The 107,457-nt window shown below is 40.6% G+C and overlaps 3 protein-coding genes across 3 annotated transcripts; 2 read left to right on the top strand and 1 right to left on the bottom strand.

Annotated features, from left to right (window-relative positions):
- Window positions 1-4,189: 4,189 nt before the first annotated feature.
- On the top strand, window positions 4,190-4,795 carry LOC125371735 (protein rtoA-like). The gene has a single exon (XM_048380455.1). It carries the CDS (start codon window positions 4,190-4,192, stop codon window positions 4,793-4,795), a length of 606 nt encoding a protein of 201 aa, XP_048236412.1.
- Window positions 4,796-6,326: 1,531 nt separating this feature from the next.
- On the top strand, window positions 6,327-40,474 carry LOC124135708. The gene is made up of 17 exons (XM_048395937.1): window positions 6,327-6,446; window positions 7,551-7,757; window positions 10,185-10,351; window positions 11,558-11,661; window positions 12,299-12,357; window positions 16,638-16,813; window positions 19,179-19,321; window positions 20,686-20,756; window positions 23,710-23,882; window positions 27,787-27,867; window positions 28,851-29,245; window positions 29,891-29,958; window positions 31,253-31,655; window positions 34,963-35,081; window positions 37,699-37,856; window positions 38,156-38,235; window positions 39,897-40,474. The coding sequence occupies exons 2-17, from the start codon at window positions 7,567-7,569 to the stop codon at window positions 39,930-39,932; spliced, it is 2,424 nt and encodes an 807-aa protein (XP_048251894.1). The 5' UTR covers window positions 6,327-6,446; window positions 7,551-7,566; the 3' UTR covers window positions 39,933-40,474.
- Window positions 40,475-48,526: 8,052 nt separating this feature from the next.
- Window positions 48,527-104,802, bottom strand: LOC124135707. The gene is made up of 4 exons (XM_046501190.2): window positions 104,711-104,802; window positions 91,814-92,469; window positions 58,326-58,411; window positions 48,527-55,255 (listed from the first exon to the last, which is right to left on the bottom strand). The coding sequence occupies exons 2-4, from the start codon at window positions 92,344-92,346 to the stop codon at window positions 55,020-55,022; spliced, it is 855 nt and encodes a 284-aa protein (XP_046357146.1). The 5' UTR covers window positions 92,347-92,469; window positions 104,711-104,802; the 3' UTR covers window positions 48,527-55,019.
- Between the last annotated feature and the right edge of the window lie 2,655 nt (window positions 104,803-107,457).

The following is a 107,457-nucleotide window of genomic DNA, read 5'->3' as shown; positions in this document are numbered from 1 at the left end:
CATACACTGACAGTGATGGACATTGCTCATAATGTACTGGTTGTCCGGACAACATACACTGACAGTGTGGGATATCGCTCATAATGTACTGGTTGTCATGACAACATACACTGACAGTGATGAACATTGCTCATAATGTACTGGTTGTCATGACAACATACACTGACAGTGATGGACATTGCTCATAATGTACAGGTTGTCCCGACAACATACACTGACAGTGTGGGATATCGCTCATAATGTACTGGTTGTCATGACAACATACACTGACAGTGTGGGACATTGCTCATAATGTACTGGTTGTCATGACAACATACACTGACAGTTTGGGACATCGCTCATAATGTACTGGTTTTCCAGACAACATACACTGACAGTGTGGGATATCGCTCATAATGTACAGGTTGTCCAGACAACATACACTGACAGTGATGAACATTGCTCATAATGTACTGGTTGTCATGACAACATACACTGACAGTGATGGACATTGCTCATAATGTACTGGTTGTCATGACAACATACACTGACAGTGTGGGATATCGCTCATAATGTACAGGTTGTCCAGACAACATACACTGACAGTGATGAACATTGCTCATAATGTACTGGTTGTCATGACAACATACACTGACAGTGATGGACATTGCTCATAATGTACTGGTTGTCCGGACAACATACACTGACAGTGTGGGATATCGCTCATAATGTACTGGTTGTCCAGACAACATACACTGACAGTGATGAACATTGCTCATAATGTACTGGTTGTCCAGACAACATACACTGACAGTGTGGGACATTGCTCATAATGTACTGGTTGTCCAGACAACATACACTGACAGTGATGAACATTGCTCATAATGTACTGCGTGCCATGACAACATACACTGACAGTGTGGCACATTGCTCATAATGTACTGGTTGTCCAGACAGCATACACTGACAGTGTGGGACATTGCTCATAATGTACTGGTTGTCCAGACAGCATACACTGACAGTGTGGAACATTGCTCATAATGTACTGGTTGTCCAGACAACATACACTGACAGTGTGGGACATTGCTCATAATGTACTGATTGTCCGGACAACATACACTGACAGTGTGGGACATTGCTCATAATGTACTGGTTGTCATGACAACATACACTGACAGTGATGGACATTGCTCATAACGTACTGGTTGTCATGACAACATACACTGACAGTGATGGACATTGCTCATAATGTACTGGTTGTCCCGACAGCATACACTGACAGTGTGGGAAATTGCTCATAATGTACTGGTTGTCCCGACAGCATACACTGACAGTGTGGGACATCGCTCATAATGTACTGGTTGTCCAGACAACATACACTCACAGTGTGGGACATTGCTCATAATGTACTGATTGTCCAGACAACATACACTGACAGTGATGGACATTGCTCATAATGTACTGGTTGTCATGACAACATACACTGACAGTGTGGGGCATCGCTCATAATGTAATGGTTGTCCAGACAGCATACACTGAGTGGGTTGGACATTGCTCATAATGTACTGGTTGTCCAGACAGCATACACTGACAGTGTGGGACATTGCTCTTAATGTACTGATTGTCATGACAACATACACTGACAGTGTGGGACATTGCTCATAATGTACTGGTTGTCCAGACAACATACACTCACAGTGTGGGACATTGCTCATAATGTACTGGTTGTCCAGACAACATACACTGACAGTGTGGGACATTGCTCATAATGTACTGATTGTCCGGACAACATACACTGACAGTGTGGGACATTACTCATAATGTACTGGTTGTCATGACAACATACACTGACAGTGTGGGACATCGCTCATAATGTACTGGTTGTCCAGACAGCATACACTGAGTGGGTTGGACATTGCTCATAATGTACAGGTTGTCCAGACAACATACACTGACAGTGTGGGACATTGCTCATAATGTACTGGTTGTCCAGACAACATACACTGACAGTGTGGGACATTGCTCATAATGTACTGGTTGTCCAGACAACATACACTGACAGTGTGGGACATTGCTCATAATGTACTGGTTGTCCAGACAGCATACACTCACAGTGTGGGACATTGCTCATAATGTACTGGTTGTCCAGACAGCATACACTGACAGTGTGGGACATTGCTCATAATGTACTGATTGTCCGGACAACATACACTGACAGTGTGGGACATTGCTCATAATGTACTGGTTGACCAGACAACATAGTTACGCTGACAGTATGGGACATTGCTCATAATGTACAGGTACACATGCACCTGACATGTGTACTGGGCAGTTATGTAGATTTTACTAGCGTTTGAAACAACATTTTTGCTCAGGGGCCGACCGGTTTACTCCCATTTGTCAGAAGACCTTAGCATCAGACAAGGCCAGTCAAGTGAGAACAGTGTAACTGCCTGGTCTTACTAACTAAGTAATGAGTTTCTCCATACTTGTACTGAGGACAGAGTAAGCTACTCCAACTCGTTAAGTGATACAGATTAACCAGATTATGATTGTGTTTGTAAATTGCGTTTGATCTGTGTCTGGGTTGCGTGTGTTTTATTGGCAAAGACTTTGAGTAGGGTTTTTTCACTGATATAGAATATAGGAAACGCAGCGAAGATTAATAAAACCATTTTAACCGTTGAGTTTGTTTTGCATTATTTTCATTGAATACAATGTTAGGTAGTATAAGAACGCATTACATAGATAAAATGTCTCCATAACCTGTATATAATCTCACATGTACTAGAGGTACCGAACTATATTACATGAAGTCTAAGTCAGTAGGGACGGAGCAATATGGGTAAAACACTGAGATATTTCACAAATCCGAAAAAACTCCTGTCAGTCCTGGACGGAGTAGATCAATGGTGCAATAAATGGGAGTTCACCCTTTCAAGTGAAAAAACCGTGGGAGTTCTATTCAGACGCAGGGGGAAATATACTATGATACCCCGTCTCTCCATAAAAGGCAAACGAATCATATTCGAAAAATCCGCAAAAACCCTAGGGGTAATCCTTGATCAACAACTCACTTGGCGCAAACATATAGAATATGTGGAAAACAGATGTCACAAAGACCTGGACGTATTGCAGGCAATTTCAAGCATCGTGGGGCACATCGCGGGGCATTCAGCTGGACATCTACAAATCACTTATCAGATCAAAAATAGACTAAAGTTGTGAGGCCTTTCTATCAGCATCAGATACTGTCTTGAGCCGCCTTGACAGAATACAATACAAAGCCCTAATGCTGGCCATGGGTGCAGCAGCAGGCACTTCACTAGAAGCACTACAAGTAGAAACAGGAGAACTCTCATTCAAACTAAGAAGAGAGCAGGCAATATTATCGTTCTGTGAACGAACATCTAACGCTTTGGTGGAAAAAATAGGGCAAGACAAAAGCACCCTAGCTCGGAAAAAACCCTCGGAAAAAACCCTCACAAAGCCATCTGGGATATCAGTACGTGAACTCATCCGAAGTCACAACTGTGATGACATTCAGCCACCAGAATTCGAAAGTCTCTAGAACTTAAAATCTCTCAAAATTGACACTGCTGAACATCAGAAGTCACTAAATAAAGAAAACCCAACTCTTCTACGATCAGTAGCTATCACTAAAATTCAAACTACGTCGGGCACCGGGACCCACATATACACTGACGGATCTAAGAATCCTATCGACAACACTGCTGGTTCATGGAAATGAAAAAGCAGACACACTGACAAAGCTAGTTCTAGACAAAGCGGAGATACAACCTATTTCCTCCGTAAACTAGAGATAAAAGCAAAATCAAACCCTCCATAGACCAAAGACGGCAAACCCAGTGGGACGCAAGTAAGATCGGCAGATGGCTATACAAAAAACAACCCAAGATCCACCAAAAGCCATACTCATACTCAAATGAAGGGAAAGCTGAAGTAGCCATCTCACGCCTCACACTCGGTCACAAAAAGCACTATGACAAGGATTGTCCCTTTTGCAATCTAAAAACACCTAAAACAACAAGAACAACAACAGTACGGTACCACCACCATGGCTAGTATACGCAGAGTTCAATACATTGAGTCTCAGAGAGGAGTCCCACAAGTATTACTTGATGAGTTCACATTCTCTAAGAATCGAACCAAAGGGAAATGTTCCACAGTTGTGGGGACTTCCTTAAAGATGCCTGGTCCCACTGCCAGTACTTTGAAGAAACGGGCCAGGGAAGAAACAACACCGGACCAGGGAAGAAGCAACACCGGACCAGGGAAGAAGCAACACAGGACCAGGGAAGAAGCAGCACCGGATCAGGGAAGAAGCAGCACCGGATCAGGGAAGAAGCAACACCGGACCAGGGAAGAAGCAGCACCGGATCAGGGAAGAAGCAACACCGGACCAGGGAAGAAGCAACACCGGACCAGGGAAGAAGCAGCACCGGATCAGGGAAGAAGCAACACCGGACCAGAGAAGAAGCAACGCCGGACCAGGGAAGAAGCAACACAGGACCAGGGAAGAAGCAACACCGGATCAGGGAAGAAGCAACACCGGACCAGGGAAGAAGCAACACCGGATCAGGGAAGCAGCAACACCGGACCAGGGAAGCAGCAACACCGGATCAGGGAAGCAGCAACACCGGACCAGGGAAGAAGCAACACCGGATCAGGGAAGAAGCAACACCGGACCAGGGAAGAAGCAGCACCGGATCAGGGAAGAAGCAACACCGGATCAGGGAAGAAGCAACACCGGATCAGGGAAGAAACAGCACCGGATCAGGCTATCTACATATGATCTGTGTATATTGTGTATATAGTGTCTTTTTCAAGAATGTAATGTTCGTGGCATGCATTTTCTTCCAACAGTCTGAAGCATAACTATTTTTTTCAAGAATTTGGGGGGGGGGGGGGGGGGGGGGGGGGCAAGAATATATAATGGACTGTACCTCAACGGCAAATGGATTGTTACAGCATAACTATAGCATTCTGATTTTACAATTGCACCTGTAAATGTATTTCTTCAATGTAAACCAACAGACAAACGGAAAGGTAGAGGCTCATCTGGTGCCGTATTTGGAAATAGCCCCTCATCATATCATGGTTATAGTTTCATAAAAAGATATCCCTTCAATGAAAAACGTGTTCGGATTTCTGAGTGTGTGGATGTTGAGATGACTGATCTATCATACTCATGGACTTATGATATTAAAAATAAACATGTCGTTTGACAGCTTTGAGGCCGTAAAATGAAACCCCATTTTTCCATTGCATGGTTATTTAACAAATGTTATACTTGCGATAACACTTACTCAGTAAAGCACAGATTCTAGTACATTTTTCCCACTCAGCCACCAAGGCTTCCACAAAAAATGAAAGTCCGACAACTGGTAGTCTAGATCACGTACTTTGTGTACCATTCTGACAAACGTACACCCATGGCCGAAAGTTACGAATACACAATGCCATTAAGAAAGTGATCTAATGTAACAAAATTTATATTTGGGATAGCATTTCCTTATTAAACAAATGCTACTCTTTATGGGGTTGTGTCCCATCCCACACTTTGCATGATTATTGTAAAGCGGACGCTGTAAAAAGAACAATCAACCCAAAGGGTATGTACAATTGTCTACTCTCTAGTATACAGCAAATACGTATTATTTATGTTACGTTATTTTCTTAATTTGGTTGAATTACTTAAATAGTAAATGTAGATTACCTAAATGTACATTATACAACAATAACTGCTGCCTTGTTGTCATCCATGCTTCATGGTACGAGGGCTGTTTTAAAAAAGTTCTAAGCCTGACTAACTTTCAACTTTGGGCCATAACGAAGTGATCTGGTCTATGTAGTACATTGTTTGAGTAGTTCATCGCAAGAGTATTTGGTCTCTTGAGGCCGTTTGTATATTAGTGACAGACAGTTGAACGTTGAAGAACGATGGTTTCAAAGCTGCCGTGATGGGTTTTTCAGGGTGGCTTCAGAAAACTTCTTCCTGGCTGGAATTGAAAAGCTTCACTATCGACATGAGAAGTGTACAATAAAGGTTATTATGTGTGGAGACACGAAACAAAACCTCTGTATTGTCAGAGATCCGGATTAGTCAGAGTACTGTTTTGACAGATTTCACTGTACTAACGCAAATATCTATGCTAACGAATGTGCACATTCTAACCAGACAATGGATCTTCTCTAAATATAATGACTTCATGTGCATATGTCATTATCTGACATGGTATCTATGCTCTACAGTTTCTATTAATATAATTGTAGACTGGCACACAGTCTATGGCAGGGCAACAAGAAGGGGAAGATAACTGCCAATCCAAGGGAGACAAGTGATATTGCCCGCGAAACTCCATACACACATGTCGACGGACTGACCTAAGCACAGACGAGTGTTTATTTGGGATATTATTGCACGTCATTTCATGTTTCAAAAGGTATTTCGATCCACTAAAGGCGCTAATACGTTTCTATATTGCAGGACAATAACTGACAACCTTAATTATGTTCTACATTTGGGAAAAATAATACTTTCGGGATAAATATGTGTCACGACATCGACTTACGAAGGTTACACTTACAGTTCACGTTAGAGATGATCTCATTGGAGAGGATTACACGGACGTGATTTTGTGTAAAAAGTGAATGCACGTGTCACATTTTGTAAACAACCTTTGTGCATAAAAACCCAACAGATACACAATTCCTCCACCTAATCACAGTAAAAAGGATTTAACTGTTACAGTGTGCATTTTTTACATGCAAGTGAAGCAATTTCCATCTGGTGCAGAAGAAAATGTCCCAATGCAAAAATGGCCCCAGACAATTTGGAGAAAGTGGCCCCAAATTTGAGTGAAAGTGGCCCCAAATTTTGGAGATAATTGAGGCAGATATTGGAGAAACAAAATTAACACAAACCAGTAGATACTAGGTCATTACTGATTTGTGTTAATTTTGTTCTACCAGGAAACATGGATGACAACAAGAGATAGCAATCATATTATCCACGCAATCCGAAATCTGAAAATACTTTCACTAGAGGGATACTTTTTTTTATTATTATTAAACTATAACCATCAGCATGATCAGGGGTATTTCCAAATAACGACATCCGATGTGCATCCAACATTCTTTTTGTCTGTTTCTTTAGGCTTAAGAAATGAATTAACATGCGCCATTTGTCAAAATCTTCATAGATCACGGGTAACCAATCAGTGTTCAAAAATGCGTAAAACAGATATTGCCTCAAAGTTTATATAGCTGTCCTTACAGACGGTAGCCCAGTCTCTTGTCACGGTCAGTTGCGTTACCGAGCAAATCGACGCACGGCAGCTAGTGAGCCCTGTAGTGGGCTGTGTTAGACAGCTGAGAAGAAGCCAGAGATTAGTACCCTTTTAAAAAAAAAGGAACAGAACATGATGATAGATAAGAAAATTCAAAGAATAATTTACCGGAAAGGTTTAAAGCTTTGTGCTCCATCATCTATGCAACACTACTGATGTGACATTAAATTTGAACTCCTTCACTTTTTCAATTTTCAGAATCTTGTGCCACATCATGGCAGCCGGCAATATTCCCGAAGATGTGAAGAAGAATGTCAGAGCTGTTCTTCTGTCCAAGATAGGGGGTGTCCTTGTCAGTGACTTCAGGAAAGACTACCGTAATCTTACCAACAAGAAACTCTTTATTGAGAATTATGGATTTGACAATTACAAGGACTTTGTTGAGGCTATACCTGAATATGCGAGGTGAATAAAAGTTCTCCAACCCTGCATGCTAAGTTTCCGGTGACCAGTGTCTTATCAATGATAATTAAGCCTTGTAAATTCTAATCATAATAATGTGTTATTGGATATCGTGACATGATAATTACATTTATCATATAATGGGTAGGTTTCTCGGCAGGATAAAGCCAACGGATAAAAAGGATATCCGTTGGGGTCATATGCGGATAAAGATGCAAATATCAAAGGTCAAGTAGGGACTACTTTCACTGTTTATAAACAAACATGGCGTCGCCCACGTCATTCGGCGATAGAGTCAGAATTAACCATCGGGAATCTGGATAAACTACAGGGATAATTGCTATCATTATCAAAAGAACAGTCTAATATACTGAAAATAAGTGTCTAACTGTGACGTAGCTAAGGCATTTTATAAGTTTTGGCAACTTTGGAGATATAAATTTCGAAACAATTTTGCGAGGGCACGAGGTCTAGCCAAACGGGATCAGTAGCCATATCTGTGCTTGTAGACCTCTGCGGCTTGAAACCTTCTCCACAAATTAAAATAGTTGGATTTGGCCGAAATATGTTTGAATTGTTACCTTGTTTCGTTTTGTCGCTGTGTGTACATCTGACTACACTTCTTAACATTTTGACAGGACAGACCGACTGTCAACAACGTCTGACGTGGCCGTGACGTCTCATAGACTAGGCTTAGAGTAGCTTTCCTTTGACAATGGGCAGTTACTCTAGCGGACAGACCGATGGATTGCCGCAAGAGGCAATTAAAAAACAATTGTTGTTTTGCGTATATGTTGCCTCGCCACTGTATAAGAAACAGATTTCAGTTGGAACTATATTGGCTACTGTCACTGTCCAACTGACACATCACTTACCCTCTGACATAATAAATATTAATGCGCGCATTCCAGTAAAACTCGCAATGTTTCAGTAATGTTTGTGACAGAGGGAAAGCGATTTTGAAGCACAGAATTAAAGAATGACATTATATGATAAAGAGGTTATCACGCTTGTGTGTTTGGGGATGGTAAATATCCTGCATTAGGAATAAACACTATGTATTTAACTCACCAAGGCTCGCTTAATACAATGTTTATTCCTAATGCAGGATATTTACCATCCCCAAACACACTCTCGTGATAACCTCTATTTATTGTGTGTTCTTTGTAATTACGACAATCTGATTGGCTGAAAGGACTAGTTTCTTTTGAATTCATTTCCCAAGAATGTAAAACAATAAGTCACGCCAGCCAAGGTAGACTTCTTTGACCACCATGGAATGTCAGGGGAATCCCAATGAAAGTTGGACCGCATCTGGGGTTTACTGGATAAAGCGTCTGCCTGGAGAGTGGAAGGTTTGTTGGTATAATCCCAGATCACGTCAATACCATAAGAAGTTAAAAGATGGTACTTGTAGTTACCCTGTGTGGCTCTCAGCATTAAGTGGCTACATCAAGGACTGGTTGGGTCGGAGTCAGAATAATGTGTCAGAACGTGGTATCCGTGTAAGACTGTGGCGTGGTATCTCGGTGGGCTAGCACTGTACAACTGTCTCTTCCTAAGTGCTTTCTTCCTGGGCACACTTGCATGAAACTATCTTATAGCTACACTTATTGTAAATCCAAAAAAACATGATCTTAAGTTCATCCTACCATCGCCATCCACTTGCACAAAATGATTGTGGGCTAGGACCGATGATCGTGAGCTACAATTGAAATAATATACAACTAGTCCTGACTAGATAAAATCATTGTAGTCTCTGAACATACTGGACAAGAGAGGGCCTCTTTCAAATAAATAATCTGCTACACATTCAAACACTGACATTCATTTTGTTAAACATTGTGATTCAAATCAACTTTTCAAAAACACGAAGAATGCATCATAGATTTCTGTCAGAAATATTGTTAATAGCGATCCACATAACTATCGAGTCAATCATCTAAAAATAATCTTCATTCGAGTCTGTGAGCAAAGAAGTGTAACATATCTTGTAAATGAAATTTGAGAAGGATGAACACGAAAGATGCACGTGTCTGCAAGCTATTGTAATGACCATGACCTCGATTATGACACGGGCTGCTAATCTTAGTTCACATTCTGTAGTCGGGAGATGTTTCCCTTTGTATATATGCCTCTGACTTTGGAGGCATGCAAATTTGCGTTGATATTAGGTAATGACTTTGGAGGCATGCCTACAATAGTCCCGACCAAGTTTGCAAAATGGAATCGGGTGTGCATATTGATAAGTGTATCTGTAACATAATTTGGTCGACATTATCCTAATTATACGGGTATGAGGTTGTTTTTCAGGACATTATCATTAACAAGTGTGAAGATTTGCTATTAACTGCAAGCACATTTTGATTATTTAGTATGTAATATTTATGATCATGTTGATATATCATTAAATATTTTTTGATATTTCAGACTTGAGTACTCTGACAAGGACATGGCCTACAGATTGTTTGGTGTGGGTGACCCGAACATGTACATGTCTCTGTCCGCTAAGATGGCACAGGGAAATATACAGGGAAGTTTACAGAAGGGACATTCCTCCAACATATCAAAGGGAAACAGATTTGCAAACAGAAATGGTCAGTATAATGATGCCCTGTGGTGCCAGAATAGGTCTCCGCAGCTTGTGCTTGTCATGAGAGATGCATATGAGGATCGGTGGGTTACCATGGTTACAAGGTGTGAACTGGCTGCATGTGTGCTATCATACCATTGTTCATGCTGTCAGCACTGGTCTGCGTGGCCCTCACGTGAATATGTTATGTGTAGTAGTTGTAGTGTAAACATATTGATAGTCATTCGCCGTGGCGGTAAATGATTGAAATACTCGCTAAAAGTATCAAGTGCTGCCATGGATGGATTTGAACTTCAGTTATCAGCAGGGAGTTGAGCTTTCCAAAAGGGCTTAGTTTCTGGATGGGACAGTTTCTAGAAGGCTCACTGTACCTAGCGACAAGAGGGTGATTGGAGACGTTTTCAACCTGACTTGTTTCTTATCTACTTGCCAAGTGTGGTTGGGATACATATTTGTGTAAAAAAACAAATTCCTGCCGTCTTCCAACATTATTCTGGATTCAATAATGGAGAAAGATCTCTTGCACGACATTCAGCAGTGACAATATTCTGAACACTTATAAGTGCACTTTCATTAATTCTAGGTATCTTAACCAAACTTGGCACATAGATAGGTCTAGTGGTGAACTGGTGCCTTTTGATAGTTTGGGGTTTTTAAAAAACATTATTTTTCGAGTTTCCATAGCAACAACTTTGAGATAGACTGAAAGTGGCGGTAGTGATCGTTTGCGGAGCAGATCTTGAAAATCGTTCAATATTTCTTCACCAAACTTGTCACATAAATAGGTCTAGTGGTAAACTGGTGCCTTTTGATAGTTGAGTTTTAAAAAAATAATATTTTTCGAGTTTACGTAGCAACAACTTTGACAGGGGTGAATGCCTTGCCCACAACCGGACATGTCATATTGGCGGGGGATATGAGTATGTCATGTTTGTTCATGGTTATGTCATGTTTGATGTCTGCCTTGTCATGACGAAAGGGTTAATGTAGTTCAGATGTGAACAAATTACTCTTTTGGGGAATTTCATTTTACTGATAATTTTGAAACAGTTTTTGTCATTCAGTATAGAGAGGCTGAACTCTGATAGGAAAGAGGTTAATGTCACCTTACAACTACGTACGGTGCAGTGAAGACGTCAAGTGTTTCAGTTTTCCCGCATGCTTGTGGGATAAGGATATACCCTTATGATGCCGTGTTGTGTTTCTGCAGGTGCAACACATGACAACGAAGATGGCAGGAAACTGATCCCCAATAGCCGTGGACTCTACACTGTATGCTACAGAAGTGAAAAGGCAGTCAGCAATGATAAAGAAGTATGTACAGAGAACAGAGTTGTACAACATTCTCCTCAAAATAGCACCAGACATGCTGAGTTGCTTGAAATTGATAGTAGCAGGTAGTGAAAATGCCACCTCAAGATTATTTTTGCCTTCTGAAAACTATAGGGACTCATAATTTCTACTTCTTTTGACCGAGTTTACTTATCAGATCAACTGATCAAGAAGTTTGCCTATCAATATTTGCCATTAGTCTCTAATGTACGGTTCATTGTATTTTATGTTTTAGGAAGATTGTAAATGAGCCATATTTTTAAAAACCTCTGTTGTCCTGTCGATCCACAAGTAAATGCCACTAGCCTTTCCTGAGTTTAACTAGTATCAGACTGTCAGTAAAAATTCCCAAATTGGAATTACACAATTCCTAATTCTTGCGGTTCAGTTATCACTAATGTTATGGCTTTGCACAGTGTCTTTTATTAAATAAAGTACATGTACTTTTAACAAAAATCCAATTTTGAACAAAATATGTTTTGTTTCCAGTTTGAACGGGAAGCAATATTAGTGACTGTTCGACGTGCAATAATCATGTATCATCACATATTGTTTCCCCCTATATATGGGTAGTTAGTTGTCATTGAGAGTGTTGCCCTTCTACATGCTTGTGTTGCAGGACATCACAGAGTGGTTCAGTGAAGCCGGGGAGGTGGGCGAGGTCAACACCACACCCAAGTAGGTGGTAGGAAGTAGGAGCTGTATTGGTTGTGTACAGTACTCAAACTGAGCATTATTATAATTTCATTTCATGTTTCATTCATTGTTTTCATTGTTTGTGATATCTTGTCAAAAACATTGTCGCTAGTAATTAAAGATGACGTGATCCACTGGTCATGACATCAGTCGGTTGTATGTGATATTGAATCGGTTGTATGTGATATTGAGTCGGTTGTATGTGATATTGAGTCGATTGTATGTGATATTGAGTCAGGTGTTTGTGATATTGATTCGGTTGTATGTGATATTGAGTCGGTTGTATGTGATATTGAGTCGGTTGTATGTGATATTGAGTCGGTTGTATGTGATATTGAGTCAGTTGTATGTGATATTGAGTCAGTTGTGTGTGATAGTGAGTCTGTTGTATGTGATATTGAGTCGGTTGTATGTGATATTGAGTCAGGTGTATGTGATATTGAGTCGGGTGTATGTGATATTGAGTCGGTTGTGTGTGATATTGATTCGGTTGTATGTGATATTGAGTCGGTTGTTTGTGATATTGAGTCGGTTGTATGTGATATTGAGTCAGGTGTATGTGATATTGAGTCGGTTGTATGTGATATTGAGTCGGTTGTGTGTGATATTGATTCGGTTGTATGTGATATTGAGTCGGTTGTGTGTGATATTGAGTCGGTTGTATGTGATATTGAGTCGGTTGTATGTGATATTGAGTCGGTTGTATGTGATAGTGAGTCGGTTGTGTGTGATATTGATTCGGTTGTATGTGATATTGAGTCGGTTGTATGTGATATTGAGTCGGTTGTATGTGATATTGAGTCGGTTGTGTGTGATAGTGAGTTGGTTGTGTGTGATAGTCTGTTGTGTGTGATAGTGAGTCGGTTGTATGTGATATTGAGTCTCTTGTGTGTGATAGTGAGTTGGTTGTGTGTGATAGTCTGTTGTGTGTAATAGTGAGTCGGTTGTATGTGATATTGAGTTGGTTGTGTGTGATAGTCGGTTGTGTGTGATAGTTGGTTGTGTGTGATAGTGAGTCTGTTGTGTGTGATAGTGAGTCGGTTGTATGTGATATTGAGTTGGTTGTGTGTGATAGTCGGTTGTGTGTGATAGTCGGTTGTGTGTGATAGTGAGACGGTTGTATGTGATATTGAGTTGGTTGTATGTGATATTGATTTGGTTGTATGTGATAGTGAGTCTGTTGTATGTGATATTGAGTCAGGTGTATGTGATATTGAGTCAGGTGTTTGTGATATTGAGTTGGTTGTATGTGATATTGAGTAGGTTGTATGTGATATTGAGTTGGTTGTATGTGATATTGAGTCGGTTGTATGTGATATTGAGTCGGTTGTTTGTGATATTGAGTCGGTTGTTTGTGATATTGAGTTGGTTGTATGTGATATTGAGTCTGTTGTATGTGGTGGTGCACACAACAAATAGACTGAGTTGATGTCATCACTGGAGTCTGGGAAACCTACCTGTTCCTTGATGTTGTCAAAAACAAATGATTACGGCCAATAGATTGAATATCCTACTTGCAACACAGAATCTGTCCCTTGTGAAATATGTTGAAAGTCCCACACCAAGGCTTGTGATCTATGATGTGAAGTCAATCATAGGTTAGTATCTTAATTAACGTGGGTCCAGGGGTGCCTTTTTAAAGTAAAAAGCATCTTATAGATCCGTCATGCTTGTATGACGTCAATTCTAGCATTTGTTTGTAACAGTTTTGATGCTTTGGAATGAAAACCTGTTTGTAGCATGTAGCATGAAGCATGGCTGGAGACCTGTCAGAAGTTCACTGCATGTGGTTTTACCTTGCAGGCAGGCATGGGGTTCAGAGCACCAGTAGGTCCTATGTGCTCTATTGTTTGTGGTAACAGGGGACTTAAGTGGATCATATTGTCAGACTCCGTGACTTGGTTGATTGTGTTTCATACGTTGCTCATATCGACCACTGATTTTTCTGGTCCTGACACAATTATTTAGAGGTTGCCGTGTTATAGCTGAGATATTGCTGATGCTGCGTAACACAACAAACAAACAAGTAAACACAGCATGTAGTTTCACACTGATGACCATATTTAAGCTTCAGATGTTGTGTACCGGGTAGTTCCAGCTCTAGGATGAGCATGTCCTCATTACCCCATGTTGTGGGATGGCTGGGAATGGGTGGCCTCAGTGGCTACTGGTTGGACCAGTACTTACACAAGCCAGTGTTGGGAGTGTTGTACACTGACAACACCAACTGCTGGTCACACCCGTGAAGATCCGGGGAGGAATAGATCTTCACCAACCCATTCTTGCCGTAAACTATGCTTGTCGTAAGGGATCAGGTGGTCAGGCTCGCTAACTTGGTTGATGCATGTCATCGGATTCCAATTGTGTGGATCAAGGTTCATGATGTTGATCACTGAATTGTCTGGTCCAGACTTGATTATTTACAGACCACGGTCATATAGCTGGAATATTGTGGTGTTAAACAAAACAAAAAAACAACAACATCATGATGGAAGATATTCTGTCATCTGTGGCTGGAAGTGTTTTATATACTGATGATATCAACCACAAGTCTACCTGTTACTTGTCTAGATTCCACGTTTCCCAAATCACTGATATAACTGAGATATGAACACGGGACTGAAGCTGGAAACAACACCTACTAACACACTTTGTCTTGTTATACAGTCCTCCTGTAACATGTTGTCACATGTGCCCAACGTTTGCTTAAATCTTACGGCAAAATCCACTATGTTTATGCAAGTGAATATTTGATGAGATGGTATTCATTGTCACTAATAAACAAATTGACAGAATTGTACACATTTCAAAGCTTTTCTTAATCATGTTAATAAACCTACAATACTTTGTATCATGATATATAAGGATTGTTCAACCAGTGGGGATTGTGGAGCAGTATAGGTGCTCAGTATCCAGCCTGCATGGTCATTGCTTATGCAAGGAAGCACTAGTGTGTCCGGTTCACGTCAGAACAACCTTTGATCCGACCAATCAAAGCATCACTTACCAGATCATGAAAGTGACAGTCGATATATGTTTCCTAATCATGCAACCTCGAAAACGTTAACCCGGGATATTCCGAACGACAGTTACGGCCCGTACGACTGATTCCGTCAAAATTATCATCTGTCTCTCGCTTCCATAGGAGTATCATTTGAACGGAGGAGGCGTTGCACAGTACGTGGCAAGCACTGCCATACAATCCCAACAATATACCAGACATTCCGGAATGTTTGTTTGTTCAGTTTTCAAAATTTTAATCGAGAACTGTGTCAACATATTTTTCAAGCGTAGTCTGAAATGGTAGTCGCCAGGTTGAAACAAGTGCCGTAAAGCACAAGAAAGCTTCCTTCAGATTGGTCATTCGATTGGTCGGTCAAAGTTCGCGAAAGGTCGTTCTGACGTGACCCGTAATGGGATGTCCTCAGATCTTTGTTTAGCGGCAGCGAGAACTTAGATCTGATTTTAATGAGATTGGGTGAAGGTAAGAAATTAGTTATGACATGTATTTTGTTATGGAAACCTGCATGGCTTTATGCACTCTGACTGTGCTGGAATGTTTTCTATGTACTGTTACGTCACCACGTCAATCAGCATGTACAGTGACTAGTGGTGGCATTTATCACACACATCTGATGAAGACAGCAGCATGATCATCCACCTTTCTGAGTTCTTTGCATGTTTTGAGACTTGAAAATGTCAATAGCACTTTGTAAATATACATATCTGGCTTACATGTTAACTTTCTCGTGGCTTCTTGCAATCCCCTTTGAGCCTGATAATCGTTGCTGAAATGAATCTTTATCCTGTTTGTTAAGCAATACGATTCTTGAATTTCAGATATTTTTGTTCAAAATTTTGTTAGAAGGTGTGAACAAAATAATAATAAAAACTATTTCACCATGTTTAATTGATTTTTTGGTTCATATAGAAGTTGAATATGTTGGCATGTGTGCCACTCTTCAGTGTCCCAGGTTAATGCAATCACAACCTGATAACAATACAGACAAATAGAATTTACTGATTTGTCTTTTCCACTTTTTGTTTCTTTAGGATCAGTGGATCTATAAACCTCTTTTGCAAAAATGTATTGCCTTTCTTTCTTGCTGTTCAATCAGTCTACCATTACCCTGCAATCACTTGCTGAAACTGGCCGTCATTTCTCAAAGCTGTCAAGCACTTCTCAAAGCTGTCAAGCACTTCTGGAAGCTGTCAATCAGTTCACAGGTTTCCATGCATTAACCACGTTCTGTGTTCAACAGCTGGATATTTGTGCGCTTCAAAACGAAGCAGGGAGCCCTGTCGTCCCTCGAGAAGTTCTCTTATCTCGATGTACGCATTGCCGATGAGGGTAAGAACAAGAACAAGGAACACCGGAACTCGTTAGTGGAAGAGACAGAGGAGGAGGCGGAGAATGATAGTCTCCTGGCCAACAAACGTACCTAAACCTTCGTCATTTTGCCAGGTGTTCGTCGCCTTAGCCAGAAGTTTCACTTGTCAGTCAACTCTTCTTCCAAAGTCAGAGGTCTTTACCATGTCTACAGTATCTGTAATATTATGTAAATATACGCCTTATCTTGCAAAATATTCACAATGTATCCCAATCCATTAAACAAAGCAGTGTTTGAAATTCAGAGTTAAGATCAAGGCCTCCTTGTTATTATCCTAATGTTTAAAGGACTTGATGGGTTTATACATTACAAAGCTAATTTTGCTGTAGCCTCAGGAACCCCCAGTTCTTAACACCACGAAGCACCATGTAACTGTTGGCATGGAAGCCTGGTACACAGACTGATGGCTAAGGCTGACGGATCAGCTGGCTAATATTCCAAAGTGATATCCATCAACCTGGTGAACAATATCCAATGCCATGTCATATCATATTTTACTGATTTTGTACTGACCAAAGTGCAAGAACATCTTAAAGAGTCAAGAGATCAGTTACAGTGATTGAGAATTCAGCCTTATTTAATCAGGTCATGGATAACCAGTTTAACCACAGATCGGCATATGATATGTCAATCCAAGTGTAATACCCTAAAGGGATAGTGTTGATAACCACATTGGCGTGTACTGTTTGAAAGTTATGATATTCTTCGATGGAGCTTATTTTTCAACATGTGGAAAGTGTGTCTATGATACTCGATTGTGCATAGGCGAAATGTTTTATTTTGAGGTAAACCATTTTCTTGAAAAAATTGTTGGCTCGAAGTAAAGATTTTATTTTTGAATTTAAAGTGTAAAAGGACTCCACTTATCGCTGAGCCCCAAATGTGTTTCCGAAATGTAATTTGCAAATTAGTTTTTGCTAAGACTCATTTGGGTACTATGATTGACGTATAATAATTCAAATCTCATATTATACCCGATCTCCGACATGTAAAAATGTAAGCAACGCAAAGATCTGATGGAAGAAACAAAAGTGGGCAACTCTACCGTTGTTTGATATTTGTCATCTCTGTACTCTGCAACATTTGTAACGTATATGTAGAAGTATGTGATGTGTGTAGATCCAGCAGTGCGTTTCTTTCCTGGCTGATTACAGATGGTTAATGACAATGGCAAGATATATAACTGTTTGAACATTGCAGTATATTGTTTATCAGCTGATGGATATGTGTAGATCAATGAAATGTGGTTAATACTGAAGATATATGCTTGCACTTTGGCTGACGTCAGGGACCAGTCATTTATGACAGGGGGCAGTGGGCCAGAGGTTTTGGATGCACTAATGTACAGAAAATAATAACCCTAATGCCTGTCATATTTATGGATTGCCCTCCCCAAGTCCTTGTTTATTTCTTACTCCCTCCCCCAAAAGACAAAACGCAAAAGCACTTAATGTTTCGTTATAAAATATCCATTTTTCATGACACTCCTCTGATTCCTTCTGACCCATCCGCCCACCCTTATAATAAATGACCGGTCTTCTGACTAGATGAAGTTGCTTGAAAGTAATCAGTGACCTAAATATTAACTGTGTGAGTAACATGGATGGCAGTTAGGAAATAGTGAAGGAGGCTGTAGGAAGATTTGCTAAGCCAAATGAGACAAAGAGAAATGTATACAGAGTTGGTCATCCGGGGCCCATCAGCCGATTGTGTGAAAGGCTATCAATATGATGCACCAATTTGCAAGGAATGGATTATTATATAAACAATACTTTCACTCTTTTAAAGAGTATATTAAGTATGTTTATCAGATAAATTTCTTCAGCCCAAACAATTATTTGTGTTGTAAATAAACGACATTCAGTTACATGATAAAATATGCTTGTTTGTGAAAATATGTTTTTCTGCTGCAAGTAATGTATAATAATACACTGAGTCACTGAATCTCATGCTAACAGAAAAAAAGGTATTGACAGAGATCATAAAACATTGTGAATTGGGATATGTATCAAATTATGTTATATAAATTTTATATTGGAAGTTTTGGAGAAAAGCTTATGGCATGGTTTCTACTTTTTTCTGAATATACATAAAATAGGGGTACTTTTAAGATGGCTTTGCCCTAGTCAAAATTCTACAACTTGGAATGTCAACAAGTAAGTCAATACCCAAGATAAGCATGATAATAAAAGTGAAAAAACGATCAGGGAGTTTCATATTGCATTTATGAATGTAGGGCCCGTGTTTTGGCTAAGACAGTTGAGTACTTTGACGTGTGTGTGTGTATGTGTATATATATGTATATATATATATATATATGGGTTAAATAAATAAATATATATATATATATATTAAATATTTTTTACCCAAGGAAGTTATATGATATCTATTTTTTATTTATCTATCCATTAGCCCAAATGCGTGACGTCCCACCAAAAAGACAAGATAATCCACAGGAGAAACAAGGTGCTCACAAAAAGTTCATCAGGAAAGGGGTCCCTGGTGGGCGGCAACATGAAGTGTTTGTGGGAAACATTACGAACACTCTTAAAGAGGTAGGTAGACGGCAGGGGGCAGTCTCCACATGCAGCGAAGTCACATACTGTTTCCTGTTGATAACGGGGCACAAATGAACGGTGACTTGTGGATTTCAACTTCTTGTAGCTGCAGTATGACATTTCAGTACAGATGAGAGTACCTTTATCAAGCACGTGAACATACTGAAAGATCGCATATAAGGGTTTAAATCTGTAAATCAACCCTGTCTTTATCGATACCACATCTTCTATATGCCAGAAAAAGACACAGAATATAAATATTAATACAGTTTACATGGTCCATACAAGTTATGCTCTCACTGCCACCTGTGGGGCTTCAGGGTAAGAATATAGGGCACCTGTGGGGCTTCAGGGTAAGAATATAGGGCACCTGTGGGGCTTCAGGGTAAGAATATAGGGCACCTGTGGGGCTTCAGGGTAAGAATATAGGGCACCTGTGGGGCTTCAGGGTAAGAATATAGGGCACCTGTGGGGCTTCAGGGTAAGAATATAGGGCACCTGTGGGGATTCAGGGTAAGAATATAGGGCCCAGCAACCTATGCAGAGTGTGGCGATAATCATTAAAAAATAGAATTCTGACTGCTGGACAGATGTGTCAGACAGGCCATACTTTGTAGCGTACAGGCATTGTCCAAGACCCACTTGCACCAAACCCGTGAAAATCTGGGTAGAATAGGTCTTCAGTAACCCATGCTTGCCGTAAAAGGTGACTGCTTGTCGTAAGTGGCGACTAATGGGATCGGGTGGTCAGGATTGCTGACTTGGTTGATCCCAATTGCGTGGATCGATGCTCATGGTGTGAATCACTGGATTGTCTGGTCCAGACTCAATTATTTATAAACCGTTTTCATATACCTGGAATATTGCTGAGTGCAACCTTAAACAACAAACAAATCAAACAAACACTTGCACCAAGTGATTGCAGCGCTTGACTTTCTTGATACTTCTACTGTAACATTTATGAAGTGATTGCTGTGATTGCTTTTTTGACAAGTGGGTTCTTTGCCTGTGTAATCAATATGGCAGGTGACAAAGCTGTACCTCTGCTGGCTGGCTTGCATGTCCATGTGTGTGGACAGTTGCTGACACTGTTGGCTACATGAAGCAAGTGACTGTATGATGGCTATGTTTCATTGTGTGTTGCCATGGTCCCAGTAATGTTTGTTTTCTGAACTTGTAGCTATATAATGGGTTCTGTTGGTTATGCCACCATTGTTTTCCTATGTCTTTTACAAGTTTACAATGTTGACATCTTAAACGACAATTTTTATTCAGCATTGGCATGTTTGACCAATCAATGTGTGATCCTTTTTCCAACAACCTTAACCATGTCATGATTTCCTTTACTTTTTGTTTAATAGGAAGAGTTTGATGAAATGATTGCTGAGTTTAACCCAAGAGAATCAAGATTAGTTCGGAAAGATGTGAAGTTGTAAGTTGATTATTATCCCCCGCCGCGCGAAAGCGCGAAGCGGGGGATATAGTATTCACGACCGTCCGTACGTACGTCCGTACGTCCGTACGTCCGTCCGTACGTCCCACCTGTTTGTTGCCGCGATATCTCAAGAACTAAACACTGGATTGTCTTCATATTTGGAACTATGGTGTATATACAGACTCCGCAGACACCAGTCGGTTTTGGTGACCTTGATCCCATTTTCAAGGTCACAGCAGACAAATCTGCTTTTAGAGTTGGAAAACGGTGTTGCCGCGATATCTCAAGAACTAAACACTGGATTGTCTTCATATTTGGAACAATGGTGTATATACAGACTCCGCAGACACCAGTCGGTTTTGGTGACCTTGATCCCATTTTCAAGATCACAGCAGACAAATCTGCTTTTAGAGTTGGAAAACGGTGTTGCCGCGATATCTCAAGAACTAAACACTGGATTGTCTTCATATTTGGAACTATGGTGTATATACAGACTCCGCAGACACCAGTCGGTTTTGGTGACCTTGATCCCATTTTAAAGGTCACAGCAGGCAAATCTGCTTTTGGAGTTGGAAAACGGTGTTGCCGCGATATCTCAAGAACTAAACACTGGATTGTCTTCATATTTGGAACTATGGTGTATATACAGACACCGCAGACACCAGTCGGTTTTGGTGACCTTGACCCCATTGTCAAGGTCACAGCAGGCAAATCTGCTTTTGGAGTTAGAAAACGGTGTTGCCGCGATATCTCAAGAACTAATCGCTGGATTGTCTTCATATTTGGAACTATAGTGTATATACAGACACCGCATACACCTGTCAGATTTGGTGACCTTGACCCCATTTTCAAGGTCACAGCAGGCAAATCTGTTTTTGGAGTTGGAAAACGGTGTTGCCACAATATCTCAAGAACTAATCGCTGGATTGTCTTCATATTTGGTACTATGGTGTACAGGCGGGGGATATTTCGTCACTCTGTGACAAATACTTGTTTAAAACGTTTTCATGATCCTAAGTAAAGACAGAGTTTGGGCATGAGTCATGGAACATGCACCACCTGTTGATGCTACTGTATAATGGGGCATGCTGGCACCAGTGGTTTCAGACACTGAAGTTTGAAGCCTGAGGTCAGTAAAATGTATTCCTGTCTGGAACTTTAGTTCATAACAACCTAATTATTAACTTCAAAATCGACTGACTTTGCTGCAAAAAGACAGTTTCTGTCCAGAATAGTGGCTGGTAGATATCTGTGTACTGTCAGTATGTTGATGGCATTCTCATATGTTTCATTTGGTCGTCTGGTTAGTTAGAGCATATTATATTGCTACAATAAGGCTAAAAAAAATAATAGTTTTGGTTCTCAGGCACCGCCCACATCATCAGAAAGTCTACCGCACGTTTTGTTTTTATTTCCATTTTGAAAAAAATCCAAAAATCCTTATACTTAAACACTGCGGTCCAATACAGCATGCAGTTACTTCCCTTTATATGCGCACTGCTTTACTGTGCATCTCGTGTTATGGTAATTGCGGAAATAGTTGTAGTAAACTTTGTATGCTTCCTTATGTAGAGAGGCCCTTTCCCAGGTTGATGGTACACAACTGTTTATTTGGTTACATACTATAGTCTGGAAGGTAATTTAAGGTAACGACGTTTACTACGTCTACGTCTGAAAAACTATTGGACCTACTCCAGTCAAAGTTGGTATGAGATTATTAAACAGTCATACATAACTGGATATTACATTTAAAGACAATCGGTGCATGAATAAAAAATCTGTCTATTTAGCTATCACTATATTTCAACCACAACCAGACCTGTTCGCCACGGGTGGAACGAGCAATCATTGAAACAGCCATCTGCATAATGCTACCCCTGCGTCACAGGGCCATATGACACAGTTGAACCAATCAACTCAACTCGAAAGGGTGCACAGGAATCACGCACGTTGAAACGCCCAAAGCTAACACCGTATTCGTGCGTGCGTGATTGTTTTTAAATGTAATATCCAGTTATATCCAGGTATGTATTACTGTTTAATAATCTCATACCAACTTTGACTGGAGTAGGTCCGATAGTTTTTCAGATATTGTAGTAAACGTTGGTACCTTAAATTACCTTCCAGACTATAGTTTGAACAAGCAAAAAAAATCCAACCCAGCCCGCCCGCATGCACTATATTTTCAAAAGTCATTGCCTGAGAACCAATCCGTTTATTTTTTTTAAGCCTTACGAGGGGACATTTATTTTGTAATGTAAACATGACGTAGGGAATGCGTGAAAGTTTTCAAAACTTGGAATTTGAGATTATGTGTAGTGTATTATATCTAAGTGGAAGTTGTAATATCCTGGACCCTGCTGTCGTGCTAAGGAAATCCTGAAAGGGTTATTGGCTATATGTGGATTCTATTTGTGAAACAAATCTCTGCAGACTTTAAACAGGTCAAACATTGCCAGGAACCAGTCCATGAATTAAGGGGACTGCCTCCATGGTCTAGTGGATAGAGCATCTGCCTGGGGAGTGGAAGGCCTGGGTTCTATCCCCAGCCACGTTATCCAGACGTTTTAAAAAATGGTATTTGTTGTTCCCCTGCCTGGCGCTCGGCATAAAAGGGCTAATACAAGGACTGTTAAACTTGGAGGCCGTATTTTATGTTCACAATTTCAACACATTGGTTTGATGAGAAGCCTGTGTGAAAGCGGAGAAGTAATCTTGGAGACTGTTGTTTCTCAGCTTGCATACTTCCAGGAATTGTTGAGGCATCAGCATTTTTCCTTTCCTATCATGCTAGTTTCTCACTGATGTCCTCCCTGTTAGGAAATGAGTCTTTTGACACCTGACAAGTGGAAGTCCCACTGTATACTGATGTGTTACGAGTAATTGGTTGAACCAACTGTAGAAGCACCTTCATGACTTGTTCAACAGAATGAGTTTTACTATTTTTAAGGTATGCTTTTGTGAATTTTGACACATCTGAGGATGCACAAAAGATGATTGAAGCCATGGATGGACAAGACATTAAAGGTCGTAGAGTAGAAGTGAGGATTTCCAAGCAAGACAGTCTTCCTAGCCACAATAAACCCCAGGCCAACCCTCCATCATCTCATCCAAGTGGCGCCGGTGAGTAGTGACAGCCGGAGGGCCATGAATGTACTGATGCACTGCATCACAATACCATATACATCCTGCTGATAAAGCCTACACTTGCCATGTCAGAGACACATTTCATCATCAAAGACACCCAACCAACATATATGAAGTTTGTTGATGAATAAGTGGCTTGAGAGTATTTTCAAATGGTTGAAAAGAGTATTTTATAATTACTTTGTTTACAATTTTAAATGTTGCTCATTCAGATCTTGTGTTTACCAGCAGTTTTGGATGGCTTCATGACCAACATATACAATGCTTGTATAGTGGCACAGGGGATTGCACATAATTGTTGCACTCCTCGTCAAGACACAATATATTTTGGAAAGTGGAGGTTTACGCACCATCAAGCCATATTATACTTCTCCAATTGAGAAAACTAATGGATTTGCTGAAAAGAAATATTCCTACGTTATGAAAATAACACCAAGGATTCAATCAGTGTGATGACCATGATGACGAGGACCCTACCCAAAACAACTTTCACATCAGTAAACTGTCTGTCTCTCTTCTGCTTCATGTAGTGGGTTAGTTTACTCAAACATCTGGATCACTTTGTCATAAAATAGTAAATTTTATTATGTTTACAGTGATGAGCGTGATGAGTTGATGAGTTACTGTATTTTTCTGACAATGGTGAGCGCATGTATTGCAATCCTCAGTTTCATGATCTGGTTTGATCCAGCAACAGCAGATTGCTTTAATACCGTAATAGAGAGATTTGTGTCTATATTTATATGTGCTGTGTTTATGTGTGTATTTATATGTGTGCTGTGTTTATGTGTGTATTTATATGTGTGCTGTGTTTATGTGTGTATTTATATGTGTGCTGTGTTTATGTGTGTATACTTATGTGTGTGCTGTGTTTGTGTGTGTATACTTATGTGTGTGCTGTGTTTGTGTGTGTATATGTTTGCGTGTGCTGTGTTTCTGTGTGTATATTTATATGTGTGCTGTGTTTCTGTGTGTATTTATATATGTACTGTGTTTCTGTGTGTATTTATGTATGTGCTGTTTATGTATGTATATTTATGTGTGTGCTGTATTTGTGTGTGTATATTTGCGTGCGTGCTATGTTTATGTGTGTATAATTATGTGTGTGCTGTATTTGTGTGTGTGCTGTGTATGTGTGTGTATATTTATGTGTGTGCTGTATTTGTGTGTATATTTATGTGTGTGCTGTGTTTGTGTATGTACAATTATGTGTGCTGTGTTTGTGTGTGTATATTTATGTGTGTGCTGTGTTTGTGTATGTATAATTATGTGTGCTGTGTTAGTGTGTGTATATGTATGTGTGTGCTGTGTTTGTGTGTGTATATTTATGTGTGTGCTGTTTGTGTGTGTATATTTATGTGTGTGCTGTATTTGTGTGTGTATATTTGTGTGTGCTGTGTTTGTGTGTGTATATTTATGTGTGCTGTGTTTGTGTGTGTATATTCATGTGTGTGCTGTTGTTTGTCTGTGTATATTTATGTATGTGCTGTGTTTGTGTATGTATAATTATGTGTGTGCTGTGTTTGTGTGTGTATATTTATGTGTGCTGTGTTTGTGTGTGTATATATATGTGTGCTGTGTTTGTGTGTGTATATTCATGTGTGTGCTGTTGTTTGTGTGTGTATATTTATGTATGTGCTGTGTTTGTGTATGTATGATTATGTGTGTGCTGTATTTGTGTGTGTATATTTGTGTGTGCTGTGTTTGTGTGTGTATATTTATGTGTGCTGTGTTTGTGTGTGTATATTCATGTGTGTGCTGTTGTTTGTGTGTGTATATTTATGTATGTGCTGTGTTTGTGTATGTATGATTATGTGTGTGCTGTTTGTGTGTGTATATTCATGTGTGTGCTGTTGTTTGTGTGTGTATATTTATGTATGTGCTGTGTTTGTGTATGTATGATTATGTATGTGCTGTTGTTTGTCTGTGTATATTTATGTATGTGCTGTGTTTGTGTATGTATAATTATGTGTGTGCTGTGTTTGTGTGTGTATATTTATGTTTGTGCTGTGTTTGTGTGTGTATATATATGTATGTGCTGTGTTTATGTATGTATAATTATGTGTGTGATGTGTTTGTGTGTGTATATTTATGTATGTGCTGTTGTTTGTCTGTGTATGTTTATGTATTTGCTGTGTTTGTGTATGTATAATTATGTGTGTGATGTGTTTGTGTGTGTATATTTATGTATGTGCTGTGTTTGTGTATGTATGATTATGTGTGTGCTGTTTGTGTGTGTATATTCATGTGTGTGCTGTTGTTTGTGTGTGTATATTTATGTATGTGCTGTGTTTGTGTATGTATGATTATGTATGTGCTGTTGTTTGTCTGTGTATATTTATGTGTGTGCTGTGTTTGTGTATGTATAATTATGTGTGCTGTGTTAGTGTGTGTATATGTATGTGTGTGCTGTGTTTGTGTGTGTATATTTATGTGTGTGCTGTTTGTGTGTGTATATTTATGTGTGTGCTGTATTTGTGTGTGTATATTTGTGTGTGCTGTGTTTGTGTGTGTATATTTATGTGTGCTGTGTTTGTGTGTGTATATTCATGTGTGTGCTGTTGTTTGTCTGTGTATATTTATGTATGTGCTGTGTTTGTGTATGTATAATTATGTGTGTGCTGTGTTTGTGTGTGTATATTTATGTGTGCTGTGTTTGTGTGTGTATATATATGTGTGCTGTGTTTGTGTGTGTATATTCATGTGTGTGCTGTTGTTTGTGTGTGTATATTTATGTATGTGCTGTGTTTGTGTATGTATAATTATGTGTGTGCTGTATTTGTGTGTGTATATTTGTGTGTGCTGTGTTTGTGTGTGTATATTTATGTGTGCTGTGTTTGTGTGTGTATATTCATGTGTGTGCTGTTGTTTGTGTGTGTATATTTATGTATGTGCTGTGTTTGTGTATGTATGATTATGTGTGTGCTGTTTGTGTGTGTATATTCATGTGTGTGCTGTTGTTTGTGTGTGTATATTTATGTATGTGCTGTGTTTGTGTATGTATGATTATGTATGTGCTGTTGTTTGTCTGTGTATATTTATGTATGTGCTGTGTTTGTGTATGTATAATTATGTGTGTGCTGTGTTTGTGTGTGTATATTTATGTTTGTGCTGTGTTTGTGTGTGTATATATATGTATGTGCTGTGTTTATGTATGTATAATTATGTGTGTGATGTGTTTGTGTGTGTATATTTATGTATGTGCTGTTGTTTGTCTGTGTATGTTTATGTATTTGCTGTGTTTGTGTATGTATAATTATGTGTGTGCTGTGTTTGTGTGTGTATATTTATGTTTGTGCTAAGTTTGTGTGTGTATATTTATGTGTGTGCTGTTGTTTGTCTGTATGTTTATGTATTTGCTGTGTTTGTGTGTGTATATTTATGTGTGTGCTGTTGTTTGTCTGTATGTTTATGTATTTGCTGTGTTTGTGTGTGTATATTTATGTGTGTGCTGTTGTTTGTCTGTGTAAATTTATGTGTGTGCTGTTGTTTGTCTGTGTATGTTTATGTATTTGCTGTGTTTGTGTGTATATTTATGTGTGTGCTGTTGTTTGTCTGTGTAAATTTATGTGTGTGCTGTTGTTTGTCTGTGTATGTTTATGTATTTGCTGTGTTTGTGTGTGTATATTTATGTGTGTGCTGTTGTTTGTCTGTGTAAATTTATGTGTGTGCTGTTGTTTGTCTGTGTATGTTTATGTATTTGCTGTGTTTGTGTGTGTATATTTATGTGTGTGCTGTTGTTTGTCTGTGTAAATTTATTTCTGTGCTGTTGTTTGTCTGTTTATATTTATGTGTGTGCTGTTGTTTGTCTGTGTAAATTTATGTCTGTGCTGTTGTTTGTCTGTGTATGTTTATGTATTTGCTGTGTTTTGCTTCTCAGGCGGAGGAGCCACATCAGGGAGAAACATGAAGGGAGATATAAACCACCACAGTCAAAAAACAACCTACCAGGAAAAACCAGGTGAGACACCCATGCCATTGTTTTGTTGAAAAGTGACAATGTTCCGAGACGATGTTTTTGCTTAAGATCACAGTAAACCATGTTTACAACAAACATACTTATAACAATCTGACTGATATAACAAGTTGTTCTTTTGTCCTGGCCATTTGATGTATATTTAATCATATAAAATTGATGGATATAAAGAACACATTAATAAGGAAATAACAGATATGGCGAACTTTACTCTCAATATACACCTGCAATTAACAATAGTAAAAAAGTGCTGAGGCTTCAGCCGTTGAAGTGGATATTTCAGTCTATAAAATGTGATGACTAGAGTGAGGAAATTCAGTTTTATCAGATTTTAAACCAATGATTTGATTTTAGGAAATAGTTGATGATTTATTAGTGATTTGTTCTGATTGTTGCCATTCATGTAAATAACTATAGATAGATGGTAACAACTGATATTACACTGTATGCACCTTGTAAGCACCGCAGTGATTGAATATCTTGGCAGTATTTCATTTCCAGTAATTTGACTCTTGACAAAGTAGACACAATTTATGGATAACAACTTCTTTAATTACCGTTAAGGCGATGTTTTGGTATAGATCCTTATACCATGGTCAAGCTTGACAACGGTATAAGGATCTATACCAAAACGTTGCCTTTACAGTATTAAAGAAGTTGTTATCCATAAATTATGTCTACTTTGTCATCCGTCAACTTCTAAGTAATGCCTATCAAACAAATTTGACTCTTGTGATATATATATATTTTTATTAGCCTATTACTGGCAAATATTAAAAAATCTCCAATTAAGTGGGATGCATATATACCAACTGATCAAGCTGATGGTGGCTGAAATTGCTTCCCTGGAACACCCACCATGAATTGTGAAACATCTATGCTGCAGAGGTACACAATACAATACAGAACACGAAGTGTGTTGACCTCTTACTCATGACCAGTGATATGTTTTGTGGGGTCTTTTTTAGGTATTTTGGGACCTGTACCATCAGATGGCCTCCGACGAGGGGATGCCAGCAGCTCCGAGTTAAACCACAGTTTTGAAAGTTCCTCAAGTTTGGGCTGTGGCCGAGGTCTGAATCTGTCTGACCGGATGCAGGACATCAGTATTAGCATTGACAGTAGGGGGAAGAAGATGGTGACATCTACACCAGTGGGCAGGTCACCACAGAAACCGCAACAGCAGTTGAACTCAACCTTGCACATGGCCGAGGCAGCAGATGTAATGCCAGAACTCGAAACTACAATGCCGGAGCTAGAAGCTTCAGTGCCTGACTTGGAGAATTCTGTTGATGTGGAGGATGGGAAGGATGACGAGCCTGTCAGCATATTTGTTGCCAACTTTCACCCGTCCACAACACCAGTAAGTTGGTTTTCCATTGTGATCTGCCCTGATCTTGTCCACACCACCAGTAAGTTGAGTTACCATTGTGAACTGCCCTGATCTTGTCCACACCACCAGTAAGTTGGGTTACCATTGTGAACTGCCCTGATCTTGTCCACACCACCAGTAAGTTGGGTTACCATTGTGATCTGCCCTGATCTTGTCCACACCACCAGTAAGTTGGGTTACCATTGTGAACTGCCCTGATCTTGTCCACACCACCAGTAAGTTGGGTTACCATTGTGATCTGCCCTGATCTTGTCCACACCACCAGTAAGTTGGGTTACCATTGTGACCTGCCCTGATCTTGTCCACACCACCAGTAAGTTGGGTTACCATTGTGATCTGCCCTGATCTTGTCCACACCACCAGTAAGTTGGGTTACCATTGTGATCTGCCCTGATCTTGTCCACACCACCAGTAAGTTGGGTTACCATTGTGATCTGCCCTGATCTTGTCCACACCACCAGTAAGTTGGGTTACCATTGTGATCTGCCCTGATCTTGTCCACACCACCAGTAAGTTTGCTTAACATCTACTTGTTTGTTAAGATTCATTCAAAGTTTGAGGTCTTCAGCTCTTTGGTTAAAGGTAGAACTAATATTTTAATTTATTTGTTTTCAGCGTGAACTTTACATTTTGTTCTTGCGCTATGATGTTGTGAGTGTCAACATTGTCCCTGCCAACAAGTGGTGAGTGTTGTTCCCAAGTGCTTTGATGAAGAATCTGAGACCATGACAAGTGTTGTAGCACTTGGTCAAGAGCACTACATGTTGCGGATGTACCTGTAGATAATATGTGATAGTGGTTCTGAATAATTGTAATCATTTTGGAATTCATGAGTTATTTTCATATTTTACTTCTCAAATTAAGCATGCTAAGTATGTGACCATTTTGTTACTGATCTTTGTCTGAGAAACCTGATACCTGTACCTGTGATGATCCAGGTTAAAACCCATGCTTGTCATAAGAGGCGACTAACAGGATCAGGTGGTCATGCTTGCTTGACACCAAGGAACCTGTACCTGTGATGATCCAGGTTAAAACCCATGCTTGTCATAAGAGGCGACTAACAGGATCAGGTGGACATGCTTGCTTGACACCAAGGAACCTGTACCTGTGATGATCCAGGTTAAAACCCATGCTTGTCATAAGAGGCGACTAACAGGATCAGGTGGTCATGCTTGCTTGACACCAAGGAAGCTGTACCTGTGATGATCCAGGTTAAAACCCATGCTTGTCATAAGAGGCGACTAACAGGATCAGGTGGTCATGCTTGTTGACTTAGATTTTGCATGTACCTCGTATCCCAGTTGAGCAGACAGAGGTTCTTGATATAACTCATTGGATTTTCTGGTACAGAGTCGTTTATTTACAGACCACCGTCATATTGCTGAAATATTGAATACAACGTTAAAACAATACACAAACAAAACATTAAGGTGGACTGAGTTCTGGCATGAAGTGTTATTTGATTGACACACTCAGGCGCAGTGTTCACTTGGCATTACACCGCCGACACAAGCTAATTTGCACAGCACGTGACAGGACTTTTCTTTTGTTAGTAAAGAAACACGCTGATACGGAAGTTGGAGAAGTCAATGCTATTGAGGTCTTTTAGTTTGTTTAACAGATTGTTTTGCATATTACAATATCCTGCTGAAACTGTTACAGTGCAGAGTGTAACAATATTTCTTTAAACATCAAAGTTACGATATTGCTTGATATCCAAAGGAATTTGATGTTAGCACATGGAATCATACAACCTTTGTACAACTAAGTTTATACACTGAAAGGGAGAAAACATTCATGTTTGTGAATGGACTGAGTAAGTCCTGCTGGCTTGTGGCAGAGATTCTAGCTTGACAATAAGGAACTCAGATGCGAGAGAATATTGATGTTATGTTTTGAGACATTAGGTAGTTTGTCATAAATTACTTGATAATATGTCTCTCAACCTTACTTTTATCAGTGTTGTAATTACAGCCCAAAAGCGTACGTGTTGTTGCCAAATCTAGACAAGGCTGAGGCTGCCATCCGAGAAATGAACCAGTTCGATTACCTGGGTCGGCCATTGTTGCTGGACATTCCCCGATCCACCCCTCAGGTGAGGGAGAAACTGATGGCACGCAACTGCTTCGCAGGGGGCCGGCCAGTCTCCATGACCCGCAGCCAAGTGTTGGACGGAGTCAGTGACTCCTTGGACTATTCAAGTGAGGATGTGTCGTCTGAGTCTGAACAGAGTATATATGAAGTGTTGGAGCTGTACTCCCACATACTGTTAAAGATGAAGGTGAAGAGGAATGCGCTGAAGCAGGGCAGCCACATCAAGGTGCTGGTGACAGCCGCTGAGGAGGAAACTTTCTTCTGGGGACAGGTGGTCAGTGAGGTAAGGGATAATGGAGACCTGGGGCAGGTGGTCAGTGAGTTTAGGGAAGATGGAGACCTGGGTCAGATGGTCAGTGAGGTAAGGGAAGATGGAGACCTGGGGCAGGTGGTCAGTGAGATAGGGGAAGATGGAGACCTGGGGCAGGTGGTCAGTGAGGTATGGGAAGATGGAGACCTGGGGCAGGTGGTCAGTGAGGTTAGGGAAGATGGAGACCTGGGTCAGGTGGTCAGTGAGGTAAGGGAAGATGGAGACCTGGGGCAGGTGGTCAGTTAGGTTAGGGAAGATGGAGACCTGGTGCAGGTGGTCAGTGAGGTAAGGGAAGATGGAGACCTGGGTCAGATGGTCAGTGAGGTAAGGAAGATGGAGACCTGGGTCAGGTGGTCAGTGAGGTAAGGGAAGATGGAGACCTGGGGTAGGTGGTCAGTGAGGTAAGGGAAGATGGAGACCTGGGGCAGGTGGTCAGTGAGATATGGGAAGATGGAGACCTGGGTCAGATGGTCAGTGAGATAAGGGGAGATGGAGACCTGGGGCAGGTGGTCAGTGAGGTATGGGAAGATGGAGACCTGGGGCAGGTGGTGAGTGAGGTAAGGGAAGATGGAGACCTGGGTCAGATGGTCAGTGAGGTAAGGGAAGATGGAGACCTGGGGGCAGGTGGTCAGTGAGGTAAGGGAAGATGGAGACCTGGGTCAGATGGTCAGTGAGGTAAGGGAAGATGGAGACCTGGGGCAGGTGGTCAGTGAGGTAAGGGAAGATGGAGACCTGGGGCAGGTGGTCAGTGAGGTATGGGAAGATGGAGACCTGGGGCAGGTGGTGAGTGAGGTAAGGGAAGATGGAGACCTGGGTCAGATGGTGAGTGAGGTTCGTGAAGATGGAGACCTGGGGGCAGGTGGTCAGTGAGGTAAGGGAAGATGGAGACCTGGGGCAGATGGTCAGTGAGGTAAGGGAAGATGGAGACCTGGGTCAGGTGGTCAGTGAGGTTAGGGAAGATGGAGACCTGGGTCAGGTGGTCAGTGAGGTAAGGGAAGATGGAGACCTGGGGCAGGTGGTCAGTGAGGTATGGGAAGATGGAGACCTGGGGCAGGTGGTCAGTGAGGTAAGGGAAGATGGAGACCTGGGTCAGGTGGTCAGTGAGGTAAGGGAAGATGGAGACCTGGGGCAGGTGGTCAGTGAGGTAAGGGAAGATGGAGACCTGGGTCAGGTGGTCAGTGAGGTTAGGGAAGATGGAGACCTGGGTCAGGTGGTCAGTGAGGTAAGGGAAGATGGAGACCTGGGGCAGGTGGTCAGTGAGGTATGGGAAGATGGAGACCTGGGGCAGGTGGTGAGTGAGGTAAGGGAAGATGGAGACCTGGGTCAGATGGTCAGTGAGGTAAGGGAAGATGGAGACCTGGGGGCAGGTGGTCAGTGAGGTAAGGGAAGATGGAGACCTGGGTCAGATGGTCAGTGAGGTAAGGGAAGATGGAGACCTGGGGCAGGTGGTCAGTGAGGTAAGGGAAGATGGAGACCTGGGGCAGGTGGTCAGTGAGGTATGGGAAGATGGAGACCTGGGGCAGGTGGTGAGTGAGGTAAGGGAAGATGGAGACCTGGGTCAGATGGTGAGTGAGGTTCGTGAAGATGGAGACCTGGGGGCAGGTGGTCAGTGAGGTAAGGGAAGATGGAGACCTGGGGCAGGTGGTCAGTGAGGTAAGGGAAGATGGAGACCTGGGTCAGGTGGTCAGTGAGGTTAGGGAAGATGGAGACCTGGGGCAGGTGGTCAGTGAGATAAGGGAAGAGGGAGACCTAGGTCAGGTGGTCAGTGAGTTTAGGGAAGAGGGAGACCTGGGGGCAGGTGGTCAGTGAGTTTAGGGAAGAGGGAGACCTGGGGGCAGGTGGTCAGTGAGGTAAGGGAAGATGGAGACCTGGGGGCAGGTGGTCAGTGAGGTTAGGGAAGATGGAGACCTGGGGGCAGGTGGTCAGTGAGGTAAGGGAAGATGGAGACCTGGGGCAGGTGGTCAGTGAGGTAAGGGAAGATGGAGACCTGGGGCAGATGGTCAGTGAGATATGGGAAGAGGGAGACCTAGGTCAGGTGGTCAGTGAGTTTAGGGAAGAGGGAGACCTGGGGGCAGGTGGTCAGTGAGTTTAGGGAAGATGGAGACCTGGGGGCAGGTGGTCAGTGTGATATGGGAAGATGGAGACCTGGGTCAGGTGGTCAGTGAGATAAGGGAAGAGGGAGACCTAGGTCAGGTGGTCAGTGAGTTTAGGGAAGAGTGAGACCTGGGGGCAGGTGGTCAGTGAGTTTAGGGAAGATGGAGACCTGGGGCAGATGGTCAGTGAGATAAGGGAAGAGGGAGACCTAGGTCAGGTGGTCAGTGAGTTTAGGGAAGATGGAGACCCTGGGGCAGGTGGTCAGTGAGTTTAGGGAAGAGGGAGACCTGGGGGCAGGTGGTCAGTGAGGTAAGGGAAGATGGAGACCTGGGGGCAGGTGGTCAGTGAGGTTAGGGAAGATGGAGACCTGGGGGCAGGTGGTCAGTGAGGTAAGGGAAGATGGAGACCTGGGTCAGATGGTCAGTGAGATAAGGGAAGATGGTGACCTGGGGCAGGTGGTCAGTGAGATAGGGGAAGATGGAGACCTGGGTCAGGTGGTCAGTGAGGTAAGGGAAGATGGTGACCTGGGGCAGGTGGTCAGTGAGATAGGGGAAGATGGAGACCTGGGGCAGGTGGTCAGTGAGATAGGGGAAGAGGGAGACCTGGGTCAGATGGTCAGTGAGATAAGGGAAGATGGAGACCTGGGTCAGATGGTCAGTGAGATAAGGGAAGATGGAGACCTGGGGCAGGTGGTCAGTGAGGTAAGGGAAGATGGAGACTTGGGTCAGATGGTCAGTGAGATAAGGGAAGATGGAGACCTGGGGCAGGTGGTGAGTGAGATAAGGGAAGATGGAGACCTGGGGCAGGTGGTCAGTGAGGTTAGGGAAGATGGAGACCTGAGGCAGGTGGTCAGTGAGTTTAGGGAAGATGGAGACCTGGGTCAGGTGGTAAGTGAGGTAGGGGAAGATGGAGACCTGGGGGCAGGTGGTCAGCGAGATATGGGAAGGTGGTGACCTGGGTTTCAGAAATTGACTGCTTCCAATAAATTGCAGGATGCCTATTTTATTGAGTTAGGGTCTGCTGAGATATTTTCATGCTCTTGTTGTGTCATATTATAGAGAGAAATAGTGTTGGTTTAAAATGGTTCTGAAGATGCACCTGCAATAAGCGGATATTTGTTCAGTGTGCATCAAAGTTTATTTGAATTCAACCTGCAACTTGATATTTACGTATTTTCTTATTTGAGATGGAGAACCTGAAGGCCTTGAAGCGACTGATCCTTGACTTGCAAGATACAGATAACCATCTGGCCAGAACGAAGGGCCTTGGGCGATGTGCTGCAGTGTATGAAGGGGAGTGGCACAGGTGGGTTCTCACTGCAGTGTATGAAGGGGAGTGATACAGGTGGGTTCTCACTGCAGTGTATGAAGGGGAGTGATACAGGTGGGTTCTCACTGCAGTGTATGAAGGGGAGAGGCACAGGTGTGTTCTCACTGCAGTGTATGAAGGGTAGTGATACAGGTGGTTCTCAGTGCAGTGTAAGAAGGGGAGTGATACAGGTGGGTTCTCACTGCAGTGTATGAAGGGGATAGGCACAGGTGGGTTCTCACTGCAGTGTATGAAGGGGAGTGATACAGGTGGGTCCTCAGTGCAGTGTATGAAGGGGAGTGATACAGGTGGGTCCTCAGTGCAGTGTATGAAGGGGAGAGGCACAGGTGGTTCTCAGTGCAGTGTATGAAGGGGAGTGATACAGGTGGGTTCTCACTGCAGTGTATGAAGGGGATAGGCACAGGTGGGTTCTCACTGCAGTGTATGAAGGCGAGTGATACAGGTGGGTTCTCACTGCATTGTATGAAGGGGAGTGATACAGGTGGTTTTCACTGCAGTGTATGAAGGGGAGTGATACAGGTGGGTTCTCACTGCAGTGTATGAAGGGGAGTGATACAGGTGGGTTCTCAGTGCAGTGTATGAAGGGGAGTGATACAGGTGGTTCTCACTGCAGTGTATGAAGGGGAGTGATACAGGTGGGTTCTCACTGCAGTGTATAAAGGGGAGTGATACAGGTGGGTTCTCACTGCAGTGTATGAAGGGGAGAGGCACAGGTGGGTTCTCACTGCAGTGTATGAAGGGGAGTGATACAGGTGGTTCTCACTGCAGTGTATGAAGGGGAGTGATACAGGTGGTTCTCACTGCAGTGTATGAAGGGGAGAGGCACAGGTGGTTCTCACTGCAGTGTATGAAGGGGAGTGATACAGGTGGGTCCTCAGTGCAGTGTATGAAGGGTAGTGATACAGGTGGTTCTCAGTGCAGTGTATGAAGGGGATAGGCACAGGTGGGTTCTCACTGCAGTGTATGAAGGGGAGTGATACAGGTGGGTCCTCAGTGCAGTGTATGAAGGGGAGTGATACAGGTGGGTTCTCACTGCAGTGTATGAAGGGGATAGGCACAGGTGGGTTCTCACTGCAGTGTATGAAGGGGAGTGATACAGGTGGGTTCTCACTGCATTGTATGAAGGGGATAGGCACAGGTGGGTTCTCACTGCAGTGTATGAAGGGGAGTGATACAGGTGGGTTCTCACTGCAGTGTATGAAGGGGATAGGCACAGGTGGGTTCTCACTGCAGTGTATGAAGGGGAGTGATACAGGTGGGTTCTCACTGCAGTGTATGAAGGGGAGAGGCACAGGTGGTTCTCACTGCAGTGTATGAAGGGGAGTGATACAGGTGTGTTCTCACTGCAGTGTATGAAGGGGAGTGATACAGGTGGTTCTCACTGCAGTGTATGAAGGGGAGAGGCACAGGTGGTTCTCACTGCAGTGTATGAAGGGGAGTGATACAGGTGGGTCCTCAGTGCAGTGTATGAAGGGGAGTGATACAGGTGGTTCTCAGTGCAGTGTATGAAGGGGATAGGCACAGGTGGGTTCTCACTGCAGTGTATGAAGGGGAGTGATACAGGTGGGTTCTCACTGCAGTGTATGAAGGGGAGTGATACAGGTGGGTTCTCACTGCAGTGTATGAAGGGGAGAGGCACAGGTGGGTTCTCACTGCAGTGTATGAAGGGGAGTGATACAGGTGGGTTCTCAGTGCAGTGTATGCAGGGGAGAGGCACAGGTGGGTTCTCACTGCAGTGTATGAAGGGGAGTGATACAGGTGGGTTCTCACTGCAGTGTATGAAGGGGAGAGGCACAGGTGGTTCTCACTGCAGTGTATGAAGGGGAGTGATACAGGTGGGTCCTCAGTGCAGTGTATGCAGGGGAGAGGCACAGGTGGGTTCTCACTGCAGTGTATGAAGGGGAGTGATCCAGGTGGGTCCTCAGTGCAGTGTATGCAGGGGAGAGGCACAGGTGGGTTCTCACTGCAGTGTATGAAGGGGAGTGATACAGGTGGGTTCTCACTGCAGTGTATGAAGGGGAGTGATACAGGTGGGTTCTCACTGCAGTGTATGCAGGGGAGTGATACAGGTGGGTTCTCACTGCAGTGTATGAAGGGGAGTGATACAGGTGGGTTCTCACTGCAGTGTATGAAGGGGAGTGATACAGGTGGGTTCTCACTGCAGTGTATGAAGGGGAGTGATACAGGTGGGTTCTCACTGCAGTGTATGAAGGGGAGAGGCACAGGTGGGTTCTCACTGCATTGTATGAAGGGGAGTGATACAGGTGGGTTCTCACTGCAGTGTATGAAGGGGAGTGGCACAAGTGGATTCTGTCTGTAGGGTATGAAGGGGAGTGGCACAAGTGGATTCTGTCTGTAGGGTATGAAGGGGAGTGGCACAAGTGGATTCTGTCTGTAGGGTATGAAGGGGAGTGGCACAGGTGGCTTCTGGCTGACTGATTGTATGAAGAATTCTGACTGACCATTTTAGTTGTATGAATGGGAGGGCACAGGTATGTTCCATAGGACCATCTTAATGGTACAAAGAATTCTGACTGAAAGTCATCATCAACAGCTGTGAAATTCCTTTCACTCAGGCCTGAATTTGTTTCAGAGCCTGGGTTCTGAAAACCTCTCTCCGACAGAATGAGAAGATGAAGGTGTTTTTCGTTGACTATGGGAACATCGAGCGTGTGCAACCATATGAGACTTGCGTGGTACCCCCCAAGTTTTGGGAACTCCCTCCCATGGCCCGACCATTCACTATTACAGGTAGGACAGCTGTAGCATGCATGAAAGTGTAACCTTGGGGGAACCCAAAGGTAAGAATTGGTCATGGGTACATCATGCTTGTCCTATGAGGATTGGCTCTGTGAACTGAAAGAATATGATAGATAAGAGATGTTGAGGGGGATGTAATCAAGAGTTCATCTGATACGTTGTCCTTGGCCTCTATTATTCCAGTCATATTGTCATTTGAGGTTTTACAAATGACATTGCAGTTAACATGGGAAGTAGAAAATGCATATTTATGTGTAAATATTTTGGAATAGTGAGTTTGTGTGTTTCAGGTGCGGGGTTCCCAGACCTCGGCGCCCTGGAGTCATCTGTTGTTGACTGTCAAGTGACGAAGACAGCCCCTGTTGCTAATGTAAGTTATGTTTGAGGCAGCTGTGTCACATGATTATACCAGCAGCTGGTAGTGTCCCTTATCACACTTACCACCAGCTTCTTGTATCTCTTATCACATATACCAGCAGCTGCTAGTATCCCTTATCACATATATCACAGCTTCTAGTATCCCTTATTTATTTGATATACCACCAGCTGGTAGTATCCCTTATCACACATACCACCAATTTCTAGTATCTCTTATATCATATACATGAACCACCATCTGCTGGTATCCCTTATTTATCACATATACCACCCGCTGCTAGTATCCCTTATCACATATACCACCAGCTGCTACTATCCCTTATTACATATACCACCAGCAGCTACTATCCCTTATCACATATACCACCAGATTCTAGTATCCCTTATCACATATACCACCAGCTGCTACTATCCCTTATTACATATACCACCAGCTTCTAGTATCCCTTATCACATATACCAGCAGCTGCTAGTATCCCTTATCACATATACCACCAGCTGCTACTATCCCTTATCACATATACCACCAGCTTCTAGTGTCTCTTAGTCAAGAAATGCCATGTTATGATGTATTTGATGTATTTATATGGACAATTTACATGTGAAAGGCTTAATTTAAAAGATCTGAAAATTGAGACCTTGTTTCAACTAATCAGAATCATTCTTTAAGGTCATGGTAGAATTGAGAACAACAAACCCACTAGCAATATACAAAAAATAAAATATGTTATAATTAAGACCTGTTGGAAATTTAGCTTAAAAACTTCCATCCCCACTTATTAACTTCTTTTCTACCTACTTGACATTTTGAGGATCAAAAGTATACTTGAAATTGCAAATTTTAAGAATATATTTTGAGCCCATTGACTTGAATTTTTGGGCCAAAAATCCATAAACAAAAGAAAACACAAAACAGTCTGGTCGTAAACATGTCAACTATGGTGGGGTGAAGTGAAATGGGGTTTAACCTTGTGACCAAGATTATTGCACTTATGTAGCGATGTGCATGCATGTGTGTGTGTGTGGCTGCTCATACTAGTCCGGACTGACTCCAATTTTATAGTGCTAGCCCACTGAGATGCAGTAGTTTAACATGAAAAACCCACACAGACATAGTATACTGACTCGGAGCCAGCCAGGCCCATTTCTGGTGTCCCCCGCCGTGATATTGCTGGAATATTGCTAAAAGCGGCATAAAACCATACTCACTCACTCACTCACTCACTCACTGAGCCAGCCAGTACTTGTTTCAGACACTAATGCCGAGCGCCAGACAGGGTAACAAGTACCATATTTTAATTTCTTTTGGTATGATGCAACTGGGGATTGAACCCCAGACCTTCTGCTCTCTGGGCGGATGCTCTACCACTAGACCATGGAAACGGTCGTTAACTATGAAAGTGATGTTTGTGTGCTGCATCTTGTGTGCAACTCAGATGATACCAACTGCATGATGTGGCTGATACTGTATTTTCTTCCTCTTTCAAACATGATTAATGATGGCAACTTAACCTTACCAGTACCTGCAAGGGCCACTCATGCCTGTGTTCAGTTTGGAGTGTTTGTCACTGAATGAGAACAGAAAAGGAAGGTTCCTGGAATAAAAGAAAACTACTGAAAGTGGTAGTGAAGCTTGTGTTTCTCTTGTTTCAGGCTATGCTGACTGAAGTGGACATAGAGCAGACATGAGGTTGGACCTCCCACCAAACTTGATCATCCATACTTCAGTGATCATAACATCACCATATGTCACTGGGGTTCATAATTTGATAATAAGTTGATATCTAGATACACATATGTTAAACATTTCTAGATATTGACATACTTCATGAGTCTTTGTTTATGTGGTCAGTACCATGTTTAGTACAATATCGATTTGCTAAGATTCAAGCAGCTCAAGAAGTTAGTTTGATGATAAAGCATGTGACTGCTACAGGTAATATATTGGTCTCAAGAAGAAGACACTGCAAGTCAGTTTACTGGGAGATCCTAGCTATTGACATTGAGTTCCTATGGCAAGCAGATATATTCACCTCGGATACAACAACAGCCATCAACACAGCCATCAAGTGTTTGGCCATGCTGTGATGACCTGCTCCAGTGGAGATACTGTGTTCCTCTAAAGAGTTGCAAATTAACCTGAGTTTGTTTTTGTTGATATGATTCATAGCTTATTTTATGACAGCTTTATGATGGGATGGGTTTTTTATATCTGATTTTTAATGGGGCCTGACACTTCTTTAACTGGGGCTGAAGCAGTACAGACAGTGATGACATACCTTGATGTCGGGTCAGCCAGACAATAAGCTTCACTATATGCACAACCAGACAATATTCTAGACATTGATATGCAACAAACTCCTAATGTTTTAACGACAAATGATTGGTTGACCAGTGATGTTTACATCCAAGCATATATTTTTTAAATATTTTATTCATTTTTATACAGCAGTCCATACATTTATACTACTCAACATTTGATAAGGATATCCTGAGTGTGCAGGCTGGTAGTACACCAGTTGCCATCCTCTAGTTAATACATAACATGAAATAGCCCTGTATCCTTCTCACATGTTCAGTAGTACTGTAAATCTGGAAAGTTTTGTGCCATGAAGTTACTGCGAGTGGCTGACTGACACTAGCCTTAACTGAGTCTGGAAAGTTGTGCAATGTCCTCTTAAGATTACCAAATATCAAAGCTACTGTCGCAGGTGTTATAGTTGATAAGAAGGAAGTGGCATGAGGAAATGGTAACTCAGCACCAGTCAGTGATTTTTAAGCTATAGATGCATGTGTTGTAGTTGACAAGGGAGGTTGGAAGTTGTGAAACGGTAGATTTCCTTAATTGGAAACGTTGCAAGGTGTTAAAAGCTACTGGTCAGGAGTTTCAAACAAACAAAATTACTGCTTTATTTTCTCATTTTAATATTGATTTCTGACAACATAAAATGTGATACCATGTCAGTACCAATCTTTAAGGAGTTTTTTATTTCTAGCCTAAACCAAAGAGAATGAAGATTTTGTCATCCTGTTTCTATTTTTCTTGATTCTTTGAATCCTGGTAATTCTGAGTCAAACTTCCCATTGTACTGGGTATTATAAAAACCCAGTGATTAGGTTTATAATAAAATGTTGGTGTCAATTTCATAACAGTACCCATATTTTTTCTTAGTATTCTGATAAATATTTGTATTGAGGAGAATGACTTGATTATGTTCATAAAGAGAGAGACTTGTAACCGAGACACCTTCAAAGAATGTCGCTGACAGCAATGTCTTGGTCTGTGTTTCTTCATCCTAGTCTCTGGTTGAACAATCTCTGGGCATTATTGTATGGGTAAAACCATGAGCCGATCTTTTACACTCGGTGAACAAACTCTTGTTTCACTGATCTTGTCATAATGATTCTTGGATGGGATATAATCTGGTTTTCCCACAAGATTTCAAGGAGAAGTGACTGACAATGGTGAGAAGAAGATGGATAATTCTTTGTGATCCTGGAGTCTGTAATAGACTTACGAACTGATTGATGGTCACATTTTCTGAAACTAAAAAATAAATCCTTTATATATGAGTGAAAGTATTATTTACCATCTTAAAAAACAAAACATATCAGTACTGTATAGAGGGATTGTACTTTTCTAAAAACATTTAAACACTGTATAATTCATGTATGTAAACAAGAATTCATGAAGTAAATATGTTGGCAAGTTGCTCATTCGAGGGAGATAACTCCTTTGTACTTCTTTCTGTCATCTGACTGTGAACTGGTCAAGGCACAATGTTTTAAATCTTTCTCACAACATCATCCAAGATGTTGTTTTAAATATTGTTTGTACTAAAAGACTGTTAACTGTACATCAATCAAAATAGCACTAGTTATGAACTTTTGTTATACATAAGCTTAGAACAATATTTAGCATGATCTTACAATGCAGACCCTATAACTATCAGGTGTTGATTTGCTATATGAAAGTGCTTTTGTTATATATTTTGCAAGCAGTGATCAACTGAATTTAGTTCTTCATTCCAGTGTGCAAATATGTTTTATCTTTGTTTACTTAAAAGATCATTTAAAATTAGTGTTCTGGGCCAATTTGCACAAAGGAATGTTTGTACAGAGACTGTTGTGATCAATAGTCACAGCACTGTCCGCAAGTGGGCCCTCCTCTCAGTGAACCTAGTTTCTATTTTCTTGATGCTGTTTCAATGATTTCTTGTGTTTCCAAACTGCCTCTTGTTTCTGCAGAGGTGTAATCCCCTGAGTCCAGCATCCACAAGCTTCACACACATCTTCAGGCTTGGTGATAGATGGAATGTCATGCTGGCTCAGTGTTGTTGAAATTAATGTTGTTCATTTCTCAGTGTTTTGAATGTACATATTCCTATTGCAATTGGCAGTAAGTTCTGTCTTCTTCTTTGTGTTATTGAAAAAACATATGGTATGTTATAAAAGTTATGACACTGTTTTGCATGCAAGCCTGCTATACTGTAGACAACATTGAGCGTTTAAACTCTTGTGTATTTGTTGTGGACCAGAATGGTATGATCTGAACAATAATAAGATGAAGTTATGGCGAACAGGTCTGTATTTTGGCCAATTCTTTCTTAATGTCTTTTCTGTGTGTTCAACCATCAATATGTTCAGAGTCCGATATGATGTCTCTGTATGCCGGAATTGTCTTCTTCTTTTGGCATGTCCTCCACACTGTGGCATAGATACAATACGAACTGTCTTACATGTAGGAAACAAGTATTTCCTTGAAAACAAAAACAACGTTCCATCAGGTGAGATATCCCCTGCATGATAGTATGTCAGCTCAACAGGTCAAACACCAGTTGATATATTGCAGTCCATGGCCTCACGTTCGTCTTCCTTTACCCATTGTTCTCCTATGAAACCACTACGTCAGTGATACTTTGCTTGGATTATCCCACTAATGATGTGTTTTTGCTTCCCTCAAATTATTCTGATTAATATTTCCATACGGCTGCCACAGCAACCAAGTTGTCCTGTTGTAGACCATTACTCATCTGTTCATGCATGTATCCATGTGCAATATTATGGGTCTGGAGTCTGGACATATGTGCTTTGTCTTCCTTTGCTCGATTTCTACATCAATTTGTCGAGAAAACTTTGAATACCCCTTCGACCAACTGATATATCGTAACGGGCATCTCATTTTCAGGCCCAAGGCCTATCTAACAAAATGTTAACCTTGATAATCCTACCAAATCGTCGCACTAGAAGTTCAAAGAATCTTAATCTGATAATGTCAGTATGGCTGTTATGGCAGCCATTTGGAAAATACTACGATGGAACATGGCTATGCAATGTTTTGCATTTTTGTATTCTTTTGGTATATATGTTATATCTGGGTTTTGTAATAGGAGGTTACTATATGCTCTATTATATTTCTCCATGTATTTTTGTGTTTGATCTGTGTGCCCATTCAAAAACAAAATTGATATATTTTAGTATGATCATTTGAAGAATGGATTAAATTTGTTTAATATTAATAGTCTGAAGTCTTATGTTTATAAGGTCATTAAATACAAATGTCAACTAAATAACAACTGCATGCCTAGTATATATGCGGGATGTAGTGTAGTGAGAAGATGGAGTCAGAGCCTATAGCATGGTTTCTCATAGAGCGTGTTCAAGTATCTAGCCATGCAGTATCCAGGTGAGCATAAATCCTGTAGGATTTCTGGTTGTCAAAAAAAAGATCAATTTTGAGACCAGGCAGGGCATTTTTCTATGATATTTCAACAAAAAAGAGACTACAACACAAAACAATGTGTTTGAAATCATTGCCTGAAAACCGTCTGTTATCTTTTTTACCACCTGATGATGTTGTCCCTTGTTAGAGGTGCCTTCCTGTTCTTGTGTGCATGTATGTGCTTCAAGGGCCTGCTGGCAATGCCTGTTTCATATAAAAAAACAAAACAATATGCATCTTATTACTCATAAAGCTTGTCAGTGTGCATTTCAAAACTAATTGCACACCTAAGGCATTTAAATATAGTTGTCCCATAATTTTAGTGAAATAATACAATAGTATGAACAAAGTATCATGAAAATATTATGAAACTTTTATGAAAATAAGCAGTCCAAGTGTTACTAGTCGAGGAAAGGATATCACTTCAGGAGAAAGGTTTCAGTTTGGAAAGGAAACATTTCTTGAATCTCATTTAGTGGTTTTATCAAAATACATAAACAATTTTGAGTTTCATAAGTTTATTATACAGAATGCAAATAAAGGATAATAAACATACACATTGGTTCCAGTTGCCTGCCAGAATCCAGTGGACTGGTGTAAAATTAACTTGACTGCTGCAAGGCTGTGGAGACTGATGGCAGTGTTTGTGGAGAGTGTCCTCAGCTGTGTCAGTTGATAGTTATGTAGTGCTGCAAGGCTGTGGAGACTGATGGCAGTGTTTGTGGAGAGTGTCCTCAGCTGTGTCCGTTGATAGTTATGTAGGATTGCAAGGCTATGGAGACTGATGGCAGTGTTTGTGGAGAGTGTCCTCAGCTGTGTCAGTTGATAGTTATGTAGTGCTGCAAGGCTATGGAGACTGATGGCAGTGTTTGTGGAGAGTGTCCTCAGCTGTGTCAGTTGATAGTTATGTAGTGCTGCAAGGCCATGGAGACTGATGGCAGTGTTTGTGGAGAGTGTCCTCAGCTGTGTCAGTTGATAGTTATGTAGTTCTGCAAGGCTATGGAGACTGATGGCAGTGTTTGTGGAGAGTGTCCTTAGCTGTGTCAGTTGATAGTCATGTAGTTCTGCAAGGCTGTGGAGACTGATGGCAGTGTTTGTGGAGAGTGTCCTCAGCTGTGTCCGTTGATAGTTATGTAGTCCTGCAAGGCTATGGAGACTCATGGCAGTGTTTGTGGAGAGTGTCCTCAGCTGTGTCAGTTGATAGTTATGTAGTGCTGCAAGGCTATGGAGACTGATGGCAGTGTTTGTGGAGAGTGTCCTCAGCTGTGTCAGTTGATAGTCATGTAGTTCTGCAAGGCTGTGGAGACTGATGGCAGTGTTTGTGGAGAGTGTCCTCAGCTGTGTCCGTTGATAGTTATGTAGTGCTGCAAGGCCATGGAGACTGATGGCAGTGTTTGTGGAGAGTGTCCTCAGCTGTGTCAGTTGATAGTTATGTAGTGCTGCAAGGCCATGGAGACTGATGGCAGTGTTTGTGGAGAGTGTCCTTAGCTGTGTCAGTTGATAGTTATGTAGTTCTGCAAGGCTATGGAGACTGATGGCAGTGTTTGTGGAGAGTGTCCTTAGCTGTGTCAGTTGATAGTTATGTAGTTCTGCAAGGCTATGGAGACTGATGGCAGTGTTTGTGGAGAGTGTCCTCAGCTGTGTCAGTTGATAGTTATGTAGTTCTGCAAGGCTATGGAGACTGATGGCAGTGTTTGTGGAGAGTGTCCTCAGCTGTGTCAGTTGATAGTTATGTAGTTCTGCAAGGCTATGGAGACTGATGGCAGTGTTTGTGGAGAGTGTCCTCAGCTGTGTCAGTTGATAGTCATGTAGTTCTGCAAGGCTGTGGAGACTGATGGCAGTGTTTGTGGAGAGTGTCCTCAGCTGTGTCAGTTGATAGTTACGTAGTTCTGCAAGGCTATGGAGACTGATGGCAGTGTTTGCGGAGAGTGTCCTCAGCTGTGTCAGTTGATAGTTACGTAGTTCTGCAAGGCTATGGAGACTCATGGCAGTGTTTGCGGCAGAGTGTCCTCAGCTGTGTCAGTTGATAGTCATGTAGTTCTGCAAGGCTATGGAGACTGATGGCAGTGTTTGTGGAGAGTGTCCTCAGCTGTGTCAGTTGATAGTCATGTAGTTCTGCAAGGCCATGGAGACTGATGGCAGTGTTTGTGGAGAGTGTCCTCAGCTGTGTCAGTTGATAGTTACGTAATGCCTGCAAGGCCATGGAGACTGGTGTTAGTTATGTAGATAAGAGTCGTACTGCAGCAACCCTAACACTAGCAGCACTACTGTTTGAGACAGACAGACAGGAAACACTCTACTGCACTTGGATATTTGTGAAGACCTCAGTTGGCATCGGCAGCAGTATGTATCCCATGTGTGTGATGATGGAGACAGGTGTAATGTTTACCTTCTTTACTACATATCTTGGTCGTGATTGTTTGCAAGCTACTGTACATTCTTCCTCTGTGCTTTGGCATTGTTCAAATGAATGGACACGCCTTGACATATTTTGTATGTACTACACATAGATACATAGCTCAGTCTGTGACTTCAGCAACTGGCCAGAAGCCTAAGGCTGATACTTTGAAAAAAATGTATTGTGACTCTCTCATGATATGTGACATAATGATGACGGCATTGTGGACTAGTTGCTTTGGGTGCACATTGTTGTTAATATGAAGTTTTGCTATGTGCTCTTCTATTTGTATGGTCGTTTATGCTCTTCTTGACATGTCTTGCAAGAAACATTTTAGTTCTTATGATTAAATATTGTCTTCATACTATATGATACGTTTTTTCTTCTTTTTTTTGTCCCCGTTGGAATACTGTGGAAAGAGTATTTGCTCTTGTCAGAAGTATTTTAACAGACGTGTAATGGCTTTGTTTGGAATATGCAGTCAAGTCCTTGTTCAGGCAAACTGGGATATGAAATAAGTCACAGTGTGGAATCCTGGCTTCCAGCAAACCACGGTCTAACATGAGTTTGTCTTAATTTGTCCCTTATTTCTGTTATGAAAACAACATATTCCATTCGGGGGTCTGGCATATAAATCAACTCACTGACAGTAGGTTGCGTTGTGTAATCTGGGCTTTGATCAGGTAAACAACGGACTGACAGTAGGTTGCAGGGGGCACGGGTGGCCCAGTTGTCTAAGGCACCGCGTTTCGCTGTGCAGAGTTGCGTCCCTTGGGCACGCCAGAAACCTATGATTGTGGGTTCGAATCCCGGTTCGCCCTGATTTAAGTTTCTAGGTTTTTCAGCACCATACCCGTGCTCGTGGCTTTCATTAAAGTGGTAAACGTCTGAGACCTGCATCACCTCGGGCTTTCCTCCCACATTAAGCTGACACGCCGTGATATAACTGGAATACTGTTAAAAACGGCGTTAAACCCAACTCACTCACTCACTCGCTCACAGTAGGTTGCAGTGTGTAATCTGGGCCTTGATCAGGTGAACAACGAGATAACAAGGAGATCGCCGTGTGTATAGACATTGGTTAGCTATACCGCTGTCTGTCAAGTTGCAGCGTGTTATCTAGGCCTGGATCAGGGAAACCGAACTGGTAGGTTGTAGTGTACTGTGTAATCTGGGCCTTGTTGAGGTAAACCCAGGTCTGTAAGTAGGAGTATGTGATCTAGGCTTGATGAGATGATAGACTGACAGTAGATTGCGGTGTGTAATCAAGAAATAGACCAGGGAAACTAAGGTCCGACAGTAGGTTGTAGTGTGTGATCATGGCCTTGGTCACGCAAACAATGGACTGTCCGTAGGCTGCAGTGTGTGATCAAGGTCTCGATTATGCAATCCAAGGTCTGAAGGTGATTACAGTGTGACAGGCTACATTATGTGATATAGGCCTTGGGTAGGCAAACCGAGGTCTGACATCTTGCAGTGTGTAATCTGGGCCTTGGTCAGGCAAACCAAGGTCTGTCACTAGATTAAAATGTGTGATCTAGGCCTTGGTCAGGCAAACCGAGGTCCGTTAGTATGCGATTGATGTGTGTAATCTAGGCTTTGATCGGGATAACCTAGGTGTGACAGGTTGCAGTATGTAAGCTAGACCTTGGCCGGGTAAACAATGGACGAGCAGTAGGTTGGAGCGTGTAATCTAGGATTTGGACAGATAGTAGGTTACCGGATGAAATATTGGCCTTGATCAATCAAGCCAAGGTCTGACAGAAGGCAGCTGTGTGAAATCAATTCGGTAGCACTGAGGTGGTTAGACGTCCACATGTTAACCCAGCAGACATTTTGAAACCCACATTTTGGAACGCTGTGATAATATGCATCTCTTGATGATCCGCCGACTGGTCCAGGTCCCAGACTTTGGTACAACAAAGTGGGAAACAGCTAGATCAAATGCGTCACAGAGGATGGCACTCCCACTATTTGATGACACGGGACTGAAATAGTGTTCAAAGCGGCGTCAAACTTCACCAACTCACTCATTGTTAACAAGGCTTCGCCTTTGGTCAAATATCCCACTTGATGAATGTTCTGAAGATGGAACAGTGTAATGAACGGAAACAGTCCACTGTAGACATATTATTCCCGGATTCCTCACAACAAACCAATGGGTGCTGTTAGAATAATTTATTTATAAAGCAGCATAGAGTAATAGCTGAAGCATCAAGCTCAGCAGTGGAGCTCGATAAGGACAATATGAGGACGTATTCTAGCACATTGATGCTACTGATGGTAGTATTCCTGTACACGGGGGTTAAGTTACGTGGTACAATATCAACAGAAACCGACCATCTAAAATTGCATGGCCATTGATTCATATTCGGTGTCAGTGTGGCTTTTAATATGATTGATACTGTTCCTAACGAGCTAAGGAGATATTTGCATTTGCAAACGATTAGTGACTATTTAAGTCAGCCTGGCCACACGTCGATTAAAGTCCAACAACTGCTGCAAGTCCTGTTCACTGACATAATGCCATAGTCTGGAGATAACCACGGCAAGGCTTCCAGTTCGGTTTATGACAAATATCCTAGCTGAATGATTTCCACCTCAGTGATTTTTCACGAAACGTTTTCTTAAACAGTCTTGACATATTTCAATTGATTTTGAGAATACAAGCGGAGAAGCTATATATATGCCTTTCGGTAACAAGATTCTGTGGTATTTATATACGCTCTCAATAATCAACAATAGTGGATATTTAGATGAACATGAAACTTTTCGTGGCGCATCCTGGTGTTATCAAAATGCTGCAAACATGGAAAATCTATAAATGATCTCGTATATATCTAAATCATCTCATTTATATGAAGGTCGAGACTTTTCAAAGAATACGCAGTCTGATAAAACACCGGAAGATCAGGTTCCAAATCTAAGCTTTTTCAACGTGTGTCAGGATCGCCTATATTGCATGCAGTTGGTCTTTCAACGTGTGTCAGGATCGCCTATATTGCATGCAGTTGGTCTTTCAACGTGTGTCAGGATCGCCTATATTGCATGCAGTTGGTCTTTCAACGTGTGTCAGGATCGCCTATATTGCATGCAGTTGGTCTTTCAACGTGTGTCAGGATCGCCTATATTGCATGCAGTTGGTCTTTCAACGTGTGTCAGGATCGCCTATATTGCATGCAGTTGGTCTTTCAACGTGTGTCAGGATCGCCTATATTGCATGCAGTTGGTCTTTCATCGCGTATGACAGGAAACGTCGAAAATTTGGTCTAGGTTTGTAATTATCATTTGTAATTCCATGAACTTGTTTTCGTAGATTTATGACCTCTTCGTTTTATTTGGAAGCAAGCAACTAAATGTCTCTGCGTAAATCGGAATGATAAACGTAAAGACCAAAACTTGATGTTTCGACCTCAAAGGTTCTTTTGTCCGTCAGGTCCCATTTCATATACGATCATCAAAACGTAATACTGCTTTTCATTCAGTGGATGAATGATTTTAGATCTGCCCGTGATAATTCCCTCGTCGAATGCAGTCACTCCAGGCAGCCATGTGATTAAATCTGTTTACGAAAATGATTCCAAAATTTCAAAAGCTACTGCAATTCATTTTCAGGTGACCGCCGAACCTTGCCAATACGAACCGTCGGGTAAACTACTACACGTGTTGCAAAATAGGAACCACTTGGGAGTAGCAGAATTCATTCATCTTTTAATGTTATTATTAAGAAAAACTCCAACCTACTATAAACCACTTTGGACCTTCAAGATTCTACCATTGAAGTTCACTCAAATCAGTGAAGTAGCCGGCCTTCTTCCATTTTTCCTGGACCTTGGTTTCCAAACGCTCACTACAGTTGGGAGTATAGATGTATGAACCTTCACGTTGTTTGAAAGAACTAACCAATATAATAAAGACTAATAGTTCATCCTTATTCAGGATAATTTTGACGTAATGTTCTCAAGAATCTCAAAACCTGTCCATAGTTCAACGGTTAAAAAAGCCAGGATCGTTAGTGGTTGTCGTTTAGATGTACGCGTTTGGTTTGCGCTTATGGATCAAGAATTCAGTTGTTCAGAACCTCTGAATATGTTCACTAACGAACCTAATCAGCAGACACGCAGTCATCGAGAACTACATCCAGTGACACTGACCACAGTCCAGTTGTTACATCATGATCTCTGAGATTCGTAACGAGCTATCTCAGCTGAAATGTAGACACCAACAACGACGGTTCTGATCGCGGTCGTTACTGTTCATGACGTGAAACCACTGGAGGCAAATGCTTCTCTGGATGGGTCTTATGTTCTAACAATGTTATTTCAACAGCTTTGTGTACTTCTTCAAATTCTTGCGATTATATATGTTCTATTAAAAGACATTACAGAAGAAACCCAGATCATCCAACATCGATGGTAATATTAATCCTTAAAATGTATACACTTCACGTTCTGTTAGCCTTGAGGCCTTTAAAGTGTCTCCGACTTTTGAGAGCCCCGTGTTTCTTCAGTTCACCTGGCATTCCACGTTCTATTTTGGCAAGGGGTCAACCTCAATTAGGAATGCCAGGAAACAGAAATTACAGCTTTAAGAACACGTCCTACCTCATGTTTATTTATTGAAAATTACCGAAATTCACCATTATACTTGTCAAAGAATTCACTTGTGTGAGGTGTCAATTGAACTTGTCCATTACAGAGAGCCGCTCTATCAAAAACGGCTTCGTTCGCATAAGTCAAATATATTGCTGCCACCTTTCGCCGGATCTCATCTCCGAACCGTTGCTGTTGTTCCTGATTATTCTTGAATAGATTTGTTTGACACTTGTGTCATTAGTTATAACCTAGAGTGACTCAAAGGGGCTCCGATTGCAAAGTATCAATTCTTCTTAAAGGACCCATTAATATTACCATTTCTTTTATTTTCTTTACACTTAAATTTGATTAACATTTCATAAGGATTAATAGGAATTGGTTAAACGGAAATTATTTGTTTTCTTTAATACGTCCAACATTCTCTGAAATGCATGTCATTTACTTTTCTTTGATACTGCTATCAGTTCTCATTAAACCAAAACGACTCTTCTTTTATCATTTTATCAATCAGGGATATCAAAGACTGACGAATTATGAAAGCGCAAGATGATATATTTCATCCATGTTTCTAAACTGAAACTATAAATGAATTATAACTGATTGCAATGAAGCTAAATGCAAGTGTTAATCATGTAATATGATCATTCGCCTGCCCCAGCATTTCAGCCGTCTTCAACGTCTGACAGTCAAGTTTTTACCATTTTATCACAACTTCAGAGTATTCAGATTAATTCAGACTTCCTCTCTTCGACACACAAAACCAATTTCCCCCTGTCTGGGTTCCAGTGTCCAACTGCAACCTAATCTGAGCTTGAATTACAAAGCGAGAGGCGAACCAATTTGTCAGTGAAGGTACCATCGTTCCTGGCAGTCAAAAAAAAGTGGAATTTCCCCAGAAACAGTCCCCGAGAGTCAAATATTGATCCCTTAGACTCACGACAGGCGTGTATTGGCGGCCGCTTGTACTGTTTGAAGCGATGTTCGGGAGGCAGGTTTCTTTATTGCCAGAACTCCTGAGCCAACCTGGAAAATATTTTCCAATTATCCTAAGCCTCAGCCAAAAATCGTTAGAGAAGTTTTGGTTTCTAAGGATTCGTTCTGTTGGGGTTTCTAAGCATAAGCTCTGTTGTGCTGTTTCGTAAAGAAGGAAAAGGTCAACCATGAATATGAATTCATATGAGTGTTGAGTTCAGTAAATAAGCATGGGTCGTAATTTCCAAGCTCGCAATTTTGATATACGTCCTCCCATAATGTACGAGATAGAACAGATACTCTTCAGAACCGCCTTTCATGCTAAGTGCCAATCTCTGTGGACTCGACACGCGATAAACGTCAATTACTCATACTTCAAGGGGGCTTAAACTGGACTTAGAATAAGGGTCCATATCGATGATGAGGTATTGTGCGTTGTTACACTTGTGTACAGGATAACTTTAAATAGTGTTAGTTAAATAAGATTTTGAAACTGAAATATGTTCTCCACATAGAAAGTTTGCTTATATTTCAGATAATATTACTACCTAGGATTATCCTGCAGCTGACTTTTATTTCAATTAAACTCTTTATACTTCATAACATGGGGATCAACTCTTAAAACACTATGCATTGCTCTAAAATATGCTATTGATTTTTTACAATACTAGTTTGGTTTTGTTGGTGTACAATATACATTTGCTACTAATAAATCCCTATATCTTAGGATTGGAAGATAAGTTTTAAATTCATCTGCGTGTCATTCTCGGAAACGGTCAACGCAAATTTCTTCACTTTGGAATCTGGAAAACGCTTTCATCACGTCCTTGCATACTGATTCAACGTTTTTCGTTTGGTACGAGTAAAAATGATCCATGTGCTCTAGCAAATTATGTTCTAATAACAGCATATTTTCTTTTCTTGTATTTTCAAATGGGAAATACATCACATATTTCGACGGGTTTAGGACTATAAAGCTCATCCCTCCAACCATCACACATTAAATTCATTTCTGCTTCGGGCCATGATCAACCAGAAAAAAATATGATTCCATTTCCAAAGTCAATTAAACCTGTAGTTGTCATTAAAGCACATATCGTTTTTACACAGTGACTTTGCACAACTTTGCTCTAAGCACTGGTCGCCATGGCAACAGATCATAACGTTCGGCAAAAATGCTGCAACAGAGTCATGAACGTAGCTCGCCTGACATAATTGTCTTGCTGTTCTTTTGGCTACCATGACCGAAACTGATTGTTCGGCCGTTAAATTCAACGCTTGCTATTTAGGCATCCAGCTGGAAGACTTCCACTGTTGATGACATTAACTGATGACATTAACTGATGTCATTACATAAATAGGTGTTAAACGCCTCAAGCGAAATTTGACTCGACTCATTTGAGCTGTTTTAATATCCTGTGCCATGCCACAATATGTGAAATACAAACAGCAGTAAAGGGTAAACCAACAGCGGCTGGTTCATATATGCTACAGTGAGTGAGTGAGTGAGTATGGTTTTACGCCGCTTTTAGGAATATTCTAGCAATATCATATCGGGGAACACTAGAAATGGGCTTCACACATTGTACCCATGTCGGGAATCGAACCCGAGTCTTCGGCGTGACGAGCGAACGCTTTAACCACTAGATTACCCGATCGCCCCGATATATGTTACAGTTATGTTAATTATACTTAGCAAACTTCAACAGACATTTGAAAATGTTTCAAGTGACATCAACAAAGAATGATTAAAGTGAACTTTGCCACTGTCACATGTAACATAATGATCTTACATGTTATCTTTCTAAATTGTAGGTCTGGAACAAATGATGTAAGGATTATCCTCAAAACGGTAAAGTATCGAAATACTTCCTCAAATCCTCACATGTATCATGCGCTATTGGTAATTCTTGGAACTCTATTGCAATATTACAAAATAACAGTGGTTTAGGTACCATTCTAGTTGAAGTAATAGTAAACGGCGATTTATCTAATTATTGATGGCGCAAATACTTTCATATCATCCATTTATGTAATCTTCTCAAATTCACAGACCTTACTCGTCATAAGATTATTTTTCACAAAAAAAATCCAAATCAATTTCCCCCTTTACATCATAATGAGCTTAACACTGACACATGGCATGCATAATTTGGTTAATCCATGTCTTCAATTCTTCCGTCAGCTTACGTTGGTCTACAATTAATTTGACATTAGAATTGTACATATATACAGGTTAGATAATTATAATTAAACAACAAAACAAGACATCTGGAAAAAATACATTAAATGCAAATGGTCCTGGAGAAAAGCTCTAGATGATTCAAACAATATTCACAAAGACGATGATGAAAGGGATAAAGAATCAGAAATGGGATGGTTAAAACTACTGGAGGACCTTCAATAGGACGACCTGCTACAATGTAACCTCAATCCAATGATATCTATCCGAAACTATCGAATTGATGTAAGTAATGTATTGTGCACTACGTGTTGGTAGTCGGCCGACGGTGGCCTCCTCTAAGCCATGCCCTGACTACAAGGTCACGTCCTGATGCTTGATGTCTGTCGCTAGTGATACACATTCCCCCACAGAAGCTCCATCGTAAACGGCCCGGGTCAATGACGCTAGTGCTATCTGGCACTCCAAGACTTCCTCTCACACACAAAATAGCCAAGATGGCTCCACATTTGGCGGTGGAAAAATTCCATTCGCTGACTTTATCACCTTGAATCCTCAAACAGTCATCGAGATACTAGTACAACACAGCTCCTAGTAATATCTTGTCTATCACACCACCTTCCACTAATTCCAGGCCTTTCAACATTGATTCCCGACTCCTTCAGAAAATAGATCAAGATGACATCTCATTAATTAACAATATCTTGCTTTTCCAGTTTTAGTGGAATCCATACTTCCACAACAAACCACAAACCACTCGTAGGCTATCTTCTTTCAAGCGCCACTTTTATCGCAAATGCTTCTTTTAACTCGGATTTCCTCGGGTATTTCCGGTTGCAAAAGCTCTACGTTACCAACCGAAGTGTTCCGAATGCCGTCAGATGTATTCACTAACGTCGGCGTTGTGTCAAACAAGGGTAGACAACTCGTTCCGAGGTACGTTGACTTCCCCCGCAGTCTTATGAGAATGTGGAGGGGTTTCATAAACCGGTAGTCCCTCGTCCGCTCGGCTTTTCTCGGCTCGCCAATGGTAAGAGTTCTGCATAACGCTGAGTATGCAGAACAGAATCCCAGCTCCGAGGATAACGCTTGATGTCAGTGCCGGGGTCGTCTTCAACTTCATAATCGCAAACAACATGAGAGCTGAAACCAAGAAAAAGAAATGACGTTACCAGAGTAAATATACTGCGATGTTCTGTCATATGATTTATTGTCACTTATTACAGATATTCATTTTCTAACACTCGAAAATACATTAAACACAGAATATTAAGTGGATGAATGTTGTTTACGTCGCAGACAGCAACACCAGCCTCAACTGTTCATGTCTAGATCGGGGGCACGGGTGGCCCAGTCGTCTAAGGCGCCGCGATTCGCTGTGCAGAGCTGCGTCCCTCGGGCACGCCAGAAACCTATAATTATGGGTTCGAATCCCGGTTCGCCCCGATTATGTTTCTAGGTTTGTCAGCACCATACCGGTGCTCGTGGGTTTCACCAAAGTGGTAAACGTCTGAGACCTGCATCACTTCGGGCTTTCCTCCCACATTAAGCTGACACGCCGCGATATAACTGTAATACTGTTAAAAGCGGCGTTAAACCCAACTCACGCACCTACTCATATCTAGATCACAGTGGCTGACGAACGATCCCCGGCGTGGGATAATGATCAAAATAAAAACTACATGTTGCGCAATCCACCAGGACCCTCTATTTGAGGACCAACTGTCCTTGAAACAATGAAAAGCACAATTTAAGAATTCAAAATGTGGAAATGTTGTGTACATTATCAATCTCATTAAAATCAGATCTTCGTTCTCGCTACCGCTTTACAAAGATCTGAGGACATCCCATTGCGGGTCACGTCAGAACGACCTTTCATCTGACGAATCAGAGCATCGCTTATCAGATCATGAAAGTGACAGTTGGAATGTGATTTTTGATGGTGTAACCAAGAAAGAAACACACGGGGTATTCCAAACGACAGTTATGTCTGTATTCATACAGTCAAGACCATCCATTAGCCATTCCAGAATGTTCTATTGTTCAGTTTTTAATTTTTTAATCGAGTGTATGTCAAATATGTTTCAGAGCGTAGTCGCCAGTTTGAAACTTGTGCCGTAAAGCTCGATTAAGCTGCCTTCTGATTGGCTATTGTCGACTTCTTGTTAGGCATACCATTGGTCGGTCAAAGTTGTTGAGTGGTAGCGAGAACTAAGATCAGATTTTAATGAGATTGTGTACATTATATAACCTTTTATAAGATACAAAACAATATCGAACACAAGCACTCTATCTATCCTGTGTACCCGATGAGATACCGAAATCGTTTGATACGTGTATGATGTTTCATCGTTATTATCAATTATTTAGCAGCCAAGGAATATTTAGACCTGATGTATAATAGCAAATAAATATAGGCACCAACGTACTTCACCAACTTAACACATAATAGGCAGCACATCAAACTGTACAAAGTCGAATGTATCGTATATATTTGAACGAAGTAGTAACTCCATCGACTCCATCCATGAGAAAATAGATTTTCAGTGGTCGATTCATATGTTTTTCACCACAGTTTTGCCTTTTGAGCCCAATGGAATCTGTTTCTGCGGATGGCCGAAATTGATTGTACTCCTGCGTTGACGGTATATATTTTATTATATTGTACTTGTTTTGATTTAGATGCAAGAATAAATAAATCATAATGATGTCATTTGAGGGTAGGGACGTGGAAAGAAAGTTCTTTGAAGTCAAGCAATGGCGTTCATCTCAATCATACCCCCGCAGGAGTTGGCAATAGGAACAAGCAGTCGGTATTGGCATTGGTTGGAGATTAAGGGCACCATGTTCACTCGGGGTCAAATTTCCATCGAAATTGGAGCGTAAAAACTCTTAGTTTGATTAATTTATAGTTAGAGCAGTTAGTATTTCAGTTTGCTGCAGGGACCTGAAAGGGGAAGTTTGAGAACCACTACCACCAGACGTGGTTACATGCAGCTAGGAAATAGAGGGACACAAGTGATATAAAAAGACGGCTTTTGGTGAAAGTTAAGACGTATAATTGAATTGGTGCGGTGCATTTTTTTCACAAGATGGAAAAGGTTGATCAATTCTTTGATGCTAAAATAGCAACGGATAGATTTTCCTTCGTTTCTTTGGCGAAAATAGTAATGCTGTGCAGTTCCAGCGCCAGAGATCTATATCAAGTCGATAATGGTGTTTGCCTTCGTTTGAATTTTCGGGTAAGAGTATCTTTATTTCAATTCTAAAATAAATAACTAGACGAACATGTTAAAACTTTATAGACACTACTTATCTTAGGTTGTAAACTAGCAAAACTTAGACTATTGAAGTACATAGTTGCATGTCCCCCTATTGGGAATTAAGACGTGTCTATCGAATTCACGTGGAACAAGATTCAACATATACATAATGAGAAGTTACGTCACAAGTCAGTATAGAGTAACATCCTCCAGCGTGTATCATGTAGCGCCGCATGTTTGATGCCTGTTAGACGTCTGATTTGATGGACACCTATGTTACATACAAGCATAGATAAGTCTAACTGGATTTGAGGCTCCTGTCTTATGGAACAATGAATTAAGTTAACTTTGTAAGGAAGTTCACAAGTAAGAAATGACTGGGTTTATTTTATAACGTAACAATTGTTATATTTTGGATAACACTTTCATTGTAAAGTACAGATCCCGTACTTTTTGGGGAGTTGTGTCCCGTACGAGATTCGAATCCACACTGCCTCAATGAGGCACCTAATCGCCAGGACACACGTCAGACATCTAACCCACTCAGCCATCTTGACTTCCACAAAAATGAAAGTCCGTCAAATGGTAGTCTAGATCACGTACTTTGTGTACCCCTCAGGAAATATGGTATGGGCACAATGTTGTTGTACTTACCAAACATGATATATGGTATGGACACACTATTCTTGTACTCACCAAACAGGAAATATGGTATTGACACAGTATATTCTTGTACTCACCAAACAGGAAATATGATATAGGCACAATAATCTTGTACTCACAAAACAGGAAATACGGTACGGAGACGATATTCTTGTCCTCACCAAACAGGAAATACGGTATGGACACAATATTGTTGTACTCACCAAACAGGATATGTGGTATGGGCACACTATTCTTGTACTCACCAAACAGGAAATATGGTATGGAGACAATATTCTTGTACTCACCCAGCAAGAAAGATGGTATGGACAGGAAGAAGCCGATGACAGCGATAAACCTGCTACTGGAGCACTCCCTCAGATACTTCAGTGCTCTGGAACAACAAGACTATTCATAATAACTCAACGTACCAACAGTTCTATCACTCTTTGCCTGAAGCAGGAATCAGAAACATGCAGCAGTTTTGCTTGACAAGCGGTCGCACTCCCCGCATTCCTTACATACAACACAACGTCCTTCCAAGTCAAATACACCTAGACCTGTGATCGTACACAAAATTATACTTACGTGAAGAATACGGTTTTATTAGTATTTACACTAAAGAAAGACAACATACTTAAAAAATAGTTCCGGCTTTACCTAAACAAATCCGTTTTTAATGGCAATGAGTTGCTGGAAGAATCAAATTCTGTACGGCGTTCAGTGACATTTTAATGTGCTAGTGGTTTTAACTCGTAACCAGCCTTTGAACTCAAGTAAATTATTTCATCAATTATTGCAAAAAGGCACATAGTTTGAAAAAAATAATAATTCTGATTGATACCCTAGAACGTCCGGGAATCATATTAATATAATCGATTTTCCATGCATTGCTGGTTTCAGCGAAGGCCAGCATGCCATCTTCAATCACGTTTAATCTACATTTGGCTAAAACATCAGGCATATTTTTCATCATTTAAGTATCCCTTCTGCAACGCTTTAACGGCTAGCAAGATCAAATAGCCGGGCTAAAGGAATGTGCTGAGAGCGTCAACGAGAGCCTGCTCCATGTCAAAGCAGTACCTTCTTTCAGGCAACGACATATTATAGAAATAGATGAGAGAATTACGCCTGTCTGCCTCGGAGTCCCTCTACCTTTCTTAACTTTGGGCCCGCATTAAGGAATTTGAATTTCACCTGTGCCGGATGAACAACAGTAAACATTTTGTATTAGCTTGTATAACCTTGACTCACAGTTGCATCCAAGAACGAGGTTCATGTTAGTTATTTAGCGGGTGGGAGAAATTGCAAACTATTTATTGTGTGTTCATACAGATAAACGTTTCCCAAACTCTGTTTGTATGAATATGCTACGAAACCTCTGGTTTGATTCATGCAGGTGTATCATGATACACAGGCAGGCAATACAGGTTGGGCAAGAAGCACCTGCCAAATCCTCCTCCAACTATAAAGAGGTCATCAATGAATATGGATGAGTAGGATGGAGTGAAAGACAGCTCATTGAAGCAGAGTAATAGCCTTTCCTTGTCACGCAAAGATTACACCTAGGGCACACGCACCATCGCCTTCTACCGTCCATTGATGGAAGATAGTATTGCTTTTATAATGATGCTGGAACCCATGGGGGAACTGCTGTGGACATATAGTAAATAGGAGACAAGGGTGATGTCTTCACCACTACGTCCTTTTCTGGTACACGTGCACCCAGCCAAGCACATACAGTGCACTTACCGTCGAGGAAAGCGAAGATTTGCTGATGCGGACTTTTCGAAAATTTGAATAAAAGTAATAACATAACTTTCGAGTCAATTGTTGAACATTTAAATTCAGAATCCCAAGTTTGTTTTTTGTTGTTTAACGCCAATCAGCAATATAATGTGAATAATCGAGTCTGGACCACACTATCCAGTGATTGATATCATGACCATCGAGCCGTGCAATTTGGATACGATGACATGCATCAACCAAGTCAGCGAGCCAGACCACCCGATCCCGCTGGGTTGCTGAAGATCTACTCTAATCCGGATGTTCACGGGTCATGTTCCGGGTATTTGATTCTTATATCTTCATATACAGGACATATTAATAACACATGGTATTCATCTTCTTGGTAATATTTGCAGAAAGGACACATCGATTATAAAACATCCTTATCTTTGGAGTGTCTGTATAATTGAATATTGAGGGTATGTATACCACACTTGAACTTCGTTAAACATCTGCGTAAAGATAAAGATCGAATAGTTGTTAAATCCATTTCTGGTGTTATTTCCATCTTAAACATTGAACATGAACATCTTATATCAGCTGACCAGCCTTGACAATACATATCTTTACATCGTTGTTTAAACATTGTTAAGAACATAATTTTATTTCCAACATCCTGGGATATCCACGCGTATGCAAATCCATGCGAAAAAAGAATCTCTCTAACAGCTGAGGAACCAATTTATATCCCCAAAGTCACCGAGGCGCTTAAGCATGTAATAGCATCGTCTAGAGTATCGTGTATCTGGTTGTCTGAGCAAGCGTATCCAGTATGAGATAACTCTACATTGATAGTTTTCATGAAAAGAACCAGCTCGATTGTACCTAAAAAATGTGGAATGGAGATACCAGAGGCTTTTAACTAGTCATCCCTCTGGTCATACAGTATTGTGGGGCGTTCTTTATCACTCTGCATTTTTATGCATAGATCTAAATCTAGTTTTTCTCAATCCGAGAAGAAATTTTCACTCGTATGCATACTGAAACAGATTATGATGATGATGGCGATTGTGATGATAACCTCTAGTGTAAATGGCCAATCCCCAAATTTCAAATTGATGGTATCTATGAGGACAATGTATCGTTATCCCCTAGTGTACAACGACATTTGCATATCATTGGAGTGTCAGAAATGATTGCATCGATTTTTACCGAATATGATCTCCACAGATGTGAATTACTGCTCGAATACTTCTGATCAATTTCCTCATCTACGCTTTAGGAATTATGTGCCATTTCTGAACCAATGTCTGAGAAAGGTACAGTGCTGGAATTGGGGGCGCGACCTGTTGAATGGACCAGCTTGCACAAGGTCCTGAGCATACTCGATTGGATTAACGGCCGGATTGTTGGCTGACCAATTCATTGTGTCGGGGTCTTCCCTTTGGAGGTATTCAATGACTTCTGTCACAGTGAGGTCTAACATTGGTATCCACGGGGACTAGGAGCAATAGGTCAACCAGTAGAAGAGGCCATTTCAAATCAGTCCTTAACACATTCCTAGCCTAACTATGTCCAATCATACACCACAAGCATGGCCATCATACAATCCAAAGCGAAATTGTATTCGTCTGTGACAAAAAAGGATTGGAAAATTACATTTGAAAATGAACGTGTTTGTGTTTGTTGAGTTTATACTCGACAGGAACAAACGGAACATTACCGCCTCGTATCAATATTTTACTTCATTTGGGTTCCACCCGCATCTTCAAGTTTATACGAATATTGGTTTATCGAAAAGATGCAATATTGACTAGCAAAGTCTCCATGTTCCAAATTTAACATTTTGGGGTTCAAATGCGTACCACTTTGATGGTAGCACGTCATGAAACTGAAGTTTCACCCTTCAGAAAAGTGCATTTTCAAGAGGTAAATAGCGACGATCATATACCTTGAAATCAACTGTACTCTGTAACTTGTAGACTTTTGAAAGAAAATATCAATGCATATATATATTTAATGTGAATTCATGTGAAACAGTCCTGGTTCTAACAGAGCACCAACACTTCCATGACATTAGTCGAACTTTGATACACCAAGGACCACTACTACAACAAGTGAGAGTAGATAGATCGATGGAGACAGTAAATGGTGTATGAGTGCTGAACTCCGGGAAACAAGACTGATAGCCCTGTCTTTGAACGTGAGGGATGCAGTAATTATATTGGCTTTCATCGATGGTCTGGGAAACAATTGATCCCTCTATTCTTATTTCAGGGCCCAGAAGTTGAGAGTTTGCTAAGTGGCTGACTTTGCACCCAACTACAGGACGGAGCAGAGACAACCGACATTTGTTTGAGAAGCGAGATAAAAACGGCCATGAGGAGGTGAAGTGTGTTATTATCATAGATTTATTTGGTACAAGGTATTTGGGGTTAATATGTTTCTTAGCTGCAGGCACGGAGAACATGCTGAAGAGTTAATATATTTTGTACTCAGAAATATGAGTTTGTAACAGAGTGAATGAAAGTTGTTTTATGCAGAACTCGTCAATATACACAAGCATATTGATAGTCGAGTCTGGGCGATACAAACTAGTAGTTGATAGCATGAAAACGATATATGCCGTCGAGTAGCGATAATCAAGGTTGAACATTGCAATCACCCAATTCGATTAGTTGACGCTTACGACAGACATGCGGCACAGGGAACTTATTCTGTCCCGAAATCCCCACGTTTTCTGTTAAGTTACAGAAGCATGTGAACGCATCCGTTTCATATGTGAAGGGCAAAGCTTTGCTTTAGAGACAAGATTTCTGTAAGGTTCTTTTAGAGTTTGATCATAGATACAAACGAACTAAGTATAATCTAGTTCAAAGAAAATGATAATCGTCTGCGTCTGCAAATCAAGACAGACCTGAAACGATTTGATGTGTCTCAACATAATTGGATTGGTGGACGTGTGATTTAACGTTTGAACAATGTAAAGTTATTATCAGTATAAACATATCATGTTTCGAATGAACAATACATTTGGGACACATTTGCTAAATCTTTATGTGGCAATGTACAAAAAATGGAGACAACATGTCTCATGGGTACCGAGACTGGAATATGTGTTAAGTTTTAAGCCTGGGTGCACCGACAATATGAAAAGAGATGACACACTTCTTTTCAACGACCTCTGAGGTGAATCACTAGTGCCACACTCAAGACGCGACTATATCCTTGGTCTACAAACATCGCAGCCTTGGGTTACATACACAATTTAAAGTAGAATGTCCATATATAATTACTGGTGCGCCTACAATGGATCAAAATATGATCCTCTGGCTACTACGACCTGTTCAACGTAAGGGTTATCAATCTTAAAGTCATTGGCTCATTACTGCACAACACCCAGTGTCTCAACTTGGCATAGACATATTCGTTTCACAACAGTGCGCTACGACAGAAAATCTCTCTGGTGGGAGCGAAAACGATGTGAGATCATTACTCAATTTGAAATAATTCCCACTCGTCCCTCAAGGAGATCTTGTTACAGACAGAGGATCTCCAAGAGAAGATATGGGGTCTTGTTATTGTATACTCGATGATTCAGTCTTATCAGACACGACTTGTGAGTGAGTGAGCTGGATTTAACGCCGCTTTTAACAGTATTCCAGTTATATCACGGCGTGTCAGCTTAATGTGGGAGGAAAGCCCGAAGTGATGCAGGTCTCAGACGTTTACCACTTCGGTGAAACCCACGAGCACGTGTATGGTGCTGACAAACCTAGACACAAACAAAATTGGGGCGAACCGGGATTCGAACCCACAATCATAGGTTTCTGGTGTGTCCAAGGGTCACAACTCTGCACAGCGAATTGCGGCGCCTTAGACGACTGGGCCACCCGTGCCCCCGACACGTCCTGTAGTACACGTGCACATGTATGTATATGTTTTCGTCTCTAATCAAAACTGACAGTTGGCTTTATTATCCTGTGTATTTCAACAAGCACAGAGCCTGATATTTATGCTTTTTATATACCGTAATTTCTCTATTAGAGGCTTGGTATATGAAACTGAAGTCGGCCTCAAACGGTCTCGAATTGTTTGTTTGTTTGTTTGTTGTTTAACGCCGCGCTCAGCAATATTACAGCTATGTGACGGCGGTCTGTAAATAAACAGGTCCGTACAAGACAATCAAGTGATTGACATCATGAGCATCGATCCACGCAATTGGGATACGATGACATGCATAAATCAAGTCAGCGAGCCTGACCACTCGATCCCCTTAGTAGCCTCTTATGACAAGCATAGTCGCTTTTTACGGCAAGCAGGGGTTGCTGGAGACCTGTTCTACCCCGGATCTTCACGGGGATCTCGAATTGAAGCATGCTGCAACATATTACATTTGAGACGTGATGCAACGTATTACATTTGAGACCTGATGCATCTTATTACAATGCTGAAAGCAACTAACTTTTAATCCTTGACATATGCGGATTTCGTGTTGGGGCCTAATTTAAGTATAATTGGAATTCGATTATTTACATTATATCTAGTGTTCAACCAAGTTTAACAATTTCCTATGCATATGGCGCTGTGAATGAATGACAGATTAGTGTGAACAGCTTCACATCACAAACGCATTAATGCATTAATTGTCCAATGGGAGTGTTCTGTGAATTTAAAAGCTCGATGTAGTAGCTTAATTCCATTACGAGTGTAAATCAGGAACTAGTTTGGGTATTAAACTATTGACAGACTACTTAAGAATCAGGAGCAGTTGGCAACATAAATCACAGATGAAGAAAGATTCGGATACTGCTCTTGATCTAACTCGACCAGACTTCATCATTCTGAAATCAGCATCTGCTCTGGCTACTTAAATTGTATACTAGCAAGAGACGCCGTCTTCCGAGACGTGCTTGGATTCAATTCAAACCAATTTAATCCTCTCATGAAATTCAATGATTCTTGTGGACGGCGAGCTCTGGGCGTCCGATCTAGGATTGCAATCAAGGACGGTATGCAGCCGAGATCACAGGCGCTTCACTGGCTGCACCGTCCATTGTTTCAAGCACAGGACTTGTATCACATTTGATTGCACGTCTCTGAACGTCATTAATCTCTCATAAGCTGTAAATGGCGATTCTTATAATCGTAAACTTCCATTACTGACTCTTCCAAGAACCTGGAATTGATTTTTAGGAATGTCAGAATGGTACAAAATAAGTGGGTAAAAGATAGGTTTACTGCACTATTCATGGGACCTGCATCACAACTGGCAGGTTTGGTCGGAGCCATGGGTGCTGTAGGGAATTGACTTTTTCCGTTCAACTGTATTGGTCTTAATCGGAACGTAGACCGTCAACTTGCCTATTGGGGATTGGGTAGATTACACGGAATAAGTCTGCCTGGTAATACATTTTACATTACACTATCGTTTGATTAACTGCTTGCAATATATGTTTGATAGAATCAATTTGAAATATACGTTGAGGGTTCTCATTGATTCTGATTATGTTGAATTGGTATGCATGGAAATGATTAATTTAGAAATGAAATGAAAAGCTTTGACTTTAATCAAATTTAAGTCAGGTCGGGAGAGGACATTAACACTGACAGGGATTAAAAATAGTTCCATTTCCTAACTAAATAATGAATTTAATGAATGATCAATTAATTTCGATTACGAAAACATTTGTACAGTATAGAATTACAATGGGCAAGGTACTGTATGTTGATACATTTTGTCCATACATACATATGATAGGTCTTAACTGACCTACATACATCAGCTGCCCTTGATGGCAGGGGTTCCCGGTAGCACACGCCACATCCATGACATCTCCAGTAGATATCCAGTGGATGCGCTGTAGTACTACAGATATACGCCGCTAATGATGGCGGCCAGGCACGCCTGCAGCACTCGACGTCTGTACAACGTGCCCTGTAGAGGGGAGACGCGAAGCTACTGACGAAACACAGAGAAACGCTTGAGAAGCCAATTAACTACTATGATCACAAGATCAAGTGACCATAGTGTGTAATAGCCAGGGGTAATACTGCCTCATATATACATTACAGTCACACGAATCCACTGGTACTGAACCTTCAAGATGTGTTAGCAGCTATAGGCATGAACTTTTGAAAAAGAAGTCTTTTCTTGCATGTTATGAATAGTTGAACTTATATTTAAAGTATGTTCTTGCCACAGGGACAAACTGAAGTGTAAATATGACCTGATAAATGAAATATTATCGACAATGATGCAATATTTTCAAAATGCATTGCGCCAATATCGTCTTTTCTGTCATATGAAGACAAGACATTTCTAACGGACACGTTAATAATAAGGTTTTATTTACAGCCTAAAATTTCATGGAATGGCAAATTTTGCTTATAGCTAAGCTTTTCAATCAAGGTTTCACCATCAAAGGCCTGGTCAAGTCAGACATGTTATGGTAGACATTCAGAGGAATTAGCTAAATATGACACGTCGATTGTAACCATGACGCGCAAAGCTGTCCCGTGCTATAACCTTAACGGGGAGTCTTCACACCACTCCCTGGCACATACTTTAATATATCGGGTGATCATGCTTGGTGACTTGCTTGACATCGTGGCGTTGTACCCCGACAACGTGGAGCATTACTCATGGTACTGATCACTGGATTGTCTGGTCACGATTGTATAAAGGCGGACAGGAGTTTTGTAAAGTGCGACGTGAGGCAACCAACACTTTTCTATTGTATGAGTGGCGGATGTAAAGTGCAACGTTAGGCAACAAACACTTACTATTGTATGAGTGGCGGATGTAAAGTGCAACGTTAGGCAACAAACACTTACTATTGTACTTACTATTGTATGAGTGGCGGATGTAAAGTGCAACGTTAGGCAACCAACACTTACTATTGTACTTACTATTGTATGAGTGGCGGATGTAAAGTGCGAAATTAGGCAACCAACACTTACTATTGTATGAGTGGCGGATGTAAAGTGCGACGTTAGGCAACCAACACTTACTATTGTACTTACTATTGTATGAGTGGCGGATGTAAAGTGCAACGTTAGGCAACAAACACTTACTATTGTATGAGTGGCGGATGTAAAGTGCAACGTTAGGCAACAAACACTTACTATTGTACTTACTATTGTATGAGTGGCGGATGTAAAGTGCAACGTTAGGCAACAAACACTTACTATTGTACTTACCATTGTATGAGTGGCGGATGTAAAGTGCGACGTTAGGCAACCAACACTTACTATTGTATGAGTGGCGGATGTAAAGTGCAACGTTAGGCAACAAACACTTACTATTGTACTTACTATTGTATGAGAGGCGGATGTAAAGTGCAACGTTAGGCAACAAACACTTACTATTGTACTTACTATTGTATGAGTGGCGGATGTAAAGTGCGACGTTAGGCAACCAACACTTACTATTGTATGAGTGGCGGATGTAAAGTGCGACATTAGGCAACCAAAACTTACTATTGTACTTACTATTGTATGAGTGGCGGATGTAAAGTGCGACGTTAGGCAACCAACACTTACTATTGTACTTACTATTGTATGAGTGGCGGATGTAAAGTGCGACGTGAGGCAACCAACACTTACTATTGTACTTACTATTGTATGAGTGGCGGATGTAAAGTGCGACGTTAGGCAACAAACACTTACTATTGTACTTACTATTGTATGAGTGGCGGATGTAAAGTGCGACGTTAGGCAACCAACACTTACTATTGTATGAGTGGCGGATGTAAAGTGCGACATTAGGCAACCAAAACTTACTATTGTACTTACTATTGTATGAGTGGCGGATGTAAAGTGCAACGTTAGGCAACCAACACTTACTATTGTATGAGTGGCGGATGTAAAGTGCGACGTTAGGCAACCAACACTTACTACTGTACTTACTATTGTATGAGTGGCGGATGTAAAGTGCAACGTTAGGCAACAAACACTTACTATTGTACTTACTATTGTATGAGTGGCGGATGTAAAGTGCGACGTGAGGCAACCAACACTTACTATTGTACTTACTATTGTATGAGTGGCGGATGTAAAGTGCAACGTTAGGCAACAAACACTTACTATTGTACTTACTATTGTATGAGTGGCGGATGTAAAGTGCGACGTTAGGCAACCAACACTTACTATTGTACTTACTATTGTATGAGTGGCGGATGTAAAGTGCAACGTTAGGCAACAAACACTTACTATTGTACTTACTATTGTATGAGTGGCGGATGTAAAGTGCGACGTGAGGCAACCAACCCTTACTATTGTACTTACTATTGTATGAGTGGCGGATGTAAAGTGCAACGTTAGGCAACAAACACTTACTATTGTACTAACTATTGTATGAGTGGCGGATGTAAAGTGCAACGTTAGGCAACCAACACTTACTATTGTACTTACTATTGTATGAGTGGCGGATGTAAAGTGCGACGTTAGGCAACCAACACTTACTATTGTATGAGTGGCGGATGTAAAGTGCGACGTGAGGCAACCAACACTTACTATTGTACTTACTATTGTATGAGTGGCGGATGTAAAGTGCAACGTTAAGCAACAAACACTTACTATTGTACTTACTATTGTATGAGTGGCGGATGTAAAGTGCGACGTTAGGCAACCAACACTTACTATTGTAGGAATTTGCGGATGTAAAGTGCGACATTAGGCAACCAACACTTACTATTGTATGAGCGGCGGATGTAAAGTGCGACGTTAGGCAACAAACACTTACTATTGTATGAGTGGCGGATGTAAAGTGCGACGTTAGGCAACCAACACTTACTATTGTATGATTGGCGGATGTAAAGTGCGACGTTAGGCAACCAACACTTACTATTGTAGGAGTGGCGGATGTAAAGTGCGACATTAGGCAACCAACACTTACTATTGTATGAGTGGCGGATGTAAAGTGCGACGTTAGGCAACCAACACTTACTATTGTATGAGTGGCGGATGTAAAGTGCGACGTTAGGCAACCAACACTTACTATTGTATGATTGGCGGATGTAAAGTGCGACGTTAGGCAACCAACACTTACTATTGTATGATTGGCGGATGTAAAGTGCGACGTTAGGCAACCAACACTTACTATTGTATGAGTGGCGGATGTAAAGTGCGACGTTAGGCAACCAACACTTACTATTGTATGAGTTACGGATGTAAAGTGCGACGTTAGGCAACCAACACTTACTATTGTATGATTGGCGGATGTAAAGTGCGACGTTAGGCAACCAACACTTACTATTGTATGATTGGCGGATGTAAAGTGCGACGTTAGGCAACCAACACTTACTATTGTATGATTGGCGGATGTAAAGTGCGACGTTAGGCAACCAACACTTACTATTGTATGATTGGCGGATGTAAAGTGCGACGTTAGGCAACCAACACTTACTATTGTATGATTGGCGGATGTAAAGTGCGACGTTAGGCAACCAACACTTACTATTGTATGATTGGCGGATGTAAAGTGCGACGTTAGGCAACCAACACTTACTATTGTATGATTGGCGGATGTAAAGTGCGACATTAGGCAACCAACACTTACTATTGTATGATTGGCGGATGTAAAGTGCGACGTTAGGCAACCAACACTTACTATTGTATGATTGGCGGATGTAAAGTGCGACGTTAGGCAACCAACACTTACTATTGTATGATTGGCGGATGTAAAGTGCGACGTTAGGCAACCAACACTTACTATTGTATGATTGGCGGATGTAAAGTGCGACGTTAGGCAACCAACACTTACTATTGTATGATTGGCGGATGTAAAGTGCGACGTTAGGCAACCAACACTTACTATTGTATGATTGGCGGATGTAAAGTGCGACATTAGGCAACCAACACTTACTATTGTATGATTGGCGGATGTAAAGTGCGACGTTAGGCAACCAACACTTACTATTGTATGATTGGCGGATGTAAAGTGCGACGTTAGGCAACCAACACTTACTATTGTATGATTGGCGGATGTAAAGTGCGACATTAGGCAACCAACACTTACTATTGTATGATTGGCGGATGTAAAGTGCGACGTTAGGCAACCAACACTTACTATTGTATGATTGGCGGATGTAAAGTGCGACGTTAGGCAACCAACACTTACTATTGTATGATTGGCGGATGTAAAGTGCGACGTTAGGCAACCAACACTTACTATTGTATGATTGGCGGATGTAAAGTGCGACGTTAGGCAACCAACACTTACTATTGTATGATTGGCGGATGTAAAGTGCGACGTTAGGCAACAAACACTTACTATTGTATGAGTGGCGGATGTAAAGTGCGACGTTAGGCAACCAACACTTACTATTGTATGATTGGCGGATGTAAAGTGCGACGTTAGGCAACAAACACTTACTATTGTACTTACTATTGTACTTACTATTGTAGGAGTGGCGGATGTAAAGTGCGACGTTAGGCAACCAACACTTACTATTGTATGTGTGGCGGATGTAAAGTGCGACATTAGGCAACAAACACTTACTATTGTACTTACTATTGTACTTACTATTGAAGGAGTGGCGGATGTAAAGTGCGACGTTAGGCAACCAACACTTACTATTGTACTAACTATTGTACTTACTATTGTATGAGTGGCGGATGCTAACGATGGAGCCGGACATGTTTTCACTTTTCGGGAACACTTGGCGTCATCACTGAATTTGAGCGATCCATACATATAGTTTTTATCAATATTTTTCCTTTTACGCCCTATGGAATCTGTTTCGGAAGATAATCGAGATCGATTATTCTCTAGCGTTGAGAAAATATTCTCCTCCTTTGTAACGACAGACCATTGCAACGCCTGCTAACGGCTCAGTTAATACACACGGTGTCGTTGCATATTTCATTGTTAAAATGAAACATAATGGAAAGAGTGGCTACAGGCGAGGAGTGCAACTGTAATATTCCATTTCTTTGTAAATATGTTCAGCTGTTATTATCTCTACGAACTATAATTTCAAGGATGAAACTATTGTGTTTTATCCAAACTCAACTGTAGGAACAAAAAATGTTTCTGATATAAATTCCAGCTCAAGCGTATACTGCGGACGGCTTGGTTGGTCGCCAATTGATAAATCAATCAAGTCCTGTCTACTTAAATAGGAATAAATAGAAACTTTTTGATAGAAGGAGAAAACCTGATTCAAATGTCGACTTAAAAGAAGGAAATGTTTGATATATTTCGATGGTGCTTCGCTTGTACCGGCTGAAAGAGTTAACACAAAGGTATACACGCGCCACATGGCCACATGCCATGCTAAGGTGAATCGCATTCTCGAGTGCCACAGTACATCGCACCAATGCGCTCAGTTGGAGGAATCCGCGACTCTTCTCGTTAGGTCACTGGTGCCATTAGTATTGGTTTCTGGGAGTTTTCGGTCTTGGACTTCGATTTTATGCCCAGTAGACGGAACCAAATTAAGGACTGATGACATCAACGCGTATAAAAAATCAAACAATAAATAAAACTGCATTTTATGAATAAAAGAAGTAAAATGTTAAATGTCAGCTTGAATAACACTGTTAATAAATCAAAAATACAACGAGGAAAATACACCATAGACGATATACTGTTAACGCGGTTGTCTTTTATAGAGAAATGTCCTTAACCACAAGCAACATCAGACAATCCAATAATCATGTGTAAATGAAGATACCCATGGAGATCCGGGTTAGAATAGGTCTTTAGCAACCAATGCTTGTCGTAGAAGGCGACAATGTTTGTCGTGAGAGCCGATTAACGGGATCGAGTGTTCAGTGTCACTGACTTTGTTGATGCATGTCATTGTATCCCCCAATCGCGTAGATCGATGCTCATGATGTCACTCACTGGATTGTCTACTCCTGACTCGATTATTTACAGACCGCCGTAATATAGCTGTAATATTGCTGAGTGCGGCATTAAACAAACAAACAAACAAACAAAAGTCAAACAACCAAGAAGAAAATAGACAGATACTATAGAGCATGAACTGATGAGTTATTGAAATGATCTGGTTGGCGAGAGGCAGCATTCAACTGTCTCAGGAATGTAGGTATATTTCAATTTACACTTTTCCAAAAAACAAACGCACAGGTAGTATGTAGTTCATTAAACCTAACTACACAAAAAATCCGGATATAATATAATATAAATTGGATATATGTTATTGAAAAAGGTTGGTGGCCTGATATTTGACAAACGGTGCGTCAAAACGCAGCCATTGTCGATTTGCAATGTCTTAAACGGCATTGTTTTCATACTTGTCCAAAAATGGCATGGAGGAAAACAGTAAAGCAAAATACACGTGCAAGTTATGGCATTCGTAACTCGTGGTAGTGGCTATAAAAAAGCAAGCATAAGCCAATAATTTGTCATTCAATTGTCAACATTTTTCAAGTTCGAAATGCCGAGACTCAGCGCTGCCGATCGGAGCATCGCCATAGGACGTATCCAAAGAGGGAAAACGCAGTCTTCTGTTGCACGCCACTTCAACGTCCACCACAGCACCATTTGCCGCCTTTGGGACCCATACGCACACAGTTCAATTCCAATGCAGACCGTCCGAGAACCGACCGACCAAGAGTTACCGCCACTGCACAGGATCGCTACATTCGACGATTCCAACTACGTGAGCCTGGAATCCGACCGAGAAGACCAGTTATCGTCCCTGTTTTGCAACAGATCCATCGACAGCGACGCTTGCGTTGGTGCCATATCTTACAGCCTTGGAATTTGAGAAACTGGAGACGAGTGTGGTTTAGCGATGAATCACGATTTCTTCACCGGCGAGATGGAAGACACGGTGTTTATCGTCGTCGAAATGAGCGTTTTGCCTCACATTGTGTACGTGAATTCGACAATTTCGGTGGCGGTGGTGTCATGGTATGGAGGGACATATCCTACACCACGAGATCTGACTTGGTTGTAGTTCAGGAAAAAAATTGACAGCAAATCGCTTCATGAATAAAAATTCTTCAACCCCACCTTCTTACACACATTGACCGCCAGAGGGAGCTGTTTCAAAAGGACAACGCTCCACCGCACACAGCTCGTGTCCCGGTAGACTACCTTCATGATGCCAAAATCAACGTCTTGCCCTGATCATCGAGATATCCAGATCTCAACCCAATCGAACACCTCTGGGATCAACTCGATCGACGTGTACGTCAACGTCAGAACACACCACTCCCATGTCCAACGCGTTACAAGCAGAATGGCGCAGAATTCCGCAGGACAGAATTCGTACACTTATCCAGTCAGTGCCGAGGAGAGTTCAGCGCGACCTTGTGGCCTTATGTGACATGACAATGAACAGATTTCAATGCCTTTGTACATGTGACTATCGAGCTCCAAAATTTCATATTTGTATATATGATATTAAACTAAATATATCGACTTTATTCGGTACAATACATTTACTAAAAATCTACCTGAGCGTTTCTTTTTTTAAGGGTGTAATTGAACATAACCACCACGAGAAGTAGCAGAAGACCCGCGTAGGATGGACATGAATAATCTATTTGTCCAATAAATAAGGACAAAATCGGAATACAATAGAATCGATCTTTCATCTGAATTCTACATATATTTGGTTAAGATCCGGGGTAGAACAGGCCTTCAGCAACAATACTTGACGTAAAATGCGACTATGCTTGTCGTTAAAGGCGACTAACGGGATCGGGTTAGGCTCGCTCACTTGATTGATGCATGTCATCGTATCCCAATTGCGTGGATCGATGCTCATGATGTCAATCACTGGATTGTCTGATCCAGACTCGATTATTTACAGACCCCGTCGTATAGCTGGAATATTGTAGTACATGTACTGCGATTAACAACAAACAAACAAACCTTGTACTGAAGCATATGAAACACCCCCAAAACACAGAAGAACAAACAACCGTGCGTTATATATGCACTTCAGTATATACTTTCGGCCTTCCACTATTTCCATTTTCACAAGAGCAGGGAGCTCCTCTAAGTGTCTCTCACAGTGCCCCCGAGCCTACTCCACTATGTAGTATTCGCTCCGCTGTGTTACCTCATCGACACAGCAACCAGAAACGGATTTTGTCACAACTTCCTTACCTGTCTGGAACCCTAAAATGAGAGTATTTTTCAAAACTTTTCCTGTACGATCCGAACTATGAAAGAAGGTCTAGACACATTCGATATACGCGCAGGGACCCGCCAGGTTGAAATCGTATATACGTTAAAGGCGAGCTATGCTCGAGCAAAACTGGCTGGCCCAGTACATTTGATTCGATTGCTTTTTCTGATTGTCACTTTATATTTATAATAGGGCTGGGACGGGTAACTCGGGTCGGGTGGGTACTGAGTAGGACCCGGGTACCCACAGGACTACCCGGACCCGTGGTTAGTCACGTGATATATTGTTTAATGACAAAAAAATATCTATAACTCTATGGTTACACTACAAGTCACTAATGTTCGCATATCTTTCTGACTAAGCACCCATTCCTTCTGACTTTTCATATCTTGAATACAGATATAACTTAAGTCAACTTCAGTGTATACCTGACCAGATCGTTTAATGCATGTATCTTAATACGTTCAGCAAGTGCTGTGGAAAAAAAATCCCAATCGGACATTTTGTATCTCTTGAGACCTACAGTTGGTACCCGTGTAGGGTCGTGTAATAGGGGGGTGGGTCCTCGGGTAGTTTTGACAGATAATCGAGACAGGTTTTTTCTGTCATTGACGTTATATATTTTCACATTTCATTTCTTAATTAAAACTATACGATTCTTACGATTTATTTGCTAGTTTTGATCAACACATCGAAGTTGATTAGTTGATTCCGGGAACATGATATACTTTGTCAGTTGTTATGGTATGCATTGTGTTTTTGTCGTCATTAGTATTGTCATTTTTAAATATTTATTAAATACGTTGCAGTGAATCTCATTTAATGCTGAGTGATGTTTTCGCCACTCTGCAGAGGAAATGACGTCACTTCGGACCGTACTGACATCATCAACAATGAAAGACGCATAATGTTACCGTGAAAAAATGGAGAATTAGATGATCTCTGACATCAACATTCTTTCCCTACCAATGTTTCTTAAATTGGGTTTATCTATAATATATTTATATTGTTTTGCAAAAAGCCCAGACCATCTTAATTCGTAAACAAAAGAAAGATACTTTAATTCGTAATTGCGTCATTATATTACTAATAAATGGTGATATATACTTGATACTTGGCAAGAAAATAGCAATATCCTTTATACATCGTTTCATTAATGCTTTCTTAATTCCAACTATACGTGTGTAGGCGTGAACATTCGCATAAGGTTATGACACACAAATCGGATATAAAAGAATAACAATATATAAAAAGTATCTTTATATATCATTACGTTTTACCGTTGCCTCTGGATGATGCAATTTTGGCATGTGATTTTCTATCGCGAAAAATGTGATAGAATAGCATCAAACGACAAGCGAATCCGATATTCCCCACGTAAACTTCTACCCTGCGACATCAGCAGTGCCCGCACCAAAGACATCATGTGATTAACAGTGGACGATTTTTTCAGACACCGCCATGCGTATGAGCAATTTCCTGGACTTCGATTACAGATTTACTTTGCTGTGTTTAATTTCCAGGTACCATACTTTGGTGAACTCGTTTTTGCATTTCCCTAGAGGGGCATATGAACAAAAACTCGTATCCCCATTCAGCCACACATGCATGAAGGTAGATATAAAAAGCGTCAACGCCGTATAAGAACCAGTGTTAAACAGATTCCACTCGGTGTAAGAGGCAAAATAGAGGTGACAATTATATGAATGGATCACTGATGACACCAGGTGTTCGCGAATAGGGTACGCAGGGTATCATTAACAATCTGCAGCATGGACACCACCATCAACAAGGGCTTGGTGTATCAAAGTCCAGGTTCATTCCAAGCCAGGTCGTATGATATGAATATTATACATATACCACTTACATGTACACAGAACGTGGCCAATCTGTATGTGTAATGTGTCCGAGTGTTACTGTATACAAAGTCGTGGCTACATATGTCATATTTCTTCTACTTTAGTAATAATACGGAAAGAACAAAAAATGAAACACTAATGTCAACTTTTTTTAATTGATTATCAAAATCTACATTTAAGTTCTAAAATATAAATTTAATTTGCCTTAAGGTTTCATAGGTTAGCCGCAAGGTCAAGGTCAACGCCTGAAGTAACTTTGTCGCCGGCCACTAACATCATTTGTGGACGGACGAAACCCGGCGGTAATAGTTTGACAATACTAACCGATCTCTTTTAGACCACACACGTAGATGGATCTGACTCTGACGTAGGCTATAACCTGGTCATGCCATGTGCTGACCTGGGTGCCGAGACGACTGAGTATGTTGTGGGGCATTCAATGCTACTCTTTTTGCTGCACACACAGAGATAACGGTTTCATGGATATGCATATATCAGCATTGATACTTAGCTTCAAAAAAGATCAATGAACATTTTTGCGTAACGTCATCCCTTATTACTCCAGGCTCTGAATACATAGATATTATTGTTGTCAATAACACTCATCAGTGATATTTACTGTTTAATTCCATGGTACTTAATAGAAACGATTTCCCACAATATCAATCTTCTTTCTGGCTTATGAGTAGACCAAGCTTTTATCATTGTTAAAGAATCGGGTTAAAATATGTGAGACAAAATGGTGATAAGGTATCAAACCATTTACCAAGGACAAGGAAGCCTCCTCGGTGTGACCTCATGGCAATAAAAGACAAACTATGGCGGGTCTTGTCTGTGACTTGAGGTTACAGACACGTGAGATGGTAGGGAATCCCAATAAAACCCGCCTACTATGGCTAGACAGTAGTGGTGCTAATCTGTTAAGTAGATTAAATACTGTAATTAAAAGATTAAAGGCAAATACGCTTTGAGATATCGTTCACCAAGTGCTTATGCCTCGTAGGTTATCCAGTAGTAAAGACAATATATATTGATATATTTTTTAACAATGGCTTTATGACTCTCACCATTATTAATTAATTGTTGAATACTAGTAATTTAGTATTGAAGAAATTAGGTTTATCAACAAATCATGTGACACACTGTGAGTGGTTTTAGGTATTGGCTAGATACAAATTAATCTATTCGGTGACATAACGATGTCATTTCTTATCGACAACCTCTTCATTGAACCCTAAACATTAAAAAACAATGACGCGCAAAATAAACCGCGCTTAGACTGACCTGAAGAGTAGCCCTATGAACTTTTCGAAAGATCATTGACAGACGCTAATGCAGATTCAAATACCAGGCGCCGTAGATAGGGGAACCCATTTTACACTGACTGGAGTAAATGACAGTTTGTGTGCAGACAATCAAATGTAAAGACCGTTGTTCTTTGCATACCACTTCCGTCTCTGAGCTCCCAGACGCAGCTGAAAGGTATTTGACAAAGGTGTATCCGGATGATGGCAGTACAGCTACATACATCTTGTTTCATTATGCACTGTGTCCATTTTAACTAAATGACCCGTCAGAATAGCGGATACATCGGCTTAGTTGTGAGTTTTCATATACAGCACAGAAGTATAATCCCTACAACTGATTCATACAACAGAATGGAAATTAGAGACACATGATCTAGTTCATTAACGTCATACCTGACCTGTGCATATAGAGTCGACATAATGGGCATTTCTGAACTTCATCTGCGATAAAAGAGATGGCTTCAGTTTCCAAATCGTCAATTTCCCCTTACGTCAGATGGTATCAGTATTTCAAGACATTTGGTGCTTATTTCTAAGAATTATTTAAGTACTTCAGAAAAATGTTCTTTACATCAACAAAGGTTGACTCGTGCTTTTGTAGTTCATGAGTTCATTAATGTAATTTCATGTGAGAGTTGTTACAAAACAAATGTATTTGTGAAACGCTATAACCTACGTCGACTCCTGGAACAATTCGTTGTGGAAAAGAGAGTGCACTGTATAATGTTTTCGAAGTTTTCTTGCTCCAGTCAAAGGATGCTTCTACTCATTAAGGTATTGCTTGTAGATATTCTTAAAGTCTACAGTGCGTCTGACCCTGACCACAGGTAAAAGTGTGTATTCCTGTATCAAATAATATTGTTATTAGGGTAATGGTTCCATGCAAGATTCAAATGTCGAGTGTGTGTGTGTGTGTGTGTGTGTGTGTGTGTGTGTGCGTGTGCGTGCGTGCGCGCGTGTGTGTGTGTTTGTTGTGTGTGATGTGTGTTATGTGTTGCATGTGATGTGTGTGTGTGTGTGTGTGTGTGTGTGTGTGTGTGTGTGTGTGTGTGTGTGTGTGTGTGTGTGTGTGTGTGTGTGTGTTCTATGTGTGTGTTTCTGTGTTCCCAACATTGCGACCGACTACATGTCAACTCAAGGATAAAACATTATCTACTGTATGTCGTCTTACAGATGACTTACCATGGAACAAGTGTTTAAACATTTTACTTGCCTTTGCATGTGTTTGTAACGGGTGCAACCGTTCGAGCAGGATACGCTCGCCTTTTCACGAGCATCATCATCACTATTTGAAAGTGATTCAAACACGTGCTTGTGATACAGTCGGACTTGTACAACGTACTCGGCTTTCAGACGTATGATTATGGAAATGATTTCGTCGCTGTTATTTCCACCCATTTACACGCATTCACAAATTACGTCAGAGGGTACTGTGACGTGTCTGCAAACGTTGTGGTGCTGAGTATCTGAAGACCTTACAAGCAATAATAGAATCGAAATAAAGCCCTGTCATTATCACAATTTAGGGATAACCGTCATCTAATAGACAACAGGGAGCCGTTGTACAAAGCGATCTTAGCGCTATTGTGATTGTTTCTCCCATACCTTAACATAGAATTAAGACAGTCATAGCGCTAAGGTTGTTTTGTACAACGGCACCCTGATGCCTGGTCATATTATATTTCTTTAGTTGAATAACATTAATTCGTTACCTTAGGGGCTATAATATAGTATCATACAACGCATTACGTAGACAGGGTGAAGACCATGACTCCATTGACCTGTGTATAATGTGAGGGACCCGGGGTAGAATTGGCCTTCAGCAACCCATGCTTGTCGTAAAAGGCGACTATGCTTGTCGTAGGGGGCGAATAACGGGATCGAGTTGTCAGGCTCACTAACTTGGTTGATGCATGTCTCGTATCCCAATTGCGTAGATCGATGTTCATGGTATCAATCACTGGATTGTCTGTTCCAGACTCGATTATTTAAAGACCGCAGTTATATATCTTGAATATTGCAAGCAAAACAAACAAAATGAAAAAAACAATGTGGGGGTGTATTCAACACTCTCCACAGCCGCTGCGATACATTTTGTTTCATTAAATAATTGTCTTGAAGTAGTTACAAACATTTTTGACAAACATTACGTATATTTACAGCACCTACTTACGGTGCGAATCAAACACTAAAATGTCAGAAACATTAAGCATTGACTCCCCATACTCGCATGTTTACCTCAAGAATATGTTTGTGACGCATGTATACCATGCAGATTATGTAATCAATAGTATAAAAACTAAAAACTATGATTGCGGTTGTTAATTCCGCAGACGCCATACCCGTTTAAGCATATTGGCGTTTGTTTATTAGGAAATGCGATCCCCTACACATAAAACAAACTCTTTTAAATGGGTCCATCAGACACAATTTATGGATTCTAACTTCTTAAATATACTACTATCGCGACGTTTCGGAATTGTTTGACACATATAGGGTTTGAAAGGGTCCATTAGACGTTGAAGAGTGTAAAGACTTCTTCTTGAAATACCCGTTCCGATAAGAGACGCTGGCATTCAAAACGCCATAGCGATTTGGACAATACTTGAACAGTTACAAGAGACTGCATTGTGATATCTCAGGTCAAACAATGTTACTCCAGATCTGTTGTGAGGTAAACACTGGTGTCTGCCTCGTCCATTACGTCTTTAGTCAAATTCAATGACCTCTGTTCTTATCACTTTGAACATGAAATGGTACAACATGCCATTTCTTCAACAACCAGGACTGACAGGGATGCGTTTTGGAAACCCATTTGGACATTGTATGGATTGTATGATGTAAAAACAGGAACATAATATTTTGGAATAAAATATATTCAACAGGAGTATTTTGGCAAATTACTTGAAGTCGATCGAACATTCCTCCCGGAATCTGTAAGGTTATTTGAGAACTTTTTGTTTGTTTGTTGTTGAACGCCGAACTCCAGCAATACGCCAATATATGACGGCGGTATATAAACAACAATCCAGGGATTGACATTATGAGCATTGATCCACGCAAATGAGATAGGATAACATGCATCAACCAAGTCAGCGAGCCTGGCCACTCGATCCCGTAAGTCGGATCTTACAACAAATTAATGTTAAAAGCGGCGTTAAACCCAACTCACTCACTTACAACAAACATGGGTTGCTGATGACCAATTCTAACCTTGATCTTCACATGGTAGTCAATGACTGCCTGCCTATATTGACATGTTCACATATAATATCTATTATAATATCATACCCATTGCAGCACTGAGTGAGTAATAGAATCTGCTTGTGGAACTTAAATTGTCAACAAATATACACCATTGACAATCAATAACTGTCCGGTACTTATAGTCACTCTAAAACTTTGAAACTTTTACCCCTTAAACTTACTCGAACCGACATGGGATATTTTGTTTAAAGAACAAGGCGATATTAGTCTTCTTTTATAGAATCCCGTTACCTGACCAAGCAAAACCAAACAGAAAAGAAAATATACCATTTCATAGAACAAATGACAGAGTAAGTGTTCTCATGAGCACCTAGACCGTTTCCAGTAACCCAGTTCTGATGAAGTATTGATAAAGCCACTATCCATAGACAGAATGTAATATGTATGCAAAACACCGGGAAATTTCCTGCTTAAAATAAAGTCAAAACTAAGATGACAAAACACATGTATCAAACTCGGGATTCGAAAGGTTGATTATATATTGCGTTCTCTGACCTTCACAATGGCCGTTGACAGGCCATATTTTATAAATCTACAAAGTTGACTGATCGTCGGTCACTGATCCAAAATTAATTTAAATACATCTTTTTGTATGTCTGGATGTAATCTAATACTAGAATTTGATAATTTAAAAGTATGTTGGCGTTAATGCTTGGTTCACATACATCTTTACTGCAATGCAATTAATTTGATCATTAAAACATGGACAGTCTCCAAAACATTTCAATTATTACTACTACTCTGCCTGACTGTTTTAACGAATGGTTATCTGGATGGTAATTCAGATAGGGATACGTGTGCGATGCCATCCCTTGATTTGTTATATTGCTTTTCGTTTGCTTCAAGCATCCCTTTGGCAGTGATGATTCATTTTCCCAATGCCATGTACAGAGTAGGGACTGTTTAGAAATCCGAAAAGAAAACACATCAGATCCCAACTTTTGTTTTTTGCAGATATTCATGTTTTGAGTCTTCAAGATCAAATCACAGTTTATAATCTAGCGAATATAACCAATATCGACGATGTTTAAGATTGTTATTTCCAATCACACTGTTTAAAAGCGGAACTTCCTGAGATGATAGTGTGTTGTTCCCATGGCTCGGTGAAACTGTACTAAAATCAGTTTATCCCAATCCCGTAGGAATTATCCAAGAGCATAGCTCGCGAAGGACTACTGTTATTTCATTACTGGTGAGATCACAACACTCACATATAACCACGTACTCGCCATTACACTCGCTCCATTGAACCTCCAGATCATAATGGGCATCAATTTATCTACTTAACATTGTCCTCAAAGACATCACTAAAATGTTACCACGCAACGAAATAGAATTACTACGTGCTAAAGACGTACTCCAAGCTTCAACAAACAAGTTGGCTGTGATACAAGACAGTCGAGAAAACGGCTAGAATTGTTGTTGGATTTCAACGCGGACGGTACTGGTACAAGTGACTAGGTTACCCTCACTAAACTGAAGTGACCGCCTCAATGGTCTAGTGAATAGAGCGTTTGCCCAGAGAGTGGAAGATCGACGGTTTGATACCTTGGTCGCGTCATACTGACGTACGTTAAAAGATGGTACTTGTTGTTACCTTGCCTGGTGCTCACATAGCACAATGACCGAATTTTGAAATGTCAACCCACATGCCTACCATAAAACCTTTTGAAAGCTTACACTGAGGATTTGAATGTTGTAACCTTGATCAAACAGCTACTGAGCAAGAGTCGAATGACGCTCTTTGAAATTGTAGTAGAACGGTGAGGTGAGGTGACATTGGGTTTAACGTCGCGTCTAAGATTATTGCACTTATATAGCGACGTGCATGCACGTGTGTGTGGTGTGGCTGCTTGTACTAGTCATGACTGATGCCGATTTTTAGTGCTAGCACACCGAGATACCATGCGGCAGTTTGACATGAATACCTCACTCAGACACAGTATACTGACTCCGAGCCGACCAGTCCTTGTTTTAGCCCCTTAATGCCGAGCGCCAGACAGGGTAACAACAAGCATCATCTTTTAACATGACGCGGCCGGGGATCGAACCCCCGACCTTCCGCTCTCCGGGCGGACGCTCTGCCTCTAGACCACGGAGGCGGTTTGTAGTAGAAAGAGCATCCTCGATTGTACCTCAAAAGTTGTGAAATGTAGACACCAAGGGCTGGAGCTGCAGGAATATTGCTCGACATAAAGGGAAAAATGACTATTGGAAAGATATTGTCATTCAGTATTGCTGAGATTGATTTGTCACTCTGAATCTTTATGTATAGATGTAAATATAAAACAGATGAAGTGGTCTCATCGATATACCTGAAGCTTTAGTTAAACGTCTTGGCCACATTACCTACTTTTGACTTTGCCAATCCGAGCAGAAATTCTGATTCATGTGCATAAAGAAACAGATCAGCAAGAAGGGGAACACAGTTTGAGCCCATGAGGATGCCTACTTCTTGCCTAAATGTCTTACCCGCAAATTGTATACAGATGTTATCAATGAGGAAGTCATTTCACATATTGTTTTCTCAGTAAACATCAGATCACACACACACACACACACACACACACACACACACACACGCACGCACGCACGCACGCACGCACGCACACACACACACACAAAACACACACACACACACAAAACACACACACACACACACACACACACACACACACACACACACACACACACACACACACACACACACACACACACACACACACTATTGTATAGCTTGTACTGGTCCGTACTTATGCCAGTATTAAGACCCGTGAAGATCCGAGGTAGAATAAGTCTGCAGCAACCCAAGCTTGCCTAAGAGGCGACTTACGGGATCGGGTGATCCGGCTCGCTGACTTGGCTGATGTCATTCATCGTATCCCAATTACGTAGGTCGATGCTCATGATGTCAATCACTCGACAGCCTAGTCCAGACTCGATTATCTACAGACCGCCGCCATATAGCTTGAATATTGCTGAGTGCGCCGTTAAACAAACAGACAAACACACAGTGGTATAACGCTGGCTGACCATGCCGTTTAACATTGATATCCCACACAGGCACGTGATACCGAGTCTGCGACGGTCATACTTTGTTTAATCCTCTTAATGTCGAGCGCCATGAAAGGCAAGACGTGCTATGTTTTACCGTATTTTGGTATTTGGTGACACCATCTTGTGTACAGAATAGCATGCAAATATTTCATATAATAAAAGAGTAGGGTCATGTCCAACCTATCCACAGGCCCAACATTTGACTGAAATAGTGAGTGTATTCAACGTCCCTTTGAACAATATTTCATGTATCTCATGGCGCCTTTCATAGGCGAAAATCCCAAGGTGATGCAGGTCTTAAGATGCACAAGTTTAATGAAAGCACCGTTATGAGTAAAATAACCAGAATCAGAAGACTTACCATCAACGGAGATTTATATATATGTATATATATTGTTCGTATTGTTCGTATTAATAACCCTATATAAAACAAGAATTCAATATATATATATTGAACTCTTGTTTTATATAATAGTATAATAATTGTAATACCTAAACCTAACAAAAGACAAAATCTAGGGTGAATAATACGAACAATACTTGCTTTGGCCTTAAGATGAAATGGTATATTTTCATAATGTATCCCAAATTAACAGTGTATGTATGTTTATTTGCTGTTTAACGCCGCACTCCAGCAAAATGGTGGTATCGGTGCATGATGTGCGAAAAAGGGTCTTTCCCAGAAACGGTTGGAAACATACTTTGAACCTCATCAGTATTCCGACATTGAAAATATTTTGCTTTAAGGAACAGCGCAGATCAATGGATTTATTCCGCTTAGGAAATTATATTGCCATACGAGAAATAAATTTGTGTATTTCGAAAACACAATTCGATGGCCCTAGTCATACAACATGGAAGTCTGATCATGTTTCCACGGTTTCGTCAGCTACAATTGTCATTTTTTGGTGATAAGGAACTATTCGCATTCAATTGTGTCTTCATTGATGGCAGTGATCTCCTTTAGTTTTATACTGAGCTTCGCACAATTAGCACTTCCTTTGTGCTCACTTGTCACTTCCTCGGAGAAACGTTAAACATTAATTTCTGTGAATATCGAAACGTCGAATAACACTATACGTTTGAGACTTGATGTCTAACGACTCTGTACCTCATTCAGTTATAGTGAGAAGGGGGCAATTTAGACGCTCACATGCGGAAATATTCCTGTTAATATGAAGACGAAATTGTATTGATACGCCAAGGGATATATATTGGGAATGTTGTGGCTCCAGTCAACGTTCTTTCTGTTACCTAAATGTCTGGTGTCAAATTATGAGTTTCATGAATCTCGATGTGATGGTACATGAACACGAAACACACCAAGGGTCCTAGCTGCAACGATTTTGGAATTGTTTGTATTGATTACTAGGTGACCTTTCTTCACTGTTTTTTCTTAGAAAGACAGATTGTCAATTTCTGGTTTTAGAAACCTCATCTTTTATTCTGCTTTGGGTGTATTAGATACTTTTTTAGAAGTCTCACACTAGGTTTAATAAAATAAACAGATTAAAAGAAAGTTACCTTGATATTGTTTAAGTTGACGGAACCGATGAATTGCAGTTGCCTCAAGGAATTCCTTGTTTAGTGTGCAGGACCTGGTTACCACCCTCTGAGATAAGTACTCTTCAGGTATCGACTTTTCTAAGTTTAGACTGTTACACCGTATTCAGTGTTGAATTACCGGAGTCTCGTGAACTGATGGATTTATTCATTCGGAGTTACCTGATAACTATACCCTGTCACAGTACTCCGACAAAGCTCCAGAATACGTTTTATTTAAGCGTGTATGTATCTTGCACATGATGCTGTTGTTCCTCAGCCAGGTGGCAGCTGTGAGTCGTCCAAGGTTGTCACCAATCAATTGTTTCCAATACAAACAAACCTCTGGGACTTCCTTCAGCCAGAGGTGACATGTTAAAGCACTGCGGGTAGATCTAATCCGGATAATAGATTGTACATAGTTTGTCATGCAGGCGCAAATTGCTAAGACATAATCCTACAATAAATAATAATCATATTTTCTGATATATGTCGATAGTCTGCGTGCGTGCTTTCGTGCGTGTGTGCTTACTTTCGGGTGTGCATGCGTGCGTATATAGGGTAGGGGTAGGGGTTACACGGGTAGGTTCCTTAGGGCTTTAGGGACCAAACTGTGGTAAAGTGACAAGCATCCACTGTGTGATCCAGCCACATTAAGTTGCCACATCCCTCTCACACTGTGTTGTAAATGGGAAGCCTGACCTACAAAACCAATAAATCTGTTCTGTAATTAACTCAGCATTTGGTCGCTGATATTTACTTCAGTAAGTGCTGACTTAGGTACCACCATTGCCGGTTTGCCCACGAAGTATCAACCGAAAACAGCGTGTGTGAAGTTCTAACTCCACCTCGAACCGGGTTGTCTGCCGCCGGACAAGAGCCGTCAATCTGGCTCTGCCAATACCATATCTACTTGCAGCAACCGCGCAGACGTCCATAATAATGTGTAAAACATCTCCACTTTAGGTAGAATCTGAGCGCGGTTGAAATAATTCGTACAAATGTAAGCCTCGTATCAAAGCTTCCAGTTTGAACAGAAACGTGCTATTTTCGCAGAGCATTCATTTGAACAAAATGCATTTCAAGAATATTGGTTTCTTTCTGTCTGTTATTAAAATGTGTCCATCGGGAAATACATCATGAAAGACCGGCAGCAATACGCATGGACTGCATAGAATCAGATGATGCCCTTTATCGGAAACGCGTTGCTTTAAAAAAGGTTACTAGTAATAATGCCATCTTACAATAAAGGGATTAATATCATATGGGCATTACACAACATGTCCAAGTTGGGCCTATTGAAGATACACAGGTCATGCCCCCGGACATGTTCTGGAAACTGTGAGGTGAAACAACAGTTTCTGATAAAGGTGACTTTATATTAGATATATACATTTTTGTCTATTTCGAAAAACATATATTCTATAATATATCATCGTTTAATATCTCGACGTGTTTAGGGGATTTCATTTCACCAAATCTGCCATATTAACATAATGAATAAACCCATTTTAAGAGATCTTATAATAGGAGAGTTCATATAAACTTCTACATTTAACATGCTCTTGAGAATATTTGGATTGTCAGTTGATTAATGTTTTAAAGAAAACATTCTTCGGTCGTTAATTGCTTCTTATCATTAATTATCAGTCCCTGTTGCAAAGTCTATTTAAAATCTCTATGTTTATTCTTAATATCACTGTATGAGTTTTGTAAAAATTAATTTGTTTTGATTGCCACGAGTGGTCCTCCGACAAAAACTGCTGTAAAATAACTCATATATTTATAAGACTTCTCAAGGCACATAATTCCATTTTATTGTACACGATTGTCAACTAGTAACGTATTTATTACCATTAAGTTTTGAAAATTGTTCATAGTCGGCCCCTGTGTACAACGCAATAGATCAACTGTTGTCTAGAGTTCTCATGTTGTATATGTCAAGATACACTTCATTACCACCTTCTACAGCTGTCCAACAGACACAGCCAGTTATCTATCTCATGTTCCTGAGACCTAAGTCAACCCCGTCACAGAGCTCACATACTTCCTTAGGTCTAGCTTCTGTTATTATATGTGATACCTTTAAGACACCAATGAAGCTACCTTGATACGTGTCCCTACCACTCTAACACATCTGTAATAGCATCTCACTCATCTAGTTACCAAACTGCTGAAAGAAATAATGCAACCTTATCACAGGAGAGAATCGAATTACCATAGCCTAAAAACTCCAAGGTTCCGCGGAAAGAAGTGATCTGAACTTCTTGCGTATAAGCTTCTTTTAATGCTCGGAGGAACCTGATGGTGTGAATGTGTCCTAAGGACAAAGTGAATTGGGCGAGTGGCAGGGATAACCCCCCTTTAACAATGATGAATTAGATTTCACATTGTACATTTTCACGATTATGTGAGTAGAGTGGAGACTTGGCGCATAACGCGTGATGGAGGTTGGTAAATGTTGTTACTGGTTCGTCCACAGGGACGAATGATGTCAACGCCGTGTCGTTTTCATGGACAAGAAAATGTTAGGCCAGTTTTTATTTCAATTTTTCTCTGGATAATATGTTATTGCATCAAAAAGAAGTCCAATTTATTGCCAAGACGTAAAACTTTGTAGAACCCAAACTTGACAGTTTTTATGCCCTGCTTGATTAGGATGCATGGACGTGTCGTGACCCACCACTCGTCTTCAAAGTTTCTTCTTCTACGGGATATTTGTTGGATGGAAAATCGGGTAATTGGCAGTGTTGTGTATGATCGTAAGCCTTGTACAATTTGAACAAAGGAATATGTTTGGGTTTGATAGTGTGATTGTATGTTTGACGAATTACAGCTTCATGACGGTACATTATTAGGAGGAACTGAGAGACTAATGACACGTTTAGTCAATTTCTTCTCGTAAAATCTTTACAAAATCACATGTTATTCTCCTCAGCGTCACTATCAGGCATTGAATCACCCTCACCGTTGCATGCATGAAGAGCTTGGTTTGCATTTAAGTATTTTCTTCTGTTTTAAGGAGTGAAACCAACGTTAAGCACATAACACAAAATACCACATGCTCAATAATCAATAACTTAATACAACCAGAACTCCAACAGAAATTGTGTTCCATGATAAAAACACATTACACGTTTATAAGAATGCCACCAGGACAAATCAACATGGCGGTGTGGTTTTAGCGCAACCGAGTAATATTTCAATAACTTAAGTTTCAGAGAGACTAAATATTTGGCGAAGCATTGACCAGAAATGTCACAATGACCGACGACTTCAAAGTAGTAATCATGAAACTCGATTCCGAAGTTTTCCCCGCTCTTTAGAACCACTGACGATAAACTGGTATAAAGTTTGCAAACTCACGCGTGCATCTCCTCTGTGAGGAACACTGTTTGGTGAAACCCACGCCCAACGTGGGTAACTGCAGTGTTGTGACATTCCTTTAGGAACTCATTTGCCTAATGGGTTATTCTGTTTATTGGGTAAATCAGGTTATGAATTTAATTTGTGCGTGTTGCTGAAGCTGAAGGCAGCTCGCTGAATTGATGCCCGCATTACACGCCAAACCGTCTATGACGATCCAGGATGAGGGCCTTGGTTATAAAGATTCGATTTTTATGGAGGATATTAGCTGGGCAAATATATTGAAGTTGAAATGACTCCAAATTGCTTCCCATTTACATTATGTTCAGTTTCTGTCTACGGCTTTCACTGATGTTATTGTGTACCGTGACTTTGATCTGCAATAAACAAAGGATTTCGTATTATTCAGCGTGTGGTGTTATTGTTCCACCGTTACAAATGAATATCAGAATTTTCCTAGCTAATACAATAAGGCATGGTTCGGGATGGGATAAGCATAGAGGTGTATAAAGAAGATGGGTAAATGAAGCAATTGCTGCATGATAAAATGGCTTGAACCAAAGAATTTAACTTTGATTTGAATCAAATAACTGAATTCTGCCTCGTTCAACTTGACCAAAACATATATCACAGTCCATATTTATTAACGAATGGTTTGGCTTGATGTAACCGTGCTGTCAAACTTAAAATAGCATTAAATGAATATCGAAAGGTGCACCTTGCCTGTCTCGAGTTTTCTGTTATCTCGAAGTATTGGCCTGGTATAATACGACTCTCGGTTGACGAAGTGTCACATTCCTTTCCATGGCTGCGCATTGTAACGCGCGGTTACAAGGAGAGCATCGATCTGACACCATCGAGAGAGTTTCCGGTTCATCAGCCACGCTTGTAACCTATTGCTTCAATTGATGTTCACGGGTAATTAAGGACCTTCATTAGACATTTAAGTTCGTCATCGTCACCTCGACGACAATTCTAGGGCTGATCGATAATTTGATATTCAGAATCGATCCTCGTCATCCTGGAAACGTCTATTGGTGATCGAAGCTCCTCAGTCGGATCAATCATAAAGATGCTAGAGTCAAGGAAGAAAATGAACCTCCAGGGGTATTGAAAAATGGCCGCCCGTGAGCTCCATACAGTGTTTTGACATATGCTCATCTGCAGGGCTGATATATCTATGAGTTGAACAGGTTATACAAATATAACATGATTGATGAACCTGACTTCCCATTAAATCTACATACGTCTGAGTAAGGCGCTTGGTGGTACAAGCATAGAAAACGCGCTATTATCATGGAAGAAGTAAAAGAGAGATTGGACGCCCATAACACGAGAATCCATTCGTCAACTTGTTGTAACTGGGTGTGTCCCGTTAAGGGGCCGAACATTTAATATTCTTGGGGTGGGGATGGGGATGGGGGGGGGGGGGGGGGGGGGGGGGGGGGTTGTGAGGATTTTATCTAAAAATAGAATTGTCCCAGAAAATGATTTGAAAAAACAAACTTCGCTGTTGAGAAAAAGGAAATTGTTGCAAGAAATAAGTAGTCTCCGTACAAATCCCAGACTCCTACCCGAATATCAAATGGACGGTCCCTAAAGTCAAATCAAAGTATACCTTTTTTTCGTCGGAATTTTTTTTAAATGGCTACAGCAGATTTTAAAGGTTCGCATGGCAATGGTTGTTACGTAATACAAACTCGTATTATGTATTATATAATTATTACATATAACACCTTTTAGTTAAAAATTTTAAGAACAAACTGGGAAGAACAAATAATATATCGTGTGTGACCTTACGACATTAGACAATTTTAAACTTTATCAACAAACAATGAATGTGTTTTTAGGATCAACAACAACCAACATGACACATCCTTCTTTCATAATGACGGACGTAAAATCGTTTAATACTTCAACTTCAACCCGAACAGATAAAGCAATCACAACGCTTACACCATCGGTGATTTTATCTGGTCACATAACACCTGTCTCCAGACGGTATGTTAATTGGTTTCTTGTTAGTAAAGTCCCCTCTGGGAATCAGTTCTCCTTTATCGAGATTATAGAACGTTAAGTAATAATTTCACGTCTCACCGTCCATACACAAGTCATACATTCTTGAATATTTACCGCGAGATTAGACCAGACTGTCTACCTCTACCGTGTGTGTGCCCATGTTATTAGCTGATATTGCAGACATAAAGTTCCCACTCAGAACTTCGTGCTGCTGATTTAAATCGGAGAGAGACTAGCTTACATAGGTCAGGGACTTTATCAAAATTAATTCTCAGTTTGATGGGAATGATAATAGAGTAGTTCTCATCCAATCACCAGGCCAGAGCTGGGACAGATTATCACTTAAAGCAAGACATGTAGTGATTAGAGATTGACAGGAGACGATCACGATTATGACCAGCACTTGCAGGCTGCCTGGACTTTCTGGCCCTCGGACCAACTCCAGTATTGATGTTCCTGCAAATTACCTGACGTGTATGAAATTTCTTCAGAGCAGAGCAAATCACCGAGAAAGCTGTAGGTGTCAATGGCCATTAAGTATGAAATGTTATGAATCACTTCAAAGATAGTTTTCATGAGATCTCAAATAGTGGCTCAGAATAGCTTTTATGTCCTTTGCTGCGCGACATGGACAGCCAAAATGGCTGGCGGAAGCCATTGCATAAAGTTGGGATGACGTCTGCCGTCTCTTGTAATCCATGACAAGTGTTGATTTGCCACAGTTCAGTGGATTTAATAGGCCGGTGACGCAAGGGTGATAATTCAGACTGATAGGATTTAAATCACCTTCTCTTAAGCATTCAAGGGAATTTCATTTTCCTTGACATTGGATTGACATGGTAGTTGTCCTATCACCGCGTTTGTTCGCCTGAATTCTGTAAGATGTGGGGAATTTAAAATGCCACTTATACAACATTGGCGTAAATAATTAGGCAAATTCTGTCTATCAGTGTGGCTGACTAAAGAGTTTTATTTCTGGGCTCTGGTAAGATTGCAGTTTAAGATATAAAAAAAATGTCAAGTGAAAACGTTGCTATGCATAAGCTCGAGTGATCACGGTAACAAACCAGTACGTGATGTCTGTACTGGATACTACACGGATTGAATTTATTTCAAAAGCAAGGCATAAAATGTTGAACGTACGACGACCACACTTGTATATAATGTATACATCATCGAAGATTTGTTAAATTGTATGTCAGTATTACTCGCCCGAAAACTTGTTAAACGTTTTCGTTATCAATGAGAGAGTGAATGAGTGAGTGGGTTTTACGCGTTGCTTTTAAGAAATTGAATATTTTAACATTATGGAGACCGGGAACACCAGAAAAAGGCTTCACACAATGTACCCATGAGGAGAATCGAACCCGGGCCTTCGGTGAGACGAATGAACGCTTTAACATTAATTGCTACCTTAAGACGATTATAATCCAGTGATCTGTTACGGAAGAAGTGCAATACGGTTCCTGTGTGACACAACGAATAAGCCCATTCACATGAACATATGACGCACCCAAACGTTTTAACCTCTTACCTTTCTTCTCCCTCCGTGGTTTTGAGAATCTTGGATGCGAAGAAACATTGCATTGAACACACCATGAGACAGCAAATGTCCATCATAATGACAAACATTGACATAGCAACTGTAACCTCCAGCACACTGTCATACACAGAGGTGGAGTTGATGAGGGTGGCGCCAGTCCCGGGGGTAAAGTCCACCTCCGCACCCCCCAGGGAGAAGATAATCTGAAGGGACAGGACACACAGAATGAGGGAGGCGAGACACAGAAGGCCAAGACTGTAGAGGAACTTGATGACGCTGCTCTCCTTTTCACACAGCGTGACACGTGACGCGCTTGCGAGACTTTGGCGCGAGAGGTTCAGAGATCGTCTGGAGAAGCTCGATGGCCGACTGAGGTTCCCGTTAGTTCTTGCGAGAAGCGTGGATATGCGAGATCCGGCGTCACTGCGGTGTTCGTCTTGCTTTTGAAGGATAACATCAAGGAGTTCTCGGTCTCGGCAGTTTTCAGCTGCTCTATTATAATCCTGCATCATTTGCGGGAACATTCAAGATGGCGGACATGTTGTGCAATGGCGGACGTGGAGGGTGATAATAACCGGAAGTGTGGCATCCCTCCGCCATCTTACAATTTAGAATGCCCAGGTCTATTGACCAGGAATTTCATACACCTGCAAAAGAAATGATATCATTTGAATATATTGGTATTGGACATTCCATTGTTTGTTTTTTATGTAAAATCGTTTAATCATCAGCTGATATTCATACTTGAAAATCCGCTTTTCATTGTTTATATGACTTCGTTTGAATACTTTTGAACCTTCTTACTGCTTTGATGTAATGAGTTAGTCTAGCACTGACTATCAACAGTGCTTCGTCTCGATATTCAAGAACGTTCAATTTAGTTTGAGACATTAAATCAATTACTTTGTTCTTCAACGAAAAGGAAATGCGGCGATCGTGAAGCGTTGTTTGAATTATTAAAGACATGTGATTCTCCCAAGGGTTGCTTCAGCTTTAACAGAAACCATCAACGTTATTCGGTGTTAAACAAAGTTAACACTGGTTGAATAAACGTGAATTTGATTACTTCAACCCTCGACATTTTTTAAATCCGTCTCTCTTTTCATGAACATATATTGTTCAATTGATTTTGCTGTTCTGTATAAACAATTTCATGAATCATAGTTGGTTGTGCTTTAACATATATGCACAAGGACCACACAAACTCGGTTAGCCTGTAAACACATTCCCCAGCAGAATCGCCAAGCAATAAAAAATACATCCTTTCATACTATAGACCGTGTCGTCAACACAACTGTGCAATTCTTTGACTATTCGTTATGTAAACATAGTTTAGATATATCCGTACATGTCAGTGGGCATATATTTCAAAAATCGATATATTCCATAGTTTTCATAGTATGGAAACTAGTCGATGTGCATATATTACACGGTTTCCTAAGCAGTTTCAATGTGGACAAGGCGCTTAATCCGTTTTCAAGGTTATCTTGTATTAACGCTGATGAGGTGAACAAGCAGTACCATATAATCCTCACGTTATCGTTCAAAAAGGAGGCTGTGTATTGTCCTTCTATAGCACAGCATAACATAGTGATAGATTAGAAACCTTCAAGCTAAATGTATGACACTTGTCTTTCCAATACACAAGGGCCTTAGAGTCGTATTGTATTGTATGAGTATTATATGATATCATTCCAATGCTATTGTGGTAATGTAAACTCACAATTCGCTCATTGGATTCTTGACAGATGACCAAACGGGCCAACCTATATTCAAAATCCCATATTCATAGATTATCTATACGTTAACAAAGGTTTAGTCAAAACTAACAAAGGCATGGCCAGTTTTTTCCGAATCTGCTGTTTTGGTATACCACACGGAGAGTTGTTGCCCATCAATCTGGAATACAACATCAGTAGCAGATGCCCATCAGTTTGGCATATCACAATAATAGCATATACCATCACTTTGACATACCACGCCAGAAGCAGATGCGCATCAATTTTGCACACTACAGAGTAACAGATGACCATCAATTTGGCATACAACACCAGTAGCAGATGCCCATCAATTTGACACACCATACCAGTAGCAGATGCCCATCAATTTGACACACCAACACAGGAACAGATGCCCAACAATTTGGCGTTTCACACCAGAAGAGGATGCCCATAATTTTGCACACCACACCAGTAGCAGATGTCCATCAATTTGGCATACCACACCAGAAGCAGATGCCGATCAATTTGGCATACCTCACCAGTAGCAGATGTCCATCAATTTGGCATACCACATCAGTAGCAGAATTCCATCAGTTTGGCACACCACACCAGTAGCAGATGCCCATCAATTTGGCACACCTACACAGTATCAGATGCCCATCAATTTGGCATATCACACCAGAACAGGATGCCCATCAATTTGGCACACCACACCAGTAGTAGATGCCCTTCAATTTGGCACACCATCCCAGTAGCAGATGCCCATCAATTTGGCATACAACACCAGTAACAGATGCCCATCAATTTGGCACACCACACCAGTAACAGATGCCCATCAATTTGACACACCATACCAGTAACAGATGCCCATCAATTTGACACACCATACCGGTAGCAGATGTCCATCAATTTGGCATACCTCACCAGTAGCAGATGTCCATCAATGTGGCATACCACACAAAAAGCAGATGCCCATCAATTTGGCATACCACACCAGTAGCAGATGCCTATCAATGTGGCACACCAACACAGTAACAGATGCCCATCAATTTGGCATATCACACCAGAACAGGATGCCCATCAATTTTGCACACCAACACAGTGACAGATGCCCATCAATTTGACACACAACACCAGTAGCAGATGTCCATCAATTTGACACACCATACCAGTAGCAGATGTCCATCAATTTAGCACACCACACAGTAACAAATGCCCATCAATTTGACACACCATACCAGTAGCAGATGTCCATCAATTTGGCACACCGCATATGAACCATTGACAGATTTTGTCCCATCTTGTGAGTTGGATCCCAATGAAACAAGGTCAAAGCACTCATTATGGTTCCTTGTTTGTTACATGAAGACAGTGTGCAAACTGTATACCAGAGGTACAGTCATGTGATGCTAATCTCAGAGAACATCTCATGTAAGGCCAAATGGGTGGTTCATTAAGGATGCTCTTTCTCAAATTATACTTTACGTAAATATTATTAGGATGACCGACTGCGTGAGAAAACACGCCACGCGCTTGTAACATAATTCAGTCCAGTTGATCTTCACGAAAACAGTGATTGAGGTATTGTACCGAGTGGGTGAGTGAGTGAGTGAGTGGGTGTTTGGGTGAGTGGATGTTTGAGTGAGTGAGCTTCAGGAAAACTAAGTCCTTTCTTTTCAGATTTTAGCAGGGCCCGCCTTCACTCTTAGAAAAGATATACCCTGCCAAATCTCTGTGATCGACATTGAATTATTTCCCTCTGATAGACGTTTTTCATTTCTTTTCCAAATAGAAAAATGTCAACAACTGTTGCAAAGTGTTTGACATATAAACGTGTAATCAAAAAGTCCAAACATGTCCAATAAGGAGACAGATTTAAATACTTGTCAAAGGAACAAAACACAACGACTATTAATAAGCACACATTGTGTCTGAAACAAACACACAACACGACAAATGACGTCAGTCAGCGTCTCCGCATTTACAAAACCTGGCCTGGATATATTCCTGTGCAACATGAAGACTATACGGTACAAAAACCAAACCCGAGAAAGGATGTCTCTGTTCACAGTCAATATCAAATTTTCAACTCACTTCCTGTCTTTGGTCTGGCTGCGTGCCAAAACGTAAACTTGTTAACACAACTCTCCGTTATACATTTGACAAGGGATCCGCTATGAATTTAAAAATTCACGTAATCTGTGTTTGTCCCACCGATGTCTTCTATACCGTGTAAAGAGTCCATTAGACAACCCAACTGCGAACGAACCTAAAAACAATCCATTCATTTTCATGTTGACAAAATGACAGCCACTTCGTTTACTGTTGCCGAAAAAAACATGGCGGGTCAAAAAGGACGCTAGCTACTCGACGTTATCACATTGTGTTTAGTACAAATAATGCTTGCTAAAAATCAGTTTCTTAAACCTTAGAGACACAAAGAGCACATGTATGGTCTACTTTGACAAGTAAAAAGCATAGTGGGCAGATAAAAAAGAACAAGGCTACTAAGTCGTCAAATGGGAACTGAAATTGTGTTTGAGAATCGTTAAATATTCAACGTCTGTTGACGTTACATTTGGTGGAAACATTGTTTTTTGCATTTGGTGAAATCAGTTGGATAAAAGACGTAGTGTTAAGTGTTACTATATAAATATCGGCATCCGTTAAATATCGATTAACGATATCCGTTACCACAATATAGTAAACATTAATTATTATTGTTCCATCAATGTAGGATTATGTTAAATGTAGCTTGGATAGCACTTAACTTTATTTGAAACTGAAAGTATTTGATGTGGGTGAACCTCCTACTATGATTAATGTTTGATGGTACTCTTTCCTTGCGTGAAATTGTGGCCAGACATCTTATGACCATGTTTAGGTGGCAGATATTACACAGTTGCCAAACAAGCGAGCAAACAAACAAACGGTGCCCAAAACTTAACTTATCATACAGACTAATCAATTCATGTTTTTTAAAGTTTATTTTTGGTGTATATATTATGGTGATGAACGTGGTAGTAACTAATACCTATCTACAAATGTTGTTTTGTTCTGATATGATTGCCTGTTGCCTATGACGTGAAGCGATCACCATTACTTTACCCAGTAATAGAGACAAACAATATTCAGATGTATTAGAATGAAGTGACAGTCTCTGATAGACGATTCAGAATATATTTTTTACAAAGGTCATGCTATTTTAATAATATGAGTGCACAAAAACTGTAGAAAATGCGCCACGGACAAATCCAAGACTCCAATTTCCTACTCAGATTGCCTTGTATATTTATCAACATGGGAAAATATGAGAACAAACGATAGTTTTCACGCGACATATTGTATACCCTGCGTTTTGGGTTTCCCCGAAGTTGTGGGTGAGTCTGCAACATAACAGCGTGCCTAGGAACAATCCAATCAACTGGTTGACACAATTAGCAACGACCCAATTCGTCGGGGAAGGGTACACAGGAGGTGTAAAACCCCGTTTGTTCGGACGACTAAAGTCATGTACAAAATGTGAGAGACAAGTTTACGTACACATGGGAGTTTGCTCAACAGGCAGATAAATGTTGGGAAAGTCATGAATCTAATGTAAGAGACAATTCTAAGCCCCGATGGAGGTTCATTCATCCCGACGATGTCATATATGTGTATAGGAGTGGTACTGTCTGGAATAACGGAACTCCACTGTTTACCTGAATATCACCGGTGGCTGGGAGTCATGTCAGAAACTACTTTTTCACTCAGTGTCCATTTCCCGTGAAGCAGTTATATAGTGAACGCAACAGTAAACTAGGATAGTTTCACAAACAATGTTGTCCGTGAATTGAATTTTCATCTGTACATATGCATTGTATATGGACCGTTGGCCTTTGAACAATAAACACTTTTGACTTTTTTTTAATAAAGTAGACCTATCTACTAACTGTACAAACATAAATAGATTTCACGCTAGCCCAATGTCAGGGAAGACATGTTCTATTGTGGGAGAGACAACCCCAAAGCTAGGGGATACAAATACATAGATTCCACAACAGTACAATGTGAGTGAAGACATGCTCTATGGCGAGATTAACTTCAATTTCTTTAGAAAGATTGGATCTGGGCCTAAAGTTTCACGTGAACGTCCTTTATGCAAGAGATTTCCCTGTATTTGTTTGTTGTTTAACACCGCACTCGGCAATATTCCAGTTATATGACGGAGGTTTGTAAATAATCGAGTCTGGACCGGAGAATTCAGTGATTGTCACATGAGCTTTGATCCACGCAATTGGGATACGATAACATGCATCAACCAAGTCAGCGAGCCTAACCATCCGATCCAGTTAGACGCCTCTTACACCAAGCATAGTCGCCCCTTATGATAAGCACGGGTTGCCGAAGACCTGTTCTAACCCGGATCTTTACAGGTCAGTTTTGCCTGTGACTATGACTATCATGTGATATTGACTTGTGAATGCGTACTTAAAGTTTATGTGTCACTTGAAATGATGGGTGACGAAAACATGCTTGTATCGTTACTTGGTGGTTTTGTCGAATAAACATGCCATTTTATTTTGATGGAATTCTCATACTATTGGTATAGATTGAAAAATGTCTTGGACATTAGGTTTGCCTAATACAGTAAATATGAAATATCGGTGGTTGATATTAGTTCAAGGATCACGCGTTCACACATTTATTTTAAATAATTATAATATAATTATGCAATTTCATTGTAACTCTTCTGTTCTCGGGAGGAAACAATTAATTCATTCGTTCGTTAGTTCGATCGTTCTTCCATTCATTCATTCAACACAGAACAATTACAATGAATGAATGCTCTTTTGCGAGATATATAGCATATAGCTAGAGGATACAAATACATTAACCAACATTACAGTTTAGCTCATTCAAAACATGTTTCATTGTATTAATTCTGTATGAGTATTTTTTTTCTTGTAACGTCTCCCCAGATCCACAACTGTTGAATGTGTGGAGATTAGATACGGCGCCGATACATACATGTCGGCTGGAGCCTCATGGCCAACTATAAACAAGGGTATTATCTCACGGATATTGTAGCCCCGCGTTAATCTGCTAACGATGAAAGTCTTCCAAACATTGGAGAAGATAATCACAACAAGTCCAGTGTTTCAATGGATTTCCTCAACGTAAATCTTCCTGGTCCAGTTCCAGGCCTAGACGTATTTCCTCATAGCTATAAGGGCTCACACACACATTCGGGATTTTTACTGCCGTCCTTGATAGGACCATTCCCGATTAAAATTTGTCAAAAGTCTGATGAAGATCCTGTGATTCGTGGCGGGAAATTCACAAACTATCAGATATTGTTCAGGAAGCCTCCCGAAACAGCCGTTTCCAGCCGAATTCTTCCCGATTCTCCCGTTCTCAATCCAAATTTGTATCTTCCGCATGGTAAAAAACAACCGAATCTGTCCCAACAGCGTCCCGATTCTCCCAAATGCGATCCGACAGCGATTAGACAGTGACCGCACAGTAAACCGACAAAGACGGTTCGCATTCGGCAAGATCTGGACGCAATGTGGACTCGATCGACAAGAAACGACAATGAACACGACATAGTCACGATTGTAATCCGACTGGACAAAATCGGCTGAGTTTCCCGAATGTTATGGGACGCACCATACTGTCGGGAGCGCTTGGCCGACTTCACTCGACCTTTCCCGATCCGTAGGACTCTGTTACGAACGTATACGACTGCGTTCAGACAATGATAGGACATTCCAGATAATTGAGGATAGCAATCCAACTTTTTCACTTTCGTGTCGTAGCACTGTCTGATCTCAAACGGGAGCCACAATCGGCACTGTGTGAACCTGGCCTAAAGTGGAATAAAATATAATATAGTTAAGAGAATTCTCATTAAAACATGTATTTGTTCGTTTGGTGAAACTGGAAACATATCACTCTCAATAGCTTAGTCTGTTTGTGTTGGTCCAGATGAATGTCTTTTTAAAGTGGAGATTTTGTGTTTGTTTCGCGGTCTTGTATTATAACCCTTGTGTATAACCCGGGTCAGAATGTGTCGTCAGTACATCGTGCTTGTCGTCTGAGCCGCTTAAAACGGTTATCCGTGGTCAGACTCTCATAATGCGTTATCGTAGTCAATGAAATGGTTCAGATTCGGCTATTTTTATACCAATTTGAAATAGATTGTATATTGCTAACTGTGGTGTTAAGCACCATTCACTCACTCGAACTAACGAGGTCATAACGGAGTCTGTATACTGTCCAGTGGTTTAGCATTGAACGTAGGTCATCATTATTTGCCACTTTCCTGTATACGAGTTAGATTTCCTCCGCTTTGAACAGTATTCCAGCTGTGAATATGACGGGATTTAACAATGATTTCAAACCTTGTTCGAGTCATCGGCGTGACAAGCGAACGCCTTAACCTTGTGGCTACACTCCCTATACCCGCATCTTGAAATCTTGGTTTGAATACAGACATCATCTCAAACCCCAAGTTATATTGCGTGATACTGTTGTGTGGCAGTAGTATTGTTATCTTCAGGCAGTAGTGTTGAATGTAAATGGCAGCAAATTGATCGAGGCGCTCGTACAATGTCGGTTTTGGTAGTGACCTTGACATCTAGTAATTTAGAGTTACATCCCTTAGATATGTACACGTTTGTAGTAGAAGCTATTTTTGGACAATCGTGTGCAGTGACTTGTGTAGTTTGGATTGTTTTTTTCATTGCTGCTGTCACATATTTTGACCCATTGTATTGCTTTTAATACTTTTAAACATAACCCTGTGTGTTTCAATGTGATTGTTAATTATTGATTGATCTTGTGTGGTTGTTTATTGATTTCCCAATTTAGGTCTTTACTTACCGAATTCTGTGTCAACCTTCGCGTTTCGATTTGGTAACATGCGTCTACTGATGAGAAGAAGTTAGCAACAGTAAGTATATGTTTAGTAAGGGCGGTACTAACTCCTGCATGTGCCCGAACAATTGGTCGGCAACGTTTTGAACACACTAGATGCTATATATCATTTCCATCAGTGATCAGCCGATTATTCAATACAACGGTAAATAGACATCATATTATATCTTCACTTTTTCACTTGCATCAGTAAATATCAACTACAATGTTATAAACACAACGGTAAATAGGCAACATTAATATATCTTTACTTTTTAACCTGCATCAGTAAATATCAACTACAATGTTATAAAACATAACGGTAAATAGGCAACATTAATGTATCTTCACTTTTTCACTTGCATCAGTAAATATCAACTACAATGTTATGAAACATAACGGTAAATAGGCAACATTAATATATGTTCACTTTTTTCACTTCCAACAGCAGATATCAACGACAACCTATATAAGACATAACGGTAAATGACAACAGTACTATGTCTTTCCTTTCCCCTTTCAAACAATATATATCAACTTTTCAAAACAAAACTTCCCGTTTTTCTTTCCAATTGTATATGTCTACTACTAACCAATGTGATGTACAAGTGAAGAAGAACGGATCCGTTTATTTGAGTGTATTTATCAGGTAAAAAATATATTCCATTCCTTCTTAACACATACCAACTCGCTCCACTATTGCATCAAAAGCTGGGTTGCCCTAGTTTCTTACGCCTGTAAAGCAACCAGAATGGCTTAATTTATTATTTTTTACAACATCTTGTATGCTGTATGATCAGAGACCTGTCGAAATTTCTTATTTCGATTTCTTAAAACTTACGAAATACACGAAAAGGGAAATGCATCCACCCTGTCTGTCCTCGCGAGGCATTCATTTAAAAAACTGGCCTTTAATTAAACAGCTCCAAGCACGACGAAACCGCATGTGGGAGGCAACGTCGGGAGGAAGATGTTTTTATGTAGACGTTGATGTCAATGGCTTCATTACCCCCGGGTTTGTTTGATAACGGGTGCAGCTGTGACAGCCGCAGAGTTTCATAACCAGCGAACAACACGAACCCTCCAGAGGGGATTGCCACGGCACGCGGCAGCACTGCACAAATCCAACTGTACTATGCCACATGTAATCCTGGGAAAGTATTAAAATCGATATGAAAGCCTTGTAGGAGGAACAGCCAAATCCAGTTTTGATCGTCGAATTGAGCTATGAGCGGGGAATGTATTTTGATTGACTAGTTTACATCATTTGGGGTATTGCAGCTTAGAAATAGACGAATCGAATCTTTTGGTCATTATTCAACTTGCATTAATCACCTGCTTATAACGTGGCAGCTAGGCACATGAATTAAATATGTGATGCGTCAAAAGATCTTGAAGCCTTTATACGCTATTTCATTTCATGATGGTGTTGTTGATGTCAGCATATGAACTATATATGAAACGTAATTGTGTCCTGTAGTTTCGATATCATAAATACTGGAAACACCGATACGTTACCTTGCGCTACCCGACAATAATGGTATGATGGTACTCCTTGCCGGTAGCACGGCAACAATCATTAGCATAGAGTCATTAGCACATAGTTGTCTCTCGCCAACATTCATGTTACGTCCAGTACACACAATCCATATATACACACACACAACAAAAGAACAGGAACATCATGTACAACCAAACAAAAATTATACTTATAGAGTAAAATATCATAAATATTATGTTCTATCAATTACAGATGTCTTATATTCTATAAAGCATTAGTCTTTTGGTCTACAAAACATGTTGATGTTGTCTGCTAGCAAATGTCAGCAATGACAAATTTACGAAATAACTGCAATAACCAATTCATCAAATAGCGGTAATAACCAATTTATCATATAACGGTAATGTTATGAATTGCCACATAACGGTAAAATTATTATCACCAATTAATCCTAATGTTATTATCACAAAAATAGAAGCGACAGAACCATTTCTATAATCATAATAGCCCATTGCACGTGTCTGACTATAGCATACATATGTGTTTATAAATCTCTGTCACATAGTGAGGATAACAGGTCTTCGCGAAATGTGAGCGTAGAATGACTAACCTGTCTTACACGTCACAAACACATGCAAAAGCAAGATAATTGTTCATCTAAAAAAACACGGGTACAAATATAACATATGGTACAAATGAAAATAGGAAATTGCATCAGACATCATATTTGTCTCGGATGCGTCCAATCGTAAAACTCTTTGAAAGCTTCCTAAGGCCTTGAATGTTGTATCCCTGATGAAACAACTTTTGAGCAAGAGTCATCGGAATATTTTTGGCATGTTTCCAATAGTCATACATCTTGTCATACAACCTTGTAGATATTTTTTGTCACTCTGAAACGTTATGCATATATCTAAATATGAAACAAATGAGGAGATTCCACTGGTCTCTTCTTATTTCTAACCCAGGTGTGTAAATCAGTGGAAGGGAATGGCTAAGTTTAACAAGTCCCCTGTTTTGATTTTGCCAATCCGAGCAAATAACGGTAATGTTATGGTCACCAATTAACGTTAATGTTGTGATGACCAATTAATGGTAATGTTTTCATGACCAAAGAACGGTATTGATATGATCACAAAACTACGGAAATGATATGATTACCAAATAACGGTAGTGTTTCAATGACAAAATAACGGTAATTTTATGATCACCAAATAATGTTAATTTTATGATCACCGAATAATGAAATTGTTATGATCACCGAATAGTAGTAATGTTATGATCACCAAATAATGGTAATGTTTTGGTCACCAAATAATGGTAATATTATGATCACCGAATAATGGTAATGTTATGATCAACGAATAATGGTAATGTTGTGATCACCGAATAATGGTAATGTTATGATCACCAAATAATGGTAATGTTATGATCACCGAATAATGGTAATGTTATGATCACCGAATAATTGTAATGTTATGATCACCAAATAATGGTAATGTTATGATCACCAAATAATGGTAATGTTATGATCACCGAATAATGGTAATGTTATGATCACCGAATAATGGTAATGTTATGATCACCAAATAATTTTAATGTTATGATCACCAAATATTGGTAATGTTATGATCACCAAATAATTTTAATGTTATGATCACCGAATAATGGTAATGTTATGATCATCAAATAATGGTAACATTATGATCACCGAATAATTTTAATGCTATGTTCACCGAATAATGGCATTGTTATGATCACCAAATAATGTTCATGTTATGATCACTGAATAATGGTAATGTTATGATCACCGAATAGTGGTAATATTATGATCACCAAATAATGGTTTTGTTATGATCACCAAATAATGGTTTTGTTATGATCACCGAATAATGGTAATGTTATGATCACCGAATAATGGTATTGTTATGATCACCAAATAATGGTAATGTTATGATCACCGTATAATGGTAATGCTTTGACCACCAAATAATGTTAATGTTATGACCACCAAAAAACGGTACTATTATGATCACTATATAACAGTGTTAGAATGATCAAATAACGGTAATGTTATCAACACCAAACAACTGTTTGATGATCACCAAATGTTATGAATTACCATAATAACAGCAACAAATAATTGGTTTCTTGCAGGAAAGAACAAGCCAAGGTACTACCAGATTACCACAACTCTGTAGGACGAAGGAAGAGGGACCTCTTCAACAGGAAACCTTCAATGTTTGAACTGCCAGGCAACAAGTGGCAACTCTCCAGGCCTGGCTTGACATGCGACATTTACCAAACCACCAAGCGCCATGCATTTTCGAAGAAAACGTTTGCTAGTTTATCAGACAGTGCGCTGCCTGATGTAACAGTGACCATGCATATTAAAACTAGCAACTTATTTCAGGTTGTGTGACATTAGTAGGGCAGGGTGTAACAGTAATTGTGTGCAGACCTGAGTACTTTGGTACAATTCTCAGAATTCAGACAGTGGCATCAACAACCAGCAATGTCATAGGTCAAGGTGTTCTTTAATACGTAAAATTTGTAAGAAATAAACCATTCCTTTCATAAAGAGCATTTACGAAAGGAGAACGTCTTCCCTCGTGACTTGTACCGCCGCAAAGTGCCAGAATGCTACAAACGTGCCATCGACCATTGCCAAGAACTGTCAGAATGGATGGATCCTAAACATTGACAATCCATGTCACCCACAACTTGATTTGAGTGAAACTAATCCCACAACTATAACAGCCTTACCTTGTCCATGGCGTCCGTGATGCGCTCTCTAAACATCTTATATAACCATGCTGAAGTTGATAACATGGACCTAGGAACGACTCCAGCACAGCGAGGCTCAGAGACGAATGTCCTTGCTGCCGGTTCCACAGAGCGAGGGTGCTGGTATTGATTTTTGGGTCCCCATTAACTTAAGGGGAACGATTTGTATGTGCAGGAGGGGAGCGATGGGGGAAAGGGGCTTAGGCTGACTCGGCGACAGACGGGATACGTCAACGACCTTGGGGATGTCACAACGTTGACGTCTATCACAAATGGTGTCGCAAAGTACATTTGCTGTTCACGAGATGCTGCTCTCTTACCAAGACAGTTGTTACGGTAAGTTAATCTCGCCAAGGAAATCCGATGGAAAGGAGGCACAGGAAGACAGTGATTGCTCACAGAGAGCGTAGCTATTCTAAATTTATGTAGGTGGACTATTCCAGACATTCAGATAAATATTTGTACTACAAGACAAACATAATTGGACCAATACTGAAAAAAGCGTTTCAATCAATACTTAATACTCAATAAGTACAAAATACTTTTCGCAGATAACTGCTGTTCAGTATGCGGCAGTTCCATCAAAGTATTTCTAAGTACCAATTCCTTTATCCCAATATTCAGTGTCTGTGTCTTTGAAGTGTAATGGCCTCTATCAATAAATGACATGAGCAATACAATGTCATCCCTTATCATACAGTCAGTGTAATATGACTTCCAAGTAAATAGGGGTCTGCCCGACGTGGGTATGCATATGCATATATATTCTCTGGTGCAATTTGTCAGAAAGGCTACGTTGATCAATAATCTGATGTCTCCGACGGCGGGATGAACGACACTGATAGTGTACCCTGCACGCAGGCACGGACTTAACACACACTTTTAAGACGCTTAGATGTCGAGGTTCGGTGAGGAATCAGATGTTAGGACCAAATGTTGATGAAACAATGGGGCGCCGAAGATGGCAGACAAGTTATTCCCAGCATCAATGTCGAAGATAATTAGTTGGTGCTGAGGTTACCTCATGATGACACGACATGACATATTTCTGAAAGAGACGATATAGATTTCTTGACATGTCGCTCATATTGATTCCTACCATGTCATATCCATAATATAAGGTGGGCAACGACTAGAGGATACCTCTATGTCGCCCATAAACACAGTGTGTGTGTTTCCTGATATGTACAATGAATACGCATTGATTTTATTTTGAATGTGCGATGTTCCCCTGCTTGGTTGCGGAACATTTTTTAAATTTTATTCAGGCGTGATCCACGTTAACAAAAGTACTTACACACGTGGCTATACATTTACTAGAATAAAATGGAATGGGTCGTAAGATAACCTCATGCCACTGACGTTTCAAAGTTATCGACACTTTTAGGTTTAAGGTTGCATCAATATGTGTGATTATCCTGTTTAGTTATGACATGTTTTTTATGTGCCCACCGAATGTCTTTTAACAAAATAGATATCTATAACTGTTGTCAGTTTGATGGTTTATGTTTACAGTATTGGTTAAAGAACGACCTGAAGGTTACTGGACCACGAAGCAAGACCACCGCGACCTACGGTTTTGTTTGTTTTCCCGACACTAACCGGGAGTCTTCACTTTGGAATCATTTCTTGGTTTCAACGGTATATAAGTAAGATTGTCCCTTTGACATTTGGAGCAAATGTATACTGTTCCAGAATATCATATAAAATAGTATAATTTAAAATGTTTTGGACGCCCCTGTGGTATTAGCATTGGGCTTCGTATTTAAAGGATATATTTTAATACATGTACATGACGTTAAGATTCTACCTATACTAGGCCCCGGAGAAATCCGGAAAATACAAGACAGATGTGAGTCATTCGTGTCGTAAGTGATGTGACTAGTAGAAGGACAACCAGAATGATGAAATGGTAAGTGTATGGAGGGCCACTAAGAAGACCTTTTCTTGCTGATAACAAGGCTGAGCTGGTGTGTCCAGACTCCACTGACATGAACCCAGCATGTACTCACCATGACTCACCTTCCATGACTCACCTTTACGATGTGTGTCATCGTACCTAACTGATGTTGAGCATTGCTCACACTGTGCACAGTTAAGTTGGACTCTACCACTGGTCTGTACTTGCACTTATGTAGTAAGGATAAGATATATGGATGAACAACTTCTTTATTACAATTAGGAACAACGTTTCTGTGTAGGTTCTAACACCGTTATCAAGTAAGTGATATCACTTGACAACGGTGTTAGAATCTACATTGAAACGTAACCCAAATTATATTAAAGAAGTTGTTCATCCATATATCATATCCTTACTTAGCACTCCAACTTCTTAATGCCTCTCAAAGACGTTGTACAATTTGCTGTAAATATATTCGGTGACTTGTTATCCAGAATCCCTGTTTTCGCTGAATAAAATATGTTTCAACCAAACCCAACGACTTTTCTGGCTGCCGTTGTATGTTGACTGCTGTGTACATGTCTATCACTGCACGCTTGTCTACGATAGAAAACAGTATTATTTACGATTTTCTCTCTCGGTTGATGAATCATTGATAAGACAAGCGATAAGACAAGTCATGAAATAAAATGATCAACGGCGTGGGAAAACAGAATCAGTGTCTCTATGTCAAGTATTCTGGCTGGTGTTTTTCAAGACAATGAAGGAACTATATTCTGATGCGGCCAAAGTACATGACTCGCAGCCTAGGCATCTTGTCAACTTG

This window comes from Haliotis rufescens, unplaced genomic scaffold, assembly GCF_023055435.1.
Source record: "Haliotis rufescens isolate VD_foot unplaced genomic scaffold, xgHalRufe1.0.p SCAF_1, whole genome shotgun sequence".
NCBI lineage: Eukaryota > Metazoa > Mollusca > Gastropoda > Lepetellida > Haliotidae > Haliotis > Haliotis rufescens.
The sequence above is the reverse complement of the archived record's forward strand: the minus strand, read 5'-3'. Positions and strand labels throughout refer to the sequence as shown.

Bases quoted from the DNA above. Each gene is read 5' to 3' on its own strand.
- LOC125371735 (XM_048380455.1), top strand. From the start codon at position 4,190: ATGCCTGGTCCCACTGCCAGTACTTTGAAGAAACGGGCCAGGGAAGAA.
- LOC124135708 (XM_048395937.1), top strand. From the start codon at position 7,567: ATGGCAGCCGGCAATATTCCCGAAGATGTGAAGAAGAATGTCAGAGCT. The intron at 10,352-11,557 runs GTCAGTATAATG...GTGTTTCTGCAG, and splicing joins CAGATTTGCAAACAGAAATG to GTGCAACACATGACAACGAA. The intron at 38,236-39,896 runs GTAAGTTATGTT...CTCTTGTTTCAG, and splicing joins AGACAGCCCCTGTTGCTAAT to GCTATGCTGACTGAAGTGGA.
- LOC124135707 (XM_046501190.2), bottom strand. From the start codon at position 92,346: ATGTTCCCGCAAATGATGCAGGATTATAATAGAGCAGCTGAAAACTGC. The intron at 58,412-91,813 runs GTAAGAGGTTAA...TTGTTGTTCCAG, and splicing joins ACCACGGAGGGAGAAGAAAG to AGCACTGAAGTATCTGAGGG. The intron at 55,256-58,325 runs GTGAGTACAAGA...TCTTGGTTTCAG, and splicing joins CATACCATCTTTCTTGCTGG to CTCTCATGTTGTTTGCGATT.